Source organism: Chionomys nivalis, chromosome 21 (genome assembly GCF_950005125.1).
Source record: "Chionomys nivalis chromosome 21, mChiNiv1.1, whole genome shotgun sequence".
Classification (NCBI taxonomy): domain Eukaryota; kingdom Metazoa; phylum Chordata; class Mammalia; order Rodentia; family Cricetidae; genus Chionomys; species Chionomys nivalis.
In genome coordinates this window covers 12,273,801-12,403,263 of record NC_080106.1, presented here as the reverse complement: position 1 = coordinate 12,403,263, position 129,463 = coordinate 12,273,801, and the positions used below count along the sequence as shown (strand labels likewise).

Below are 129,463 nucleotides of genomic sequence, written 5' to 3'. Positions count from 1 at the left end.
ATATAAGTGCAGCGAGCTATTGCCTTTAAGTTTCAGTTTTTGTTTCTGTGGCAATGTCTCTTAATAGTTACAGAAAAAAATGGAGCATGTAATTGTCTTTCATGTGCAAGAACTGTCCCGACAAACCCTTCGTCACTTGAATTCTCCCACAGTTGTTTGTGAACACAGATTCGGTGATTAAAGAGAAACTAGAACTCTCCCTTTTGGTGTGAATTTAATACATACTCATGATGTGACTTACCTTCTGAATTTGGAGGACACCCTAACACGTGTACATATACACACTGAGAAATAAAAACAAATGAGGCACACCTTTAATCCCAGTACTCAGGAGGCAGAGGCAGGCAGATCTCTGAGTTCGAGGCCAGCCTAGTCTACATAGCAAGTTCCAGGAGAGCCAGGGCTGCATAGTGAGACCCTGTCTCAAAATATATATGTGTGTGTGTGTGTGTGTGTGTGTGTATGTATGTATTCTTAAAAGATACTTAGTCACTAGTTTGCATTTGGATATGACATAGATTTTAGGAAAACATATTATTGTTAGTAGTTCAGTCCATGCACTCAGCACAGACTCAGGCTTCCTTTTCTTCCTGAACAGCTTAAGAATAAAACGAGAGGCAGCAAGTCAATAGCTCTTTGCTCTGTCACTAATTTACAGGAAAAACAAACCGATGTTTCGACTCCCTTTCAATAAAGGGAAAGTTCAAGTTTTTGTAACTCATTTGAAAGATGCTGAGTCAAGTTCAAAGTTACGGTTTTCATTTGGAGAAAATGACCATTACTGGTCTAACTGCGAAATCCCTCTAGAAACTGATGGGGGTTACATTTTCACTTAGTTTTTTATGAATATATATATATATATATATATATATATATATATATATATATATATACACACACACACACATACATTATACACAAGGACTAAAGAGGGGCTGTCCAGAGCAAGCTGGCTAACTAGACCAGCCTTATCAGCAAGCTCGGAGCTCAACTGAGAGGTCCTGCCTCCATAAATAAGGTGGAGAGAAATCAGGGAGACTCTCAATATCAGCCTCCACCTGAACATGTTTACCCACATACACATGGGTCCGCACATGTGAACATCCATGCAGACCACACAGACACGTGAAAATAAACCTGCTAAGTTCTCCAAATACCAGGTGCTTTTGTTTGGCTCTTGTTTTTTGAACTGGGGTTTTGCCATGTAGCCCTGGCCTGGTACAAAATATCCTAAGCTGGTCTCCAATTTAGGTAATCCTGCTTCATCCTCCTGAGGCCTCATCTATTTATACCAGTGCCTCTCAGGCTTGCTTGCTTAAGACCTTTAAAGAGATGAGGAGGAAGGGATATGTAGCTTTGGGGCCAAGTGCTACAAAGTTGGGTTCACCTCTCGTCTCACAGTGGATCTGTGTTGTCATCTGAAGGGTGTTCGAGTGACATTGATTTGACACTGGGAGAGGACAACACAGACCCCTGCATACTCAATATCCAGATGTGACTCCCATTGTTAAAAGACATGGGTTTTCATCTAGGTTCGTCAGCCAGATGTCACCCAGCACAATGTTCTTAGAACTAGAGAGTGACTCAGAGGTTGTCTGGTGCTCAAGGGTCCTTTCTGTTGCTGGGCTGTATTTATCATAGACACAACACACAGGTGCCTTAGCTCACAAGTCACATGGGCTATGGGACAGGTGGAGAGGGCACTCAGGTGCTTGGTTCTCAAGCAGCTAATACCATGGACTACACTGAAAAGGGAGTTTCCGGAAGGAGCCAGGCCCAAACTGGGTAAACCAACAGCGGACACTGCTTGAACCACATCAGCGAGGCTCTTTGTTCTTTCAAAAGACTTGGGAGAAAAAAAAATACATTTTATATTCTCTTACCAAGTAACAAAATAAAATCAGTTGTAAATTTGTTCAAAATCTCCATATTTCACAGGTTAGCCTGTGAGAAGCATAGCGACTCTAATAGGCCTCTACTAAGCTTCCGTTCTTTGAAACAAGTTAATGCTTCAGGACAGAGGTTTCCAAAGGACAATGGCAACAACAAAAAACAATTTTGATAAAACAATAGTCGTACTTCATAGAGTAAAATAAAAGTGAAGTGGAAAAACTATCTATGGTGACTTGTCTCCCTCAAAGTCCTTCGCTCGACACGGACAAAGACCTGTCGGGTCTACAGTAGTGGGCTTTTAAGCCTAGCATGTGCAAATGAAACCTTGTTCTAAGCCTGGCATCTTCTTGTTGCGGCCCTTATCTGCCCGTGCTCTGCTATCTGGTGGTCTGCTGCTTTCCCACGTCCCGGGTGCCATGTGGAGGTGTGGCTGCATCTCACATATGCTGATTGGAACCAAACTTAAAACCGATTGCTCGCTCTTCTTTCCCGTGCTGAGCAATGTCCAGAAAACGTAGAACCCATGCTTCAAGGAAAACCTGGCAGAAGTCAACGCATCCGAATTGAGCTGCCATGGACAGGTATGTAGGCATTCAAGATTCTCCTCGGTGGGGCTGGAGACATGGCCCGGTGTTTTAGAGCCCTTGCAGAAGACTTGGGTTCAGTTTCAGCACCTATAAGGCAGCTCACAACCATCTATGAATCCAACTCCGGGGGCTCTGGTGACCTCTTCTGTCCTCCATGCATGTGGTAACACATCCATACATGCAGTCAAAACACAAACAAATAAAGAAAATAAAATTTAATTCTCAGTAACTTTTCTCTAACATTGAAATTTCTGTACAGCATGTTCGAGAACTCATGCCAGTCTTGGCAAACTGCCTTAGGAATTGTTTATACTGTTTTATTTCAGTTCGCAGAAATTATTTTTGTCCCACTATATTTGAGAGTCGGTACTGCTAGTAAGTTACACTGTTTCCAATCCCTCTTTTTTCCCCTTTTGCACCTTTTTATAGCACGGTGTATTTTTGTATTTTTGTAGACACCCAGAATCCCATCTCCTGCAGGAAGAAGCTTCTCTGATGATGGCTGAAGAAGCAAGGCCCTCGTCTACAGGGGTGGCAGTGTTCCTAGGCGTCATTTGACTGCTATGTCCCTTCAGCAGAATAGCAGGGTATGTTTTCCCCTAGGCCCATGACCTCACTAGTCTCGGGTTCTCAGCCACTTTAACAGTGTCCTCTCTCTAGACCAGTTTAGCTTGTCTCTCTGTGGATGACGTCACCCCAGACCTTGTCCCAGGTTGTTTTTGAGATTAGCTCCGGTCATCTACAGTCCTGTGTTAAGTAGAGGGAAAAGCAAAAAGTGAACAGGATGCACGTTCCCACTGGATTCCCAGCCACTAACATCAAGGGGAAAACCCATGTGTTACGTGTTGAGCATATGATAGGGCTGGGTTTAAAGGCATGCACCACCTGGTTTCTATGGTAACTAGTGTGGCTACTGGGACTAAAGGTGTGTGTTACCATAGCCTGGTCTGTAAGGCTGACCAATGGGACTGTTTTACTCTCAGATCTTCAGGCAGTCTTTATTAAAATACAATTGAAATGCCACTACATTTCCCCTTTTTGTCTAAAATAAAAAAGAAGGCTATAACTAATATAAGAAAACACAGTAAGTACAATGACTATATACCATATATACAGGTAATAAATATATCAACAATTTGACAAATTCAGAGAAAATACTTCATATCCTATCTTGGTGAGTCCAAAGTTTTATACCTAATTTACTTTCTATCATAACTTGCTTTCTGTGTCTGGTAAACTATAACTATAGATACATAGCTATCAAATCTTCAACTCCCTCAGAGACCCAAGAAGGAAATAATATTAATTGGGTAAGCAGGAAGTGCGAGCAAGAGACTTCCAAAAATTGTAACGGCTGAAGCAGCTGGCTGCCTGGACGGTCACCCCAAGTTCCTCTGCAATGTTGGGGCACCCATCTTCGGCCTACAGGCTTAGCATATTTGTCAGACTTTTCTGTGAAGCAGGATATTGTGTGTCCTGATTGTCTAATTAGGACAGCATACTGTCAGCAGTTGAGGCAGGAGCATTTTCTTGCCCAGTGGCTTACCGTTGCCACAAAGAAAGTAAATTCCAAGTGGAGTTTCTTCAATGCCCATTATCTTCTCTGAAGCAGATTGGTGCTGCCAGGAGCAGACATGAATCATTGTCATAAAAAAGAAGAACCTAGGTTATTAAAACATCTTAAATGCCATATTCTGTAGATCTCTGAAGTGTATGAAGATGACCCATCTATCTAAATTATATCTTTGTTTGACCTTGAAAACACACCAAATGTGACTAACAAGTTCGATTATACTAGGTGATTAACTACTAACTAATGTTTATTATCCTAAGCAGTTGATAATAATTTTCAAGGTCTAGAATTTTGCCTTACATTGTTAAATGCCACTACAGGAAGTAACGGGTGATTCCAAAGAAACAGTGTCTTCTAGACACAATAGGCAGCCATCTGCAATTCCATATATGAAGTATGCTAATGATATAGAAAGGGAAAAATGATCAAAATATATTATATAAAGATAATTTTTTTAAATGATTGTAGGAGACTATATCAGGCATTTGAACAACCACTTGGGCAGGGAAGTGCCTAATGCAAAAAGTTCATGTGTCCATAGTGGTATCTTCTGGATATTTTGTTATAGATTATCTGATCAAAAGAAACCAAGAGCCACACATCAAGGCCAGCCTGGATTATACTGTGAGATCTCACTTCAAAGGAACAAGGGAGGAGGAGCTGGCAAGATGGTTCAGTGGGGAAAGAAGCTTGCTGCCAAATCGGATGACCTGAGTTCAGTTCCCAGGACCCACTAGGTGGAGAGAGAACTGACTCCATTAAGCAGTCCTCTGACCTCTAAATACATGTCAAGGCACAGGCACATGTATGCACACATATGCACACACAAATATAAAAAAGCTGTGCAGGCTACTACAGCTTTCATGGGACTGCAGTGGGGCTCTTGGGTTAAAGTCAGGGCCTTTCACATGCTAACAATGACTACATCTCCTGTGTCCCCCACAAACCTTAGGAAATGTGGACCCTTTATTCAGATTGGCCCTCCTCCTGATTCTAAGTTATTTTAAGGGGCTGGGGGTGTAGCTCAGCGGAAGAGCACTGTCCTGTGTTTCCACCAAGGTTTGTAGAGTGTTCAGATGTTTTTGTGTATGTATGAATGTGGGCCCACATGGGTGAAGGTCAGGGGATTCCTTGGGTGTTGCTCCTCACCTTCTACCATGAGACGGGGTCTGCGTTGCTTTTCCACAGTGTACGACAATCTGGCTGGACCACAGCTTCCAGAGATTTTCCTGTCTCTGCTTCCTTCTCCTTGTGAGGGCACTGGCATCATAGCTACACAGAGTCTGACTTCAGTGTGGGTGCTGGAGATTTGAACTAGGAGCCTCACGCATGCACAGCAAACTCTTCTACCCACTGAGGCATCTCCCCAGTCACTTAAAAAACGTTAACATTAGCATACAAAGTGATCGTGGGGAGCTATGGCCTGCATGTTGAGGCCAGAGGACAACGTTCAGGAGTCTATTCTCTCCTACCATGGAATCCAGATCATCAGGTTTGGACATGCTCCTTACTTACTAAGCCAATTCAAAGGCCCAGTAATGGATTTTACAATGATATTTCATGCATCACATATTCTAATTTGTCCCTCAGCACTTAAGTCTCATCTGAACAAAATACTTTTTTCTATTTTACAAAAACATTTAATTATTGTATATGCATTTGTCTATCATTCATGTGGGGTTAGGGGACTAAACTCAGGTCATCACGCTTGCTGACAAGAGCCTTTCCCTGCTGAGCTCTCTCACCGGCCCCCAAAGACTTTCTTTCAAAAATTACCTCACCGGGCAGTGGTGGTGCACACCTTTAATCCCAGCACTCAGAGAGGCAGAGGCAGGAGGATCTCCGTGAGTTCGAGGGCAGCCTGGTCTACAGAGTGAGCTCCAAGACAGCCAGAGCTACACAGAGAAACCCTGTCTCGAAAAACAAAAACATAAACAAAACAAAAAATATTTACCCCACGCATGAGTGTCATAATGAAACCCATTACTTTGTCTGCTAACTTAAAAATCGATACTGTGCGAGCTGGAGAAATGGCCTAGGAGCAAAGAGCATTGGCTGTTCTTACAGAGAACTCAGGTTTGATTTCCAGCACTCACACAATGGCTCACAAGTATCTGTCACTCGGGTTCCAGGGGATCTGACACTTTTTTCTGACTTGTATGGGCACCAGGCACACACGTAGTATGTAGGAAAAATATTCATATACATAAAATAAATCTTACAAAATTTAAAACTTTTTTTTTTTTTTTTTTTTTTTTTTTTTTTTTTTTGGTTTTTTGAGACAAGGTTTCTCTGTAGCTTTGGAGCCTGTCCTAGAACTCGGTCTGTAGACCAGGCTGGGCTTGAACACACAGAGATCCGCCTGCCTCTGCCTCCCGAGTGCTGGAATTAAAAGCATGAACCACCACTGCCTGGCCCTAAAACATTTTTATATTGTGACAGAGACTAGTCTTTTCAAACTGCTCTGAAACTCCAAAGAAAGGACCCTAGACTAAGCAGGGAAGGCCTGACCACCCATTCCTGGTCGCTGCTTTCCCACTTCATGCTGGGAAACATTAATTAGCCTGTTTTACATTAGAACTTATTCCTGTTTCTCCTGCTTTATCAAGGTGTTGGCAGAGACTGCTCATGTGTTTCCCCGGCTGCCCAGACCGGAAATAGTCACACAGAAACTGTATTAACTAAATCACTGCTTGGCCTACTGGCTTGTGCATAGTTCTAGCTAGCTCTTATATCTTTTTTTTTAATATTTATTTATTTATTATGTATACAATATTCTGTCTGTATGTATGTCTGCAGGCCAGAAGAGGGCACCAGACCTCATTACAGATGGTTGTGAGCCACCATGTGGTGGCCAGGAATTGAACTCAGGACCTTTGGAAGAGCAGGCAATGCTCTTAACCACTGAGTCATCTCTCTGGCCCCTAGCTCTTACATCTTAAATTAAACCATTTCTATTAATCTGTGCATCATCACAAGGTCATGGCCTACCAGCAAGTTTCCAACATCTGTCTCCTCCAGCATCTCCCTGACTCCGCCCACTCTCTTCTCCTCTCTCTGCTTAGAATTCTCACCTTGCTCTACTCTGCACTGCAATAGGCCCAAAGCAGATTCTTTATTAACCAATGGTATACAGAGGGGAATCCCACATCAGAAAGGGGGTGGAGATACCTCTGGTTCAGGTGGGCAGATCCAGGGCCTGGGTCCTATGCCACAATGTCCAGACACTGAGACACCCAATTTCTCTTTGGGACAGGTGAGGTGGCTTCTTGATTTGGAGAAGGGGTAGGGTGGGTGGGAGGAATTTCTAAGCATTCCTTCTAGACTGCCAAGTATCTTTCCGACCCTATGCTGTGGCCTTTCCTTTCCCTCTCAGTTTGTTTGGTTCTGTTTGGCCTTTCTGGGGGTTGGGATTGCAGGCTTTATACTACCATTCCTGGCTAGCGTTTTTGTTTTTGTTTTTAGGCCAGAAGAGGGCACCAGACCTCATTACAGATGGTTGTGAGCCACCATGTGGTTGCCGGGAATTGAACTCAGGACCTTTGGAAGAGCAGGCAATGCTCTTAACCACTGAGCCATCTCTCCAGCCCCTGGTTTTTGTTTTTCAAAAAGGCTAGGCATTGTAGCACGTGCCTATAACCTAAGCTCTTGGGAGGCTAAGGCAGGGGTATTGGTTCAAAACTACCTCAAGGCCAGTGTGAGTTAGATGAAACCAAAATACCACAAACTATGAAAACAAAATAAAACCTAGGCTGACAGACAGGATATTAGAGACCAATTCTGTAAAGCAGATGTCTGTAGTCATATTCTGCCATCATTGAGGAGATGGGAAAGTCTAAGAGTTCAAGTACAGCCTACTCTAAGCAATTCAAAGTGTGATTACAAAGCAGTTTAATGATTACTGATATCACAAAATGGTCAGAGCATCTGTCCACATAGAAGTACCACTTGGCATTAAAATATGCTTCATTTACATATAATATACAATTTAGGGAGCTATGCAAGGGTGAAATTAAGATGAGGGTAGCAGGAAGTCAGAAGGGAAAAAGTAACAGCCTCATTCCCTAACTGTCTAAAGCCTGAGAGTTCCCAAACAGAGGGGCAAGTTAAGATGGTCACAATGGTCAGGAACCTTTTCTCCCCAAACAACCCGTTATTCCTAACCTGCTCCCCACCCAGGCTGGATTTGATTCATCTGTCCCAGGCAGAGATTAGCCTGCAAGCTGCAGTGTGCGGATGTGACCTAGGCAGCTGAGGCACTGGACCATATTCCTGAACGTAATGCGAAGACCCGGCACCTTGGATACTGGGATGCATATCCACTTGGATGTGGTTGGATTTTCCATTCTATCAAGTGTTTTACATCTTTGTTGAAAGAAAGAAGGCGGTGGCAGCTACCTGTCTCAGAAGACAGGACAAGCCAGCACTTACTTCTCTAAGCTCAAGTAAGGCTCTGCTGTAGGCAGAAGCCGCATCAGGTGGCTTCCAGGCTATGAGAGTGGGGGCAGCACAGAGTGCCTTCCCACACTAGGCCTCCCACCAGGGGAGTCACTGAGCAAGGAGAAGGCCAACACAGGCTGGCCTAACTGAGTTTTGTAAATGGCTTAGCAGCAGAAGGTGAAAACTGTGGGTTCTTTTGTTTTTGATTGGTTAAAAATAAAAAAGTGTCTTGTATAGCCCAGGCTGGCCTCTGGACTCTGCCATCCTCCTGCCTCATCTCCCAGATGCTAGGATTATAGGTGTATGTCACCACACCTAGCCCAGTATGGTGTTTTTGAGGCTGAATTCAAACTCATTCAAATCTGCTCAATTTCCTCTGGTTCTGCTATTAAAAAAAGGGGGGGGGTGAGGAGTAGAGAGGATAGAGAAGGGGAGAGGAAGACTGAGGATGGACAGGAAAAGGAGAGGGTGGGAGAGGGGAAAGGGGGAGACAAATGAGCTGCAGGCAGTACTCATTCCCAGGAAACTATATTGTGACCAATCAGAGGACTCTGTGCGTGGAGACGGGGATGACAACCCTGCTCACTGTGAGGGATGGCAAGAGAGGTTTGGGGAACATTTTACTTGCTAGCGCCCGGGACCTGCTTTCCTGCTTAGCCTCCCCAGGGATGTGTCTGGGAGTGTTCTTAGGAGGTTTGGATTCCTTGCCTTTGAGTCTGCTTCTGTAGCTTGGCATTCCCTGTTTTTGCAAAACCTGCAAGGTGGCAAGATAACGGATGTTGTCGGGGTTGGATGGATACGTAGAGCTCTTCTGGGGCAGGAGGGACCAGCGCAAGCAGCACCTCTGGGACTCTGCCGCCAGCAGGTGTGTCCGGACCATAGGTGGCGGGAAAGGCAGTTGCTCGGTGACCTTCAGGTGGCTGGCCAGCTCGAAGTGTCTCTTTTCTCCTTTCCCATCGACTGTTTTCAACCTATCTGGACAAGCCACGCACTCGTCCTTTTCTCCCTTTTGTGCCTTCTCTTCCGGCTGCCAGAAAATATTCCTGTCCTTCTTGCTCAGGACATCCAAGCTGTTGGGGGTACAGCTTTTCAGTGGGGGCAGAACCACGAGGGCCTTGGATGCGAGAGAGTCGGAGGTGGAGAGGCCCCGGTCAGTGCTTCCGCAGGGGTTTCTGCAGGTCTTGCCACTAACGGTCTCGGGAATGGCCCACTCTTCCATGCACCAGATAAATTCCTTGATTTGCAGGCTTTTTTTTTCTCCATGCAAGTATGTGGGAAAGCAGAGTTTCGTGGGCTCTCTGGAATCAGTGCTGGGGTCCTGGGAGGGGCTGCACCAGTTCTTCTCGGGGCTCCAGTTCTTCTCGGGGCTCACCTTAGCCACAGCACCGGCCTCCAGTTTCCCAACCTCTGAGAGGGAAGAAGCCTCCAGACTCCCTTGGGAAAGACTCATACAGAATAAGCAGTCGCTGCCTCCACCAGTGCTTTCTCCTACCCTCCCCTTTTTCACTTTCTTCTTTGACCAGATGCAGGCAGTTGGTGAGGTTCGTCCCCAGCCGCGGACCTGCAAAGAAAGCAGCATGTTACCCCCTTGCCAGCTGTGCCAGGGCCTTGCCTCCTCCATTTGGGCTACACTCCTGTTCTCGCAGTCTTATTTGAGCCACATTTTTTTTCTTAAAACTGATTTATCTTAAATACACATACAGAAGACAGACAGACAGGCATCTTACCATGGAGACTAGCTGGCCATAAACTCACAATACTCCTGCCCTCTGCTTCTGAAAAGCAAACAAAACTCCCAGCCTTTACTATTGCAGCCTCACGAGAGCAGTGCTATTCCAGCCGTGGATGCTAACTTCACTGCTAGCCAGGAGTGGTTGTTTCTGAAGCCTGGGCAGCGGCACCTGTACAAAGCCACGGGACTAGCTACGGATCCCTTCAGACACAGTTCAGCATAGCGCCGTGGACCCAAGCTGCCATTCCCGTCCAAGGATTCCTTGGACTATCAATCAGTTTCCCAAAGGCCAGGAAGATGGCTCAGAAAGGCTGGAGGGCCAACGAGGAACAGATGCAGTCCTGGGAACCCAAGATTCCTGAGCGCCCAAGGTACAGCTATGCCTACCCACCCCTGGAGCCCCTGGCTGCAGCTGCCATCTAAAAACAAAGGACTGTATCTGTGATGAACATCATCCTAAGTAGTTAGGGATCGCTCATCTGAAACTCAAATGGGGCAATCTGTATTGTTGGTTGTATAACCTGGAAACCCTGCATTTAATCTTGGATTTGACCAAGTTTCCCTATTATTTACAATTTTTTATTTGGAGAGAGACAGAGATAGAGAGAATGTGTGTGAGTTCACACAGGCATGTATGATCTATGTGTGAATGAGCATGCCATGGTGTGAGCCTGAAGGTCAAAGGCAATGTGGAGTCGGTTCTCTCCTTCCACCTTACTGTGGATTCCAGGGATCAAACTCAGGTCTCCAGACTTGCACTGCAGCTGCCTCTACCTGCTGAGCCATCTTGTCAACTAAGCTTAGCCAACTAAGTCACAAGGCCCCACATTCTTCATGAACTTGTGCTACCCAGGCACCTGCCTTACAGTTTCAAATGTCGGCTTCCACCGCTCGCTCGCTCGCTCGGAGAAGGCACAGGACTCTAGAGAGCAGAGAGGATACAGCCTACGGGTCTCTCAGGTGCTGAGCACGGGGCTGGAAATATTCCGGCCTTCTTTGTCCAGTTACTGGTCAAGTGATCTCTGTGTACCACATTTTACCTACTGGGTGCTTCGGCACCCTCACTCACAGAGTAAGCCCCAGATGCCTACAGAGGTGTTGAAAGAAGAGTTAAATGCTGACTTGTCCGTGGAGAGCTGTCCCATCTGTGCCTAGGAGTGCACACGGCTGTCACTCTATTTCACTTCTGCCCCAAGGCTCCTATATTCACGCCAACATTTTTGGTAACATAAACTACTTTGGAAAAAGACCCGTAGTAAAGACCCAAGGGAGAAAGACCCAAGAAGACACTTACGGCTTCTTCCCACCCAGTGCCGATGGCAAACTCTTTGACCCGCTCATCCTCTTCCAACGTGAGGTCGCTGACACCGAGAAGACAGCAGACGTGATTCCTTTCGTTTCTCTCATCTGGACAACTTAAAGTCTGCATGGTTTCCTCTGCGCCTTGAATTTTCTCATGTTCGTCATTTTCTGCAACAGTCTCACTTTCCTGACAGAGATCCATTGCTGGGGTGACTGCTTATAGTTTTTAACATGTTCTTCCTGCAACGTCCAATTCAACTTGGTTTTAATATTGATTTTTTTTAAATCAGGTATCTCAAGTGAAATATTTTAATATATTCAGGAAGACTGAGAATAAATCTTTCAAAATGACCCGTTTCCAACTGCTGTCAGAAAAGATAAGGCTAATTTTAATTAAAAACTAATGTCTCTCTTTTTTTTTAAACTTTTGTGTGGGTGAGGTAGGGGTGGTGGGAGGACATGCCACAGCGCTCTAATGGAAGTCAGAGGATAATGGTTCTGTCTTGTCTTGTCTTTCTTTCTTTCTTTCTTTCACACACAGTGGCTTAGAATCATCAGACTTGTGAGGTAAGTGCGCTGACCTGTTGAGTCATCTGTCAACCCACAACTGATGAATTTAATAAAGACCAAAGAAATGAAGACACCTGGAAGACACTAGCATCGGCTCTACCTCTGGTTGCTGTGACAGAGCTCACAAGGGATGCGGTTCTACATATGACATTGTTAATATCAAAAGAATAGTGGGGACTCACAGACTCCCAGGATTCACCTGTTCCCAGAGCCCTCAGAGTTGACTGAGGTCCACAAACTTCTGAGGAGCCCAAGATGCTTTCCCACAGTGGGTAAGCAGACACTTATTTCTCCATGTTTCTGCCAACACTTGCTGCTTTGTTTTGTTTTAAGGAAAGCAGAGTGGGAGGGAGAGTGGAGCATGTGATCAGCCAGTTCCCTAGGCTCCCTCTGCCCAGCCACATCACTTCCCGTCTCCACCTCCCTAGTACTGTGATTGGGTGTGAGCCACCACCTTTTGGCTCTGTTTCTCTTTTTGACTGATTCAATCTCGCGTAGGCCAGGGTGGCTTTGAACCCACAGAGATCCGTCTGTCTCTGTCTCCCGAGTGCTGGGATTAAAGGTATGGGCCACCACTGCCGGGCCTCTATGGCTAACTAGTGTGGCTAGCTCCGCACTATGATCTTCATGCAAGCTTTATTTGTTAAAGTCCAAACAAAATAAAACCGCATATTTAGCACCGTGCCTGCATGTGCTTATGTATTCTTGGTGTGTGCCTAGTGCTGGGGAGGCCAGAAGAGAGCACTGGACTCCCTGGAACTACAGTTCTGGACAACTGAGCCTCCATGTGGGGTTGGGAATCGAACCTGGGCTCTCTGCAAAAAAACAAGTGCTCTTCACCACACTGCCGCCTCTCCAACTCCTCTAATGTGGTTTTGGGACAGAGTTGGCCTTAAACTTGAAGCAAACCTCCTGTTTCTGCTTCTGTGTGGTTTCTCACAAATTATATGCAGCTTTCCTCTAAAATGCAGAACTTTGTATAGCTATATTTTCATTTTTAATTTTTTTAATTTGTATGAGTGTTTTACAAGCATGTATTGTATAGCATGTATGCTTGCCTTGTGTGCTAGGAGACCAGAGGAGAGCACTGGATCCCCTGGGCTGGAATTATAGACAGTTGTTGGCTACCATGGAGGTGTTGGGTATGAAACTCTGGATCCTCTGTAAGAACAGCCAGTGAGTGCTTTTAACCCCCTTAGCCATCTTTCTAGCCCTTATTTTCCATTTCTTAACTTATTTTTTGTTTTGTTTTATTTTTGTTTTCGAGCCAGGGATTCTCTGTATAACAGTCCTAGCTGTCCTTGCTTTGTAGACCAGGCTAGCCTCAAATTCACAGAGATCCGCCTACCTCTGCCTCCTGAGTGCTGAGATTAAAGGCGTGTGCCGCCACCACCCTGCTGCCACCCAACTCTTCACTCACTTTTTTATAGATGGCTTCTTGTACCACAGACTAGCTCATGCAGTAAATTCATGAATCGCTGACCCTTCTGCTTCAACCTCCACATGTGTATATGTCTACTCAGGTGGTCAGTGAATGTGTGCACGGGAGTGTGCACATCAGGTGTCCTGCTCACCTGCCTTGCTCCCCTAAGACAGTCTCTCATTGAACCTGGAGCTTACATTTTCAGGCTAGACTGCCTTGGCTAACAAGCCCGAGTATTTCACCTAGGCTAGGCTTTAAAAGATGGCTCAGGCAGATAACACTTGCCACACAAGTTTAAGGAACAGAGTTCGGATCCCCAGTACCCACCTAAAAAGTCATGAGTTGTGTGATATATGCCTTTAATTCCAGTGCTGGAAAGGCAGAGTCAGGAGTGGTGTAGGAGGTTCTTCTGTTCATGTGTTGCTTTCATTGGTTAATGAATAAGGAAACTGCCTTGACCTAGCTGATAGGGGCAGAACTTAGGTAGGTGGAGAAGACAGAACTGAATTCTGGGAGGAAGAAAGCAGAGAGAGAGAAACCATAGATCCTCCGCCAGAGATGGACGCCAGTTAGAATCTTTGGTAAGCCACTACTATGTGGCAATACACAGATTAATGAAGATGGGTTAAACTAATATGTAAGAATTAGCCAATAAGAGGCTAGAACTAATGGGCCAAGCAGTGATTTAATTAATACAATTTCTGTGTGGTTATTTCGGGTGTAAGCTAGCCAGGCGGCCAGGACAAACAAGGGACCCTCTCCTTGCAAAAAGGAGGATCCTTGAGCCGGGCGGTGGTGGCGCACGCCTTTAATCCCAGCACTTGGGAGGCAGAGGCAGGTGAATCTCTGTGAGTTCGAGACCAGCCTGCTCTACAGAGCTAGTTCCAGGACAGGCTCCAAAGCCACAGAGAAACCCTGTCTCGAAAAACCAAAAAAAAAAAAAAAAAAAAAAAAGGAGGCTCCTTGGGGCTTTCTGGATAATCAGCCTAGCCAAAATCTGAGAACTTTGGGTTCAGCGAGAGAACATGTCTCAATAAAAATAAGGTGGGTGAGGACTAGAGAAATGGCTCAACAATTAAGAGCATTTGATACTCTTGCAAAGGACTCAGGCTTGGTTTCTGGCACTGAACCCACAAGAACTGGCAACTTCACTTCCAGCAGACATGACACCATTTTCTGGATTCCGCGAGCACCTGGCAGGCCCATGGTGCATATACGTTTAACCAAAACACTCGTATACATGAAATTAAAATAAATAAGTCTTCAAATTATATAGATATTTAAAAAAAGGTAGAGATTGAGGAAGACGCCCAAGTCAACCTCTGGCTCTCTGCACACTTGTACACACTCAAGTACATCCGAACACAAACACACACGACACACATGGAGTATGACTGTAGGTCAGGGGTGGAGAGCACTTTATAGACTAGGAGGTGCCTATGACTGCAGAACAGCCTCTCAGAGTTGTGAGGTTAATCCTGGAATCTAAAGCCTCAAACAAGAAGCACGCATATTTATATTGGCCGGGGCCATCTGATGTAAACAGCACAACCTTCACCAGTTTGGGGTTTTGCTTTTATTGTTTTTGTTCTTAAATTTATTTTTATTTTATGGACACTGGTTTCTGACATGGACACTGCATGTCTGTCTGTCTGTCTGAGGGTGTCAGATCCCCTGTGACTGGAGTTTCAGACAGTTGGGAGCTGCCATGTAGGTGCCGGGAATGGAACCTGAGTCATCCGAAAGAGCAGTCAGTGTTCTTAACCACTGAGCCATCTGTTGCTCCAAACCCTCTCGATTGTTTTTTTTTTTTTTTGTTTGCTATAGAGCTCAGGATGTCCTGGAACTTGTTAGCCTCGAATTCATGATCCTCTGGCTTGTGTCTCTGAAGTGCTAGGATTACAGGGGTGCAGGGGTAGGCCAAAACAAATTCAGCTATAGAGTTTTAATAAGTAAATAACCCTAATCAGGGCTAGAAACATAGCTCAAGTCAACAAATGGTTGCCTCATATGCATGAGACCTGGATTTAATCCCCAGCCACCAGACAAAATGCTAGGTATGACGTCATGCATTTGTATTTCTGATACTGGGGGGATAGAGATAGGAGGATTCCTGGGGTTTGCTGATCCAACGGTGAGCCTTGGGACCAGTGAGAAACTCTACGGCAATGAAAATTATTAAAAGTCACTACGTAGCCTGCAGAATCTCCAGAGAAGAAATGGGTTCCAAAGTCAGACTTTGAAACTGTGAACTGGGAACCATGCCTAGCCATGTTACTTAGTATGATGTAATACATGCTCCTACTCTCAGAAGTAAGACAGTCGGGACTGGATGGTAACACTGCCACCCCCAGCTCTTACGGCAGGAAAGAATTTTCTTCCACCTCTCTGCAACAGACTGCTTGTTATTCACTCTCGTTGTGCACAATGCAAAGATATTCAATAACAGAACCTATGTCATATGCCAAAATGCTCATTGTATGGAGGAAGCTGGGGTTTCTGTTCTACCTTGAGGATACATGGGCCTTGAGGATACATGGGCCAAATGTGTTCAGGACACAGAGATGCTACACCCCTACAGCAGACCTCCAAACACAGCAAACTATCAACTGATTGGTTTATGATTCAGAATGTGACTCTGATGTCTTACAGTTTGTCCTTTTGCCTTAAAACACCTTTAATTTGCCAGGGATGGGGGCACACATCTTTAATCCCAGCATAAGGGAGGTGGAGGCAGAGGCAGGCGAATTTCTGTGAATTTGAGGTCAGCCTGGTCTATACAGTGAAGTCCAGGATAGTCAGGGCTACATAGAAAATCAGAAAAAGTGCTCTACCTGGCTTTGAATCCCACCACCCACATGGCAGCTCACATCCATCTTTAACGCCAGTTCTCGCCCGTGAAGGCACACGGGCACAAGGTGTCAACACGGTGTCCAGACATACATGCAACAAAACACCATACACATAAAAAAAAAAATCAAAGAATGAAAAAAAAAGGAGGACATAGATACAGTTTTGTAAGAGGAGCACTTGAACAGCACACACAAAGCACTGGGTTCCACACCCAGCAAACAGGCATGACGAAGATGTGCGCAGGAGGATTAGACGTTTAGGTCATTCTTAACTAAAAATTCAATTAGCCTGAGGTACGTAAGGCCCTATCTTTTAAAAAAAATAATGTTAATTCCTATCCCGATGATCAACTCCATACGAGCAGAGGCTACCTGAATGTGTTGAGGAGTGTGACACCTGCCCACTTGAAGAAAATGTTGGGTGATCAATTATGTCTGCCCCCAAAGTAAAGTGGCAGTGTGCACATTAGCCTTTGTCAGGGCAGCCAGATTAGGACTGACTAGCTGGAGATCCCTACATTTGACTGACACAGCCCTAATCTATCAGCAAGCACGGAAAGCAGGGTGACTGGCAAGAAACAGAGGCCCAGGTTACTGGTGTCAAGGCAGGCTGGTTCCCCAAACCTCCTAAACACCCCACCACAGCTTCTCATGGCTCTACACCTCATCTTACTAAAAGCTACAGCTTTAAGGGAATCGGGTATTGGGTATCAGGATTCAGACAGAGTGGAGGTGTGGTGGGACATGCCTCAACAACTCAGGAGGTTTCCAGCTAGCCTGGGCTACATAGCAAGACTGTCTCAAATAGACAAAACTAAATAAAAAAAATATCTTCCTATGTTAATTAACTGTGACATGTACCCTATGGGGGACAGCTGCCATAATGAAGCAATCCTTGAGTTCTTCCAAATTCAAGTAGGGCAGGTACAACCACCCTTAGAGATCAGGCCACTTCTATTCCAACCACTTACAACTCTCAACTCTCGCCTTTGTTTGTTTGTTTTTGCCCAGGGTCTCGATTTTTGGTTTTGTCAGGGTCTCACTTTGCCCTTTTCCGACTTTCGTTTCTGAATTCACGAGGTGCCTAGTCCTGAGAGGATGGCCTCCCGAAGGCTCCCAAAGCTCAAGGCAGGCAGAAAGTACAAGCCCGATCCTGGCGCCCAGACCGCATCTGGTTCCTTCCTTCTACTAGTGGTCCCATCACATTCCTTCCTTCCATCCGCAGAGCAGCTTCACCTCATCAGGCTCTTCCCCTTCCTCCCAGCGGCTCCTACAGTGCCAAACACGGCTGGTTTGCCCTAACTTCAGGCAGCTCCTGGGGGCTGCACCAAGCTCCTCTATGGAACCCTCGACCACGCCCCAAATGACCACGCCCATCAAACGGCTCCTCCCCCGAGGCGCGCAGCTTCCAGGCCCCGCCCAATGCAGACTCGCCGTCCCTCTTCTTCTAGTTTACCCGCTCGGAGGGTTGCTTCCTTCCTCGGTTCTGCCACCCGCCTGCCAAGTGTCCTGGGAACTCTTCCCCGGGGCGGGGACGTGGCCACGTCCACTCAGACTCTTTAACGGGACCGCGAGGGAAGGAAGGCCCAGAGCCGCTCGTCCCCAGCGTGCAGGCTAGAGCGGGGCTGTTGCCCCAGGTTACGGTCGCGTCGGGGGGCGGGCCGGGAGAGGGGCCGCTTGGCGGAAGTGACGTAGGCCTCAACAAAGCGGCTCCAGGGAGGTGACTCTCTGAGGGCGGGGTTAGGGAGCTTTCCCTCCCTGCTGCGCGCGCGGCCTCCAGCGGCACGTCGGGTAATGTAGGGCGCCTGTGCGTCGTGACATCTCTGCTGGGAAACTGCGGCCCGTGTGCTTCGAGGGTTTCGCACTGTCGACGTTGGGCAGCCCAGTTGCGTCGCCTTCAAGAAGGGACGCGTCAGAGGCCAGGCAAACAGTATCTGCAGATTTGGCCCTTGTCCCTTCGCGCAGAATTGTCCCTTCCTTCTTGAGATCCCGCTAGTGCTAGTGGAACGCATGCCCAGAATTTAATGAAGAAGACTCATTTTCTATTTGTGTGCTGTGTGGCATGGTGCGGCCTCGCAGTCCTGGCGACCCTCCTTCAAAGTCTCCGAAATCAACCAGAAGAGGATTTAGGGGCGTGCCTTCCACGTCGGTTTAGTTCTTTTCGGTCCGCCCACTTTTCTGGGACAGTAGCAGAGAGCACTCGCTGAGCTTTTGGCCACCTCTCAACCACACTGCTCTTGTTGCCTCTGAGCACTGAAAGACAAACCCCAGGCTGGGAACCTATACCTGAAGTGAAGCATTGAGTGGTAAGTCTAGCCCCCCAACTTAGGTCTAGTTCCAGGGCCCCTCTGCTTTCTGGTTTAAAAAGTATTCCTACAGGAGGGAGGACAGGAAAGCACCGTGACTCAAAGACGGTTGGAAAAATAGCTACTAATGACTTTTTTACAGCATTAAAGGTAAAGACGTGATTGATGTATGTGGTACATTATTCAGTGAGGTTGGAGCAGAGTCCTCTTGTAGAATATGACTACTTGTTAAGATATTTCCATATATATATATACATATATACATATGTATGTATATATACACACACACATATTGCTATCCCAATACATTTCATAACATAGAAGTAATGGTATGATGCATTTCTAAAATGTTTATATGTATACTTAGATTTATTGATGAGGATGTTTTTTGCTTGTGGATACGCATGTGCCAGGCAGTAATAAAGGCATGCTAAAAGTTAGCTATTTTATTGTTTCCCAACACTCATGAGCAAACCCAGGGCTTCACTCTATCACCAAGATGTGTCTCCGTTCTATGTTGCCTATTCTGGTCTCCAAGTCCGTATCTTCCCTCTGTCCTTGAGTACTGGAATTACAAGCATGTGCCACCAGACCTTGCCACTCAACCATAATTTTTACACCTGAAGGTGGACGCTTTTAAATATTACAGAAAAGCCCAGAAATTTGGAAAACAAACAACAAAATTTGCAATCTGCTGAGGAACTGTCTAAGGTCTGAAGCACTGGAGCCTGTGCCGAGAGCCCTCTAGTGGTTCCACTAAAAACCAGTATGGCCAACCTTAGAACTACCTTCAAGGTGGTTTTTGTGGGGTTTTGTTGTTACTTTGTTTTTTTTGTTGCTTCTTTTTGTTTTGACTGCACATGTATAGGTGCACCACTTCTATGCCCGGTGCCCATAAAGGCCAGAAGAGGAACTGGATCCTCTGGACCTAGAGTTTCCAGTGTTCGTGACCCTCCATGTAGGTTCTGGAAATTGAACCCAAGTGTTTTGGAAGAGCAGACAGATCTTTTAAGCACTGAACTATCTTTCTAACCCCTATTATATTTCTGAAATTTTAAATCTTTGAAAAAATTCTTCAAAAAATGACAAAGAATAAAAAAAGCAGCCGGGCGGTGGTGGTGCACACCTTTAATCCCAGCACTCGGGAGGCAGAGGCAGGCGGATCTCTGTGAGTTCGAGACCAGCCTGGTCTACAAGAGCTAGTTCCAGGACAGGCTCCAAAACCACAGAGAAACCCTGTCTCGAAAATAAAATAAAATAAAATAAAACCAAAAAAAAAAAAACAACAACAACAAAAAAAAAAACACAAGGCAAAGCATTGTCCGGGGAGACGTAGACTATTTTGGTGGCTGGAATCCCTTGAGGCACAGAAGGGGCCAGGTCCTGCTCCCACCTCCAGGCTTCCATAATTAAGGTTACTAGCCCCTCAGGGTGGGAGAATGGCCAGGCCCTGCTCTACAGGAAAAAATCCCATCCATCCCTGAACCTGCCCCAAGATAAAGGGACATAATCCTTCCAAACCCAGGCCACTCTGGAAAGTGTGTATGTCTGTCCTCAGGCCCCCACCCCCCACCCAGCAAGAAACTATATAAATCTGTTCTGCCCAGTTCTCTGCTGCTTCTTCCCCAGCAGAAAGCAGCCATCTTCCTGGGGCTTTTATTCCCGATAAATCTTGGGTGAGGTTTGTTGTATGGTGTGACTTTGTGGTACCCTTGGCTCCCAACTGCCAGGATACCCTCTCTCAGAGCTATTAACACTTACAAAGGTGGTCTTTAGTTAAATCCTCCATACCAGCCTGGGCTACATGAGAGTCTGTCTCAAAAATACAATACAAATCAGGAGGTGGTGGGCACACACCTTTAATCCCAGCACTGAGGAGGCAGAGGCAGATGGATCTCTGTGAGTTTGAGAACAGCCCAGTCTATGGAGTGAGTTCTGATAGCCAGAACTACACAGAGAAACCCTGTCACAACAAACCAAGGAAAGAAAGAGAGAAAAAAGGGAATGGAGGGAGAGAGAGAGAGAGAACTACTACAACAACAATTTTAAAAAACCAACAAAAACTCACAAGAACAAAACAAAAACCACCACCAAACATCAAGAGGATTGATGTTTTCATCAATCAAGAGGATTGTGATGAATTCAAGACCAGCCTGGGCTATAGGATGAGATCTTGTATCAGACAAAGCATTCAAGAAAAAGAAAATTCCACTGGCAAACTATGTTTAAGAGGGCTGGGGATACGGCTTCGTGGTTAGGGTGCTTGCTTGCTGTGCGTGAGCCAAAAGGAAAACGGAAAAGAAAAGGCAGTATTCTTTTGTATCACCGAAATGGTAGCAGAATTGAGTGTATATTCCAGATAGTTGAAAAAGAAGTTAGCATATGTTCTGCTCACTCTGTGTTTGTATGTGTGTGTATGAGAGGGAGAGAGAGAGCACGCGAGCATGTGCCTGGAAGATAGAGGTGTCTTTTGCCCTATTTTACTGAGATAAGGTTTCTCAGAACCTAGAGCCCCTCCTGTCTCCCTACAGCCATATTTGGCATTTCAGGTGGGTCCCATAATCTGAATCCAGGTCCTCCTGCTCTCACAGCTAGAGCTCTCTCCATCGAGCCATCCCCATCCTGATTTTAGACTCCTTTTTACTACACATGAATTCTGACTCGCACATACATGAGGTCAAGTAAGAATTTTCCACTTATCCTCTTTTCAGGCATAAGATTTCGAAGCTTTTAAAACCTTGTGTGTTCAGATTAGAACAGGAAAGGTAAGAATCCTGCCCGTGACCAGTCTGTGTTCAATGCCTTATCCACATCAGCTTTCTTCTCTGTGAATTGGGGTATAGTAATAGTTGGTTAGAAAGATCAACAAACACGTAATTACCACCTAGTTCCCAAGCAGTAAGGTTAATTAGCCTGACTGTCAAGTACACAACAGTCAGCCATGACACCTCAGTGTTTTTGGCGAGGATGCCAAGATAACCTTGTGGCAGTTGTTTGTCATCAGCAGTGTTTCCCGAGTGCTCTGCTCTCCTGAGGAAACTGCTCCTTTGCTACTCGCTCACCACCAGATGTGTCTGTCTGTCTCTCTGCTGGAGTCCAAGGAATACAAAGGAACAGTTTACCTACTTCTCCTTTGTGTTTGTTGGGTGGTGGTGAAGTTTGTGTATGTCTTTGTGAGCTTGTCTGGGCCCAGGCTGACCAGGGGATCTGTAGCCAAAAGATGACCTTAAACTCCTGATCCTCTTGCCTCCACCTCCTGAATGCTGGGATTATAGGCTTGAGCCCCCAAGTTTAGTTACACACATTTGTGTGCATATAGCCACCCCCAGTGAGTGTTTTTATAATTGACTACGTTAGAGAATATGCCGTATTAGCCGTCTGGAAATACCGTTTGGCAGTAAGTACACTTGGCTGTAAAGGACAGTTATTAAGGCCGTATCAGAAAGTTCCAGTGTCTACTTATCTCTATTGGATGGAAACCTGGGTATGACTTAAACTCACCCTTCCTGGCCAGTCTGCCCTGGCAGGTAAGCACGAGTGAGTTCTTTCCAATCACAGCAGATTGCCAATGCTAAGAGATTCTGGCCAGCACATGGTTCCTCATGCCTTTCATGGTTAAGGTGTATGTTTCTTTTTCATTTTAGATTTGTGTGCTCTCTGCCGGGATGTATGTATGTGCACCTTATGTGTGCCTGCTCAGAAGGCATCAGATCCCCTGGAACTGGAGTTAGGGACAGTTGTGAGCTACCACGTGGGTGCTGGGAACTGAACCCAGGTCCTCTGCAAGAATGGCAACTGCTCTTAACTGGTGAACCCTCTATCCAGGCCCTGGCTGTAGTGTGAATTCTAATTGGTCTTAATAATAAAATCCCAGAGTCAGGTATTAGCATGTGAAAGCTGAAGGATCAGAGAAGCAGAGCAGCAGCCACTAGTTCTTACTTCTACAAAATCCTCAGACCAAAAAGGGCTGATGAGCTTCTGTCTCCTCCCACATTATATTCTTCCCTCTACCCAGCCATATCACTCCTGTCCCCACCTCCCTAGTGCTGGGATTAAAGGTGTGAGATCCCAAGTGCTGGAAACAAAGGTGTGTGGTCTCCATGGTTAAGTTAACTAGTGGCTAGCTGCGCACTCTGATCTCCAGACAAACTTTACTTGTTAGAGCATAAACAAAATATCAGCATACCTGGCTTAATTATTTTTTAAATAATTTCCCATGACTAGGCAGGGTACAGCTATTGATTATAAGACACTACACACACACACAAAATAACTTTATATGAATTAAAATTAGCCCTTCTAAAACTAGCAGTCACTAAATGAAACATTAATATCCAAATAAAAACCAAGACGAACAAAGAGGATGACTGTTTTATTTGTTTCTCACTGCGTTGCAAAGCCAGTACTTCATAGAGGAAAAACATGGCAGCCAACGCAGCACGTGGTAAAATTACGACAGTGCTGTCCTGCACCTGCCACTGTACGATACTTTCCTGTGCTCCCAGGCATTGCCAATGAGAAGACACATGAAGTCTTTTAGCCAAAATCCAGTGGTGGATGTGGGCAAGTTACAATATTATGGGAGATTTATAACACTGTTATCGTGAATTACGGAATTCTCATAATCACTGAGTAGGATCTCACCAAGTAACTCTGGCTGGCCTAGAACTTGTTAGTAGACCAGGCTGACCTCGAACTAACAAGAGATCTGCCTGCTGAGTGCCGGGATTAAAGGATAGGTTCATCACCAAACCCAGCTTCATAACCATAGATGATCAAGAATTCTAAACACCAGAGCTTAACCCCTCGTTTAAATACCTAGCATGAGGATTATTAAACATATGTACATTGTGTTTATCTGCACCCATCAGGAAGTTGGGTTTTTTAAGTAGCACTGTAGAGAATAGTTTCCTTCCATCAGTATTACTAAGTTACTTCAAATCTACTATCCTCCACTAATTTAAGACAAGCATCCTGGAGCAGGTTACCCCACAGTTCTGTTGGGAGTGGGGTACCGTGTTCACTCCTCAATGGATTTCACATACTTTTCATAGGCTTCTTCACTCATTAGATCATCCAGCTCTGAAGGGTCACTCAGTGCCATCTTGATCAGCCAACCTGTAACCAAAACAGAACTTTGTTTCAAATTGCCTTTTTCGAAAGTTAAACTCATTCAAAGCGTAAATTTCCAAGTCCCTCAAAATAAACAGTGCCCTCATTTAATTGATGCTGTTACTCTAATATATATCCATTGTTTGTTCAATAAATTTTAGCCCTAAGGAATTAGTGGGCTGGGATGAGATGGCTCAGTTTTTAAGAGAGCATACTGCTGTAGCAAAGGACCCACATCAGGTGGTTCACAACCATGTATAACTCTAGCTCAGGGAGTCAATGCCCTTCTCTGGCCTCAGGGCACCTGCACTCAAATGTAAATATCCCTATACAGGATACATACATGCATACACACACACACACACACACATTTTAATTAAAATACTTTAAAATAAAACCTTGGGGCTGGGGAAATGATGGCTCAGCAATTATGAGCACCTCCGCATACACATATACAAATCTATATTTTTTAAAAAGGCATACCAAACACTGTAACTATTGGGCTGTAGAAAGACCTAGAGCCAGGCATGGTGGCACACATCTCTAATCCTAGCACTTGGGAGGTAGAAGTAGGAGAATCTCTGTGAACTTGACACCATCAAGGGCTACACAGAGAGACCCTGTTTCAAACCACCCAATCCCCACCCTCATAAAAGAGAAAGCCCTAGAAAGTATGACGGGCAAGGCAGCAGGCCAGAGAGAACCATGACCAAATCCTAATGTTGCCACTTATTGGCTACATGACTCTTTAGTTACACTGTGGAGTCCCCGTTTATCTGCAGAGAAAACCACAGCTGGCATCTTTCAACAGGTTACCATAGGGCAGAAACTGAGCAACAACGTACCATCTTCATAACAGGATTTGTTGACGAGCCCCGGGTTTTCTGCAAGAGCCTCGTTGACTTGGGTCACCTCTCCCGACAGAGGGGAGTAGAGTTCACTGGCGGCCTTCACACTCTCCAAAGCACCGAACTCATCTAAGGGGAAGCAGTGAAAGAAAACAGTTAACACAGGGTGTGGTGATGCCTGCAGTCACAGTACTGGGGACAGAGGCAGGAGAATCAGGAGTTCAAGATCACCCTCAGCTACACAGGAAGCTGGAGGCTAGCCTGAACTACAGAAGATCCTGTCTCAAAAATATAAACCTATCAAACCAAAAAACTCTTTTAAAAAGAGTTCCCTTGAGATGGCTTAGTGGGTCAAAGTGCTTGTTGCTAAGCCTGAAGACCTGAGTTCGATCCTCAGTACCAAGGTACAAGAAGAGAACCCCTGACATCCCCCCAAATAAATAATGTTATAAAACAATTTAAAGACACCTCCCATACAGCCATGACAAAAAAATTCTGAATTTCTTTCCTTTTGATTTTTCGAAACAAGGTTTCTCTATGTAGACCAGGCAGTCCTAGAACTCAGAAATCTGCCTGCCTCTGCCCACTGAGTGCTCGGATGAAAGGTGTGCACCACCATCCAGTTCTGAATTTCTTTATTTAAACCATAGGTTCTGTTGGGGTTGTATGAGAAAGGCATAAATGGCTGCAGCAAAATGAACAGACACGTTCTGCACCCAGTGAGTAGCAGACAACAATGTGTCTGAACACCAGTGTGCTGACGTTCAGTAAACATAATTCTTTCAATTTACCACCAGACATGGCGTCACATAGCCTGGTCTCTGAAGGAGCCTTAAACCTTGTGTACATAGGACATCCCAAGGGACTTGGTAGTGCTGAAAGAACTGTGCCCAGATTGTAACTATAGACCACCCCCAGGGAAACTGTGTTTTAAAGATTACCTAGTAAAATGGAAGCCAAGTGTCTTAGTTACTATTTTCTTCCTGTGAGACACCATGGCCAAGGCAACTTACAAAAGGAAGCATTTAACTGGGGGCTTGCTTGCAGAAGGTTAGTCCATTATAACCATGGCAGGGAGGGTGGTGGCAGGCAGGCTGGCATGGTGCTGGACCAGTAACTGAGAGCTCACATCTGATCCACAAGTACTGGGATTAAAGTCATATGCTACTACACCCAGGTTTCTTTTCTTAAGATTTTTATTTATTTATTATGTATAGTGTTCCGCCTTCATGTATGCCTACAGGTCAGACAAGGTCACCATATCTCATTACGGTGGTTGTGAGCCACCATGTGGTTGCTGGGAATTGAACTCAGGACCTCCGGAAGAGCAGTCAGTTCTCTTAACCTTTAAGCCATCTCTCATGATGGCTTGGTGAGATTTATTCTAGTAAAATAAGGTTGGCTAGACATAAAGAATAAATCTGTGTTTTGGGGTGAAGTTCAAGGGCCCCTGTGGCAGGAGTAACATGTACCTTACTGCTTAAATGGAAGCTCTGGGGTAGACAATTACACAAGACTGTTTGACCCTCATAAAGACTAAAATAAACACCAACAAACAAACAAAATAGGACGCTGGCAAGACAAGTGGGTAGAAGTGCTTGGTGACAACCTTGACAACCTGAGTTTGATCCTCAGGTCCCACGTAATAGAAGCAGAAAACCAACTCCCAGAGTTGTATTCTCTGACTTCCACATACATGTCATGGCATGTACATTTGAACATACCACACAGACACTAAATTTAATTTCTAAGTCTTGTACTAATAAAACATTACTTCAATAAATGAACATCAGTTTGACAAAATTAAACACTCAGTAACAATCAAACTCTTTGCAAACAGAGAGGAACCTCAGCTGATAGTAAGCACCCATGAACTGTCTGTCCCCCAGCCAGCATCACATCTACTGATGAAACAGCAACTGCTTCCCCCTAAGATGAGGGACAAGACAATGACACCCATTCTCACCTCTTCTATTATAACATTTGTACCAGCCAGTGCAATAAGACAAGAAAAGGAAAATCCATAAAGACTAAAGATTGGCCGAGTCAGGTGTAGTGGCAACACCTGTAATCGGCACCTGACCAGAGGTTCAAAGCAAGCCTGAGGCCACCCTGATCTACACAGTGAATTCCAAGCAAGACCTTATCTCAAACAAACAAAATACATCTTTAAGCAAATTATGCTGTGAAACATGAATAAAACACACAAAAGAAGAAAATAAAGTCTCCAAAGCAAACTTAATGGCCTAAACATAGCCAGCTATGGTGACACATGCATATAATCTAACCACGCAGGGAGTTTGAGGCCAGCCTGAATTACAGTGAAACCCTGCCTATTTAAAAAAAAAAAAAAAAAAAAAAAAAAAAAAAAAAAAAGGCCCGAGCTGGGTATGGTGGCTTAGGAGGCAGGCAGGTGGATCTCTGTGAGTTTGAGGCTAGGCTGGTTTGTCACATTCCAAAATGAGAAGTATACTCACCTTGTTTTTTCAATTTTGTCCCAACTTCAGGCAGACTACAGTAAACAACATCTCCCAAAGCTTCCTAAAATACAAAAGCAACATAAAAGTGTCTAAGAAGTTGACCCCACCAGAGAACAGGAAAGAGAAACACCCAAATGCCTATATTTCACACATGAAGGGCTGCATGCTTTGCTTTTCTTTACTACACTGTGAACATGTCAAATGGGCAGGCGTGGTGGCATATACCTAAAATCCAACACTTGGGAGACAAGTGTAGGAGGGCTGTAAGTTCAAAGCCAGCCTCATGTACATAATGAGACTCCACTGCACAAAAAGACTAAAATCAGATGAGAGTCAGTACACCTGTCAGAGTCTAAGGAAGAAAGAACCCAAGTTCAAGACCCACCTTGGCTCTAGAATTGGCTCAAGGCTAGTGATGTAGCTCAGTAGCAGGGAACCTGCCTAGCACGTGTGACCCAGGGTTCAACCCACAGAAGTGCATAAATAGGAGTCGGCTCTTTCCCTACCATGTGTGTCCCAAGGACCAAACTCGGGCAGGCTTGGTGGCAAGCACCTTTACTTGCTGAGTCATCTTAGCAGCCCTGAAAATAATTTTTTAACTCGGGAGCTGCACTACAAGAAACAAGCCCTCTAGGCTGGAGTAACCCCAGGCACAAAGTGCATGCTCCAAACAAGACTCCCAGTTCTGAGCGCCTTGTGCTTTCCACCTCTGCAGTTTTCGGCCGTGTCCCAAATGGCCCTGCGTGAAAACTGGTCCTCACGACCTGCCTCCCATCTGCATCAGTGACTGACCCAGCTTTCCTCACACCACCCGGATGGGCTGGATCACACTCATTTCGTCAGTTGCTGTCGTATAGGTGATTCCCCTCGTAGATGAACAACCTGAAATGGGCCCCCTCCTTAGATGCACAGGGATGCCGGTGAAGGTATCAGAAACCCGGAGATCTTCCCAACAGTTATGGCCTACCTCGCTACACACATGCATCCGGTTGAAACCCCTGGCCATGCTACTGCTTGGCTTCTTTTCCTTTGAAAAGTATCTTAGTATGAGGATGGTGACATAGGATTATTAGTAAAGGCCAGCTGAATAAAAGGACTCTCTTTGTGTCCACACTGTTTATCTGGGTTTCCCGTCTTTGGTCATGTGGGTTTTCATGTATCTACAAGGGCACTCCCCACCTCAGCCCTTGAACTTGCTCTTCTTAACTTTTCGACACGAAACATTTCTTAAGTAATGTTCCCTACTTATAAGTGTTGACCAAGTACTGTTGTTTAGCCCAGGTGATCTCAAACTCACAATCTCCTGCCTTGGCCTGAGGATGAGGTAACAGGTCTCTTTTAACACCTACTTTACTTGTAACTTCCCCCGAAGGGTCTCTAGTAGAGCCCCAAAGCACTGTACCATTTCGTAAGGCAGAGATAATCCAAACGACTTGAGAGCAGACTGTTAGGAACACTTCAAGACAATCCAATACCTGTGCAAAATTGCTGATTCCCACTGTTCCAATACCATTCTCTGTGGTTATCCATTCGTGTTTCTCTGTGAATTTACGCACTAAAACAGAAGACCAGCATTTCAGAAAAGCAGCGGCATCGCTTCTTCAAACCCACTCCCGCCGCAGGGCGAGGCTCTCCCAGGACAGGGACCGACTTTCTGACATCACTCTGCAGTGGTCTAATGCCCAGTAAAGAACAGCAACGGGCCAAGACAGGGCATTCTTAAAACACATTTTCTGTGTAGCCACAAATGCGCTGAGATGAATGTTGTAAAAACTGGCTTTTTAAAAAAAGATTTATTATAGAAACAGTGTTTTGCTGCATGTATGCCTGCAAGCCAGAAGAGGGCACTAGATCTCATTATAGATGGTTGTGAACCACCATGGGGTTACCGGGAATTGAACTCAGGTCTTTTGGAAGAGCAGTCAGTGCTCTTAACCTCTGAGCCATCTCTCCAGCCCATAAAAACTGGCTTTTATGTATGCATGTGCAACTACATGTGTGCAGAGTCCACGGAGGCCAAAAGAGGATGTCAGATCCCCAAAACTGGAGTTAAAGAGGATGGTGCTGGGACCCAAACCCAGGACCTCTAGAACAGCAGCTAGTGCACTTAACCACAGAACCATCTCTCCAGTCCCGAGAGCACATCTTAAACGGAACACCTTGTACATCCCCGGCCTTATCTGTTTGAACATATCAGCCTACATCACTCAAAAGATTTCAGAGCGTACTTCCTGAGTTCATTCTATGACTATAGGTCTGTCTTCAAGAAAGAACTCTATTCTTCTGGATACAGGCTTGGGGTCTGTGGATGTCGGGATGAATACAGCTGACTCACCTGAAATACCTGGGCTGAGGGGGCAAGATTACAAGTTCAAGGGCCATCTACAAAGTTTAGCTGGACATAGCGGCATGCGCCTGTAACCCAGCACTTAGGAGCAAGAGTTCAAGACTATTAAGATGGCTCAGCACTTAAGAGCGCTGGCTACACTTCCCAAGGAACCTGGTTCAACCAGCATCCACAGGGTGGCCCATAACCATCCTTAACTCCAGTCCCAGGGGATCTGACTCCCTCTTGTGGCCTCTACAGGCACTGCATGCACATCGTGCACAGATACAAATGCAGGCAAAATACCCAGAGAAAAGTAAATAATAAAATAACATTAAGATGATATATATATATATTAAAAAAGGAACAATCTTTAAAGGACTGAGAATGTAGCTCAGTAGATCACTTGTCTACCAGGTGGGGCTCTGGTTCATTCCACCAATGGGGGAGGGGGATTGATTTACACAGGGCACAGTGAACTGTAAAACACCTGTAACTGTAATACTGGGAATGCCAAGGCAGGAGATCAGCTGAGTCTGAGAGTTTAAGGGAGCTTGGGCAACACAAGACCCTGTCTCAAAAAGAAAAAAAAAAGATTTGAGGCTAAAGAAATGGCTCTGCAGTTAAGAGCATGTATTTTTTTTAACAATTCATTTTAATTTTATGTGATGTTTTCCTGCATGTATGTCTAGGATGTCAGAATCCCTTGAACTGGATCTACAGACAGTTGTAAGCTGCCATGTAGGTACTGGGAATTGAACCCAGGTCCTCTGGAAGAGCAGCCAGTGCTCTTAACAGCTGGGCCATCTCTCCAGTCCTGTATGTGTTGTTTTTGCAGAGAACCTGGGTTCAGTTTCCAGCTTTCACGTGGTGGCTCGTAACTAGTTTCAGTAAGTCTGATGACTCTCTTCTGACCTCCACGGGCACCAGGCATGCAGGTGGTGCACAGGCGTACATGCAGGTAAAACATCTATAACATAAGTCCTTTAAGATATAAAAGCCAGCTGGACAGTGGCGGCACATGCCATTAATCCTAGCATTTGGGAGGCAGAGGCAGGGGGATCTCTGTGAGTCTGAGGCCAGCCTGGTCTCCAAGGCTACAGAGAAACCCTGTCTCAAAAAAACAAAAACCAAACCAAAAACAAGATATAAAAACCAAGATTTCTTTAATCCCAGCACTTGGGAGGCAGAGGCAGGCGGATCTCTGTGAGTTCGAGACCAGCCTGGTCTACAAGAGCTAGTTCCAGGACAGGCTCCAAAACCACAGAGAAACCCTGTCTCGAAAAACCAAAAAAAAAAAAACAAAAAAAAAACACCAAGATTTAACCTAAAAAAAGGCAATGTGATTCTTAAGGTAGAGTCGGCTAAGGTACTGCACCTTAGTTGTAAAGTTGCAAAGACTGAAACAGACTTTCTGAAACAATTGTAAATTGGCCAAGTTCTTAAAATTCTTCAATTATTTAAGCCTGTCCTAGAAAAGATGATTATTGTTGTTTAAAGAAGAAAATGGGCCTGGAGCTCAGTGGAAGAGTGCTTGTCCAAGCCTTGGCTTCAGTTCCCAACACTACTAAAAAGTGAAGGAAAGGGAATTTGGTCAGAGATGATGTGTAGTTATGTGGCTCAGCTTTCACTCTCTATAGTCTACAGCTCACTGATTACCAATCACGAGAGGCTCAAAACCAACAGTGTCTGACTACAAGGGTCGAACAGTTACACACACGTGTCACCTGCTAACACTGAGCATTTCTACTCTGGCCTCAACTTTGCAGCTGTACGTGGTGCCCACAGCATTCTGAGCTCAGCACAACTAGGCCCACTTGAGTTCAAAGTCCATCCCATCCTTTTAGACCATGCATGCTGCTTAGGCTAACCACAGGATGATTCCAATTCTCCATTAACCCTTGACCCCAAGGTCAAAAAAAAAAGCAGATAAGGTAAATGATTACTTTCTTCCTAAGTCTTGAGAAACAGCGGTTGAGGCCTGGGGGTGTGGCTTAGCTGGCCATGTGCTTGCCTATTTTACTATTGCCTGTATTAATGAGGTACCTCTAGGTTCGGTCCCTGGCGCTGTGTAACTGGGTGTTGTGGTGCTTGCCATCAAGGTCAGGAGAATCTGAAGTTCAAGGTCATCCTCAGCTAAGTGATATCAGGCCTCAGGGAGCAAAAACAAACCCACCGTTTATTAAGGGCCTCAGAAAAACAGCTGTAATTGAAGTCAGCCTTTCATTCCCCCCCTTTCAGTTCTCAAATACACAGCCTATTTTATCTAATACGGCTCACAGTTTGTTATGTGTCCATATTAGTCACGTGATACACACTAATAACATTGCTTGGCGTTTATCTGTCAAGTGGCAGGGCCTTCATTCACTTCTTCCTCCAGGTAACTCTGAGGTTGTTATTGCCTCCACTGTTCTAATGCTGGGCCTTGGGCCCAAGACCACACAGCTGGAAGAGGAAGAACCAGAACTGAGTAATGTCTGTGTAATTTCCCAAGAGCAGCAAAAATAAGTGTGCACAATTCTGCCAGCTAAAAGAGGGTAAAAATAAAAACACAAGTAGTTAAGCAGACCATGGGAATTGATATTTTGGGCAATTTTTAACTAACTACCTGGAACTCCGCGTGTCGCTCAAGCTGGCCTGGGACTCACAGTGATCCTCCCTCTACCTCAGGACATTGTTACAGGTGGGGCCACTCACCAGGCCCAGTTTGAAATGGAGGTCTCATTTGCCCAGTGCGCTACCCCTGTACTCCAGCCAGCAACAGACTGATGTGTCCCAAACAGGAGAGAAATTTTAGCAAAAAAGGAGCAAACTTTGCACTCGACACCGAGGAATAACGTGATCAACATTCTGAGTTCGCCCAGATTTCTGACCCAGGGGACTCGCTGAGAGCAGCCGTTCAGATTTGTGCTGCCTGAATAGGGACGGCACAAAGGGCAGTTAGGGTCTCCGCACAGAAATAAAAAAAAAAAAAAAAAAAAAAAAAACTGTTTCCCAGCTAACTGTGCGAACGCGTCTAATGGGCAGGTCTCCCAGTTATTTCCAGCCCGTCAAATGAGCCTCTTTTCAGCCCCAGTACACATCAATGACTCAATTACAGGCGTCTGCAGAACTACTCTGAAGCCTAGAACACTTGTCCTTGTCTTTCTATAGTTCACGGCTGAATCTTCAACGCCATGCTTGGTTTTGCAGGGGGTGGTAAAATTCATTTCTGCACTTTTTGACTTTTCTTTCATTTATCTGTGCGTGCACTCAGTGCTAAATATTTTAGTAGGTGCTTTTCCTTAGCTTCACTTCGCAGTACCCCGTTGTGGTTCACTTAGCTAAGCACTCCACATTTGGGGTCTCGGTGAACCCAGATTTAAGCCACTCCTGCACCAGTGTGGCTTACCTGCAGGTCCAGCGGGCCTTGCCTCCCAGCGCCACCTTTTAACCGCGGTACAAAGTTTGCTCGAGTCCTCTCCCGCCTACTTTAGGAGGGAGAAGGGCCGCAGAACCAGGATTCCAAGAGCGAGAAGAAGGGCGGACAGGGCTGCAGTCCGCTCGTGCCGGGAGGCTTGGTTGTGGGGTCGCCTGACCGGCCGCTCGACCGCGGGCAGGAGCAGTGACCACGTGCCCCTCACTTACCCGACTGCACAGCGGATCCAGTGCGCAGCGCGCGGACAGCGGCGGCGCTCGGCACCCAGGGCCGCGGCGGGCAGGAGGCCAGGGCGCTGCGCAGGTTGCAGGCCACGACCCGCGCGCTCCTAGCCACTCGCAGCGACATGATCGGGGGTTCCTAGGGTAACCGCACTGCGCCTCCGCCACCGGGCGGGCGGTCACCGGGTGGGCCGGAGTAAGCCGAGCACCAAGAGCGGGGCGGGGCTCGGGAAAGACGCGCTCTAATTGGACAGCTCGAAGGTCCCACTTCGGATAGGACGTCGCGCCCGAGGGGGTGTGTGCCGGTAGAGGAGCAGAAGCCCGGATGGGGCTGTGTGAGAGGCGCGGAATGGCTGGGCGGGGAGGAGGCTGGGCCTCGCCGAAGGGCGGAGCCTCGCACCAAGAATTGGATCTTGCAAATGGAAGCACTAGGTCGGCGATCTGTGCATTCCCCTAAACTGCATCACCTCAGTGGCCAGAAAAGACTCCAGCAAAAATGGCTTTACTGGGCTAACACAGTATCATGCCATTAAGCCAAAAAGGTCCAGAGAAAGCCAAGCACTTTAAAGCACACAGTCACGCCTGTCTGCACAAGGTCATTCTCAAGGGGATTCATTTCATCTGAAGACCAGTGCGAGGCGTAGGTCAAAGTCACTCTGACAAAGATCATATTACTGGTTTTTTATTTGTTTGTTTTTGTTTTTGGAGACAGGGTTTCTCTGGAGCTTTGAAGCCTGTCCCGGAATTCGCACTGTAGACCAGGCTGACCTCGAACTCAGAGATCCAGCCTGCCTCTGCCTTCTGAGTTCTGGGATTAAAGCCGTGCGCCATTACCAGCAGGCATCGTATGCGGGTTTTTAAATGCTGGAAACAACCCAGGAAGCCTTTATTACTTTGCAGATGCCAAGAGGGTCAGAGACTCTTAAAACCAAGGAAAAGAGAGAATGAATATGCACTTTTTTCTTTTTTCTTTCTTTTTTCTTTTTGGTTTTTCAAGACAGGGTTTCTTTATAGTTTTGGATCCTGTCCTGGAACTAGCTCCTGTAGACTGTAGGAGCCAGCCATGATAAGCTAAATAGAAACAGACCACCCAAAGGAAGTTCTTTGCTTCCAACCATTATCACCTGCCACAGTAGGACTCAGCCATCGGTAAGTTTAGTAGAGGCCTGAGTCTCAGTAGTTTACCCTGAAGCAATACCAGGTTGCAGGAAGAACCACAAACTGAGATTACCTGAGCACCACCCAAGAACAGACCATCCAAAGGAAATGCCTAACGTTCCAACCACTGTAGATAGGATCAGCAGCCAGCACACTCACCAGGACACCCCTAGACAAATGTCAGCCAATCAGGGGTCCTGAACCCTCACCCCCACCTTTACTACTATAAAAACCCAACTCTAACTCGGGGCTCTCTGGTTATTCCAGTACGTTGGACATGAGGAAAGACCGAGTTTGCAAACATGCATAAAATAAAGGCTCTTTGCTTTTACATACAGGACTTGGTCTCCTTTTTGGTTTTTGGGTGACTTCGCGGGTCTGGGCATAACATAGTCCAGGCTGAACTCGAACTCGCAGACATCCACCTGCCTGGTGGCGCACACCTTTAATCCCAGCACTCGAGAATAATGAGATTTATGCAGGCCTTGTACTATTTTTGAGGTACTATTCCTGGAGGTGGAGACAGAAGTTCTCAGTCCATTGTCCATAGAGGCCTAGTGTGGAAATGAACCTGGGTCCTCTGCAAGAGCAGCAAGCACTCCTAACCACTGACTGATTTCTCAACCCCTAAGAAGATTTTTAATATCCAGCTAAAGAGTAGAAGTTGTTCATCCTCAGGGATGATTATAAAGTCAGAGACCTCCAATCCTTACTGGCCACAACTTTGTTTCTCTAAAAATCTTCACTATCAAGGGAAATGGGTTGTCATTAGCAAGACAAAAGAGGATTTACAGAAGTCCTACAAGAGAAGGGGGGCTCCCTGAAAAGGGTCAGTTTTCCCTTAGCAAAGAGGGGAGCACAGGATGAGTTTGGGGCAGAGAACCTACAGGGTCTCTACAGTGGATTCAGGAAAGGGAGGGTCAAGGCATGCTTAGAAGGTAGACTAGATAGACGCTCTGTGCGGGCTCCTGGTGGGGAGGAAGGTAGGAGTTAGACAAACGCCCTACCGGCAGACATGGAGGCCGGCCATGACTAGGTAACAAAGGTGGTTAGTTTCCATGATGGCCAGCTTTTTCTTCACCCTCCTGACTTGAGACAAAAACCTCCTAACTTAAAACAAAGGCCTTGTGGGCTTTATTTTCTGCCAGCATGCCCCACCCCTACTCTACCCTACCCTATACCCCACCCCAAATGACCAACCCTAGTGTGAAGACTCTTTTGAGACAAAAACAAAGCAACAAACAGCCCTCAAGAAAAGAGTGGAGCCGGGCGATGGTGGCGCACGCCTTTAATCCCAGCACTCGGGAGGCAGAGGCAGGCGGATCTCTGTGAGTTCGAGACCAGCCTGGTCTACAGAGCTAGTTCCAGGACAGGCTCCAAAGCCACAGAGAAACCCTGCCTCGAAAAACCAAAAAAAAAAAAAAAAGAAAAGAAAAGAGTGGAGTTCTAGGCTTCCCAGGTGCTTTACAGAGGGTCTGTTAGAGCTACTTGCCTGAGTTCTCTGCTCCCCAATAATAAAACAAAACAGAACAAAATAATTCCAACTGCTGATTTCTGTCTGCTCTGTTTACTGTGTTCAAGATTTCTCACACGCTACCTGCACAGATTTTTCTTCCTGCCTTTTAATTGTTTAGCAATGAAAACAAATCCAATCAAGACCCATAGAGGGTGGTGGCACACACCTAGCACAGGAAGCAGAGGCAGGTCAATCCCCGAGTTCAAGGTCAGCCTAAAGTACAAAGAGAGTTCCAGGACAGCCAGGGCTACACAGAGAAACCCTGATTCAAGAAAAACAAAACAAAAATAAACCCTAGACAGCAATAATGTTCTTCCTGTTTGTTTTTGTTTTGGTTTTCTGAGACAAGGTTTGTCTATAGAACAGTCCTGGCTGTCCTGGAACTCACTCTGACAAGATAGGGCACGTTCAGGGTGGTATGCTCGTAGACCTGGAACTCACTCTGTAGACTAGGCTGGCCTCAAACTCACAGAGATCTGCTGCCTCTGCCTTCCGAGTGCTGGGATTAAAGGCATGTGTCACCACCACCACCAGGCACTCTTCCTGTTTTTTTTTTGTTTTTTGTTTTTTTTGTTTGTTTGTTTGTTTGTTTTTTCGAGACAGGGTTTCTCTGTAGCTTTGGAGCCTGTCCTGGAACTAACTCTTGTAGACCAGGCTGGTCTCGACTCTTCCTATTTTTTAAGCCACTCAATATTGCTCTTGGTCCCAGAAAGCTAACAGGATACCTGTTAGCATTTGGAAAAAAATATGAGAATCACTCAAGGCAATTGCCAATAACCAAACTGGTGAATTAATTGTTATGTAGAGAATGTTCTTTTTCACATATGTGTATTTTATTTCTAGGAAGAAATATATTTGAACAAGCAGGCTCTCACACAGTGGCACAATTATATATGTATGTGTTGTGTATTTTGTATGTATGTATGTATGTGTATTTTACTAGCTGGGTTCCAGAACTCCTCTATGGAAGCAAGGCCAGTCCTCCCGTGAGACTCCAGAGTCACTGGCAAGTACAGGCTGGAAGCCCTGGCCTCTGCCACATGTGGAGGAACAGTCTAAATCCGGGGCAAAGTTTGTGCTGGTTGAGGGGACAGAGCCTGGGAGGACGCCTCCGGCTGCTCGTTGCTGCTCTGGCGTTCTTCCCTTTTACACCTGACGCCCAAGAAGCTGAGGATTTTCATCAGGAGCAAGTCTGCAATCTCTCCTTCCTCCGACAGCTGCAAGAAGAGAGGACCAAGGGATGTATCTGGAACCACTCCAAGATGTTACTGTCCTGTTTGGTCCCAGGGTTGAGGCTATGGCTTGGTGGTAAAGCACCAGGCTAAGTAAAGCTCAAGGCTCTGGGTTTTATCTTCAACATGAAAAAAAACAAAAAACAAAAAACAAAACAAAACAAAAAAACAAATGAAACAGCCTGTTTGTTCCAAAACTTAAGTTACTAAGTTGTTCTAGGATTAGGATGACCTACTTCTGGGGCTCCACCTCCACTGGGGCCTGCGGGTCTTCTTCATGTAGTCCCCAGTAGGCCCTCTCCCTCTGGATTGAGCATGTCTGGGTTTTCCTGGCAGGACTTCCCATCCCAAACGGGACAGAGAAAGCCCTGTCTGGTTATTGCACCTGAATTTAAGCACCAGTCACTTCCAGACACCATGACTGTCACCCACCTCGCTCAGCCCTGCAGTGGCGCTTTTCCCTTGTTACAGTTGCCACACCTGCTTCCTCTGCTTCCCTCTCGAGCTAGCCCAGCTTGGGAGGGATTCAGATTTCTGGGGGATGAGAAGCTAAATAGGCATTCTCATTATACATTTCCCATACTTAACCGTAAACAATAGGTAGGTAGGTAGGCAGGTATATAGACAGACAGACAGAGCCTTAAACTAAAGAAGAGGGCATGGTGGCACACACCTGTAATCCCAGCCCTTGGTGGCAAAGACAAGATGGAGCCTGAGCTGACTATCTAGCTCCCGTCTCATTCAGGAACAAATAAAGAAAAGCAAAAACAAATTGGAGGACATAGGAACGGCAGCCCATATTGAAAGGTTGCAGACAGAGCCATTTAGGCATGGTGGAGCATAGACATGATTTTTGAGACAGGGTTTCTCTGTAGCTTGGGAGGAAGCCACAGCACTTGGGAGGCAGAGGCAGGAAGCCAGACTGAGATCCGTGAGATCTTGTCTAAAACAAACAATCAGCAAAGCTATATGTATATCAATGAAGCATTCCTGTTGGATTAGGGAGCCAGAGTCACACCACTTAACCAGTTACACCAACAATGACTCTCCTCTCCAATATGCTCATATATGGAAGTTGTGGGGCTTAGCACTTTGACCTGTTTTTTAGGGGACAAAAATTCAGTCCATAACAGCTGTAATCCCCCCTCCAAAAAGGTTCCAATGAAAACATGGGCAATATTTAGTTGCAAAGAATATTTAGTCTCAAAAAAAAAAAACAAAACAAAACAAAACAAAAAAAAAAAAACACCATTGTCTTCAGGCTGGAGAGATGACTCAGCAGTTAGAAGTGCTTGCTCTTCTTGCTGGAGACCCAGGTTCCATTGCTAGCACCTACAGGGGGCAGCTCATAACCATCTCTAACTCCAGTTCAAGGGAATTCCAGTTCTGGCCTTCACAGGAACTACAAGCAGGTGGTGCACATACAAATGCACAGGCACACATACATACCAGATGCAAAAGCACATACATACATGATCCCAATTATATGACGAATAAGTCAAAAGTATGTGTTTACCTGGTCATATTTCTGCTCCTCACTGAAGGCCACCAGGATGACAGAGATAAACAGATTCAGTACCACAAATGTCATAAAAACTATGCAGGACCCAATGAGGAAGGAACCAAGAACTGGGCTGTAGTCCAGGACCTGCCAGGAAGAAAGCCGGTCATTCATTCCATTTCTTGTAGCCAACCATCCCCCTGAGAAACCCTCAGCAGCAAATCAGGTCCTCTGAGCTGAACAGAATCAGGGAGATGCCCTCTGCCCAGTACTGGGAGTGTGAACTGAGCTCTCTAGAGCTGGCCCAGAAGGGGTGTGGGCTGCACCCCTGCCCATCACTACTTCCTCTAAAAGTAGGCACCATTTCTAGCTAGGGCTAGGTATTTCTGCAGCCCAGCAGGGCCCTCCTGAGGGTCTGGTGTTCTTCTGTATGCAAGAGCCCCCCAGAGTAGGCTGCCTAAAAGTAGGGAAACATTTGGATTGGTCTAGAGAAGCCCGGTGCTTGCCAGGCTCCGCACTGCATTCAAGACGGTGGAGGGGAAGGTAGGCAGAGAGCGCTTTTCTGGAGGATTTGGCCCAGATCGCAGTGGCCACGCCCACCCCCACTCCCATACCTCTTCGTAGTTGAAGATTCCCAGCTGAAGGCTCATCATTGTTTCTGCGGCGTCCAAGAGGGTTTTGTAGGAACGGAGTTTCCAACCAAATATTAAGTTTGACTGTCGTGGAAGGAGGTCTTCATGAACAGAGAAAGAGAGTGCAAAGCCCCTGCCCTAGTCCCTGCTGTCTGAGGCAGTGACAGGGATGTCCGGCGGCGTGAGTGAGGGGTTAGAATGCGCATGTGATCCGTGAGTGACGGGAAGCGTGAGACCGGAAAGCTGGGGCGAGAGATGACCAAGGTAGAGCTAAAGATCCAAGACAAATGGGTACCCGGGACTATGTTGGAAAATGGGTCCATTGTGACTCCGGGTTAGAATGTGTGCTTGCACAGAGAGCAGGAAGAGGTCAGAAGTCTCTCTCTCATTACTTGGTAATAAGAAAGAGTTGAAGGCTCAGTGTTGGTTGTGGTTGTTGGCTTTTTTTTTCCCCCAATGACAAACGGATGTAACTGTCAACATATAGTGTTAAGCAGCTGTGTGAACCAATGTAGGCACTACTGAGTCCAAGTATTTAGGATTGCACCCTTACCACTCTGCCTCTGCCCTAGGTCAAGAAGTGGCCATGGGGCTTCTAAGCATCTGGGGTATCCAAATTGGCAGTCTGAGCCGGGCTAGCCACAGAAAGCAGCCCATACTGAGAAGTCGTGTGTCCTTCTGGTCTTGGACCTCATGGGGCCTCATTCCTGTTCTACTGAGGTCCTGTCTTTGTTTTGAAGGTGGAAGTTTCATAAGGTCCCAGTTAAAAGATCCTGGATTTATGAGCTCTGTCATTTCCTTTGGATTCCCAGTCTCCCCCTAACCCCTTTTGTCCCCTTCACAGTACCAAGTAGGCTTTACCCCCATCAAGAACTGCCCTGAGGTTTTCCCAAAGGAGACACTCACTGCAATGGAATAAGCCAGGAGCATGAGCAGGATGATGGCCATAAAGCTTGAAATGTCACCCCAGGCACGGCGCAGCGCTGATGTGATCATGTTCATTTTGGGATTCAACCGGAGCAGGTGCCAAAGCTTCACTGTAGACAGCAGGACAAGGAAGGCAATGGTGTAACCAAGAGCAGCATCCATTGCCGCTGTCTCACTGAAACTGATGCCCCTGTGGGAACAAAACGGGAAGGCCTGGTCTCAGACACCAGCGTGGCTGGAGCGCCTCCAGGTACAGGGTTATGTTTACTGTGATGTCAGAGGTCAATATGTCCTGAAATGGATCTGGGCGACAACGTAGTTCCGATTCCTCCCAGTCAGGTGATGACCGTTGTTGTGGTGATAATGGTGAGGCTTTGGTTGGTGGTGGTGATGAAGATGATGGTGAGGATGATGATAAGAATGGTAGCAGTAGTAGTTGTACCAATATGATGGCTCAGTGTAAAGGTAATTTCCATGAAAGCCTGGCCACCTGAGTTGATTCCCGGATCCCATGTAAACACGGTAAAGGGAGAAGGAGAGAACCAACTCCTGAAATTTGTCCTGTGGTCTCCACACATTCCGTAGCATGTTTGTGCCTGCGCTCTCTCTCTGTCTCTCTCTCTCTCTCTCTCTCTCTCTCTCTCTTTCTCTCTCCCCTATCCACAATACTCATAAATATGATATGGTGGCAGCACTCAGGCAGATCTCTGTGAGTTCAAACTCACCCTGATCTACAGAGTGAGCTCCAGGATATTCAGGGCTATGTACAGAGATCCTGCCTCAAAAAAAAAAAAAAAACAAACAAAAAAAAACAACCAATCAAACAAAACAAAAAAATCAAAATAAGCTAATAAATCAATTAAAATTAAGGAAAGATTGTGGTGTTGGTAGCAATGATGACATTGGTGATAATGGAGTGATTAGAGATGTAGTAACCGTGACAACAGTGATGATGAGGATGAAGGCAATGCTGTTGGTGATGATGTGATCATATCATGATGAGGGGGTGAGAAGAAAGAGAGTGACAGTGATGATGATAATGGTGATGATGACAATAACAATGCTGATGTTGGTGATGAGGATGATAGGGTGATCTTGAAGATTCAGTGACTTGTTCTTGGGGCCTTTAACCAGCAGTTTTGATTAATGGCTACAGTACTATAAGGATGGCAAAGAGGAATACATTAGGGCAGGGGGTTGGGAGGAAGGAGAGAGTATTTTGTGAGTCTTGACCTCCCTGCTCTGGGGTCACTAAATGCCACTCCCTCCTATATACTTATTTGAGTGTAAATTCCCAACTGCTTGCATATTGAAAGAAGCATAGAGCTGTCGTGTATTTGTTGTGCTAAGTGAGAATCTGATTTGCTTTGTGTCACCGAACTTCAAGATGGAGCAGGTCTTGCTATCTCCTGTTCACAGATAAGGACCGAGAGTTGGCACAGGATCACTCAGCTGGTGGTGTACATAGTGACACAACTTGTGAGGGGAGGGATGAGTTGGAACCCAGGTGTGTCTGACTTCAAAGTCCTTCCTTCTCCTTTTGTGCCAATGTATTCCAAATCCAGTCTAAAGACTAGTGTGGCATTTGATTGCCCTGAAGCAGGTTCTCACGTTGCCCAGGTGGCCTCAGACCCACTATGTGACTGAGGATGATCTTAAGCTGTTTAACCTCCTGCCTCAGCCTCACAGGTGTTAGGATTCCTGGAGTGTACCACTGTGCCCAAGCCAGCTCTGATGTATAGCTTTTTCTATCAGTTTACACTAACTCTACAATAATGGGTTTCGCCAAGATAGTTCCATACATGTATATGATATGTTTTACACACTGTGTTTTGATTTACCCCTATTAACCTCTCTTGTCCCCTCACCCCTGCTCCTCGTGACCCCCTCCTCTTCCTAAGCAGTCCTCCTTTAATGTCCTTCTGGTTTTTGTTTTGGTGAGCCAATAGGATTAATTAGGGTTGCTTACATAAGCACCACAACTAACCACAGTTTATAGTGTTCTTTTAACGATTTATTTATTTTATGTATATGAGTGCTCTATCTGCATGTACAACTTTATGCCAGAAGAGGGCATCAGATCCCACGATGGATCAAATATGGATCTAACCACCATGTGGTTCCTGGGGAATTGAACTCAGGACCTCTGGAAGAGCAGCCAGTGCTCTTAACCTCTAAGCCATCTCTCCAGTCTCCTTTGAGCATTTTTTCTACTCCTGCTCCTGACCTAGCAGATGGTTTAGTGGGTGAAGGCCTTCACTGGCAAGGCTGATGACCTGAGTTTGATCTTGGAGACCTCCAAGATGGAAGGAGAGAGCTGGCTCTCTCAAGCTGTCCTTCAATGTCCACATGCACGTTCTTCCCATACATGAAATAAATAAATAACTATAATTAGCAAAATAAATTACCAAATCCTTTTTCATGTCATTGAATTGCTCAATATGTGGAAACAATAACACATACTAGGCCCTTGTCTGAGAAGGCAATTAGCTGTAATTCCAGCATGTCTCTTGATTTTGGCTACATACTGGAATAAGCCAGAGGGATGATAAGACCCTGGTGCTGGAGTGCCATCTCTGGACATCATGAGCAAGTCTGGGAGGCAGCCTGGACCATAGTGCTGGCTCCCTTCCTTCCAGAATCCTACTGGGGAGCAAGGGCTGAGGACCACTTGGTTGCAGAGACCATGAAGCAAATCACTTGGTCATAAAAGGTGTTTTATTAATGGGTTGGAGAGATAACTCTGAGGTTAAGAGCACTGGATACTCTTCCATGGAACTCAGGTTCAATTCCCAGCACCTACATGGTGGCTCACAACAATATAACTCACGTTCCAGGGAATCCAACACTGTCTTCAGGCTTCCTTTGGACACTGTCAGGCACGCATGTGGTGCATAGACATTTAGGCAAAATAGCCATCTAAATTAAAATATTTTAAAAATAAATAAAAGCATTTTATTAAAATTCAAGACTTGGGCTAGGGGGTTATCTCAGTAGCAGAGTATGTACTTAGCATGCAGCAAGACCCTGGGTTTGAAAGAGAAAGAGGATGAAGGGTAGGAGGGAGAGATGAGAAATAAATTAGGTACTTATAGAAAAAAAGCTTATCTATTTAAAAATCTGTATAGGTTTCTGAGAAAGATTAAAATAAACACAAAATAATCCGGCAACATAGACCTCTAATCCCAGCTATTCCGGGAGCCAAGCAGGAAGGTTGGAAGTTCAAGACCTGCATAGGCTTCTTCAGGGTAAATTCAAAGTCAGCCTGGGTGACTCTGTGGGACCCTGACTCAATTCCCTTTAAGTAAAACTAAGACTGGTTGGGGAGTGTGGTTCACTGGTAAACTGCTTACCTAGCATTTGTGAGGTCCTGGGTTTAAGCTCTAGCTTTGAAAAACAGTGGTTACAAACCTTTGGTTAATAGATTAATAAAATTATCAAATTCAACTAAGGGTTTCAAATTACTCTTTAGACTGAAGCTTAACTGAACTTAGGTCCGCTGGGCTCATAGCTCAGTAGTAGAGCAAGTACCCAGAATGAGTGAAGTCCTGGGTTTAAGAATTTGACTCTCAACACCACACCACAAAAACAATAAAACAAAAAACCAAGAGCGAACTGGGTGTGGTGGCAAACGCCTTTAATACCACCAGAGGTCAGCCCAGCCTACAAAGTGAAAGCTGCTACACAGAGAAACCCTGTCTCGAAAAACAAACTCCCCAGTGGTGGTGGCACACGTGCCTTTAATCCCAGCACTCAGGGAGGCAGAGGCGGGCGGATCTCTGTGAGTTCAAGGCCAGCCTGGTCAACAGAGTGAGTTCCTGGACAGTCAGAGGTACACCGAGAAACCCTGCCTCGAAAAACCAACCAACCAACAAACATACAAACAAAATCCAAGGACTAGAGAGGTGGCAGCTACACTGTTCAGCCCATAACCTCCTGTAATTCTTGCTCTGGGGGATCTAATGCCCTCTTCTGGCTTCTGCAAGCTCTTAAACACATATGGCAGGCACTCATACAGACACACAAATTAAAAAGTCTTTAGAGAATGAATTCAGATTCTACTTCGGTCTCTGAAGACTGGAAAAACTGGAAGATTACTTTTAAAAAAATGTTTTTCTGACATCCACTGTAGGAAGAGATCTGTCTAAAGTTGGTTCCAGACCCAAGGAAGTAATACACTGAGTGGCTGTCAATAATGAAGTCTGAGGCGAAATGAGGAAGGAAGGCGTGTGTTGAAACAATGAGCTCATGTGCACATGAGCTCATGGGTGACCTGCTACAAGCTTTGCATTGTTCCTCTGAGAACCCAGCCTTTGTTCTCCAGGCTCTTTCTGGGAAGGTCAGAGAGTACACACTGGGGGCTACAGCTGGTTTCCCTTTCAGTGACTCAGAATTGCCGGTGTAGCAGAGAAGCAGTCACAGGCGGTATGTGAGCAAAGGGGTGTGCCCACCCATACTGTAATCAGACTTTACTGGGAGCAGGGCATGGTGGCACATGTCTGTAATCCCAGTGCTAGGGGGATGGAAACAGGAGGACCAGAAGTTCACAGCCATCGGCCTGAGCGGCAGATGTTCTTAACCGCTGGATCATCTTCCAGCCTGGTTACTGTGTTTTGTATTAAAGAGTCCTCTCTACCTGGAAGTGGAACAGCAAGAGAGAGAGAGAGTGTGTGTGTGTGTGTGTGAGAGAGAGAGAGAGAGAGAGAGAAAGAGAGAGAGAGAGAGAGAGACTATGATCAAAGTATATTAGATGCATGTATGAAACTGCCGCAATGAAACATTATCTTGTATTTATAACAAATTTATAATTCTAGTAACTAGTGCATGCTTATTTAAAAATAAGAAATGAAAGAATCCTTTCCAATTTCATAAGTTCCAGGCCCCGAGTGTGAATCTCAGAGCAGCTGCATCATATCTGCGAGGACTGCTGTCCATCACTCAGGGCCAGCAGGGTTTCCAAACCCTTCCCCTGAAGGAGCTATAGGAAGAGGAGGAAGGGGAGGACCAAGAGAAGCAGAGAAGTGGCTACATACTCGCCCTTGTGCTTCCGGTAGCGCTGTAGGTCACGATCTGCCAGGATAGCCCTCTTCACAAACACCACCAGGGCGCTCCAGCTGGCTATGATGATGGCCAGTTCGAGAAGATTCCACTTGCTGCAAAAGTAACTCCACTTCTGCTTCCTCATGAGCTTGCCCTGGAAAAGGGGTCCAGAGATTCTGCCTAAGGCTATGGCAGTGTCTACCCCTCCATGCCAAAGACCTCTGGCAGGACAGTTCATCTGGCCCCATATACATAGAGTACCTGGAGATCCTACCAGTTACCAGACTTGTGGCCGTCAATACAATAGCTAAGAATGTGCATGTACATGTGTGTATGTGTTACTGGTGATTGATCCAGGGGCCTTAAGAATTCTAGGCAAGCTGGGCGGTGGTGGCGCATGCCTTTAATCCCAGCACTTGGGAGGCAGAGGCAGGCGGATCTCTGTGAGTTCGAGACCAGCCTGGTCTACAAGAGCTAGTTCCAGGACATGCTCCAAAACCACAGAGAAACCCTGTCTCGAAAAACCAAAAAAAAAAAAAAAAAAAAAAAAAAAAAAAAAGAATTCTAGGCAAGCAGTCTGACACTGAGTTAGCAGGCTTCTTTTGGGTCACCAACCAGCTCCCAAATCATGACACAGAGACTTAATATTAGTTATGAATGCTCGGCTTTAACTTATGGTTGTCCCACTAGCTCTTATAACTTAACCTGTTTCTCATCATCTATATTTGCCTTGGGGCTTTTTACCTTTCTTTCATTCTGTATGTCCTATTCCATGACTGTCTGTCTGGCAGCTGCCTGGCTGACTAGCCCAGGAGTCTCTCTCTTTTTCTCCCTCATTCTCATCTCCCTTCTCTATTTATTCTCTCCCTGCCAGCCCTACCTATCCCTCCTCTGCCTAGCTATTGGCCGTTCAGCTTTTTATTAGACCAGTCAGGTGCCTTAGGCAGGCAAGGTGAAACAGCAGCACATCTTTACATAGTTAAACAAGTGCAGCCAGACAGTGGTGGCGCACGCCTTTAATCCCAGCACTTGGGAGGCAGAGAGAGGCGAATTTCTGTGAGTTCGAGGCCTGGTGTACAAGAGCTAGGACAGCCAGGGCTATTACACAGAGAAACCCTGTTTCAAGAAAAAAAATCAAGCTAACAAGTGCAGCATAAACAAAAGCAACACACCTTTACATAGTTAAATATTCTGCAACATAAACAAATGTAACACATCTGTACACAGTTAAAGTAATAATCCACAACAGCCATGTTTTACTTTTTTCTTAAGACAGGGTCTTTCTAAGTTGCCCAGTCACTCACTGAATTAGCTCTGTAGCCCTGGGTGCCCTGTTCTGATAACCTTCCTGCCTCTGCTTCCCAAATTCTGCTGGATGCCATATGCTGCTGGAAGAAGTTCATGTTGCCTCATGGGAAGTTAGAGCGAAGGTCAGGCAACAGACTCTGGGTTCAAAGTTTAGATTTGGGGGCTGAGAGTGTAGCTCACTGATCAAACACTTGTCTAGCAGTCAGGTGACCTTGAATCTAGTTGACCTTGGTAGATAAGGTCTCTGGGCTTTTGTGTCTTGTCTGAATGCTGGAGCCAAGGGGACCTTTCTCTTGTTAAGAAAGCTCAAAACATCTGTAGTAGTTTGAATGTAATTGGCTGTCAAGAGCTCATAGGCAGTGGCACTGTTAGGAGGTGTGGCTTTGTTGGAATCAGTATAGCCTTGTTGGAGAAAGTGTGTCATTGTGGGGTGGACTTTGAAGTCTCTTACAGGATCAAGGCATGCCCCGTGTCTCAGACCACTTCCTGTTGCCTGCAGATAAAGGTGCATTAACTCTCAGCTCCCTCTCCAGCACCATGTCTACCTGCATGCTGCCGTGTCCTTCCGTGATGACAATGGACTAAACCTCTGAAACTGTAAGCTAGCCCTAACTAAGTGTTTTCCTTTGTAAGAGATACCATGGTCACGGCGTCTCTTCACAACAATAGAAGCCATAACTAAGACATATCCCTTAACCTAAGCCTTTTGGAAGGTTTCAAATGAGAAGGCATTAGACCAATACAGATCACCCCCCCCCCCCCCCCCCGCCCCCAAGGACCAACCCTGATACAGCAGTAGGAACTGACAATACCAGACCTGGTCCTTCCTGCAATAGACTGGGTTGACTCTCAGAACCAACAGAAATCTGCCAGTCAAGCAGCTGGGGCAAAAACAAACAAACAAACAAACCCTTTTCCTCCTGCCTCAGGTCCCACTTTAGGAGGTAGGAAGGCGAAAGGAAGAGTCCGAGAGAGTCCATCTGTCCATCCGTCTCTACCCACTGAGCCCTCTCTCCCCTTACCTGTACCACCATGTAGTAGAGGAGGAAGATGAAGTAAATTATCTCAGCCGCCACCACGAAGGGGTGCCAGCCATCCGTGAAGGGGTACAGACGCAGGCTCTGCAGGGCCGCATGTGAGAAGAAAGTACCTGGGGAGAACAGTGCCTCTGCTCACCTACCTGTCAGAGCCCCAGCTTCTGACTCACATCACGTAGCTCAAGCGCTCTCCCGGCTGGCAAGGAGAAAACTCGTGTCCTTAGGACAAGGAGATACAAGGGATAAAGTGGACACGGGCAGGATGCTAACGACAGTGGACAATCCAGAAGGGACAGAAGGAGCTGCTCCAGAAGGTCCATCTCTGGGGTAGATGTATGTGCACAGCACTTCCACAGAGTCCATCCACCCAGAATCTTCTACCAGCCTCCACATTGCTCATTAATGCCACATCCCCCACAGAGCTTCCCTGAAGATCATCAAACAGTCAGTGTGCCAAGCAAGACAACTTTCCTATGAGTTATCATTCACATAGAAATCTTTCATTTTTTCTTCAAGATATAATCTCACTGTAGCCCTAGCTGACCTGGAACTCCCCGTAGAGACCAGGCTGGCCTTGGACTAGTGCTGGGATCAAAGGTGGGTGCCAACATACCCTACTGTGTCTTTTTCTTACCTTCTTTTTAGTTTTGTTTTTATTACTTTCCATTTAGATGATTTGAGTGAAAAAATTGTTGTTATTTTTGCTTTTTAAGGCAGACTAATGTATCCCAGGCTGTTCTTGAGCTTGCTATGTCTTCAAGGATAACCTTGAGACCCTGATTCTCTATCTCCTACTCCTGAGTACTGGGGTCTTAGGCCTTTCCCTGCCTATGTACCTGGCTTATGAGATAACATTTGAAGCCAGTTTGACAAGTAAAGCTATTTATTACTGCCGGTGAACATAAAGCTAGCCCTCAGGCTGACAGAAAGGCTGAAAATTAAGTTCCAGGCCAACAGGGGGCCTTGTAGCAAGATCCTATATGTATATGTGTATATACATATATACATATATATGTATATATATACATATATATATGTATATATATAAATTTTTAATGGGTGTGGAGTTCATAAAATACACACTGTGTGCATCATACTGCATTCATGTATGAAACTCTAAAAGAATACAATAATAATATGTTTTTAAATTTTAGGCCGAGTGTGCTCACCCCTATAGTCTCAGTAATCAGGATGCAGAGACGGTAGGATCAGCTGAGAGCCCGCCTGGGCTACGCGAGACTCTGTCTCAAAACAAGCAAACAAATAAAATAGCAATGGAAAACTTTTAAATGTTCAGCATGTAACAGAGAGGAAGTTGAATTCTAGGCAAATTGAGTATTAGTTGAGAAGGCTTTAGGTTGATCTTGGTCTTGGTAGCTTGTAACTGACATTTTTAAAAGGTGGTGATGGGGAGAAAGCATGAACAGAAAGTATAAAAGCCCATCACAGAGGTGACGAATATTATGAGTGAATATTATGTGTGAATCTCTGGTCTCAGTTGTGGTCTGCAGTTGGGTGGCAAATGCTCAATGTGCTGCCCACTGTGGGATGAAGAGATGGCCAAACTGTCTCACACTCCGACTAAATTCTCTTAAGATGATGAAAGAGTCCAGGCCAGGGGAAAGATGGAAAGTAGGCTACGGTAGCACCAATTTATGACCCATTGCAGGGTGACTCCGGACCCCCACCCCAACTTCCCTGGACCCCAGTCCCCGAGACAGCGGACACAAGCCAGGGTGAGGATTTCCAGGAGAGATGGCTCACCCAGGGCACTATTCTCCAGGGTGAGCGTGACGATGCAGAACAGGTTGACATTGGCGTTGTAGACGGTGAACTCCACAAACACGGCTCTGGTCAGCGTGTCCAGCCAGCTGTTGTCAAAGAGATAGTGGAGCATCCTGTGGAAGAGGAATGCCTGGGTGTCTTCTTTCTCGGGAGGCTCCCTGCCCGGGAGCCCCTGTACGAGGCTGGGGCTTACTGTCTAAATCTTCTGCTCTGCCTCCAGCCCCCTCCCCCTCCCCAGCTCCTGGGGACATCCACCACTTGCTAGTCACACGGTACTGTTGGTTTATGGTCTCCTGGCCACTAGAACAGAGTTTATCAAAGGGGGTCCCTAGTCAACCTTGTAGCTTATTGTGAATACAGATGGCTAGACTCTGGGCCATTTGCATCAGAAAAGCTCATGAGTGTGAGTGCTTGGACGTGCCCCTTCCAGGGGGGTGCAATGATTTCTCCTTCTTTTTTTTTTAAAGACTTTATTTGTTTATTATATATAGTTTTCTGCCTGCATGTATGCCTACAGGCCATAAGAGGGCACCAGATCTCATTACAGATGGTTGTGAGCCATCATGTGGTTACTGGGAATTGAACTCAGGACCTGTGGAAGAACAGTCAGTGCTCTTAACCTCTGAGCCATCTCTCCATCCCCTGTGATGATTTCTTAAGACAAAGAGCCGGGCTGGAGAGATGGCTCAGTGGTTAAGAGCATTGCCTGCTCTTCTGCCATCTTCCTGGGATGGCAGAAGGAATTGTGTTCAAATCCCAACTGCCTCTTGGGCAAGATAACTTGTTCAGGCCTTGGTCTCCTCATTCACGATGGTGGCAAACATCCATGCCTCCAGCTAAAGATGAAATTTTGTGTGCACACACGCATGTATGCTCAGTAATAATAGCTGCAGATGGCCCAGGGGATGCACAGCTTCTAGGGGCCTGAAAACACTAACTGAATGATTCTTATTTGCCTGTCCCCTCCCACACTGGCATGAATGAGCTCTGCCTCCTCCATCCTACTGTGCCTTCTACCAAACGCCTGCAGAGTTAGAAAAGAATCAAGTCCATCTCACCTTGAGGCATTTTGGCGATCAGTTCCCAAGGAGACCACATAGCCTCCTCCCCCATACACAGTAAGTTTGCCCCATGTGGGATAACCCTGGTGTTGGCTCTGGCTCTGGTATTGCCACACCTGAGGGAAGTCATTGCTGTTATTACGGGCAGAGGCATTCCAGCCTTCTCCATAGTCTGCCAGGTCTTCAACATCCAGGGAGTATGGGGCATGGCATCCATCAAAAGAAGCCTGTAGCTGCTGGGCAACAGGGCAAGAGCCTGCCCGGACCCTCACTTGGCGAATGCGGGCACTGCCAACCAACTTGGAGTTCCCATCGGTGACAAAGCCTAGAGATGAGAACCGGGAGGGCAAGTGTGGCATCGGGAAGCATCCTAGCGCATCCCATGCTCCCCCATGCAGATGTGAATGCGATCACAGGTGGATCCATTAGAGACATAGACAGAAGTCGCTCATGCCCAACCACAGGCTGATTTCTCTTAGCACCTGGGCCTGCCCCTTTAAGACCCTGGTCACTCTAGAGCCTGAAAGGATTAGACCACACCTCCATGCTGCTCTTTCTGGGATAGAATTGAGTTGTTCTGTGCCGTGGCTTATGGTCCTAACTATACTTGGCTCCTCCATGATCTTTGTCCGGCATTCTATTCTGAACGAAATCACCCTACACAAAACGTCCCATCCCCTTAAAGCTTATAAAAGTCCTGTACGCCCTATGTTCTGGGGATTGCCCTGCAGAGTTCTGAGAAGACGCCTCAGGGGCACTGCTCTGGGATTCTCTCTGAAGGCACTTCTCTGGCCTCCTCCTTTACCCCACCATCCTCTCATTGTGCCCCTTCCCCAGCTCTCTTATTCATTCTTTCTCTCTCCATGGTCTTTCTATGCAGCCCAGGCTGTCCTGAACTGAAACTTTGCAGAGCAGGCTGGCCTCGAACTCAGAGATTCACCTGCCTCTGCCCCTCAAGTGCTGGGACTAAAGGTGTGCACCACCATGCCTGGTCTCTCTCTCTCTCTTTTTTTTTTCCTAGACAGGGTTTCTCTATATACCTCCGGCTGTCCTGGAACTCGCTTTATAACCAGGCTGGCCTTGAACTCAGAGATCTGCCTGCCTCTGCCCCCAAGGACAGAAATTAAAGGAGTGTGCCACCACCGCCCAGCTTCATTCTCCTTCTTAATGAAGCTCCTCTCCAGGTTTTAAAAGGAGGTCTTCCTCCCCTTTAAGACGCTCATCATGCTTGGCTCTCCCATATATGGTACCATTTTCTGTCTAATATTCTCCCCCTATCTTGGGGCCAATCATGGTCTTGAGGCCCTTTCTCCTAGTGCATCTCATCGCTGAAGGGTGAATATGTGTCAGCTTCCTTTCCTGGACCAACCACGGCCTCTCTGTCATGAATATATTTAATACATCCATTCTTCCCTCGCCACTTCTCCATCTTAGACAGACCCTATGCACACACAAATCCTCTCTGGGGACTGTGCCCACCACTCGGTCAGCCTGAACACCACCTGCATCCTCTCCAAGCCTCAGCCTCAACAGCCGCTGCATCCGGACGATACTGTGTCTTCCTCCCCCTCCCAGTATCCCTGCATCAGTCCCCATCATATCTGCCTGGTACCCTTCCCTCCAGCCTCCACAGCTTTCCAGAGTGACACTTCCTTGTGTCAACTCCTCCACGGCGCCTCCTCTCCATGAGGATCAATGTGCTCTTTGGAGCTTCGTCATAATCTCGGCTCCCTGTCTCTTTCTTCCACACAGCTTCACGCCAGTCCTTCACTCAGATACCCCCATAGCAGTCACCCTCAAAGTTTTACCATGGTGTGGACTTCGCCATGCCACGGTGTGCTGACTTGGGTAGTTTCGCGTCCTTTCTCCTGCCTGTACACTGTATTTCCTTGGGCAGTTTAGGCTTCCTACCTCTCAAGCCAGATGATTGGCAGTTCACACTGGCCTTCTTTTTGATAGCTTGTCTAAGCTTACGGCCATGCGGCTGTTGTGTTTTCGCACTCTCAGTGACTTACAGCTATTCCCACCCACTTCCATGCCCAAGGGGGCCTGACACACTGCCTCGTGATGTGGGGGCTACCTGGGTGATAACTGTAGAGGTTCTTCACGAGCGTGGTGTTGGCCCATTCGAAGAACTCTCGGAAGCTCAGCACGGCTGAGAAGCCTTGAGTGAAGGTGTGCTCCAGGTGGCTGTTGAAGTGGTAAGCACTGGGGTCCCTTTGCCCATAGGCCACGAGCAGCAGCATCCACAGGAAGCCCAGGTAAGCTGGAAAGAATGCACGATAGCCCGGTCAGGCAGGTCCTTGACCCCCACCAAGTTCAAGGAGGAAAAGGAGCATACACGGCTCAGTATAGTGTGGGGTGGGGGGGAGTCGGGGGGGGTGCGGGAAGGTTTACAGTCCAGCCGCTGCCACTCTGGTAATAGGGACAACAGAGAGGAGGGAGGTCCAGCCACTTCCTCTCCACGTGTCCTTCATGAACGGTTCAACGTCTCTGTGGACAATTCTTCATTGTTCAGATAATGATTTTAAGGCCTGGGAGTGTGGTGGGAGGATCAGCTAATGTTTATAAAGCATTTAGATCAAGACCCAGCCAGAGAGTCACGCTCCATGTTTCTTTGCAATGCCCAGGCTGGCTCTGAACTTGCTACATAGATGAGACTGGATAGGAATTCCTGATCCTCCCCAGTCTTGCGATTATAGGTTTGAGCTGCTCCGCTTGACTTTCTTTTTAAAAAACTTCAGTTTATTATTCTTGTGTGTGGGTGAGTGTGGCCAGGCATGTGCCGCAGCCTGAGTGTAGGTCAGAGAATAGCGTGAGGGAGTTCATTCCCTCCTTCCACCTTGGATTTTAGGGAGTGAACGTGGATAGTCAGGCTTGAGCAGCACATTGCCGGGTCCGCTCTCAGGCCGGGGAGTGTCTGCAAAGCCTGTGCTTGCTAGGCGAGTACTTGCCCCCTGGGCTAAACCCCTGAACTGCTAAGCTTCTTTTTCATTTTCTCTGTGTGTGTACCATGTTTGCACGTATGTATGGGTGCACCGGAGGGTGTTGCTGAGTGTCCTGTTGTATCATACTCTACCTTATTCTCTCGAGACAGAGTCTGGCACTGAACCTAGAGCTAGGGAGGCAGCTAGCAAGCCTTAGTGACCCTCCCATCAAAGCATCCCATAGCACTAGGGTCACGGTACATGCAACCACATGTGAATTTTTTTTAAAGGATTTATTTATTCTGGGCAATGGTGGTGCATTCCTTTAATCCCAGCACTCAGGAGGCAGAGGCAGGAGGATCTCTGTGAGTTCAAGGCCGGCCTGGTCTACAGAGCAAGTTCCAGGACTGGCTCCATAGCTACTGAGAAATCCTGTCTCGAAAAACAAAAAACAAACAAACAAACAAACAAAACCCCTTATTTATTATGTATACAGTATTCTGCCTCCATTTATACCTGCAATACAGGCCAGAAGCGGGCACCAGAATGCATTACAGATAGTTGTGATCCATCATATGGTTGCTGGGAATATGAACTCATGACCTCTGAAAGAGCAGCCAGTGCTTTAACCTCTGAGCCATCTCTCCAGCTCCCCTGCCCCTGACATCTGGATTTTTATGTGGGTGCTGGGAATCCAAATTCAGGGCCTCATGCTAGCAAAGTAGACACTTTCACCTGCTGAGCCCTCGCCAGACCCTCCGAATGTGTTTTTAAGATAGAATTGTCAAAACTGGGCCCCTGTCCTGTCGCATTGCTGACAATACTGTGTTGGCGCAGACAGATATGGTCCCTGTGCTCATGGCATTCCCCTGCTTACTGGAAGGCTGGAAGGGCCCCTTTGTGTAAAGAGATTTGGGTCAGAAAGTCACAGACAACAATCCAACCCGGGTGCAGACTGTTCCTACTGAAGCAGAACCAACAGGCATGGACCTGGCGTCTGCACCCTGAGACACCACCACCCATGTAGGCACAGTCCCGTGGTGGGCCTGGATGAAAACCAATGATGCACAGGATAATTGTGTGTGTGTGGGGGTCCCATTCTCCCCTAGGTTTCGGGCAGAACCAAACTACTGACTCTTGGCTTCTTTCCCTCTCCAGTGCACTTTCCTCCCCACCTGCCTTCCCAGTATCACCTTGCTAGTGAAATATATCCACCCAGATCTGTTGGGAGCTATTGGGAGCTCCTGGACCCTGAGTTCCCTGTGGGCAGCTTGTTTTCCCTATGCTTGCAGCTGCTCTGAGCACAAGACCTTGCCTGCAACTGTTCTGAGCCTGATGAGTCTGCAGCTGAAAAATCCCGAGAGTTGGGCGTGGCTAAACTGGGTGTTCTCGGCATTTTGTATCAAGGATGACCCGTATCCGTGTCTTTGTCTGTCTCTGTCTATGTGTCTTTAAGTCTCCAGCTTAGGTCCTGGCTCACATACCATCTTGTAGTGATAAGGGAGTTGCAGGCGTAGAGGAGGACTGTTCGGGTTTTTACACAGATCTGCTTTGGGGGGAATCAGGCAAACACCAGGGTTTGAAAGTCCCTGACCTGAGCAATGGGGAATGGGGCTCTCTCTAAAGTCACTACTGGATACATGCATCTAATCTCTACGGGAAGTTGAAAAAGACAAGATCTCCAAGCTCTTGGGAGGGAGCTCAGACTTCATCCCAAGAGCTTGAGGGATTTCAGGCAAAAGGGAGAAGAGGAACTGAGGCCTAGGGTCAGCAAGGGGCTCATCAAAGGACACGCGGCGAATCTGCTCCAGGGTGTGCCGAGAACCCAGGTGTGGGAAACTGCCCACCCAGGATTTCTCTGATGAGCGCAAATGCTTTCTGCTCCTTGAGGCGAGTGGCTTTCATCTTCTGGACGGCAGTGGTGCGGGGAGGCTCGTAAGCATCCTCGCTGCTGCGGCGTTGTGTTCGGAACAAGGTAAAGGGGCCTGTGGACACAGGACACAGAAGAGTACCCCATGAGACAGCGAGACCAGGTATTGCCGTTCTGACAGGTGTACTATGACCTGTCTACCTTTTGGGCTCATGTCCTCCTGAATGCCTCCCCCCCAGCTTTTCCCACCCTCCCCACGAGCCATTTCCTTCAGTACAACTCCCTGAGCTCCTGCCATGCCATTAGTGATGGCTGCAGAACGGGCAGTCTGTCCCACCTCAGGGCCTTTGCAAGCCTCTATGGCTCAAGGCTTTCCTTCCTGTACCCTCAGGGGACAGCTAAGGAAGCCTTCAGGGTCTTACTTCTCTCCAGCCCTGGCCTTGTCAGACTTCCTTATCTGGCTGCTTATGCATTCACGTGCTTCCCCATCACCTCCCCACTGGTCTATGCCTGCAGAGGTTGTGACCCATTCCATTCGGCCGGTACCACCTTGCCCAGGGATGTGCTTGGAGTCAGAGACAGACTTAAAATGAACAAAGGGACCCTCCTGGGGGATGAAATAATATTTTAAATCTCAGTTATAGCGATGATGGTTCCATGACCCTCTAAATTTACTAGACTCACTAAATTATTTTATGTCAATTATGTTCTGAAGCCATCGCTGCCTGAAACACAGCCAGCTCTCCTTGAAGAACCACCAGATGAATGATTGTCTATCTGGTGGATCTGGAAACTTCAGAGAGAATTTGCTATTTTGTTGAGAGAGGTGACCTTTTTTGTTGAGAAATGGGCTTTCTGAGGAAGTGCAAAGTCAGATATTCTCCTAGAATGGAAGATTCCAAGCCTGGAATGGGGTGAACCTCTGCACATTGACAAGCACACTGGCTCCTGATTTATCATTCCTGAGGCTGAGGTCAGTTATTGATTCTGTTCTGTTTTGCTCATCTGTCTGAAAAGAGCTCTTCTCAAGGGCCTTTGAGAGCTTCCCTGGGAAGAGGGGAATAACCAAGGGCCTCTTAGACCAGGGTCAGCATAGCTATTTCCATAAATCATTATTTACCAAAAAACCAAAAAAAAAAAAAAAAAAAAACAAAAACCAGGGACAGTCTGGTCCCTTGGTTATAGACTGCAGACTTTTTGTCCCAGAAGTCTAATTGATGGCCACTTTCTGCAGCCTACCCATAAGCAAATTGAATGCTTTATTTTCATTTGAAATCTCAGGAAGCCACATCTCAGTGAAAAATCTGATTTGGAGCCAGGCGGTGGTGACGCACGCCTTTAATCCCAGCACTTGGTAGGCAGAGACAGGGAGTTCTCTGTGAGTTCGAGACCAGCCTGGTCTACAAGAGGTAGTTCCAGGACAGGCACCAAAGCTACAGAGAAACCCTGTCTTGAAAAAAAAAAAGGGGGGGAAAAAAATCTGATTTGGAGCTAAGAAGGTAGCTCCTTTATTAGAGAGCCTAACTTGTGCTCGCTCTGGCTTCTGTCCCAGTACCACATAAACTAGCTTGGTGGCATATGCCTGGAGGTGGCAGTTGGGTAGGGTGATCTGAGGTGCAAAGTCATTCTCAGTAACATATCAAGTTCAAGGTCAGTCAGGCTATGTGAGGTTCTATCTCTAAAAAGAATAATACAGCCTGCCCAATCCCCAGGGGCACACCCCTGGCCAAAGGGTTATGCTGAGTTATCAGTAAGAAAGGATGGAAGGGAAGGAATAAGATTGCTCAGGGGACTGGGAAGGGAGTCTCTTGCCTGGCTAGTTTGGGATGACTGATAAATCCTGCCTGGATGCTGGTGGGGGGAATAAGTTCTGGGGAGAGCCCAAGTCCCAGGACACCCCATAGACATTCTCTGCAGGCCTACTCAGCCTTGTCGGACCAGTGAGTGGGTGGTCATGCCCCTGTCTCCACACATCAGGGACCTATTACCTGGGCCAGATAGATGTCTTGGCAATGAGGGCAAAATTTCTTCATCATCCTCTCTCTTCAAGACCAGTGCAAAGAAAGCAGCAAAACCCAGGACCTGGAAATCACATGCCCCCCCCCCCCCCCCCCCGTGTGAGTCCAAGCCTGCAGGGAGTTCCCAAGGCTTGAGAGATAGGGACTGTGTGATAATATGCAGTCAGGTGGGAACCAGTCATTTCCATAGAGGGAGGTTATTATGAGGAGGGAGGGCTCCTACCCATAGGGAAGGCTAGCCCGTCTCTATACTTACCGGAACTTCCCACTTGCCACCCTGCTACCCAGAGCATCTCTTGCTTCTAACTCTGAAGAATCACTGCCTCCACCTCATCCCATCCCTGTATCCCTGCATCAGCTGAGACAGCCTGCAGCTTCTGTGTTTGCTATGCCCCAGCAAAAGAGATCCTGTGGTTTGGATAGGAACGCCCAGGACACACCCTGTTCTGCGTAGTCTTCTAGGCTTGGCTGGTGGAATTGTCATAGAAGCCTTTGAGCCTTATCTGAAAGACCATTCAGGACTGGGGTATAGCTCAGTTGGCAGAGGGCTTGCCTAGCACACACAGAGCCCTGATATGACCCTCCAGCATCCGACATCAACAGAGCAGGAGGGCACACACTTGGAATCCCAGCATCAGGGAGGTGGAGGATGGGAAATCAGAAGTTCGAGGCCAACCTCAGTTAAACAGTTTGTGACCACCTTGGGCTATGCAAAATAAATTCTCACATATAATTTAGGATAGAATGAGAGGGGGGAGGGATTTGATTCCAGGAGATGATTATGATAGCAGTGCATATCTGTAGTTTCAGCCCTGAATAGTTGAGGCAGGAGGATTGCCATCAAGTCAAAGCGAGTCTGGACTACATACCGAATGGGAGGCTAGCCAGGGCTACATGGGAAGACCCTGTCTCTAAACCAAGTAGCCAAACATTACAGAGTTCCTTAATGGTCACTTTCCTCTTACAGTCCCCTGGTTCCCTGATGACTGCCAACAGCTGGACTCCTTCCAGAGGCAGATATGTCCCTGCTCCCCACTAGTTCCAAGTTCAGCCTTAGTATCTAAGTCGAATATGCTCCCGTATAACTTTGTGTCTCAGGAATAGGAGCAAGTTTCTGAAGGGAGCAGTCCTTTATGCTGCTGTCCTCTCTGGGAATCCGAAGATTCTGAGGATTGAGATGTAGACACACATATGGGCTAGAGATGCTTGTGATCTTTTTGGTGGAAGTACGGGGGTTGGGGGACCCAGGACCTGTGCGCATGCTCAGCAAGCTCTCTACTTCTGAGCTATACCCCAGCTTTATGATTTCTCACCCATAGATTTTCCCACAGTCCTCGGGGTGATGGTGATTAGGAAGTACTTAGCTCCTCAGCACAACTAAGGGACAAGTCCTTTGGGCTATTTGACTACCTCCACTATCCCTGCTCTGGTGCCAGCACAGAGCGTCTCATGTGTTTGTTAAATAAAAGAAATAATAGCTATGCTCGAGAAGGAACCGATCCCAAGACGGTAGAGGTAGGAAGGACATGGGCCGCCACTTTGAAGGGGGGTGCTCTGACCTTCAGGGGCTGGGTGATGAACACACTCTCCACAAAGGACACAGCCGTGGAGATGAGCCACCGGAGGGAGCTGGCCCTTCCATAGTGCAGTCCGTACAGCATAGTGAAGAAGGCCGCCACCCCGCTGGTGGCTGCCACCAGGAGCCAGCCCACTAGGACACACCACCAGGGCAGGCCGCGAGGGGACTTGCTGACCCGAGGAGTGCTGCAAAGAAGGACAGACAGACACAGTCGGGGTGGTACCCAAAGACCCACATTCAAATCCCATTCTGTCCTCATGACCTTGGGCAAGCTGCTTAACCTCTGACCATCTGCTCCTCCCCTGTACTTTGTACCTGCCTGAAAGAGTTGTTCAGTCCTTTGTCCAGTGCTGTCTGGGGACAGTCCCTGAAAGAGCTGTTCTCTAGGCTGTCATTTGTCCAGTACTGGCTAGGGGGCAGTCCCCAACAGCAAGCCAGAAGGCTGGTTCTAAGTCATTGGAAAACCTTTTGTTATGAAAAGAGTTTCATCATACAAAAGTCATCGAGCCAGCAACCCCCAGGCATTCATCAGTTGGTTTCAAAAAGTGTCCCTATCTTGTCTGGTATATTCCATCTGTTCCACACCCTCCTTTTTCCCGTTGGAGGGGGAGGATATTAAAAATACATTTCAAATGTAATCCAAAACCACCATAGATTATCTCAGAATGCATCTCAAGAAGGGTATTTTCCAACTAAATTTTCATACTACTGTTCTACCTCACGAATTTTGTTGTTGACCACCAAAAACTATGTGCTGTGTGAGCTTTGGAAAGAGAGCCCTCGGGCATCCAGTGTCCTAGGTGAGTTTATTACTGCTGAGCTATATTCCAAACACATACACACAACACACACATGTGCGCACATACGCGCACACACACATTAAACTGCCCAGGATCGGGCTGGAGGTATGGCTCAGTGGTTAAAGCACTTCTCCAGCAGCTGACTGGACGTTTCAGATCTCAGCCCCTACACCAGGTGCCTCACAAACACCTGTAACTCCAGATCTACAGGATCCAGCACTCTCCTCTAGCCTCTGGGTCCTCCTAAAAACACAAACACATATATAGCTAAAATAAATAAACCTGAAAGAATATAGAAAAGAATTAAAAAGGAACGCAGAGCCAGGCGTGGGAGACTCAGCACTCTGGAGGCAGAGGTGGGTGGAGCATCTCTGTAAGTTTGAAGTCAGCCTGGTCTTCATAGTGAGTTCTAGAACACCCAGGGCCGGAGAGAGAAAGAGAGACCCTGTCTCAAAATAACAGGAACAACAAGAAAACGGGAATTTGGGTGCTAAAGAGATGGCTCGGTGGTTAAGAACACTGGCTGTTCTTCCAGAGGACCTGGGTTCTATATAAAACCTAAATGATGGCTCTATAACATCCAATATAACTACACTATGTAACAACAATATAGCTGTAGCACCCAATGCCCTCTTCTGGCCTCTGCAGGCACTTAAACTGGGGGCACAGACACTAAGTGCAGGCAAAACAAACACACAACAACAACAAAACAACCCAATGGCTAGTTTTATGTCAGCTTTACACAGGCTAGAGTCATCAGAGGAGGGAGCCTCAGTTGAGAAAATGCCTCCATAAGACTGGATTGTAGTGGCCGGGCAGTGGTGGCGCACACCTTTAATCCCAGCACTCAGGAGGCAGAGGCAGGCAGATCTCAGTAAGTTCAAGGCCAGCCTGGTCTAGCAAGCGAGTTCCAGGACAGCCAGAACTGTTATACAGAGAAACCCTGCCTATAAAAACAATTAAAAAAAGACTAGACTGTAGCAAGCCTGTAGGACATTTTCTTAATTAGTGATTAAAGGGGGCGGGCCCAGCTTTTTGCGGGCAGTGCCATCCCTGGGCTAGTGGTCCTGGGTTCTATTAGAAAGCAGGTTGAGCAAGTCATAGGGATCAAGACAGTAGGCAACACTTCCAAGGTCTCTGTATCAGCACCTGTCTTCAGCTTCCTGCTCTGTTTGAATTCCTGTCCTGACTTTCCCAGTGATGAAGAGAAAAGTGGGAGTGTAAGCAAAATGAACCCTTTCCTCCCCAGCTTGTCTTTGGTCACAGTGTTCATCACAGCAGTAGTGACCTTGACTAAGATACTCAGGTGCTGGCCTTGAACTTACCATGTCCCTCAAGCTGGCTTTGAATCTTCCCGCTTCATCCTCCCTAGTATTTGGAAGTATAGAATTGTTTATCAGGCCTGGCACACTGACTTCGTTAAATAACCTGTCTTCAAGTTGGCTGATTATTGTTGTTTGTTTTCTGAGACCGGGTTTCTTTGGGTAGCCCTGGCTGTCCTGGAACTAGCTCTGTAGACCAGGCTGATCTTAACCTCACAAAGATCTGCTGCCTCTGCTTCCCAAGTGCTGGCATTAAAAGTGTGCACCACTACCACCCAGCTTTACTAATTATTAAAAAAAAATTGCAGAGAGAATTCCTGGTATGCACAAGGATGAGGTTCAACCTCTAGAACTGCAACAAACAAATAAATGAAAAAGAAAATGTCCTTTAAGTTTGAGTTAGGAGCTACATGTTTCAATCCGACCATGAAACAAAGGCTCTCAGAGACAGAGGCATCATTCCAACATGGCAGACTTGGGGACAAGTGTCACGAATATGGTCATGAACTGCAAAGTTCTGTGCAAAGGCTGAGGATCTCTTAGCATAGAGACCCCTGAACCCCTGCTGGCTTTGAGAGCACTCTAGGGAGTCCTGGGTCCATCCCTTCTGCCTGCCTGGCCTTGGTGGATATCTTCCCAAGGCTGGACAAGGTGTCCCAGCCCGTAGTCCCAGACAGGAGAGGGCAGGTGTTCGTTTGGCACCTGGGGAAGTAGATTACCTGGCACATGCTATCACTGGGGTGCCAGGCTGTCCCCAGAGGTGGCCCTTCAGGGCATGCAGCTGCTTGAGGGCCTGGGCATGACTCTGTTGATGCGGGAAGCCTTGGGGCCCCACCAGCCGCAGCTCCCTCTCCACATGCTCCAGTTGAAAGTAGAGACACCGTCTGTAGATGCTGTCCCTCCAAAGCCCACTCACAACCGGCTTGGGGTGCCATGCGTTCTCTGGGAGACAAAGGGGAAAGTGACCAGAGAGTGTTGAGTGACAATGGACCAGCTACAATAAAAACAGTAACAGCAGTTTTGAGCTCACCTGCCGCAAGCCAGGTATAGGATAACGGAAACATAGAGGCTGGGCTCAAACAGCCAGCTAGGGCATTTTAGCTTTTTATGAGGGACAGTTTGAAGGAGTCCTTACTTACAAAGAGAACAGCACGCTTTCCCATGTTCCCTGCTTCAGCAATGACTATAAGTGACTATTAAATTACATTCATTTATCTATTATCTCTCTCTTCTCTCCTCTCTCTGTCTCTGTCTCTCTCTCTCTCTCTGGGCAACTTTCAGGAGTAGGTTCTCCCCTTGTGGTAATCTGAATGTAATTGGCCTCCATAATCTCACAGGGTGTGGCACTGTTAGAGGGTGTGGCTTTGTTGGAGTGAGTATGGTCTTGTTGGGGGTCCCATCCCCTGCCATGATGGACTGAACTGGAACTGTAAGGGAGCCCCCTCAGGGGGCTGAGAGGTGGCTCAGAGGTAAAGAGCATTGCCTGCTCTTCCAAAGGTCCTGAGTTCAATTCCCAGCAACCACATGGTGGCTCACAGCCATCTGTAATGAGTTCTGGTGCCCTCTTCTGGCCAGCAGGCATATACACAGACAGCATATTATATACATAAGAAATAAGTATTAAAAAAAAAAAAAGGGAGTCCCCTCAATTGATTTATAATTTTTTTTCTTTTCCTAGACAGGTCTCACTATGGAGTCCTGGCTGTCCTGAAACTCACTATGTAGACCAGGCTGGCCTCGAACTCAGACATCTTTTTTTTTTTAATTTTTTTTTATGGTTTATTTAACTTTATTTTATGTGCATTGGTGTGAAGGTGTCAGATCCCCTGGAACTGGATCTTCAGACAGTTGTGAGCTGCCATGTGGGTGCTGGGAATTGAACTCGGGTCCTCGGGAAGAACAGTCAGTTCTCTTAACCGCTGAGCCACCTCTCTAGCCCGAGTCCCCTCAATTGAATGTTTTCCTTATAAGCGTTGCCGTGGTCACAGTGTCTCTTCACAGCAATAGAAATCCTAACTAATGAGACACTCCTCCACCATGTGGGTCCTGGGTTTTGAACTCGGGCTGTCAGGCCTGGTAGCAAGTCTCTTTACCCGCTGAGCCACCTTACTCCCCATCTGGAGTCTTTTCCTTCTATGTGTTTAGACTTGAATTAAGTCCAGTTTTGCCCAGTGCCGAAGTTTTCTGTTCTCATGTCTTAAAAAAATTACTTATTCGCTCATTTATTTATTTAGTTTTGATTTTTCAAGACAGGGTTTCTCTGTGTAACAGTCCTGGCTGTCCTGGAACTCACTCCATAGACAGCAATTCTGAGATGTAAGCCAAATGAATCCTTTCCTCCCTAGCTTGCTTTGTGGTCATGGTGTTCCATCACAGCCATAGGAACCCTGACTACGACGCTCTCGATCTACCTGGTGTGTGTGCTCGTGCTTCCACAGGTAGATGTGGAAACCAGAGGACATTTTGTGGGAGCTGATTCTTTCACTGTGTGCATGAGACTGACCTCAGGTCATCAGGAGTGGAGGCAAGCGTCTTTACCCACCAGCTGCGTTACTGTTTTTCTAAAGTTGGTTTGTCGAAATTTCAGATTCTCAGCTATTTCTCTCAGTGCTGGGGACAGAACCCAAAGATCAGTCATGCTCTCCCATCAAGCCCTGCCTCCCATGCCCAGCTCTTCTAAAACTGTTTTTTTTTTTTTTTTTTTTTTGATTTTCTAGACAGGGTTTCTCCGTAGCTTTTGGTTCCTGTCCTGGAACTAGCTCTTGTAGACCAGGCTGGACTCGAACTCCCAGAGATCTGCCTGCCTCTGCCTCCCGAGTGCTGGCATTAAAGGCGTGCGCCACCACCGCCTGGCCTAAAACTGATTTTTATTGCTGTTATTTTGCCTTTGAGATGGTGCTTCATGGATCTTAGGCTGGCCTCAAACCTTGACCTCCTTTCTGATCCTCCTGTCTTCACCCCTGAGAGCCAAATGCTGGGATTTCACGCCACACCAGCCTAAAAGAAAATATTTATCGCTTTTTGTTGTTTGTTTTAAATCGCAGAAGAGACATACTTACAATAAGAAAGCAAACAAGGGCAGGGAGGTGGCTCAGAGGACACAGATGCTTGCTGCCAAGCTTGATGACCCGAGTTTGCTCCCTGTGACCCATATCATAGAGAGAAACCAATCACACAAACTGTCCTCTGATATCAAAACGTGACCTCACACGTATGATAAGAAATGAAATCATTTTCTGAAGGACGTGAAGCTGGGTGTGCTGGCATGCACTGCCCGGTGTTTGGGAGATGGAGGCCAGGCCCCGATTTCCCGCCCAGACCATCTGGTTCCAGAGGACTACTTCCTGGGAAGAACCTACCTTTCAGATGGACAGGCCCATGGGTGGAGGTGCAGGGGTCCTCCCTCTCTAGGGTTTCCTCCCAGAACCCCTGTCCCGTTGTGCCCTCTGGACAGACGAGGTCTTCCAGTAAGGCCAGGAGGTAGTTAATATCCATCAGGTTCTTAGAGTCCCAGTCCGAGGCTGGGGGAAGCACCTTCAGAGCTTTAAACAGTGAGCGGAGGAGAGTCTGTACACCCTGCAAGAAAGGCCAGTGAGGTGAGGGACCAGGGTTTGGGGCAGAGGAGCCTAGGGCGCGTGCACTGAGCTCCGTGACCCATGTTTGATCTATAGCTCTGAGGAAGGATCTGCAACCATGAAAATTTCTCCTCTAGGGCTTGAATGGACCCATTCCAGGCTCTGTTACTCAAATGACTGCACACAGCAAACAGTCTGTAAAAGATCATCAAGTGCACGCGTGTAGGGGAAGTGTGTGTGTGTATGTATGTGTGTGTGTTTGTTTTTTGTTTTTCAAGACAGGGTTTCTCAGTGTAACAGCCTTAGCTGTCCTGGAACTCACTATATAGACCAGGCTGGCCTCAAACTCACTGAGATACACTTATCTCCTCTGCCTCTCATGTGCTTGAATCAAAAGTGTGAGCCACCGCTGCCCGGCTAATGTGTCTCTTTTACGAACTTCTAGCCTTGGGGGGCGGGGGTGTTCTGCAATACAGCGCTATCCTCAGAACTACACTGCCATCTTCAGTTCTTCTGGTCCTGCTCACGAAAGAGCATAGCAGCGGGCCTGGTGACCATTTACCTTCCCTGGTTGAAGGAGGGGCAAGGAGGTCCACGGGGCTCTCCATTCCCAACCAACCTCATGCAATTCTGGCGTAACTGCATATGGTCCTAGGGGGGAGGGGCTAGAAGAGATTGGCAAGGGAGGAGGGGAGGGGGCTCCATCTATACAGCCATGAAGAAGCCATTGTTAACTGCTGTGTGCTGCCCTTCCAAAGCGGCTGCTTTAAGGCCATCCGTGTCCCTGTCTGTCACCCCTCACCATCGATCACACTGTAAGGAAGCTGTAAAGAACTCACTGTAAAGAACTCACTGGCTTCCCCAGGTGAATTTTGCTGGCCTCACACTTTAGTTTGTCCCTGGAGCCAAGGAGGAGGGTGGATATTGCCTATGTCTCCCCCAGGAAAGGAATTTTAACAACAGAGTTTCCACATAACAGATGCTCATAAAGTGTGCATTGCATGAACACATATGTGTTGGGACCATTTGGAGTCCTGGCCTCCAGCTTCTCTTCCCTGCTGTGATGTGTACTTAGCCTTCTGATTTGAGCTACTGAAAGCTGTGTCAAAGTTGTTTACCAGCTCCACTTCACGAGCACGCGTTGCCTTGGCCTTGAGGATCAGGGGATGAGATTTTCACCTGTTGACCCACCTGACTGTGTTGGGTATATAAGCCTCCATGGTGCTATTGAATAGGGGGCTTCTTACCAGTGACTAGAGGTCTGTGTCTCTGTCTCTCTTTGTGTGTTTCAATCTCCAGCACCTTGCCCGAAGCTCACAAACTGTATGGTAGCGCATAGAGCACAGACAGGCGTTGTGTGCTGCACGTATGATGTATGGGATATGCATGACAGCCTGCATGTTCTCAGCTGGTGAATCCTGGCATCTGAGATTGTCAGGCAATCCAGGCTGCCAGGCCCCGTGCACCAGCCTACACTCCTCTACTGCCAGCTTAGAGAGTCCCTCCATTCATAGACAAACCGACGCTGAGGACATGCCTTGGTCACCGTTTCAGGTGTCAGAAGTCCCTCCTCCATGGGCTGCGGTGAAGGAGTCAGGTTGGAGGGTCCCTGCTCCTGCTTCTCATCCTTTTCCAGTGGGAGCCGAGGTCGGGTGTTCCGAAAGATCTGGACGATCAGGAGGTTGATGGGAAACACTAGGATGGAGCTCTCCAGCCCGATCATCACCTCCTGCCAAGTGAACTCAATTTTGCCTGGGGAAAAAGGAGGGGAGAGGCCAAATGGAGGCAAGATGCCCAAAGTCCAGTCCCCTCCTCCCCCTCAGCAGAAGGGAGCTACACAGTGAAGGACCAACCAAGCACAACTTGTAGGAGGTCACCTGTAAGCCTTTAGATGCTTACCCAGCTCCTAAGAGGCCCTCAGCTTACCAGGGTTGTGAGCCAAGCCAGACAGTCCACACTTACAATGCAGTTTACCAAGAGCCTGGGCCACGTGACTCAGCTTACTCTGCAGGGGCCAGAGGCTAAGGGCAGCTGTACCATGGCCAACCACATCTATTTGGTCCTGGTGAAGACTAAATCAAGGGGGCTGAGGAGACAGCTCAGTCTGTAAAGTGCTTAGCATGCCAGCCTGGGGACCAGAAAGCCACGATTCCAAGCACCACTGCAAAAAGTCAGGTGTGGTAGCACCTGCTTGTAACCCCAGTGCTGAGAGGTGGGACAAGCAGATCCCGGAGACATTGTAGCCAGTTAATGGAGCCCAACTGGCAAGCTTAAGGCCCCTGTCTGCAAAATTTGAGGTGACTGACTCCTGAGGAGCAACACCTAGAGCTAAACTCCACCTGCATGTGCACATATGCACACAAGACACAAAGACAAGGCAGGCATGGTGGTGCACACCGGTAACAGTAGTGAGTTTGAGGCCAGTTTGGTCCACAGTGTAAGTAAGACCTTGTCTCAGAATATCGAACCGATCAAACAAAAACTGAAAATCTCCTCTAGATTCCAGTGGTCTTGCTGGGGCAGTGAGACTGGTACCCACCAGCCCCAGCCATCAGAAGGAAGACCGAGATTTACCCAAGTCCATCTTCTGCTCAGCGGGGTCCTTCGGGACACCCCAGAACATGATGCTGGTCAGCATGGTGCAGAGGAGCAGCGAGAAGCAGCAGGACACCCTCTGCACGCGTGTGAAGCTGCTCCGAGGAGAGTTACAAAAGACCGAGTACCAGATGTGTCCGTCCTGGAAGCCCGTGGAGGTTTTTGTGAAAAACAGGTGGCTGTGGGCAGGCAGAAGAGAGAGAGATGGGCACTTGGGGAGACAGGTAGGCAGAGGGACTGGTCTCTTAAGAGCAACCTGTGGTTCGCCTGGGAGATTTAGCACGTTTGGGGGCCAGCAAGTTGGTTCAGTGGGCAAAACCCCTTACGGCAACACAACTACCAATTACATTCTTTAAAAAGCTGGATTAGATGGCTTGTTGCTGATGAGGGGCTCAGCCCCTAGCAGGTCAGAGAAACTGGAGAGGAGATGTAGAGTAGGTGGACTACTGGACAGACGGACAGATGCACAGACACACATGGGAACTTTATCTGAGGGCCAAAGTTTCTTCATTTTAGTTTTCTCTCTGCGACTTCTTACTCTGTTCTTTTTCTGTTCTGTTCATCTAGCCTGATGTTTTCTTCTCTCTCTCTCTCTCTCTCTCTCTCTCTCTCTCTCTCTCTCTCTCTCTCTCTCTCTTCTCCTTCTCCCTAGGTGTTCACCTTCCATATCTTTCCAGGTGTTATCCTTTTTATTTCTTCCCTGGTGTTCTATTTTCTGATGTTTTTCCTTCTCCATCTCCTCCCTCTTACTGTTTTTCTTATCCCTTTTGTACTTCCTGATACAAAGATTTCTACACAAGAAAAGATTACCTCACAACCACAAGTTACATATTTTCCAAAGAGACAAAGTAAAATCTTTACATAAGAAGAAATCACAGATCACAAGTTACATGTTTTCCTTAGAGCCCACAAGTAGTTAAACATTTTTTCTCTGTATTCTCTCATCATATATCATCTTCACCCCAAAGCAATGATTCTTTTATAATCGATAAGCAAAGTTTTAAACAAGCTAAGTATATTTTAGCCAGTTCCTTTTGTACTGGCAGGCAGCTGTTTGCAATTTTTTGATTTCTACTCTAGAGAAACATTCAACAGTGGTCAATCCGCCATCTATTTCATTAGCACGCTTGGACTGTGAGGCCATTTTCCTACGATAAAAAAAGACAGAAGGGAAGCACCTAAACTGCTTCCTGTCCTGCTCTGTGGCTACAGGAAACACCTTGTCGAGGGCACAGTCACCAACATCGATGGACAGCCACGAGTTGCAAAGGAAATGCCATTTGCGGTCCGCCGCAGGGTCATAGACCAGCACCCGGCTCACATACCTGGAGGAAGGAGAGGCAGCTCTGAGGACCAGGCGTGGGGGTGGGGCTCCCTGGGACACCACAGGGATAAGGCCTTCAGAAAATGAGCCCCAATAATAGGGGTACCTGGAAAAGGTACACGCATGCTCTTCCCTTGGTGTCTGAGTGACATCTGGCCTCCTGCGGGGGAGGTCAGCCGGGAGAGAGCCACCTCAGCTTTGAAGGCAACTGCTTGTTTTCAGAGAAGGGGCAGGGTGGGGGGAAACACATTTGAAACCTCTGAACCCCTTACTCAGGACACCCAGCCATCACCAAGAGAAGCCAGGTGGGAGGGTGTCCTCTAGCAAGCTGCTTCGAAGCCTCAGAGGAGGAGATGTCCTGGACACGAGGACTGGACCTCACCCTCCTCTCTTCTGGTCTGGTTTATATGGACTACGAGCCTCTCTGAGCCTGGTTGCCCCACTTGTGCCATGGAGAGCCATTCTGTGTATTCGCAGCAGCTCACGAAAGCCAAGAAATGGGTACCTCGCCCCAGCCTGGTCATTTGCCCTCTCCCGACTCACCATGATGGCTGGTCCCCAGAGTTATCATGCCACAGCCGGAGGCTCTGCAGTTCTCCCAGGGGGAACAGAGTGGAAAGCAGGAAGACATCCACCCCTCCTCGCTCAAATACTGCAGCATCAGGGTTTGACAGGTGGTGGGGCTCACTCTCTCTATCTGAGCCATACAGCGTGAGAGTCACCTAGAACCCAGAGACCAGAAGCTGGGACTGTAGCTCAGTCAGTGCAGTGTCTGCTCAGGATTCGGCAGTTCTGTGCTTGAGCCCAGCACTGCACAAATCTAGGCATGAGATGCACTCACGCACTCTCACACTCATGCACACACACACAATGCACAATGTGATATTTTTAAACTAAAGGATATTCTCTCCTCTGATATATAAGTGAAACAAGTAGAGTACACAGTAATTCAAATCTCTGGAGCCAGACACTGCACAGGACAGTTAGCACTGCCCCGGGAGAGACACACCCACCAACCAACCTTTGAAGATGTGGCTGCTCCTCGTCGGTGTCCCGTGTAGACCGTCACCAGGTAGTGATACTGGGCAAAGGGCTCATTGTCCTCCAGCACTATGACTTTTACCTAGACAGAAGGACAGTGTTAGGGGAACCCTACTCAGTGGCCTCACCCACCACCCAGCAGCTAAGAATGAGGTGGGCAACCATGCCAATTACCATGCAAACCCAAACTGGCATTCTTATCTGACCCAGTGAGAACTGTCCTTTGTGGGAAGAAGGGCTTCAAGAAAAATAGTAGCAAAATCCAGGAAGGACAGAGTACTTTCATTATTAAGTGCGACCCTATGGAGTTAAGTTGGAAATGAGCTTGGCATTAAAGAGAATGTTCAGTGTTCGGTGTGGTGAGCCCACTGTTTATACAATTGTTTCCCAGGGGACTCAGAAGGAATGAAATGTTGAGATGTTTTAGCAAAAGCATCAAGTGGCTGGAGCTAGGGGTGTCCAGGGTGACCTCTGGGATGTGCTGCTCAGCTCTCTTTCCTGTGAAAGGCTCACACTGGCCGCTGAGGCTCTGCTGCCGAGGATGCGGTCCTCTTTGTCCATGGCACACTGTTGTGTGTGGACCCATCTGTGAGGTCTGGATGTGTGTAAGACCTGAGCAGCCCAGCCCAGCTCCGTGCAGATCTTCAAGGCCTGGCAGGGCTCTCACTGCTGCGTAACCATCCTGCCAGCTCCTCCGGCTCACACTGAAGGTTCCTCTTAGAAAACACCCCCTACCCCGGCCTAAACTCCATTTTATAGCATGCTTACTGGGAGCCAATCTGAGGCATTTAAGATATATATATATATATATATATATATATATATATATATATATATATATGATTTATATTATATATTATGTATATATTTATATTATATACATAATTTTTTTTCTTGATACAGGGTCTCACTAGGTAACCTTGGCTGACTTGGAGTTCTCTATGTAGACCAGGCTGGCCTTGAATTCATAGAGAGCCATATGCCTCAGCCTCCTGAGTGCTGAAATTATATGTGTGTGTCCTTAAATCCAGCTTTTGTATTTTAAAATTAATTATGAATCTATGTTGGTGGTGGTGGGGTTGTGCATATGGCCACTGTGTCCAAGGAAGCCAGAATAATGCATCAGATCCTCTGGAATTGGGGTTATAAGTGGTTGTGAGCTGCTTGATGTGGGTTTGGGGAATGGATCTTGAGCTGGTTCCTCTACAAAAGCAGTATGTGCTTTTTTTTAGTTGTTTTATGTATATGTGTGGTTTGCTTGCATGTTTATATGTGCATGCATGTGTGCCTGGTGCCCTCCAAGTCATTGAATTTCTTGGAACAGGAGTTATATGAGTTAGAGACAGCTGCCAATCACCATGTGGGTACTCGGAATTGAACTCATGCCCTCCAGAATAGCCACAAGCGCTCTTAACCACTGAGCCATCACTCAAAGCCCCATTTTTGTGCTTTTGTTTTTGTTGCTATTTTCATGACAGGGTCTCATTATGTATCCCTGGCTGGCCTAAACTTACTGTATAGACCAGACAGGCCTTGAACTCAGAGATTCTCCTGCCTCTGCCTCCAAGTGCTGAGAGTAAAGTCTGGCTCCACTATACTAGGCCCAGCAGTGTGTGCTCTTAACTACTGAGCTATCTCGTCAGCCCCAACCCTATATTTAGGTATCCATGTTCGGTCTCATGGAGGAATCAAAGACAGCAGTATGAACGCTGAGTGTCATTTTGTAACATTCCATTCTGTATTCGCATCCCTAGTGGTGGTGCCAGGGAGGAGAGAGCAAGAGATGGACAGCTCCAGACTCTGCCACACTACACCCTTGCACTCCCTCAGACGCCCATGAACACGTCCTGAAGGCCAGCCCCGTATTCCATACAACTTTATTAATTATCGTTGCAAACGATTCCTTGTATAGTTTTTTGCTTGGTGCAGGTATAAGCCATGAGCCCTGTCTAGGATGAAATCTAGTTCCTCTCTAACAGCTTCGGGCCAACTAACTGACCTCTTGATCCCTGGTCACCTTCTCTTTGAGATGGTGGGTGGAATGAAATCCAGCGTGTGCTCAGTGAACTCGAGGTGTCCAAACCAAAGAAAAGACCGGGACCGAGCGAGAAGATTCATCCTGCAATCCCAGCACCCAGAAGGCTAAGGCAGGGGATTGTCATGAGTTTGAGGATACCCTCAGACACATAGCGAGTTTGAGGCTAGCCTGGGCTACATGAGACACAGTTTAAAAAGTAAACATACACACCCCACAAACAAACAAATGGGAGGTTGTCCTCATGGTCTGTGCCCATCGTCCATATTCTTAGAGGTGACTCCTGTGTTTTTGGATACCGGAAGCCCTGGCCAAGCCACGCAGTCTATGAGGACAATGCAATTTATGGTGGGACTTCAGGACACACTGTGTATTTGAGGCTGGAGACTGCAGAACCAGGATTGGTCAAGTGGGCTGGCTACTCCTACCTTCGCGCCCAACTCCCAATCAAACCCATGACACCAAAGCTCGGTGAGCTTCTGGTTGGCAGTGTTTGCTAGGTGTCATCTCAAGGACAATCAAGCACCATCTGCAGATATCAGCAGAGCAGATCAAGTCAGCTCTCTCTGCCCTCTGTTTCTTTCAACTGAGTCCTCTTGGTGTAGCGCCATGGGGAGGTGGGCCAGGTTAGAAAGTGCCACACAAACATGAGGACCTGAGTTTGATTGACATGAAAAGGCAGGCATGGTGATACACAGATCTAAACCCAGCACCAGAGAGGGGGTCCACAGGGCTCACTCTGGCCTGCTTGGTGAACCCCAGGTCCTTGTGAGAGACCCTGTCTCAAAAACTAAGGAGGACAGTTTCTGATAAATAACACATGATGTCATCTCTGGCCTTCAGATACACATACACACATATGCATGTACATCACACAGACACCTACACACAGGCTCACACATACATACACCTACAAACCAAGATAATAAACCATCAGTATTACTTCAACTGCTGTTCTGAGTTCTGAGTCTTTTTGACAAACTACGGACACAAGGGTAGCCTTGAGACCTCCCATCTCAATGAGAGGTACCTTCCTCTGTGGGCTGCTGTGAACATAAATAGGGTTGTCTCTGGCATTTAGTGAGTACTCAGCTGATGATCAATAGCACAGTCTTCCTGATAATTTGATGAAAAGGGATGTTTTGTAAGTGCTAGGCAAAGGGGCCAGCATGCCTGAGATGACCCCAGGGGTTAAGGGCTGCGGTAACCCCTGGGCTCTGTCCTCTACAGTCCCGGTTACTCCCATTCCCAGGAACCCAGCACCTCACCTTGCTCTGATCCTGTATGTCCTTTCTCCTGGCCCAGATCACCACCAGCACATAGACCATGCAGAGGCAGGCCACTGTGCTAACCACCACTGGGTCGTCCTCGAAAGTGGCAAAGAGCTCCGCAGTCTGGTGGACATCAACGGCATTGGGCATCACCAGGAACGTGCTTCCAAAGAAGGTGAGGTGGTTGCAAAGGCAGTGTGTCTGGGAGGTGGTGGTTTGTGGCCCTACCTGTAAACCCCAAAGAGACCATGTTTGGAAATGGAGAGAAATGATGAACACCTCAGTGTGGACACCACTCAGCCGGGCTTTCGGATCCACAGATTCAGCCATCCTCTGGCTGACATTACATGTCTTTAGAACTGGGAAGTATCTCAGTTGGCAGAGAGCTTGCCTAGCATGCATGAAGTTCTGGGTTTAATCAGCATCACATAAACTGGATATTACAGGTACCACACACCTGTAATCCCATAATCAGAAGGTGCACATAGGAGGATCAGAAGTTCAAGGTCATCCCCTGCTACATATTCAAGGCTAGCCTGGGCTACATGAGACATACACGCAAATGAAAGCAAAAATTTATTTTAAAATTCAGAGAAGATTATTTACCGTTCCTTGTGTTGGGGATTGGTTTTTGTTTGTTTTTCGCTGTATATTCTGCTTTGGTTTTTTGAGACAGGGTGTCACTGCATAGCCTTGGCTGTCCTGGAACTAGCTATGTAGGACAGTGATGATGTGCTCTGAGGCACAGGCCCTCCACATAATGTGTGTGAGGTTTGGGGGCCGTCCATCAAGTTTCCTGACCCGCTGTCTCATTGCCTGTGAAATGGGAACATTGCAGCTCTCCTGGGGTATCTGAGACACTGATGAGATAATGCAGGGAAAGGTGAACACGGGACACAGCTGAGGTCATTTTCTGGGAAATGACACCCCGGCCTGCCGTGCCCCATGCCCAGGGGGCAGCCATCCGAATCAGTCCTATACTTAGTCCGTGATCAGTTGTTCCAGCACTCCTGACTCCTGGGGAGAGGTTGGGGGACCACACTGCCAAGCAGGGTGACATGGGAGAGTGCATTGGAGTTCACAGCAGGAAATCTGACCTAGTCAGGGCCATGAAGTTTCCTCAAGACAATGGGCTTAGTTGAAGGCAGGAAGGACATTCTGAGCACAGGAACGACATACACAGATCACCATGGAGAAGCATGAGATATTGTACCAGAGGCTCTAAAGGGGTCCCTACAAGAGTAGATACAACCTACCAAACCTCCCCAGCTTACTTGTCTTCCTTACCTGGCACCCAGAGGTGTCCCAAGTCTCCTGGCTTTCATCCCAGAACACACAATGTGACAGGAAGGTGGTAATGCCAACTGTGAGGTTCCTGCCAGAGGTAGACTCCAGGTCATCCTTGGGGACCACTCTCAAATAGTAGATGCCTGCCCCAGAGGGCAGGTCCTCTGGGCCCAGGATCCATGTGGGTAGCTCACCTGCAAGAAACAAGGCTCTGGTCTCCTTAAAAGGAGAGGATACCAAGGTGACGGGGCAGGGACTTAGACCTCAAGATCTCTCCATTATCCCAGGAGTACCCTTGCTCAGCGTGCGGGGGCACGGCAGGACATGAAGGGATCGTAACTGTTTCTTATTGGCTGCGTGATATCAGACTGGTTATTGAATTTCTATGTTCTTTTTTATTTGTTTTGTAGTTTTGAGGCAGGGTCTTTTGTAGCCCAGGCTAGCCTCAACTTTGCTATGTAGCAAAGCCTGGCCCTACTGGTCCTACTGGTCCTGTTGCCTCAGTTTCCCAAGTGCTGGGATTGCTCTGCACCTGGCTTGGCCCTCTCTGCTCATATCTGGAATGTGGAGATTTCTACAGCTGACTCCAGAAAGCTCTTTGTGGGCTCACCTGCATCTCCGTGTCATGTACTAGATGTTTACCTAAAGGGTTAAATAACCAATAACTTCAGCCCATGAGAGCCACTGAAGAAGGCAGGCAATTTGTTCTTTCCTTTTAATTAAATAATTGTGTTTGTGTGTTTGTGTGTGTGTATGTATACATGTGTGCATGTGTGAGACCAGGGGCTGACACTGTATGTCTTCCTCAAAGCTTCTATCCTATTTCATTTTTAAAAAAAGATTTTTATTATTTTCAGTTATATGCACTGGGGGGCAGGGTATGTGTATGTGAGTGTGGATGCCCACAGAAGCCAAAGGCATGGATTCTCCTGGAGCTGGAATTACAGGGGGATTGTGAGCCACTCAGCATGCAGGATGAGGACCTGTGCAAGCACAATGTGCGCTCTTCACTGCTTAGCAATCTCTCCACACTTCAGATCCAGATTCAGGGAGGCTGGCAGCCAGTGAACCCCAGGGGCCCTCTGGTCTCTGATCCTTCCCCTCCCAGGACTGGGATCACAGGCATAGATTACCACATCAAGCTTTTTAATTTTTTAGTATGGTGTGGTTTATCAGGATTGAACTCTGATCCTTTTTTTTTTTTTTTTTTTTTTTTGGTTTTTCGAGACAGGGTTTCTCTGTGGCTTTGGAGCCTGTCCTGGAACTAGGTCTGTAGACCAGGCTGGTCTCGAACTCACAGAGATCTGCCTGCCTCTGCCTCCCGAGTGCTGGGATTAAAGGCGTGCGCCACCATCGCCCGGCAACTCTGATCCTTATATTTTAATGACTGAGTCATCTTCCTGGCCTTGCTCTTTGATTTTTTTCTATGAGACCTTAGTTTGAAACTGGCCCCACACGGGAAGCCCCTCAAGAAACAGCCAAGGAAGCTGACTACCTGTGGCAGCCACAGGAGGCAGGTGTGTTTGGGCATCGTAGCTGGTCTCATTGGGGTGGTAGCCATAGCCCAGACTGAGTGTGAGTGGGACGTCGGGTCCCCAGTGCAGCTGGATCCCCAGAGCTGCCTCCCTAGCAGTCACATTCACCCACAGAGTTTCTGGGGTGGCCAGGCTCAGCATTGTTGGCTCGCTGTATTCTGAAGTCCGCGGCAACAGGATCTGTTTTCAGAAACAAAGAATTACAGCCAGACAGAGGGGCAGGGCAAGCAATGAGCATCTAAAGCCCTGTGGTGTCATAGGGCTGATGTAGACAGGAAGATCTCTGCCACAGGTTCGATGAGGGTGGGGTTGTCTTCCCACTCTTCCCAGTTCTATAGGTCACCTGCGGCCCTATGTTTCCGGTCTGTTCCTCCCATCACTCCAACCTCTCTGTGTGTCATCAACAGCAGTCACTGCCCCCTTCTGCTTCCCTCTTCTGAGGCCCCTTTGTGGCTTCACTTGGTCCTTGAGCAATCCAGACTCAAATGCCCATTTTCAGGTCCTTAACTGCATCTTATCTGCCTGATAGCACATTCGCAGCAACCACGAATGAGGATGGAGGCTTCCTTGTATGACTTTTGATCAGTCATTGAGAGAAAACAGTAGATAACTAGGAATGTCCGTAAACTCTTCAAGGAATATAAGTGTCCATTGCAGCCTGGGATGCTAGCGTTCTTGCTTAAGTTCAAAGAAAACCTAACGGCATTTTGAAGGCTGCATTGTGTGCCTTTAAAATGAACATTTCATTTGTGCAATGACTAGAATTCCACCTAACAGATTTAGATTCCCAGGAAAAGCTGTCATACACCGAAGATGTGTGAATGGCCACAAATGCATGGTCTTAAGTAGAATGTGATGTTTAATTGGGTAAGGGGTACTTTGGGTAATTTCTCTAGCCATTGTTTTCACAGCTGGTCCCTTTGGTCCCAAACCAAGCTGAAGAGGGGGCCAAGTGCCACCCGACTTCTGGCAACACCTTAGAGCCTACCTCGATACTCTGCGTCACATTCTTCACTGAAATGGGGTGGCCACTGGAGCTAGTCAGACGGAGTCCGCCAACAGTTCCGCTGACATCAAATCGGCTTCGGGAAGGGAAGGGGTTCCGTGAGAAACTCATCATCTGAAAGCCAAGAGCAAGAAGCACTGATGAGGGGTGATCCTGGGAGTGGGTGAATAGCCCTTGCTCTAGGGGGTGGATACAGAAGCCTCCCTGTGCTTTCCAGAGATGTGGTCTCAGAGGGCTGGCCCCGGGGAATCAGCAAATCTTTCTTCCCCCAAATTCAATATAGTCAGATCTTCATTTCTTTAGTTTTATGTCTGTGGATTCAGCTAAATGTGAACTGAAAATATTTGAAGAAATTGCGTCTGTGTGGCTACCGATTCTCTAAAGTAACAAGTTTTCATTAACTGTTTGCATAGCGTTTACATTGTTTCAACTGTCACAAGCAATCTTGACTTTATTCAAAGTATATGCAAAGGTCTAGGTAGAGCATGGTAGCAGTGTTTTTAATCCCAGCACTCAGGAGGCAGAAGTAGGCAGATCTCTGTGAGTTCATGATGAGGGAGAGTCTTCTGTTTTGTGTTAATTTTATTGGTTAAATAAAGAGACTGCCTTGGCCCTTTAATAAGACAGAAAATTAGGTAGGCGGAGTAAACAGAACAGAATGCTGGGAGAAAGAAGCCGAGTCAGTCAGTCGCCATGATTCTCCTCTCCAAGACAGACACAGGTTAAGCTCTTTCCTGGTAAGCCACCTTGTGGTGCTACACAGATTATTACAAATGGGTTAATTGAGATGAGAGAATTAGCCTATAAGAGGCTACAGATAACGGGCCAAGCAGTGTTTAAAAGAATATAGTTTGTGTGTAATTATTTCAGGTGTAAAGTTAGCAGGGTGGCGGAAAGCAGCCCACCACTCTATACTACAAGTTCAAGGCCAGCTTGGTCTACAAAGCAAATTCCAGGTCAGTCAAGACTATATAGTGAGTCTCTCCTCCCTCTCTTCCTCCCTCCCCCTCTATGTGTAGTGTGTATGTATAATATATATATAATATATTGCATATGTTATGTATATGTGAAGCTGTGAATAGGTTTTGTATAACTACCACACCACTTTGTATAAAGGACTGAGCGGCTACAGATTAGAAACTCATGCTCACAGGTATCCTAAAAACAGCCCCATGACTACCAGGGGTGGCAAGAAGTATCTAAGAGAGAGATGTTGGTCTATTTTCACTAGTATTCAGGGGGATCAGATGTGCCTTAATCTGAAATGAAAGGGACCCTGGTCTTTGTCTGAGTTACAGATGGGAGCCTGGAGAGCCTGTTCTACAACAACTCATGAAGCCATGCAACCCACTGGAATAAATGGATCTGGGTGTCCAGAGCTATGGGGTCTGAGTTCATTTGTGCTCCTGGCTATGGCTTAGACGAGATACTGAACCTCCTCTCTAATGGATGGGGCTGCTAGCATCATCAGTGAGCAAGCAGAAGGGCCGGCACTTTGCACACTATGAAGGTTGTCTCGGAGGAGGCATTGCTGGGTTACCCTTATGTCCACAGGCTCCTGGCTGTCCTCCATGGGGTAGAGGGAGGTGGCGGCCGGCAGGGTGAAGGTCACAGAGTCAGCGGTGGTAGTGTGCACTGAAGAGCCTTGCCAACTCCGTGGCTGTATTCTGACCATAGGGTGAGAATCGGAAGAAAAGAAAGATGGTGTTGAAGGAAGAACCCGATTGTGCACTGGGAGGAGGGGGTGGGGCTCCACTTTACTGTCGGAGATGGCTGTGTTTCAAACAGAAGCCTCATCAAACGCTGTTGGTACCCCATGTGGGCTGGAGGTCCATGTACAAGCAGAATTGCTTAGAACTGCATCCCTAGAATAGCATCAGTACTCGAGATGGCTGGTGAATCGTTTCTCCAAGTTTCTCCCCACTACCTACCTTGACCTTTGAAGCTATGAGCTCCCGGCCCCATCTTTTCTGACCATTGATAAGACCCGCAACCTGTTTTCGGAGCTTGATACTGCTAATGTAATCTGTCACTGGGACCCAAGAGAGCAACTCTGGTCTGAGGAGCTGAGGGCTGAAGTGTAGTGAGGGAACCCCCCTCCTCCTCTGTGTGTGTGTGTGTGTGTGTGTGCGTGCGTGTGTGTGTCTGTTTCCTCTGGGTTGGACATAATCTTCATTATCTTGTGTCAGAATAGTTGTGATCAGTTAACGGCTTCAAGACTGGGCCCATTAGCATTCCGCTGTGGAAGGACAAAAAGGGTCACAAGGCTTGTGAGGCTCAGGGGACACATAAGGTCCTTTCCTTTCTTAAGAATATATAAGCAAGTAATAATTGCTGGGACACAGTGAGGATGACATGTGTGGTCCCACTCATTTGCCCCCTTACCTGCTCAGTTCTCCTGGGACTTTCTCAAGATTCACTCAGGTGACTAACACTGGGCTTAGCTCTCCACAGCTCCTATTCTGCCCCAAACAAGCATCTCCATGGTGGAAAGACTCCATGACACCCACACACCAAGCCTGGTCCCAGTACTTTTCGAGCCCTAAGATTGGCCTCTGGGTCCTGCCTCATGTAGTTCAGTATGAGGGTTAGGGCATCAACTTTCTTGGGCATGCGCAGCGCAGCTCAGTACCTGTCTGTGTACACAGAGATGGAGGGGGTTTCTAGGATGGCTGGAGGACCCCCTGGCAATGTCCCCAGCAGGAGGGCAGTCTGCAAATGATCTACAACCTGAAGTAGCTGGGCCACGATGTGAGCCTGGAAAGGAAGCAGAATATTGCTGTGGACGTCACCACAGGCCCCTTTGACTGCTGTCGCCGGGTTGCTGTGGGACTCTTAGCAGGGACTGGGAAAAGACAGGGAAATAGTAGATAAAAAAGCCCTGCCAGTCATGGACAAAGCAGGCACCCACAAGAAGTCCAAAGCATTTGTCTGACTCCCAAGGGCTCCTCTGCCCTCACAGCAGCCCCGTGAGGCAGGGGCTTCCCTTCCCCTGGGCAGAAGGGCAGAGGAGAGAACACAGAGAAGAGGTGATGTGGGAAGTCAAATACTGGTGAGGTGAAAGAAGGCTCTCGGGAAATTTGGCTCCAGGGTCCATATGAAGAGTCACTGTGCTGTGTGGCCTTGTCCTGCAGGTGTGTACACATGGCCCACATATAGCTCCAGGAGAGGTAAGAGCCACAGGCAAGCTCAGCTCCCTGCCCCTTCCAAACCCCTAGAGAAGACACATTCGGTACCAGTTAGTTGGTTCAATGGGTAAGGTTCTCGCAAACTAAACCCGATGGCCTGAGTTCCATCCCAGGGCCCCACGTGGTAGACGGAGAGACTCTGTTCTCATGGGTTGTCCCCTGACCTCCACATGCATGCTGCGGCATGTGTGCCCCTCAAATAAACAGATGTTTAAAAAATTTTAGACACATTCTTGTGATGACAAACAAAGCTAGGGCAAGGACCTAGCAGAGGACCTAATAGTGTGTGTGTGTCTGTGTGTGTGTCTGTCTGTCTGCCTGCCTGTGTATTTGTGTTTGTGTGTATCCATGGTATCCATGACTGTATTTGAGATGTGACTACATGTATGTATGTGTTTGAGTGTGTACTTGTAAGTCGGTGTGAGCACTAGTGTGTGAAAACGAGAGTGTATATGACTGAATTTGGGAGTTGATCTGAGGGCGTGTGTATAAGTATGTAGGAGTGTGCATGGACAAGTTACTGTCTGGTTGACACTGCCCATAAGAGTCTATGTGCCGCTGCATTGCCATATGAGAATGTACATCCATGCCTGTATGTATGTGCTTGATGGGACGAAGTATGTTCGGGGGCTTCCAGGTATGTGCACGAGTGTATGGCCATGTGCCTGTATGGCTGTGCATATGTGATTGTGAAGGGTGTGGATGTATGAGTGTGTAAGGATGAGCACGGGAGTGTGTTTAGTATCTAAACACATGGCCACATGTGAGAGGATGACCTTGCGTCTTTGCATGTGGCTGTCCTTAGGTTCTTTATGAATAGAGAAGGTGGCCCATGGGATGAAGGGCTGTGGAGCAGCTGTTATCAAATTAGGCTTTGTGGCTCCACCATGATGCATTCCCGAGAGCCAGTACTCCCAAGGCCCACCAGTGACTATGGAAGCCACTCCTATCCCCCTTTCTTGCCCTAGGAGGCTGACTCCCAAAGACATTCTGTCTGCTTGGATGCAAGAGCCAGAACACTGCCCAAACTTGCAAAAAATGGTTCAGATAAGCCGCGCAATGGACAGCGGATGGGGGCGAGACAGAGAGTGGCTCCAGCTACAGACGAGGGAAGCAGGTTTAGGGGACTTGGATGACTTGGCTCCCAAGTGACAGGCGGGGTTCACTGAGTGCAGTAGCCCTGTTCTGTGTGCTTGCCCACACTCTGCGTTCCAGAACCTTCATCCCAGCTCCCAGGAAGCACTGTAACCTACGCACCCATCCAGCATCTGTCGACTGTCGAGAAAGATCCACTCGCAACCCAAGCACAAGCTAGGCACGCAGTGTGGGTGAGGGCTGCCTCTGGTCCAGGGCACCTACCTGGCTGCTGTTGGCCTCCGTAGGCTCTTCAGATCCCTGGCTGAGGGAAGCTTCCAGTACGGTCCCCACAGCTTGAAACATGGCCCTGATGGCTTCTTGGCGTCTCTGATCCTCAGGATGAACCTTGGCACTGGCTGTCAACAGAGCTTCAGCTGCTTGCTGCAGGACCTGACTGGCCTCCCGCTGGCCTCACCCAAAGAAGGAAAAACAGTGTGAGCCCCTGCCTGGGACGGGCCATCAGAGAGTACGGAGTGTACTGGGGGGGCCCAGAGCATGGAGGAACGTGTGCCTTGGCCTAGCCCGGCCACTGGAAATTCTCACCTGAGCCACCAGGGTGAGCTCCTCGCTACGGCGGGTCACCTCTCTCAGCACCTCAGCCAAACCCTGCACCCTCTGCATGTTCTCCGGGTCAGTGGCAAGCCCGGACAGCGATCTCAGCACAAGCTCTCTGACCTTGGCACAGAGGGAGAAAGGCCAGGAAGGGAATGATAATTTCAAAGGCTCCATGAAGGCCTTGCAGAATTTGGGGTCCCAGAAATGACTGAGCTCATCTGGGCTCTGTAGACTTGGAGGTAGGGCAGACAGGATAATGGCCAAAAGATACCCACATCCAGATGTTTGAAACCTGTGACCATGTTGCCTCTCAGAAAAAAAAAAAAAGAAAAGAAAAGGTGCTTTGACAAAATCATTCTGAAGATTTGGTTCAGCTCAGCACCTACACGTGGGGAGATCCTTTGGCAGTTAGAGGTGGGACTGGTATAATTGCAAGGGTCTCCATAAGACAGAGGGGGGAACACCGAGGAAGACCGGTGATGTGTGCCTAGGTGGGGAGAGGATGTGTGGAGAGGGGAGGGTTTCAAAAAGGTAGTAAGGGGATGTTGGTAGCTTGACGACTTACATATTTAGTATGCAAGAATGAAGACCTAGCTGGGTGGTGGCAGCGCATGCCTTTAATCCCAGCACTTGGGAGGCAGAGGCAGGTGGATCTTTATGAGTTTGAGGTCAGCCTGGTCTACAGAGCAAGTTCCAGGACAAGTTCCAAAGCTACAGAGAAACCCTGTCTCAAAAACAAACAAACAAACAAACAAAAGAATGAAGACTAAGCTCCATTGCCTAGAGCCTATGTAAACACACACACACACACACACACACGCATGAAAAAGGGGGTTAGGTTAGGAGCCTAGGACTGACGATGATCTCTAGAAGCTGGAAACACTAAGGAGCAGATTCTCCCCTACAGCCTCCAGAAAGTTCTCAGCCTTCCCAAGGCATGCCCAACACTTTTCTCCAGTCATCTTTAGTATGAGGGAGCTGGAGTGAGGCTCTCAAATCCCCTTCAGCTTCCAGAAGGCTGTGACTCCACGGTGTTGGGCAGAGAAAGTGGGTGGACCAATAAAGAAGATACTTTCTTCACTTTATGCCACTCGTTGGAAGAATTAAAGCAGGAAGTGACAGTGACCACTGGGAGACACTCAAGGCTTCTCTGATTCATGAGCCCCACCCCCACCCCAAGAAGTCACGTGTAGATTTAGGACCTGTTTCACGCACCTTCCGTTTGGTATCCGTTCTAAGTTGCCCAGAGCCTGGGCTCTGGTCCTCCTGGTTAAGTTCAGAAGACACAGCCTTGACAAAGTGTAGAAACTGGTCACCGCCGTGCTCATCTTGCAGAACTGAGGAGATTCTCTCTGCCACAGTAGCCTGGAATGTCACACAGTCACTACCTGTGTCCCCATGGCCCACCTGACAAGGAAACCAGAAGCAGACTCACTGGTCTTTGTTCAAGAAACTGGATCCTAAAGTCATGGGTCTGGGAGCAGAGGAGGCCTAGGTAAAGGCTCTCGAGCACTTCCTGAGACTGGAGGGCACCTCGACCTGACCTGTTTGTACCAGGCAGCTGATGGTTTCCAACACCACATCTTTGGGGCAAACCCACACTCCAGCTCCAGCTGCCCTCTTCATCCTACCCATTCCCCACCTGCATCCCCCACCTGCATCCCCCACCTGCACCTGCCTCCCAGCCATGAACTTCTCTTGAGACGTCTCCAGGCTCGGCCCAGAGTTCAGTCCTGTGATCTCCGCCCTTCTGCTTCAACTCGCCCCTGCTCCCAGGACTTTCCCATACTCTGGCTACTAAGTCACAAGATATACAAAGGCATGTGTCCGTGGCTGTATCCTCAGGACTTGGCGCACGACAGATGGGTACTCTGTAAATATTTGCGGAAGGAATGAGTGTATAGGCGATTCTTGCGGAAGGAATGAGTGTATAGGCGATTCATCACCCGTGCCCTCGGCCGCCTCCACATGCCTCGTAGTTCCTGAGGTTCAGCTGGGTGGAGGCATTTCCCAGGAAAGAAACACCAGGCATCACTACCACCCACCTTAGCTGCCACTTGGGTCTGCTGTCTGTCCCCTGCCTGATTGGTGACAGAGATGACCACTGTCAGGACAAAGCCATCCTTTTCTTTCCCAAGTGGTAGGAACACATCATGGAGTGCTGGTTCAGGGCCACAGTGGAGGCAGGAACCTGGCAGAGTGGAAGTGAAGCAATTAGGAGGGCAGAGCCCGCTCCTGGTCACAGGGCCAGAGAAGCCTCAGTTTATTGGCAGCATGGCAGCCATTCTGGGGATCCACTGGTTTCTGTACCTGTAGAATCATTTCCCTAAAGTGTATGAAAAATGGAAGGACCTTCTCCATTTACAAGTGGGTGTTTTTTTTTGTGGTGGTTAAAACATTTTTTAAGATTATTTTTAAAGATTTATTTATTTAAATGAGTGTTCTGTCTGCATGTTCCTCTGCTCGCCAGAGGCAGGCGTTGACTCCCACTATAGATGGTTGTTAGCAACCATGTGGTTTCTGGGAATTGAACTCAGGGCCTCTGGAAGAGCAGCCAGTTCTCTTAACCCTGAGTCATCTCTCCAGCCCAAAATGTGTTTTTATTTTATATGTATAGTTGTTCTGCTCACGTGCATATCGGTGTACTACACGCCTGCCTGATCCCTAAAGGGGCCAGTGGAGGGTGATGAATCCTTTCGAATTGGAGCTATAGATGGTCGTGAGCCACCATGTAGGTGCTGGGAATAGAACCTGGGTCTTCTGGAAGAGTTCTCTTAACAACTGAGCCAACACTCCAGTCCCAGGCGGGTTTGTTTTGGTTTTGGTGTTTTTGTTTTTACAATATGGTAAAACCATATTACAACACGAACAAAAAGAAGGTGGGGAATAGGGGGAGAGAAAGGAAGAGCAGCAGGGGAGAAGAGAAACTCAGCCCCTAAAACTCCACACCCTTTGGAATCAGCCACGTGAGTTAGGTGGGTGTGTTCTGCTTGCTTTAATCTTCATAAGTGTGTATGTGATGTGTGTGATATGCCCGTATGTGAGTGATGTGAGAGAGATGTGTGTGTTTATACCCACATGCCACAGCACACATGGGGGCAGAGAATAACTTCATGGCATTGGTCCTCTCTTACCACCTTTATGTGAGTGTGAAGATTAAACTCAAGTCCCAGTCCAGAGCAGCAAGCACCTGTACCCAATGAGCCGTCAAGCCAGCCCCTTGCTTGTTTATTGTTATTTGCCTGGAGGGTTTTGTTGTTCTTTGCTTTTCTGAGACACTGTCTCACTCTGCAGTCCAGGCTGGCCTAGAACTCACCATGGAGCCCAGGCCGGTCTTGAACTCACAGCAATCCTTCTGCACCAGCCTCTGAAGTGCTGGGTGGGATTGTAGACGCGAGTCACCTCCCTTGATGTCAGTGTTGGTTCAGGGTTTGGTTTTACAGTGTGGGGGTGGATTCTGGCGCTTCCCACGTGTAAGCCCCCCAGACCAATCACTCTGCCGCCGACCTGCCCCATGGCACCTACAGAGAGCTTCCCAGTTGCTGTGTCTCAAACCACACCCCCTTGGTACACGGCATGGTTTGCCAGCTGTCTCTGCCACTAGATGTTAATGATCATGAAGTTAAGGATTTTCTCTGTTGTGTCCAATGCTACAAGCCTAGCAGCCAGAACAACGTGGCATTTGGCGTCCGTATGCTGTAAACCTAAGTGAATGGATGACTATCTTTTGTTTCTTAAAGGAGACCCGCACATCACGGAAGTCTCCAGTCATTGTGCATGCGGTGTGCAGACAATCGTGAAGCTATTGACTTGCAAGTAAACAGTCAGCGCTGTCCAATCACATTTCCTTGCCTTCTTGCTCTCCTGTATGAGATGGGGGGGATGAGATAAAAGGGGAGATCTGGCCTCTCCCTTTGGGTACAAAGGGGACTACTTGCCTTGCTTGGGTTTCCTTTTTCTTTCCACGCTCAGACCCAGTCATTACCTTCTTAACAGCTCAGTGTTTGCGCATTCTTTGACGGGGCATCCAATGAAGACGATGCTCCCTAGAAGGGCTTCCACCCACCTCTCCCTAGTTAAGGTACACTGTTTATGTCATATGGTGTCTGGGGCAGGATATTGTGGAGTGTGCCAGCACCACTCCTGATGCCTCAGTTTGGAAGAAAGTTTCTCTTGGACGAAGGCCCACACCGAGCTCCTGTGATGATCCCCAGATACCCAGGGCCACAGGGAGAACCAGCAGCCACCAAAATGGAACAGTAAAGGAGGGAGCTGCCCCGAGCCACCCTTCTCTTCGTGTTCACTGCTCGTCTGGGTGTGGTTGCCGCGACTGACATGGCTGACTGTGTGGGGTGTCATGCAGTGTACGTAGGGTCTTTGATGGTCACCCTCTGAGAACCTACGTTAAAAAAAAGTGCTTTGAGATTTGCTTGTCCTGGGACACCGTCATTCTCTCCTACCACTTACAAATTGGGGTCAATGAAAGTGTTGAAGGTTCTATGAACCAGATCGTTTTCTGTCTTTCCAGCTAGCTCTAGCTCCTGACTTTTAAAGGGGTGCAGTGCCCCCCTCTGCGGTGCCTCCCTCTCTTGCTCACTCATTCGTTCTCATGTGTGTGTGTAAGACTATGACCAGGTGTGTCCATACCTGTTGGGTCTCTTCATTCATCTAACCCTCTCTTCTACCTTATACTGGGACAAAGTCAGTGTGTCCTCTGGGCTTGTTGGATGCTGTCCTTCTGGTGTGATGACTGGGCCATGGCTTTGGGGATGACCAAGGCTTCGGAATCCCTCATCCTGCCAGTCTCCCTCCATTCTAGAATAGATTCTATTGCAGCTCCCAGACGGGGATAGTCCCCTCTCTTGAAGAAGATGATCCTGGGGGCTGATGGAGAGCAGCACCTCTGGCTGTTACCTGACTGCAGACAGAAGCAGTACTCCAGGGGCCCCGGGGCTGTGGCGGCAGTGCAGAAGACAGCAAAGCTCGTCAGGACAGTACCCTCCTCTGGGACGATGGCACAGGCGGGCACCTCCGGTATAGGTAGCATGCTAATCACGTAGGAATCCTCCCCATAGGCATGGCTGGTCAGTGCTGGGAAGGGAAGATTCATGTGCTTAGGGGACTATGTGTCCAGAAACTTAGCCCCTCTTCAGGATGATCTGGGGAGCTTGTTAAGCAAAGATTGTTGGACCTCTGCAGCCCTGAACCCTCTTGAGATTCTGGGGTAGGCCCCAAAATACCCCTATTTAACAATTGTCCCCAGTGCAAGTCTTTGAGGCTCACTTTGAGAAAATGGACAGAGAGAGAGAGAGAGAGAGAGAGAGAGAGAGAGAGAGAGAGAGAGAGACTCAGGCAGATATGGAGCTGGAATTCTGGTTCTGTTATTTACTGTCCAAGTGGCCTTGGACTTGACCTCTGTCATCTGTAAGGTGAAACCAATAATGACTTCCTCATAGTGACTTTGTGAGCAGCTTACCCTGAAGCCGTCTCTTTCTATTCCCACACCCTCAACTATGAGCCCCCATCTGTCCTGCAGCAATGTGCCATTTTACTTGGTTCAAGAAGAACACAAGGCCGATAGAGCCGAGGAAAGGGGAATCTTTTTTTGTTTTGTTTTTTGAGACAGGGTTTCTCTGAAGCTTTGGAGCCTGTCCTGGAACTAGCTCTTGTAGATCAGGGTGGCCTCAAACTCACAAAGATCCACCTGCCTCTGCCTCTCGAGTGCTGGGATTAAAGGCGTGCGCCACCAATGCCAGCTGCAAAGGAGAATCTTTATTGGTTACCACTAACACCCTGGCCTAATTCCGTTGAGATGGCCTGAGGTCGAGCCTCGGTTTGTCTGGCTGTGGGTGCTCTGTGGGCTATGTTAGAAAACACAGAATCCACAGGCAGCACAGGTGGTACTTGCCTGCAGTCCTAGCAGGAAACTGAGGGAAAAGACGTCTTCTTAGAAAGCATAACCGTAGCCATCAAAAGAATTTTAAAAAGAAAAGGTGTAGCCATCTTTGTTTTGTGACTCTCTATTGGAGCACTGGGCTCATTGTCATTGCGTAACTCTGGCTTCTTCTGGTAGGAAACACAGGTTGACATAGGCTGGCCAGCTTGCCTCACTGGTATTCCGTCAGCCATCTTGTGTACTAACAATCCCAGGGCAAGTATTTCTATCATCACCCCAGCTTTACATGTGAGGAAACCGAGGCAATAAGAAGTCTCCTAAGTAGAAAGCCCACACCCTCGTCCATGCTAGCCTGAAGCTCCTTATTTTAGCCTTTTCAAGTCCATCTTGCTTCTGGGACAAGAGGTAGGGTGGCCACTTCTCACCTGTGACCCGGATCCGAACAACAGGTCCCCAGGTCTGTAGGAGGCTGCTGTTCAGTAGCAGTGTGGAGGAGTTACCGAGAAGGAGGGTCAGTGAGCGCGGCCAAAATCCTCTGAGTCTGCAGGCATCAGGGAGAGGCTCAGCCTGCAAGAGAACAGCACTGAGGGCCTTAGAGTCTGTGGGGTAGGAACCTGGACATCCTCAGTCCCATGGCTTCCATCCCCAGGCCTGACAGACTTCTCTCTGAGGAATGAATGACAGGCCCGGCGGATACTCTGGGGGTCAGAAAATAGTCAGTCTCCAGCTTTGTCTCTTGTCTGAGGTCAGATTCCCAGAAAAGGAGCCTTAGGAGGAGTGTGTACAGGTCACTAGTGGAGGGAGGAGCCTGAGGAGGGATGTAAGGGCAAGTCACATATGGAGGGTGAATTCCCCAGGGCATCGACAAGTAAACAGAGCAGAGAAGGGAGTGAGAGCAAGCAGTTTTAAGAAGCATCCTTCCCAGTGTGGCCCTGAGGGACCTCAGCCATGTGAGGTGTGCTGCAGGTCTTTGGGGCGTGGGTGCCACGTTGTTTGGCTTTCCTGTTCATCAGCTGTAGGCCATCAGGGTCCTGCGTAGCAGCTGGGGGATGCATGCATCCTGGCAGGTGGCTTTGGCTGAGGGCAACACTGTCTGCCTCCCCACAGACTTGGCTCCTTTGGATCCATTCACCTGTTAGAATCCCTCAGGTCCCTCGGAAGCATGTCCCCTAATCGTCCTGACCTCCCTGCACTGGTTCCAAGTGGGGTTGGTGCACCCTGGCTCAGGACCTGACATGCAATGTTAAGTCTGGTCCTCGTGGAGGACTCAGTTTCTACTGAGTGGTTGTGACAGCTCACCGTCTCTGATGAGGTGTCATCTAAGTACCAGCTGAACGTGGCCGCTGGGCTTTCATGGCCCACAGTGACCGTGAGCAGAACGTCTTGGTCGGCTTTCACTGGCCGGCAGTTCTTTTCACAGCTGGAAGGGACAGAGAATAAAGAAAGAAAGCTCCCGTTCATGACCATTTGCTTAGTCTTGGCCCAGTTCTCGGGTCTGTGGAGAGCTTGGGACATGAAAGATGAAGTAAGAGCTGCCAATGTCCTAACCTAACCAGGACAAAGCATTGGTCAGCGGGCAGGTGAAGAGAGTCAGGGCACGGCCAGGTTCCCAGGCTGCTCCACTTGCAGCGATGTGGAGGGGAGGCAGGGACAGAACTCTGGCTTCCAGTCCCGACCCTGTCACTTAGGAAGGCTCGCCTTGTGTGAGTCACTGGACCTATAAGTCTTGGTTTCCTCAGCTGCAAAGGAAGTGAATGAAGGCAGATAACTTCTGAGATTCTCTTTAGTGTTGATAAAAGTGGCAGGTGGCACACGTATGGTGAATAATGAGAGCCGCCCTGAAAGCGACATGTCGGAATCCCTAGAGCACTGTGAGCATGCCAGGCTCGGAGGACATGCATGATTGGTCCCAACTGACGTCACTGCGTGTGTCTGGGTCCAAATCCTGGGGCCTTCTGCTGTGTTTCTCTTTCTCCCTTTCCCTCTCCCTCCCTCCCTTCCTCCCTCTCTCTCTGTGTATATGTGTTATGTATGTGTATATGTATGTGTGTGTGTATATGTGTGTATGTATGTATGTGTATATGTATGTGTATATATATGTGTGTGTGTACTTCTATGCACGTGCACATGGAGGTCAGAGATTGATATTGCTCTCTTCTCTCTTCACCTTATTGTTTGAGACAAGGTCACTTACTGGACCTAAGGGTCACTTATTTGGCTGGACCTGCTGGCCAACAAGCCTAGGGACCCCCCTGTCTCTGCTTACCCTGTCCTGGATTTAACAGAGCCATGGTGCTATGGCCTGGCTTTTCACTTGAGTGCTAGGGATGTGAACTTGGGTCCTCACGCCTGTGCAACCCTTTATCAAATAAGCTGTCGTCTCTACAGCTCCCTGAGCCTTCCAGATGGTGTCCTGCCCCTCTCTGGAGCTCGAGAGGTCACTTTGACATCCGCTGCCTGTCTAATGCATCTCCAGGTCCTCCTCCAAACCTCCTCCTTCTCTTGTCAATGTCTGTCAAGTACAAGCATGCAGGTGGGCTACAGCCCCTTCCAGACCGTTCTCCAGATCTCTCTGCAGAGCCAATACCTCAGCTTCCACCCTCAGGCTTCTGCTTGGGTCCTGCCAGTGGGAAGCTTTGGTGTGGTCCCAGAAGGTCTGAGGAGAGCAGGAGGCTGTTTTTCACTGCTTACCAAAGGGCTAAAGCGGTAGAACTGGTGTCCTGTCTGACCAAGGTCATAGCTTCTGTCCCTCTCCACCTGCTGTCATCCAGAGGGGTTTCTAGTCACTGCCCCCCTGACCTCTGCAGTCCCGGGAGTGAAGGCTTGCCCCACCCTATTACAGTCTCGCATGGTCACCTGGGCCATTCCTTCAGTGCTGTTCATTCACACCTGAAGGAGGATGCTTATCCTTCTGTAATCATTCTCTGACTACAGTGAGCCACCTGCTTCCGGCAGGGACCTGGCAAACAGCTCCAGCTGCCTCAAGCTCCTGCCTTGACTCCTATAAAACGCTAAACCATCTCTCTGAGGTCCCTCCTATCCTGATGGCAGAATGTTTTGCTTATTTATTTATTGGTTTTTCAAGACAGGGTTTCTCTGTAGTTTTGGATCCTGTCCAGGAACTAGCTCTTGTAGCAATCCACCTGCCTCTGTCTCCCGAGTGCTAGGATTAAAGGCGTGTGCCACCACCACCCGGCCTAGAAGAATGTTTTAAAGCAAGTTATAGCCATGTCCCTGCTTCTCGGAGAGATGTTGGGCAGTGTGCTGTCTGGTCTTATGTCAACCTGACACACAAACCAGAGTTCTCTGAGTGGAAGGGACACTATTTGAGAAACTGTCTCCATCAGATCTGGGGTTGCAGGGCATTTTCTTAATTAGGGATCCACGAGGGAGAGGCCAGCCCACTATGGGTGGGGCCATCTTTGGGCCAGTGCTCCTAGATTCTATAAGAAAGCAGGTTGAGCAAGTCACGGGAAGCAAGCCAGTAAGCAGGATTCCTCCATGATCTCCTGCGTCCGAGATCCTGTCCTGCTTGAGTTCCTGTCTTGACTTCTTTAAGTGATGAGCAGGGCTGTGGAAGTATAAGCCAAGGAAACCCTTTTCCTCCTCTACTTGTTCTTTGGTCATGGTGTTTCGTCACAGCAATAGAAACCCTAGAGATTCCCTGGTCAAAGACCTAAATCTGGCATGACCTGCCAGACCCTGCCTCTCTCTTTCTCCCCCTGCCCACACTCCTCCCTCAAGTCTCTGTGGAGCTCCACCTCCTAGGAGGCCCTCTCTGTCCCCTGGATGAGGACATTGTCATCAACCTCTGCTATCCCTTCATGCTATTTATTGCTGACCCCCAGGTTGCCGTCCCTATGGGAGCCCAGATGAGACCCGCCCTGCAAGCCCCATCCCCGATGAAGAACATGCCCACATGCCTCACCTGATTTGAGGCCGGAGGTCCAGGGAAGAAAATACATAGAGACACTGTTCTGTCTCTCTCTCTAGTTCCTGGCCCCTTAGGATAGCCAAGTGCAGGGTGACAGCAGAGTTGAGCGGAGGCAGACAGGAGGTAGGGAGCACCAGCCGCCTTTGGTCTGTGTGGAACAGTTGCCTCTCCACACAGTCATTCCACTGAGCCCAGCAATGTCCTGAGAGAGACAGCAGACACTTAGGCACAGCACCCCCGAGCCTGACACAGCATGGACTTTGTGGTTTAGTTAGGCTTTGGGGGTGGTGGTTCGGTTTTGCTGAGACCCCGTCTGACTGCACAGCCTGATCTAGCCTCAAACAGATGATCTTCCTGCCTCTGCCTCCTGAGTGCTAGGGTTGCAGGGCTGAGCCACTGTGCCCAACTGCCAGCTATCCCATTTTATTTTGGTTTTGGGGGCATGTGCATGCGTGTGCATGCATACATGTGTGTATACATACATGCGCGTGTTGTGTGTGTTTGTGTGCATGCCCACACATGTTCATGAGCACACATGTCATGGATGCATGTGGAGGACAACAACCACTTGAAGGAGTCCATTTTTCCTTTCCACGGTGTGGGTTCCAGGGACTGAACTCGGGTTGTCAGACTCGGCAGCAAGCACTTTTACCTGCTGAGCCATCTCATAAGCCTCAGCTACTCCATTTTTAGAAATCTAAGTTATAAAAGTAGCCACGAAAGATAAAGATTGTGTGTAGAATGTTTGTGTGTCTGTGTCTCTGTGTGTGTGTGTTTATGGTGTTGTGTGTTAGGAGAGAATGACTCTCTTAAGCAGGACTTTCTGTTCACGGGATTTATCAGGATTTGCCAGTGCATGCTGTCAATTAACAAACAGGCTGGCTTTTACATTGTGTTGCTGTTTTTAAATCTCCTCATGGCCCTGTCACCTGTTTTTGGTGCCACCAACCCTCCTTGGCTTGCTGTTACTCCTCCACACCCATTTCTGTGGTTCACACTCTGGCATGCACAGGTTGACAGTGTCAGGCATGGGTCGTGTCTGATGAAGACATGATTGACAGATGAAGATGAGCATTGGCGAGCCTGGTGATGCTTTCACATCAGTGATGGGGTGGGGAGGGGACTGGCTGGAGAGTGTACACCACCTACCACAGGACCAGCGGAAGCCCAAGTCTGGGTCGTCATCTGGCCAGCTCAGCGTGGCTTCCGTGAAATGATCCACATACAGTTCAGGCTCGGTGAACACCTTCATGTCCCCTTTGTCTCCCTGGAGAGGAAGCAACCAACCCCCGGTGAGACAACACTCTATAGATCAGTTTCACTGAACACACAGAGCAGTGTGTGTTGACAGAAGCCACAGGGTGAGGCTCAGAGCAGAGAAAGTTCTGGATGGCCTTCTGTCCCGGGGTTTTCCTCAGGAGGCCTGGAGTGTCTTCCTAAGATTAACTGGGTACACAGCTTTGTCTCCAGTGTAGGCTTGGACAGAGGTCATTCTGAGCCAGGTCCTGTGGTAATGACCAGAGACGCGGTAACAGAGACCCATCTGTTGCCCTTAAGGTGGACAGGAAAGACAGGGACATGAAAGGACACTTGGAACTCAGAGCACTGCCTGTGCTTGGTTAGAGGAAGCGGGAAACTGGAAGATGGGGGCAATAGGTTAAGAATTCCTTGAGGGATCTGGAAGAGGTGACCCAGTTTGTAAGGTCTTTGTGAGGGTGGTGACCTGAATTCGGCCCCCAAGCCCACTGAGGGCAGTGGCATGTGCTCGTAGTGCCAACCTCGGGGAAATGAGGCTAACTGGCAAGCCAGACTAGACTACGTGATGAGCTGCAGGATAACGAGGACCCTGCCTCAAAAACCAAACCAAGCCCAAAGGGGACGGCTCCCGAGGTCACTGCATGCTCACACACGTGTACGCACAAAGAAAGGAGAAACTACAAAGAATACAGGTCTTAGGGCCAGCTGAGTCTCAGAGGAAGTCACGAGCCTGTGTCCTTCAGCCATGGTCTTAGTCTCCGTCCCTCTGAGGACTTGCTAGCATCTGACTTCCAGGGTTGCCGCATTTTCCCTGTACAGAGTCAGGCAAGCTTCCTTCGGGATGGTCTCCCAGAAGCATCCAAAGGAAGAGGAGAGAGTGCTGGCTGGGCCACAGTGGAGACTCTATCAATTCCAAGAGAGGAATCAATGGGTCCGCAGTGAACTCTGTAATTGCTGCTGGGCCCTGTTGAACAACTCAGCTGTGGGTCCTCCTGTTCACACCTTGATCCGGAATAACACAAGGAACGTGCCTTCTGATGGACTGTGCACGCCATGAGCGTGTGGAGGTCAGGGGACACCTCAGGGGTCAGTCCGACCTTTCACTTTGAGAGCCAGGCTCTTCATCTCCAATGCACAGGCCTGGCTAACTGGCCTTTGTCAAGCTCCCGTGAGTTCCCAGGCCTCCACTTTCCATCTTGTAAGTGGATGTTCCGCTTACACCTTGTAGCAAGAGCTTTACCCACTGATCCATCCTCTCCGTCCTCAAGTCACCTCTGGGCACATCCGGGAGACCACACTCTGGCCATCGCCATCAGCACACCTGATGGGCTCTGGGTAGCCACTTAAAATTCTCAGCCCCTTCCTTCTTCTCCTGGGTCCGCCTCTGAGCATCCTGAAGACAGAAAGCGCACCTGCCTTTCCCACACCACGCCCTTAGCCCCAAGGTCAATTCGTGAACCCTGCAGCTGCACGGCAGGTCTTTCTTACTCAGTAAATACGTGCACAGTGTCAAGGGGAAGAAGCTGAAGACTCTGGCGTAAGCACGAAAGAACGCGAGCCTGTTTCCCAAAATAAGTGCTAATGGCTAAGAATTTCCCTCTGAATGCCACCTGGGCTGCAGCCACAAATGTGGATCAACTGTATTGCCATTAGGATTTTAGTTAGAAATACTTTCTAATTTCCCCCATGATTTCCCATTTCACCTCTTTTTTTTTTTTCTTTTCAGAAATGTGCTACTTTTTTCCTAAGGTCTACCTACATGACCCATGTCTTATTTTTTATAGCCTAACCTTGTTATAGTTAGAGAACCTGTTTCTAGGCCTTTTTCCAACTTCAGGAAAGCTTGGAGAATCCTGGGGGTCCTGTTAGTATCTTTGCTGTGGGATGATGCTTTGGTATACTACAAAGATTTGTCGCTAATATTAGTTTAATAAAAAATGCTGATTGGCCAGTAGCCAGGCAGGAAGTATAGGCAGGGCAAACTAGAATTCTAGGATGCAGAAAGGCAGAGATGCAATCACTAGCCAGACACAGGGGAAGCAAGATGAGGATGCCTCACGGAGAAAAGATACCAAGCCATGTGGCTAAACACAGACAAGAATTATAGGCTAATTTAAGATGTGAGAGCTAGTTAATAATAAGCTTGAGCTAATTGGCCATACAGTTTATAATTACTATAAGCCTCTGTGTATTTCTTTGGAACTGAATGGTTGTGGGACCAGGTAGAAGAGAAAATTTCCAAACCCCAAACTTAAAGCAAAGTGCTTGGATGTCTTTCCTTGTGAACTTAAATGTTTTAAAGATACTCACATTCTTTGCTTCAGCATTCATTCCAGATGGTTCTTGGAGATTGGAAGGGGCTGTGAACATAATGAGAACAAGCATTAAGCTTTAGTAGAAAATATTGTTAGAAGGTCCCAGCTTGGCGTCGTGGGGGATGCAAGTCTAGACAACACAGTAAGACTCCTCTCAAAAACAGAACAAAACAAAACAAAACTCTGAAAAAACAAAGGAAGACCATGCTGAATGTGCCCTAAGATGTCTTTGTAAATGGTTCTAGGAACATGGAGACCCCCATGCAGGTGATAGACCACAGGTGACAAGGCTCAGTCAGTGGGTGGTGGCAGGTTTGCAGCTGCCTCACCCGACTTTGGCCTGAGTGCTGGGGTTCTGGCCTTAGGTGCTCACACCTGCACATCCAGCTTGCCCACTGAGCCCCTCCGCAGCCCTCATCTTGTATGTTTTTGTTATTGTTTTGCAGCACTGGGGGAGGCATTCAGGGCTTCTGTGTGCGAGAACTCTACTACCGAGCCACGCCCTCAGGCTATCACAGGAGAAGTGACAAAGGCTTCAGCCTGCCTCATGTTCTTCGGATGTCTCTCTGTTAGAATGCCTGGATCATGTGAACGTTATGTCTGAGCACTGCACCGTGCCGTCCGAGGAGTCCCGTTCAGCACAGAGCTTTTCTGGTACTTTCTGTGACTGTGTCTCTAGAGCACCCGGTGGGTTCTGAGACTGTGGAATGGACGCTGCGTTCAGAACCCTGTCTAGCTCTGGTAGGTTCAGTGCCCTGGACCCCTGAGAGTTCAAACGCCTTACCTGTGACGGTGACGTTCCCCATGTCCGTGCTCAAGTCTGAGACAGCGTTCCGCACACGCACGGTGACCAGAAATGTGCCTGCAATACAAAGTCACTGACATTGTCACATTCTGTGACACAAGTGGAGACAGCTCTCTCTCGGTGTTCCTGTATGGTTGACCGAGGGAAACCCTGGAATCCCTCAGCCTCTTACACACTGAAGAATCCTACAATACATAAGGCCTGGGCCAAGGCTCTGGGGACACACAGGAGAAGGAGCATGACACTTAATATACACAAAGGTAGAGAATGTCACCCTGTGACAAGGACTGGCACTGGGCGGGGACTAAAAGGGAAATGATGGACGAGTATGATAAAAATATATCCATATATGAAATTTTCCAAGAATTAAAAAAAAAAATATGAGAAGTGTCCAGGCTGAGCATTCCTGCAGACAGCTAGGAACTCAAAGGGTGGCAGACAGTATGTATTCCCTTACTGAGGAGGGTCTCAGGTAGGGTCACCAAGTAAGCCGTCATTGTACCCAGGACTAAAAAATTGATGGAACCGAATCAGATATATTTATGTATATATATATATATATATGGGCCTGGAAGGGGAGCTACCAACCCCAGTACCTTCAACAGGAATCGCCACGTGGTAGGTCCCGGATGACTGCCCACCACTCTCTTCCTTCTGCGAGAACTTTGCGTTGAGTCCTGCCACCTCAATGGTCACCTCCTCCAGGGTACCACGAGCCATTGAGACATTGACCACCAGGTCGCACCCAAGCTCCACGTGGTCGGAAGCCCAGGAGGCCTGCAGCCCCGACAGGAGCTCCACCAAGTGAACAGTGATGCTTCCAGAAGGGGCGGAGGCGGTGCTGTTGGTCACAGCTTGGATGTTCAGATGGTGCCTCCCAGGGCCCAGCAGCTCTTGGGTGTCTCTGTCCAGAGTCAGATTGTAAGGTCTCAAGCCCCTCTGGGTGGTGAACTCAGCCAGAGTTATATTACCCGAAAGCACAGCATAAGTCACCCCGGCTCCTAGGCGGGGTAAGGGAAATTCAGGAAGCCTGTTACCAACTATGCAGCTAGCATTCTAAGAGAGTTCAGACTGATCTCTGATGTCAGATTCTGGGGTAGACATAAAGATATGAGTCCAAAGAAATATCTAAGGATGGACCACACTCCCTAAATGCTGACTGTAACTGTTTCTCAATACTGACTTAATAAGTGATTTTTAATATTTTTTTAAACTCTCTGGGTCTTCCCTATTTTTGATTGTTTTCTTTTCTTTTTGTTTTTTCAAGACAGGGTTTCTCTGACTAGCCCTGGCTGTCCTGGAACTCCCTCTGTAGACTAGCCTGGCCTGAACTCAGAGTTCTACTGGCCTTAGCCTCCCAAATGCAGGGTTTCAAGGTGTGCACCACCATCACCCAGCTCTGTTCATTTTTACTTTGTTTGTTTGATTTTGAGACAGGTTCTAATTTAGTCCAGGCTGGCCTTGACCTCACCGTGTAGCAGAGGCTGGCCTTGAACTCTTAACTTTCCTGTCTGAACCTCTCAGATGTTAGGATCACAGGCAAGCACCACCATGCCCAGTTTATATGGTGCTGGGCATCAAACCCAGGGTTTCTTGAATGGCAAGTACTCTACCAACTGAGTGGCAGCCCCAGACCCATTGTTATTTATTTATTTATTTATTTATTTATTTATTTATACCCTTGAACATAGAAGTTAGATGATAGGAACACTCTTGGGGTGGGAAGCTGACAAAGAGACATCTCTGGGCAGACATGGGGATTTTGTTCATAAGAATGAACCTCAAGTCTCATTGTCAGCCAAAGCAGGTGGACGCATTTCCTTCAACATCTACCGATGACCTCCTGGGACCGGTCACTATGCAACTCAACCTGTTCTCCACCAAGTGGGTCCTCCCCGGCAGTCTGCAGATGACTGTCCTAGATAGATGCCAATCGCTGCAGTTGGCTGAAATTGTGATGATGCATGCAACCACATGGTATCCTTTTCAGCAGAAGTCAAGCCAAACGCCTTCCTTATTTGAATAAGGATAAAAAACAGTGGGGAAGTAAGAGGAGGAGGAGAAGGAAGAGGAGGTATTGGTGGTGGTAATGGTGGTGGTGATCATTTGATGACAGTGGTTGTGGTGGTTTGAATGTAATTGGCCCCCATAAGTTCATAGGGAATGGCACTATTAGGAAGTGTGGCTTTGCTGGAGTGAGTATGGCCTTGTTGGAGGAAGTATATCCATACAGGGGTGGGCTTTGGAGTTTCCTATGTTCAGGATAACGCCCAGTGTCTCAGTCAGTTTTCTGTTGCCTGCAAGATATAGGACTCTCAGATACTACTCCAGTACTGCATCTGCCTGCATGCTGTCATGCTCCCTGCCATGATGACAATGGACTGAACCTCTAAAACTGTAAGTCAGCCCCCAGCTAAATGCCATAGAAACCCTAAATAAAGCAGTGGTGATGATAATGGTGATGGTAGTGGTGGTGATGATCATTTGGTGATGGTGGTGATAATATAAAGCTCTGTGTGATCAGGCTCTTTAACTTTCATTTGTATTCCTTCTTCCCTCGCACCAGGCAAAGAGCTGACACAATTATATTTGTAGGATGACTAAATAAATCAATGAAAGACTATTTTAATTTACCCCAGATGCACATAGCAGCCTTCATAAGGCAATAGGCACACAAGGGCAGAAATGAATCTTGTGAGTGCTGTGTCAGAACTTGTCATAATCCCATTACGTCTCTGTCCAAGTGAAGGAGGTCATACTGAGTCAGATCCTTCCTCATTTGATGGTCATCACCATCACCATCATCACCATCATCACCATCATCACCATCATCATCATCATTATCACCATCATCATCATCATAATCACCATCACCATCATCACCATCATCACTATCATCACCATCATTACTACCATCATCATCACCATCACTATCATCACTACCATCATCATCACTATCACCACCATCATCATCATTGCCATCATCACCATCGTCATCATCACCATCGTCATCATCACCATCATCATCATCACCATCATCATCACCACCGTCATCACCATCATCATCATCACCATCATCATCATCACCACCGTCATCACCATCATCACTACCATCATCACCATCACCACCATCATCATCATTGCCATCACCACCATCATCATCATCACTATCATCACCATCATCACTACCATCATCATCACCATCACCACCATCATCATCATTGCCATCACCACCATCATCACCATCATCATCATTGCCATCACCACCATCATCATCATCACTATCATCACCATCATCACTACCATCATCATCACCATCACCACCATCATCATCATTGCCATCACCACCATCATCACCATCACCACCATCATCACTACCATCACCACCATCATCATCATCACCATAATCATCATCATCATCATCACCATCATCATCACTACCATCATCACCATCATCACCATCACCACCATCATCCTAGATCATTGTTGCATAATTTATGTCAACAGGGCTGAATTCAGATCTCTAACTGGACTGTGCTTGTGGGGAAATGCTGTTGTGAATAAGACAGAAGAGATGGCTACTTAAAATAGCAATGGAAACCCTCCAGGAACCAACCAGCAAGGACGGATGTGCTGAGAAACAGTGGGAACTGTGGCAAACGAGAGTGATTTCTGTAATAATTAGAATGGATGCTGTGCCCAATCAGGGTGGAAACCTCAACTGATCAAAGTAGATGTTGTAACCAATCAAAACGGCGTCTGAAGTAATTAGAAGACACTTTGTCCCATCTGAGTAGACCCTAGCCAGAGCTGTCGACCGGCTTCTATCAATGTGTAGAGCTGACTAATGTCAGGCTCACGACCACAGGATGGCGCCACACTCATTGCTGCCATTGGCTGTGTGAGATGGGCTTGGGCCCCAGCTGGCAGCCCTCCCAATCTCATTTCTTCCTATTGAAACTCCCCCAGTGAGAAGTGGTACGGAGGTCCTGTTTCTCAGATGGGATTGTGGGCATGCAGAAAGAGCCTTGAGAAGGTTGGGGTTCTCAATGTCTCACTAACCTTCTGACTTACGGCAAATTAACATGGAGTCTATTATAGGTCAATAGCGTGGGACATTATAGATCAAGCACTTAGAGCAATGAAGACATCATGGGCATTAAATAAATGAACAGATGGTAGCTAAGACACTGAAGCCTCAAGTTTGCTAGATAGATTCGAAGGAGACTGATCCTCCCATTTGCCTCAACCTGTTCCATCCTACAGACTCACCTCCATCCAGATCCACCTGAATCCACAGAGGGTCTCCGAAGACAGCCTGACAGAGAAGGCTGGCTCCAGATTCGGAGAGGCCCGTGCACCCGGTGATGTGAGATATCTCCATCCTGTCTCGCAGCACCACTTGTTTCTGAGCAGTCACATGCCAATCACTGGTAGTACATTCAGCGAACACAATGAACTCCCCAGGGGCAGTGAACTGGTGAGTCACATGACTGACCACACTGTGAGGGGCAAGGAGAGCACAAGCTTCAGCAGTCATGCATGAATTCACAACTCCCATCCTTTGCAAAAACAAGTTGGGGGAGCCGGGAGTGTCGCTCGGTGGGGAGAGAGCTCGTCTAGTGTGTGTGAAACTCTGGGTTTGATCTCCAGAACTCCATTATCAGTGGGGTGTGATAATGCACATTTGTGGTCCAGCACTCAGCATGGGGAGGCAGAAGGTTAGAAGTTCAAGACCATTCTCTGATACATAGTGATTTTGAGGCCAGTCTCAGTTGAAAGAAAAAGATGTCACATACCACATCCTGCTCTGTGGTCACACTGTGACACCTCAGCAGCACCTCAGAAATAGAAACAGCATTGGTAAGTCTTGGAAAATGTCAGCTGCCAGTCCTTTGAAAACAATTACTTTTTTATTGTTTATTTCTCTGTGTGTGTGTGTGTGTATGTGTATGTGTATGTGTACGCACATGTGTGTCATGTGAACAAGTATGTGTGGAGATCAGAGGTCAACCTTGGGTGGTGTTCTTCATGAGTCCAGTGAGCTTCAGGGATCCTCTTGTCTCGGCCTCCCAGTCCTGGGTTTAAAGAGCATGCATCATGCTTGGCATTTTATGTGTGTGTTAGGGATCGAACTCAGGTCTTCATGCTTGCATTGCAAGATCTTTACTGGCTGAGCTGTCTCTCCAGTCCCTACAAGTCCTTTTAACCCACCATCTCCTAGGAACAGTCTCCTGGATGGGAAAGTTTTGCCAGCTGTTCCTGACCAGCACATTGTGGGGCTTTCCAGGATCTCTCATCTTCCCTCATACCCCTGACCACCAGGGAGAACGAGCGCTTTGCAGGGTATGATCTGCTCCCTCAGGCCCAGCCCAGTCCTTTTCACCTAGAGCAGAGTTTCTCACACTGTGGATCGAGACCCCTTTGAGGTCAAACAAACCTGTCATGGGGGTCTCCTAAGACCATTGGAAAACACAGATACTTACACTACAATTCCCAACAGTAGCAAAATTATAGTTGTGAAGTAACAATGAAAATAATTGTATGGTTGGGGTCAGCACAGCATGAGGAGCTGTATTAAAGGGTCACAGTACTAGGGAGGTTGGGGAACATTGCTTTAGGTCCTCTGCTTCTGCATTTGAACCCAAAAGACTGCAGCTTTACAGCACGCCCCAGAATCACCTTCCCCAATGTCTCACAGTGCTCTGTGTGCATCTACTCCTCCCCAAGTCTCTTGATACCTTGTGTATTAGCACTTTCTCAGCACAATTGTTACCCCAAGACACCCCAGACATAGAGGCAACTCCCAGTGGGGAATAGAAAAACAGCCAATGCCCAGTTGCACCAGTAGGGGGCACACGGTTACCCAATTCCGGGCTTGGACAAAGTTGACCTTATATAAACTGTCCCATAAGATTCATAACCCAGTCTCAGATATGAGGAGTTTTTCCAGGACAGAGAAAGAAAACAGCCTGCCGTGCGTATGAACGAGCACGTCAAATGGGTGCTTCCACAGGTGGAGCCTCTGGTTTATTAGGCTGCCTCTCCACGTGACAGGATTCTATCCTCAGCCCACGGTAGGAATGGGATTCAGTTTTAAAGTTTCTACCTCTTAGACAAATAGGCAGCTAAGCTCATTTAGGAGGCTTCAATTCAGTGGTATAGAATAACTTAGCATATATGAGACCCTGGGTTCACGACCCAGCATTGCAAAAAATAAATGAATGGGAACGCTTATAGTGGCTCATACCTATAATTCAAGCCCTTGGTATGAGCAAGAGGATCAGAAGTTCAAGGGACAGCCTGGGGTGCACACACACACGCGCACACACGCACACATGTACGTGTGTATGTGGGTGCATGTAGAGGTAAGAGGAAAGCCTCAGATGTCATTTTTCAGGTCTTGTTCACCTATTTTTTTTTTTTAAAGACAGGCGTCTCTCATTAACGTAGAACTCATCAAGTAGGGTAGTCTGATCTTCCTGTATCTGCTTCCATGACCCTGGAATGACAGGGTAGACCACTGGGTTCTGGAGAACCAAACTCAGGTTCTTTACCCCTGAGCTATCACCAGCCCTGTTGGCTTGTGTTCAGGGACAAAGCAACTCAGGATTGGAGAGAAACGACATAGCCCAAGGCACACAGACTGGGGACGGGGGGGGGGGGGGTACGGGGGGGAACCAGAGGGGGACGGGGGGGCGTGTGATGGTGGCTGAACTATGATGCAAACCAGGACCGTGTGACAAAGCTCAGGTGGTCAGAGGCAGGTGGAGACGGCTCCCAATGTGGTGATGAAGTCTGAACACACTGTGCCCCGCAGCATCCTACTGCTGAGCTATCTTTCACTCTGCTCTGACAGAAAAAAAGCTTGACACCACTCACAACACTCAATTCTCAGTTCTGGAAAGCCCCTGAAGCACTGGGATCAAGCCCAGGCCAGCTTTGTGATGATGAACAGCACAGGCCCTTGGCTGACATCCAGTTGACCCTGGGACAGGTGAGTGAGTGAGGCTTTTCTTGGTTAGTGGCCACCCGCAGGGTCAGCCCAGCAGGGAAGTCTCCTCCGCCCTTCCCAGAAGCACGAGAAGTGAAAAGAATGGATCCAGTCACTAGGTTTGGAGGCGGCTGGTCACGCAGCCAAAGCTGATCAATACAACCTTCACTAAGGATCAGAGGTCACTCTTACCTGGGAGGGTAGTAGGGGTCAAACATGTGGCCATCTCCCGTGCTGAGTACACAGGACAGGTTTCCAGTGTAGGGAGAAAGGAGCCACATCAGGGAGATGGTGACATTGTCGAAGATGAAGCTCTCACTGGGTGCCACCAGCCGCAGGCCTGCAGATCCAAGCAAGATGCTTTGTGAATCTGTGACTCACAGACGTGGGTTTCTGTTCAAGACTCACTTCCTCTACCCGTGTGACCTTTATTTTTATATAAGGCCTTTAATTTAGTTTAATTTTGAGATAGGGTCTCTTCACATAACACTGGCTGACCTGGAACTCACTATGTAGACCAGGCTAGCCTCAAACTCACAGAGATCCACTTGCTTCTGCCTTCTGATTATTTTTCACTTTTGAAAGATTTATTTATCGGTTTGTTTAGTGTGTGTGTATGTGCATGTGCGTGTGTCATGTTCAAACATGTCATGAACAAACATGCATGTTCATGTATGTACAGCTTGCAACAGTCAGATCTCTCTCTTCACCATGTGGCCTTCAGGGATCAATCTCAGGTCATCAGGCTGCAAGAGCCTCTACAGTTTGCATCTCTCGGACTTTTTACATTTATTTATTTATTTATTTATTTTTCAAATATTTATTTATTTATTATGTGTACAATATTCTATATACATGTATGCCAGAAGAGGGCAACAGACCTCATTACAGATGGCTGTGAGTCACCATGTGGTTGCTGGGAATTGAACTCAGGACCTTTGGAAGAGCAGGCAATGCTCTTAACCGCTGAGCCATCTCTCCAGCCCGACTTTTTACATTTAATTTTTTTAAATTTTATTTTTGAGACAGGGTCTACATATTCAAGGCCTCAAACGCAATATGTAATTGTGGATGACCTTGAACTTTGGATCCTCCTGGATGCCGAGGTTACAAGCATGCACCACTACGCCTTGGTTTATATCTGTGGTGTCGGGGATCAAACGCGGGGCCTCTCACATAAGAAGCAAGCACTCCACCCGCAGGGTGACAGGTCCTTGGAAGCGCACACAGCCCTCAAGACCTGTATTCTGCTGCCTAGTGACAGCCGTTGCCACCACCTGGGCCGCGTCAGGCACACACACACACACACACACACACACACACGCGCGCTCCTTTATTTGCACAGATGGCACAAGCTGTTTCCTCTCCAGCACGGGGCACTTTTTAGCCTAATGTGTCAGAGCCGCGTCCTAGAGCTGTGCTTCCCTTTCCGACAGCTGCACAATGCGCCCTGATTTATTTAACCAGGACACCCGGGATCCAGATCTACTTTACGATGCCTAAAGCTCCTAAAGCAAATGCTCCTGCAAGAAAATCCACTTGGTTAAGGCAGCCTTCATATTCAACTTTACAAGACTTGAACTTCAAAAGCTGGGGTGGGGTGGGGTGGGTGTGGTGAGAGAAGCAGAAGTAGCTGGGGCTCCACACAGCCCTCTGCTAACCTGTGCACTGCCACCTTACCGTGCCTGGGCACTACACTGTGAGTGCGAAGACTAGGGAGGAGGGTGGAAGCCATCAGGCTCTCATTCCCAGCTGGGAGGGGTGCTCGGGGTGCAGTGGGGCCTGTAAAGGGGTGCAGTGGGGCCTGTGGGAGGTACAGTGGGTCCCGTGAGGGAGTGCTCAGGGTGCTGTGGGGCCTGTGAGGGGGTGCAGTGGGGCCTATGAGGAGGTACAGTGGGACTCTGTGAAGGGGTGCAGTGGGCCTGTGAGGGGGTGCATTGGGGCCTGTGAGGGGGTGCTCGGGGTATAATGGGACCCGTGAGGGGGTGCTCAGGGTGCAGTGAAACCCGTGAGGGGCTGTTCGGGGTGCAGGGGAACCCGTGAGGGGGTTCTCAGGGTGCAGTGGGACCTGTGAGGGGTGCTCAGTATAAAGCTGGAATCCCTGTGTACGGGAGCGGGACACTGACTCTGTCTTCATGAATCAGGAAAGTTCTGGACAGCACATACTGGTTCACAGGGACAGGCTAAAACGCCACACCCTACACATCTGCCCTAAGCCACACACTTCAATGACACTCTGTGACTGACAAAAGACACTCTTTGTCCACTAGCAAAGCCACCAAACAGAAGGAGATGCCATAGTATTTGCTCTCTCTTCTCTACCACTGAGAGGGGGAAACTCGCCTCCTTGTTTCATCCAGACCAGCCAACAGAAGCCATGGGTAAAGCCTGCCTGTTGGCTGCCTCCCTTTCCTCCTGTACCTGTCTTCCTCCAGCCTCAACTCTGCTGTGCTGGATGCCGCTGGAACCCTGCCAACTCTGACTCATCTTTTCCCCCGCAGGTCCCTGTGGCTCACGCACTGGGCAGAAGTTGCTTTTCTGAGTCATTTGTCACAGGATGGCACAATGCAGTGTCTCACCCTTAAGGGAAACTGGTGTACTCATCCTTCTGTGTAGGAAAGTGAATTAAGGCAGCTCTTCAGGAGGGTGATTTAATGCTGTCTACCAGCCCTTTTAAAATGCACTTAGCGTTCCAATTACTAGCAAGATTATTTTCTTTTCTGAAGATAATCTTAAATTCATGTCAAGATAGACAAGCACAGCAGCAGTGGCCCGCACGACACTGGGTGTGAGCAGCATCCAATCATGGGGGGGGGCTCAAGGGGCCCCAACCTTTACTAGGGAGCCACGGACAGGGGAAGGCGGCTGGGGGAGGGGAAACACTGTCGCCCAGGTGGTATAGCCACTGTTGAGTTGCCCGTGCTTCAGTGGACAGCCCCTCTCACACCGAAGGCCCTGGTTAAACTCAGTGAGTCACAAAACCAAGCTGCTCCTTCCCCCAAAATGTAAAGACATGAACATGGAGGGGGATTATTTGGGATGCAAAAGAGGGTGGGGAAAAGGGGGGAAGAGAATGGGGGTGAGTGTGGTCAGAAGGAAGCTAACAAAGTTGGGGGGTTGTTCTTTGTTTGTTTTGATTTTTCAAGACAGGGTTTTGCTATAGCTATTGAGCCTGTCCTATCCTGTAGATCAGGCTGGCCTCGAACTTACAGGGATCCACCTGCCTCTGCCTTCCAAGTACTGGGATTAAAAGTGTTTCTTAAAAGAGGCATGCACAAGGGTAGACTTTACAGTATGAAAAGAAACCGAGAAAAACTGGGAGAAGGCTACATGTCCACACATAAGGGAACTCCAACACAGGCCAATGCTGGAATCCAACGCAGCCATTCAAAGCATAAGGAAGTGACTTAGAAACAAGTCTGGGACATATTATAAGATGAAAACAAAGCCAGGCAGTGGTAGCACACACCTTTGATCCCAGCACTGGGAAGGCAGAAGCAGGCCAATCTCTGTGAGTTTGAGGTCAGCCTGGTCTACAGCGTGAGTTCCAGGAAATAAAATAAAATGAAAAAAGTAAAGTTGTAAATTAATGTCTTATATGATTACATTTTACTATAATCACTCATAGTCATGTCTACAAGCATTTTTAAAAAGTAGAGAAAAAGATTCTCACAATAATTAATTGTGTTTCCTTAGGAGAAATAGGGCTTTCAAGTAGAAGGGTAGGATGTTTCCCTTCTTTATTGTAATTTTTTTTGCAAATTATGATAATGTGGGTTATTTCATTACTTTTAATATTTTAATTTTAAGGCTGGAGATATGGCTCCGTGGATAGGAGTGCTTGTTGCTCTTGCAGAGGATCTGGGTTCATTTCCCAGCACCTACATGGTGGCTAGCAGCATCTGTAACTGCAATTCGAGGTGATCCATCACCCTCTTCTGACCTGTGCAGGCATTACATGCATGTGGCACACATACATACATGCAGGTAAAGCATTCATACACACACAAATCATGCTTCAAGAAATGGTTTTAAAAGGAAGTGTAAGTGTGTGTGTGTGTGTGTGTTGTATATGCGTGCGTGCAAATGACCCCAGGGGAGCAGGCCAGGAGGCAGGAACGTCAGGTCACGGGGAAGCTGTTGTGGGGGGAAGTTGTCTGCGCACAGCAGATCTGACCCATGGGGAGGGGAGTTCCAGACTGGCATACAGCAGACATAAGAAGAAAATTCCCATGCCCCACCCAGTTGGAGACTCACCTTCCAGACACTGGTACTGCACCCACAGGTAGCTGCCCTGGGTGGGGCACACATCTCCAAAGTAGGTCCCATCTGCTGCTACCTGGCATGCCTGCAGCCCCTGACACTGGCCTAGGAGGCGTCCACAGTGCACGGAGATAGGAATGGTGTAGGAGACAAGAGGACATAAACTCAGCAGAGCATCACAGATGAGTTACTTCACCCGCTCAGTTACTCACCACATGGCCACTACATGGCCGTTGCAAGCCCTGGGCTAAGAACTAAGAGGACCGGAAAGTCACCTGTGTTTTCTCTAAGGTGTGACGTATTTAAATGTGTGTGCGGTTGTTTAGCCAGCAAGACACATTACCCGCCCTCAGACTCCAGACACCATGCTGGGTGGGGATTCCTCCTGTCTTCACTATTTGAATCATCGGGTTCCAAATAACCTAGGGGCCATGATTCTCTGTTCTACAGCTTTTAGAGACAGAGAATGATGCTCCCGTAAGCCAAGACACCAAGGAACACCAGAATACAGCTAGAGGATGCTGGGAAGGCTTCTCTCACAGCTTTCAGGGGCCCTGCTGATACCTTGATCTTGGGTTCTGACCTACATAGTTGTTAGAGAATAAATGTCAGTTATTTGATCCCCAAGTCTGAGGGCTCAGTGTTGACATGCCCACGACACTGCTCGCCCTCTTTCCCCACGTGGGGCCCTTCCTTATGTACCTCGGGGCCCAGAGTGGTCCAAGGCAGCAGCATCACAGCATCCTGAACCAGTGAGCAACGCCACCAGGCTGCTTCTGTGTCTAGCATCTCTCTAGTTCTCAAACCTCCCACTGTGCTGCCTACATGCCCCTCCAAGGTCTCAGACAGCAGCCTCCCTGTTTGTCTTCTAGCACACAAGCCCTCACAGCAGCTTGGGATGGCTTTACAACCAAGTTCCAGGTCCCCCCTGCAGTCCAATAGCCTCCATACATTTCTGGGGGTGGGATTCTGAACTCCTTGGCTGGATCTCCTGCCTCCCTGTGTGCCAGAAACACACCCAGCATTCTGGATTTCCTTGTACCACTGAATTCTTTCTTCCTGTAGTTTTGCACACTCCCTTTCCACGTCCCCAGGCGCGCGCCTGTGCTTTTCCTGGTAGCCTCTCACCCCTCAGCTCCCCTGGGGAGTCAATGGGCCCTTGTCCTTGCCCACACGCCTCCTCACCTGACTCTGTCACGCATTACAGCAATCTCGTTTCCCAGACTCCCTAGTCCAAGCACATGTGGAGGACACATGTTCATCTCCAGCTGCTCAAACAGTGGCTCAGAACAACACAGGCTCTTGTCTCTCGGTTCTAAAGGTCAGAAATCTGGGTGGGCTGGGCTGGGCTGGGCTGCTTGCCCTTTTGGGGGAACTGGGAAACACTGTAGCCAATACCATTTCGGAGGCAGAATCCAGTCCTCAGATGTTGGCAGTGTCTCTTTCATCCCTGAGTGAGGCCTCTTCAAGCTGTGTCTCAGCTGCCCTGCTCACATCTGGAACCTCGCTGGCTTCTCCTTCCCAGCTCTCTTCTGTTTCCGTCCAGAGATAGAGGGGCTCGTGTGTGTGACCTTAAGCACATCTGCAGAGTCCCTGTGTCTCGTGTGTCACTTTCTGAGCCCCAGCATGTCACACCCACAGTTCTGGGGATTAGGGACATGCAAGAAGCAGTCTGGTTTCTCAGAACTTCCAGACTTTGGAAAACTGGATTAAAACCCACTTATTGAATGACCTCACATAGTTGATCGATTGATTGATTGATTTCCTCCCCTCCCTTTTCTTCCTCTCCGCTCCTTTCCCCTCCACTCCCTCTCTTCCTTCCTCTCTATGCTTTTCTGTTTTTAAGACAGGGTCTGACCAGGTAGCCCTCGCTGGGCCAGAATTCTCTGTGTAGATCAGGCTGACCTTGAACTCAGAGACCCGCCTTCCTCTACTCTCTAAGTGCTGAGGTTAACGGAGTGCACCACCACATCTGACTGGGATTTTTGAAGAGGGTGTGGGTGGAGTTTCACTTTGCCGTTTAGACTGACCTTAATCTTTGACCTCAAACAATCCTCTTAGCACCACTTCCTGAGTTGCTGGGACTGTCGGCGTAGGCCATTGCACCCAACTCAAAACGTAAGTATTGCTTCTTTGAATTGCGACTTGCCGGGGTGGGGGAGCTGTGGCGGCTCTTTCTGATCACTAAATCTAAGGTCTGCCACATGCTAGGCAGAGTCTGCACTGAGCATGCCCCCAGCTCTCAGCATAACTCCCAGGGATGCCTAGTTGGTGATGTCCCTCTATCTGGTCACATATTCCTGTGTGCACCCATAACCCTAGATGCTAGTCTCCAAAGGCCTAGGGAGTATTTTAAATGTTCCGCGCATTCTTGGGTCTTCCACACACAGCTGGAATGTGGCAGATATCAAACATGTTTTACATGCGTCAATGCACAGTGCATTTCGCTCCCCTCCATGGCGGCATTTATCTATCTCCCCGCTGGACTCTGAGCTCTTTGATCCATCCTAATCTCTACAGAGCCCAGGGTAGTGCATGGCACTATGGGTCCTCAATAAATGTTTATTGGCCACTGGATGATTGAGTGATCGGGCACTCAAATGCAATCAGATATTGGGGCCCTGCCAGGTTCTTTCACACTTTCCTGTGGGGTCCGTGTCTCCATCCAGATGCCCTCTCTGGGGTGTGGGGACCATGTTTTCAAAACTTACAGTTGAACCTTTGGGGAAGCAGCCTGCCCAGCTGTAGCATGCTGTCGGGACGAAGCCTCCTTCAGCCTGTCCAGCTGAGGTCCTTCCATTTTGGAGGCATTGCTCAGGAGTGCCAGAACTCAGAAGACAGGGGTTGAGAGCTACAAGCTGATTCGGTATTTTCTACCGTGTGACAGCTCTGGGGGTGGGGCAAGGACAATAAGGTGGACATGTTGGGAGAAAGAGGAGTGGAACAGGGGAAATTCCAAGAGAGAAGAGACTTGATCTCCCTAGAGGGAGGAGGCCCAGAGAGTACTCTGCACCCCTCAATCATCACAGGTCTTTGGTTAGAGACAGCACCTCAGAGGAGACATGCTAACATGGTTCCCAGGCTGGGCAATGCACTGCTGTGTCCTCATTAGCCGAGGAGGTAAGGCCACCTGCCTTCCCATTCCCTGGTGTCTGGACAGTGGTCACCTCAGCAGATTTCCCGATGTCCTGGGAGGATCTGGAGACCTCACAAGGAAACCTAAGGAAGCTCCAGGAAGCCCTGCAACTGAATCCTTTGATGGAGCAAGTAGGGATCTGAGGAGATTTATCTGATTTAGGGAGGGAGCTCTAGAGACACTGCCACATATGCAGGAGACGGCATCAGAAATGTCTGCTCTACGGACTGGGGAGATGGCCCAGTCAGTAAAGTGCCCACTGTACCAACACAAGAACCCTAGTTCAACTCCCAGAAGTCACATAAAAAAGCAGGGTATAGTGATACAAATTTATAATCCTACCACTGGGAGGTGGAGACAGGCAGGTTCCTGGGACTCACTGGCTAGTCTCATGTAGTGTCAATGAGTTCCAGACCAGTGAGATACTGTGTCTCAAGAGACACAAGGTAGATGAACCCAGAGAAACGACACCTAAGGTCATCTGCTGACCTTTACACTAGGGGCGAGGGTGGGGATTGCGCCAGGAGGAGGAGCGTTATCTAAGAAACATACTAAATAAACTAGAACAAGAACAGAGGGGGCCACACATCTCAAAAACAAAACAATGTTAAGCCCAACACTGCAAAAAACTAACAGTTAAAAAAATGTGCTGTGGAATGACATAGAAGAGAGCGCCATTTCCACACAGGCTTAGGGATGCTCAGAAGGAAGGCAAGACTGAGGACCAGGTGTATGATTGGTAAACACCAAAAATCCAGCAGGAGTTGGCCCGGGAGGCCATGCAGGAGCCCTATGATGCTATGCTGAATTCTTCATGAGTAAACCTTAAGCTAATGCTACAATGTTACATGGTCTTAAGATCTGACAAAGGTGGGAAGTGGCTCCCTTGGAGCTTATCCCAATAGTCTTTATTCTTTGCTGATTTGCTTGCTTGAGACAGGGTCTCATGTAGCCCAGGTTGGCCCCAATCTTGCTAGGTAGCTGAAGGATTCCCAATCCTCCTGTCACCATATCCCAGCTACAAGGTTTACAGACATAAGCCTCACAATTCAGTTCTCGTTGCTCTTGTCCGTAGGGTTGAAAGGTTTTGTAACTTTAAAAATTGGGTTAACCAGGTTGATGTTCTCTGCACCCAGGAGGGTAAGGGACCAGAAGCCTTCCTGCTCCAGGAGCTGGTTTGATGACCATGCTGGACCTGCCTCAATGTCCTATTCAAGAACTTGGTGTCATGGGCAGAGACTAACTGGCTTCCCCACGTGAAGGAGGCCCATGCCATATCTGAAGAACATCAGACTCTTCCAGGACCGTTTGACGTATGTAGAAGACCAGCAACTGTTCTCTGCTTCAAGCAGAGCTGTGGGGAACTGGGATCCTACCTGCCACCTCATCCTTGACGCTGACCCAGCCACATTCCCCCTCCAGGTCTGATGGAGGCCATATGCCCTGGGTGCAGAAATAGGGGGTCTGGCGCCCGTAGAAAGCATCCTGGACCTGGATGACCTCGCCCGAGCCACAGTGCATGGTAGCGTTGTGGCCCTCACAAGCCAGGCTGCGGCCGACCCCTGCAACAAAGGGACGGTGACAAGTTCAAAGCACACAATGAGCTGGGCACGTGCTGGACTGGGCTGGTGAGATGCAAAGATGCAGTGGTAGTGGGGCCAGCTGGAGAGGAGAGACCTGAGGAGATACGGAGAGTGGTACAGGCAGAGATGGGGGTGGGGGAGTCCCAGAGGTGGAAAGGGAGAAAGTCCCAAACAGACAGGTGGTGACAGAGGAAACCTAGCCAGCAAGTTGTCTGAACAGGGAGAGGAGAGACCCAGAGAGGCAGACAGTGAAGAGAGAGGAAAGAAAAGAGAGCCAAGGGAGAGGATGCATTAGGAGAATGAAAGACCGTATGAAACTAGAGAGATGGAGGGTCAATAAAGAGAGAAGGTTAGAGCAGCAGGGACCAAAGGCAGAAGAAGGCAGTCAGGCAGGAAGCGGGGAGAGGGAGACAGGAAGGGGACCCCCACAGGACCAGCTCACCAAACTCGCAGATGAAGGCAAAGGCCTGAGTGCAGTCCTTCAAGGCAGCCCACTGAGACGAAGGGCCACTCCTGATGTAGCCGCAGGTCCCTGGGGTGGGTGTGGCCTGTCCTCCCTGCCAGTTGCTGTAGTTCACATTAGTAGAGTCCAGCCAGGTACCAGGGCCTGCATTGGGAACAAATGCAGGAGGGCTTGCCCCGCAGGAGTCCCTGCTTAGCCTCCCTTCTGAGGAGGGCTTGCCCTCACTCAACCCCTAGTATGCCATAGGTGCTCAGTCTCTGTGGAGGGCTTTCCCTAACTTGGCTCCTAGTATACCATGGGTGCCTCTCTTTCACACACCAGAGAATGGGTGTGTTCTCTTCATCAGTTTTGAACACTCAGACATAGACACCCATCACAAAAAAACCGTAAAAGGTGATGCTACCTAGGTGCGGCAAAATGCATAGCCCAGCGTGTGCCGTGATGTTCACGGGTAGATGACTCCTGGGCAGGGTGTCTGCAGATGTGTCTGGGCATGGGTTGAGTTCATGCAGAAGTTTCTAGAGCCTTGAGAAGATGACTGGAACTGTTTAGGTGTAAGACTCACAACCTTCCAGGGAAGGTTTCCCCTCAGAGAAACACATCTGTATCTGCCTTAGGTTGCCCGGGCTTCTGTCATGCCCTAAAGAGCCTAGAGCCCAGAATGAGAGGAGCACAAGCACGTTTTCAGCCCATCTCTGTGCTAGTTACTGTCCCTGAATTATTTTACCTGATCCACCAAACAGCTAAAGAGGAGGGTCTCCTAAGCACGAAAATTCAGACGTGTTCCTTTGCCCTCTGGGGTTCTGGGTGAGAAGCAGCGGTAAGAGTTATTGGCACAAGCTTCCCATCAGACACCGCTACACAGCACCTACCAGCCACGGTCTCACTGGGTGCCGAAGTTCCCGTGAGTCCAATCCACCAGTTCCTATCCTGAGCGATGTGTCTCTGCAGGAACTGCTGGGTGTCTTCATCGTGAACGAAGACCAGATGGCCTCCATGCCCTTCACACCAGCCCTGGGCCCCATGGAAGGTGTGCCCCAGAGGCACGAACTCATAGCAAGCATCTCTGAAGAACACCTGGCTCTTTAAGCAGAGATGGCTTCCTTCTAACTTGGCCCCAGCAGCCCCAGCGCTCAGTACGAGCCCCAGAAGCAGCACACCGGCCGTGCTCATCCTGGGACCACGGCAGGAGTTGCAGGACGGAGCTCGTTCCTCGAGGCTTCATATTCTGCCATCCTCACAAGCACCCACCATCCATCTTCTGGTCTTTCTCTGCACCAAAAAATAACTCTTTTGTTTATGAGACAAACGACTCGGGATGAATGTGTCTGTGTTTTGACTTCACACGACTCTGTTCAATGCCTGTTTGAAAACCTATTCATATTCCAGTTGCTTCCAGAGAAAGACAAAGTTGCTATGATACCTGCTTGACAGATTCTTTACTGTTCATTTGTTTTTGTCATTACCTGAGTACCCAGTGTTTCCAGAAAAGCCATCAGCATGTGGGAGGTTTGTGATAAGACTGGCATAAAGTTAGTAATGGATGGCACCCATACAGAGTGGTACCCATATATAATCCCATTGTGTGGAACAGCATCTGTGACCGGATGATAACTTCCTCTGGTGTGGCCAGAATCTGATGCACATACAGGTCCCCTTCTGACTCATCATGCTATCACTTATACCTCCTTGAGGATAAAGCATCCCTGCAGAATTTATTTCACGTCATCCTATAATCTTTTATTCATCCTCACCCATCGTCTGAGCCATCTGGTAAGTGTCCAGGGTCCGAGGCCAAAATTTAAATATCTTATCTTTGTGCACAAGGCTCTGCTTAGTCTGGCCTCTGACAGTGTTTCAGTCCCTTCCTGCCCACCCTCTTACCCTTTAAGGCTTAACTGGAAACGACATTCCCGAGGCTGGGGAGCTGCCTCGGTGGGTAAGAGCAGAAGCGCACAAGCCTGGGTTTGATCCCCAGAACTCCTGTAAATAATCCAGGTGTGGGAGTGTGCAGATTTTAATCCAGCACTCCTGCAGCAAGATGGGAGGTATGGACGGGTCTTCTGTAAGAGCGGTACGTGTTCCTGACTGCCAAGCTCTCTGCCGCCCCATCTTTCTTTAAAACAGGAATTTGTTATGCCCCTCCATCTCTATCTCTCTCTCTCTATCTCTCTCTCTCTCTCTCTCTCTCTGTGTGTGTGTGTGTGTGTGTGTGTGCTTTCACCTTTACATGGGTTTCAGGGATCAAACTCAGGTCATCTCCCTGGCCCCAAAGCTTATGGTCTGTGCTGGGCTACATTCATAATTATCCTTGGACACTCACAGTCCAGGCCACTGTTGATACACCTCATACTGCTCTCCTTAAGTCTCTGCAACCCTTACAGGGAGGGACAGTGGCTCTTCACTTCATCTATCCTGTGACTGGCTCACTGGAGGATTGAGCAGATATCCACTTGACCCCATCTGTCAGTTTCTGGGGCAGACCCTTGCCTCCCACCCCCATTTCTTCAAACCTCACAGAATCCTAGGAGTGGTGCTGCCAGACACGGGAGGAGGGGCAGAGACGGGAGCAGGGCAGGATGTGGTGTCACTGGGTGACTCAGAAGCTGGAATTCAGACTGGGCAGAACTGGGCTGTTATCTGCAGAGGCCAAACTTCTGGTGACTTCCATCAGTAAACTATGTGAAAGGCTGCATGCAATGATAGCGTATCTCCTGGGTAAAGGCTTAGTTTATACTTCTAATGAGATGAGCTTGGGGACGTCAGACAGCACATGAAAATCTGCAGGCTAAATTCCATTTTCAAATTCTTAGAATTCTGATAAAGTGTAGGCTACCAGCCTTGGGATTCATCTTGGTGCATTTATCAGCTTTCAGTGTCCGTGGCCTCTGTGTCCTTGGGGCCCACATTTCTAGTAAACCAGGACACAACTGGCCTCGTGTGAGCTTATTTCTAGGGACCCGGTCAGCCATCTGAGCCTGTCGGTGGACTCAGTAACATGAAAGAAGAAAGATAGCATGTTTGCTTTAAATGGAACAATGTGTCCCCAAAGAGGACTCCAACGAGGCATTGGGGAGATGGCTTAATTGATGAAATGCTTTGCCAACAAACATGAGGACTGAGCTTGGTCCCTGGCATCTACGTAAAAAAGGCACACCTGTGCTACATCATCATAGTCCCAACCCTGGAGAGGTAGAAGCAGAGAGACACCTGGGGCTCATCGGCCAGTCAGACTAGACTATTTTCGTGAGCTCCAGGTCAGTGGGAGAACTCCAACCTGGTCTAAAAAGGAAAAAAATAAGAGATGGGCAACACCCAAAGTTGTCCCTGGCCTCCACATACATGTGCATGAGCATACACAAACACACAAAGAACCATTACAATATGTGTGCTCCATGGCCCCAGGGTTTCATTCCCCTAAAGGCAACACAAGTAAGGATTTATTGCAAGCAATCTATGTGGGAGGAGACCCAGAAACCACTGGCAGATCTTCCTCAGAAACCTGTTTATGGATCATAGAATCTTTGGGAGTCTCCCATCCCCCTTAGATGTTTGCCTCCCAGGGAGGGGGATCCGTGTACATGTGCTCTTGATGACAGGTGCTACATGGACACGAGTGTGTGTGTCCCACACTGTGTTCTGCATTTCCATCCAGCACAGTCTGCAAGGCTTCTCTGTGCTGTTAAAGATCAAGGTCATGGTTGTTGCCATGGTGATGCCCAAGCCTCTCTTCTCTCGTTTGTATGTATGGGTTTCTTGTTTACCTGCTCCTTGTTTGACTTTGCTGTCTAGGAAACACTGCCACGGATATCTTTAACAAACCCTTTCCCCTGGGAAGATCCATCTCTCGGGCACTGTACAGGGCTCTGTCAGGCCCCACCCTAACTTCATCCTTATGGAGGGCTTCTGCAGACAAGCACTGGCGTTCGTGGCCTCGCTCCTCATGTATGACAGAATGGAAGGGCCAGAAGTCAGCATCTCCCAGGAGAATGCAACACGACCAGCCAGTTAGCAGACAGTTACTTTGTGTGCCCGTTAATAGTGTCAGTTTGACTGGTCTAGAATCTCCCAGGAGACAACCCTCTGGCTGTATCTGGGAGGGATTATCTAGATTAGGTTGATTGACAGGGGGAAAGACCCAATTGTAATTCAAGTGCCAGAGAGGCAGATCTCTGGCTTTCCCTGGCCAGCAAGCCTAGCAAAATTGGCAAGTTTCTGGCCAGACAAAAACCATGTTTCAAAAATAAAGGTGGTGAACACCTGAAGAATGACATCCAAGGTTGTCTTCTGGTCTTTACCTGTACACACATGTGTACAACGCACACACACACACACACACACACTCAGGGATAGGGAATGTGACAAAGGTGGAGGTTGGCAACAGGGGATCTTACAGTGCCAAAGCCTTGCTTCTCATTGGTAGCCCAGCACCCACGTAAACTACAGGCACCCTAGTCACTCTACAGAGTGGTCTGTCACGCACAGCCTCACCCCAGCTTTTGGATATGCTGTTTCCTTGACCAAGGTTGTCTCTTCAATGCTTGTGTACCCATGCTCTTTCTCCAGAACAGCTCCAAAACTGACCCCTTCCCCCCAGGCCTACTAAGGTCTCACGAGAGCTAACTGACTCTCCTTTCCCGTCCTCCGAGCAGACTGATCTTCTTCCATCTTGGCATGACTCGAAGGTATCAGCAAGCTCTCAAAGAGGACAGGAGAGAGCTATGGTAAAACATCTGGCTGTGAAGATGAATCTAGAATTGCCTTCACCCATTTTTACCCTGTCTTTGCTTCCTCACTGTCTTGAGCTGAGTTGCATCCCTCGAAAAGATCCACTGTATGGTCGCCCAATTGAGTGTAGCGTCATTTGGAGCCAGCTTTGCCACGGTATCAGGCTGAGATGCGGCTCCATGGGGGGTAGAATGGGCCCTAGCACAGTGACCAGAGCCCTGACAGTGAAACTTGGTCATAAAGACACGGAGGAAAGAATGCCACAGGGACATGGAGGCACACAGTTCAGCGCTGCATTTGTACACCAAGGACCACCAAGATCGCATACACATGGCAGAACCTGGGGGACACAAAAAGGCCGACCCTCAGAGCCCTCCGAAAGGTCATGGCCCTTTTGACACCTTCATGTCCAGCGTGTGGCCTCCAGAACAGGTGGTCAGTTCCTGGTTTTAAGCTGACCAGTTTGTGATGCTCTCTCTGTACGGGACACCCAAGGACCCAAGTGCAGTGGCCACAGCAAGTGTCTGTTCACCGCGTAGCTACAGAATACTTACAGTGTGCCACACACAGTGTTCTCTTCCGTAAGGGCAACTGCTGCCTCTGCGGGGACTTTGCCTTTCACCTTTAAACCTGAAAACCAAGATGTGGCCCTTATCTCCCCAGCTTACCACCCCGGCTAATTAGCAGCACCATCTAGAACTTAACTTAATTGGAAAACTGCAAAATAATTTAGATATGATAGCACTATCTCCTACCGGGAAACAGTCACTCGCGATGGGCCAGGACTTCTGGCAAGAGATAAAGAGTTGCAAAATAAGACTGTTGAGATTTTTATAACACAATTTGTATTTTTTGTTGATTTCAACTTTTGCTTTGTGTATGTGTGTGTCTGTGTGTGTGTGTCTGTGTGTGTGTGTCTGTGTGTGTGTTTGTTGTTATTATTGTTTTACAGGATTACTCTCTGAGTTCAACTGCCACCATCTTCAGGATGGGCCTGCTCCCAAAAAGATTATCACAGCTGGGCTTGTTGACCGTCAATGTCCCTTTTTGGAAGCAGAGGACAGGGAGGGTTGGGACACCCTCAGTGCAGTATCCAGTCACCCCTCCCAACCAGTTGGGTGCAATTATGCCCTAACTGAACACGGCCTCAAGGCCTCCGAGAAGGACAGAGGGATGTAGGTGGGGATTAGACGAGACAGCTCCATCATCCTGGGGACAGACCTTCTAGAGTGGCCACTTTAAGGCCACCCACCCCCTGCCTGTGACTGTAATCCCTTACCCAATGCTCTGAAAGTCAGTCTGATATACTCATTGGTTCCCCAGAGTGAACGAGGGTGAAACAGTCCCTGGGTTTGCCGTTGTGGGCCTCTCCCTCATGGAAGGAATTTTAGCAACATGTATGTGTTTATGTATGAGTGAGTACATGGATGTGCAGGCCAGAAGTCAATCTTGGGTGAGATTCCATTCAATTTTTGAGACAGGGTCTCTTTGGCCTGGCGTTCACCAAGTAGACTAGTCTGGCTTGCCAGGGAGCCTCAGGAATCCCCCTGTCTCTGCCCCTCCTGCTGTCCTGCGAATCACTCTGTAGACCAGGCTGACCTTGAACTCACACAGATCTGCCTGCTTCTGCCTCCCTGGTGCTGAGATTAAAGGCGTGTGCCACCACCACTGCCTGGTTTCACACGAGTTCTGGACATTGAATTAGGTTCTCAGGCTTACGTTACCAGTACTTTGTTGTGAGCCATCTCCCCAGCCCACCATGTCTACATGTTAGCCTCATGAAACCATCCTGTGGGATAGGTTGATCCATAAAATGGGACACACACACGCACATACACACACACACATGCATGCACACACACGCACACATACAAATTGGCGGTGGCTGCTGGTGACTCAGTTTGGAATCCCCATTTTGTCTTGTGATGTTTGTGCATGGATTTTGTTTGATAATAAGTAGTCAATTCAGCTTTTAGCCTCCTTTCCCAGGTGTACATGGATAGGACACATACAGAGGCAGGGGGACAGCTTATAGGAGCCAGTTCTCTCTTTCCACCACGGGGGTCCTGGAGATTGAACCCAGGTCATCAAACTTGGAGGAAAGAGCATTTACTGACTGAGTCATCTTGCTCTCCCAGGTGTAGCACAATTAATAAAAAACCCAGAGATAGATATTAGGGTTCAACCTAAAAATCAGAGAAGTAAAGCAGCCAGTCACTGGCTCTTACCTTGACCGCAGTCTGAAATGGCGATCCTGCCTTCAGGAATCTCAGAATGAGACTGACTGAGAGCTGTCTTCTCCCGTTTTATATTCCTCTCTAGTGCTGGGATTAAAGGTGTGCACCACTCCACCTGGCTTCTATGGTAAACTAGTGTGGCTAGTGGGATTAAAGGTGTGTGTCACCACTGTCTGGTCTGTAAGGCTGGCCAGTGTGGCTGTTTTACTCTCTGATCTTCAGGCAAGCTTTATTTATTAAAATACAATTTATTTATTAAAATACAAATGAAATATCACTACACCCAGGGCCACAATTACTAAAGCTCAGGCTGAGTTTCAAACCCAAGTCCTCTATCTTTTAACTGGAAGCTCCTTCTCCTCCAGTAGTGTAATTTCTCCCCTGATCTGTTGATGCATCCCAGACACCTGTCCAAGGAAGGATACAGCTTTCACAGCCTGGAATAAATAATTCTGGCATGGACACATGTGTTTGGACATGATAGCAGCATAAAGAGATAGGTTATCAAGGGACTTCCTGGAAATGTGGGGCAGAGGGAAATGCTTTCTAAGAGAAGACAGAAAAGATAATGGGCTTTGGGATTCCCATGTCATTGCACCCTACTGCATAGTGAGGGGAAAGGAGGCTCAGAGAGTGTGGCATGACCAGGCCCTCAGACACTCCAGCCTGGTGCCAGTCAAGCTCTCCACTCTTCCTGCCAATGGGCTCCTCAGCTCCAGCTGTGCCCAGTAGAGTCATCTGGAGACAGAAAACACCACTCACCGGCTCTGCTGAGATTCTGAGTCAGAGGGTCTGGAGCCCAGCCCGGCACCGGCATTTTGCGAGCTCTCACTAGGCGCCGGCAGAACGCAGACAGCGTAGGAAGCACAGGCTGTTCTAGAACTCTCTGACACCCTGAAGACACTCTCAGCTCAGCCCCCACCCTCCTCCGCAGCTGGGTATGTGAAGGCAGACACTATGGCCTCCTCTCTTCCTCTCTTCCCAAACCGTGTGTGTGTGTGTGTGTGTGTGTTGGCAGGTGAGCAGGTGTGCATTACATGATAGGGTGTGCATTCACATGTAATGTAATCATGTGTGTAGGCCAGAGGACAGTTTTGACAGTTGCCTTCTCCGGTACCATCTGCCTTATTTATTTTTGATGCATGATCCCTTCTTGGCCTGGAATTTACTGAGAAGGCTAAAGCAGTTGGCCAGCAGCGAGAGAGTCACCTGCCTCTGCCTCTGCCTCTGCCTCTGTAGCACTGAGAGTATACACAAGTAGAACCAGGCTTGGCTCTTTTCTTTCTTTCTTTCTTTCTTTCTTTCTTTCTTTCTTTCTTCTTTTTCTTTTTTTTTTTTTTTTTGTAAAATGAGTTCTGGGGATTGAACTCAGGTCTGCCTCATGTTTGCAAATTAAATACTTTTCTGACCAAGCCATCTCGCCCACCCCAAGTCATCTTTATTTTAAAAATGTATTTACTTACATAAAGCAGAGAAATTGTACACATGTGTGATGCCCCATGATGCTTTGACCCCTGTACGTGCTGTGTAGTGTGGAACCCAGGTCCATCCCAGCCTTCTGTTGCTCTCCCCACTCAGGCATCACTCTGAGCAGCGGGCATTGTGAGTTCACCAACTCCCACCCAGTGCCCTGGAAAAGTCAACGTAGATTTCAGGCAATGGCATCGTATCAATGGCTCATAGATGTGAACATCGGGGACACCCTAGAGCCAAAGATGGCCATGGTTTCTCCCTCCTGACAGCCCAGGTTTAATCAAAGGGTTTCAGCTGGACTGGCCTTCGCCCCAAGGATCCTCCTGTCTCTCTCTCAGTGCTGGATTTATATAGAGGCTTCGGGTGGAACGCAGGTCCTCACGCTTGCACATCAAGCCTTGTCCCCAGCCCCTGAAGCTGTTTGGTGTTTTAATTACTCTTTGGTTCCTGATGGCAGCCTTTTCTTCCCTGTCTTTGTTTTTTAAATAGGTACGTGACACATTTTTGTTCCCTTTTTCCAAAAGAAAGCCAATCAACTGTCCAGTCATATGATTTATAAGAGTGGGAAGGAACTAGGTCCTTGGTCAAACACACGCCCACATGTGCGTATGAACACACACACACACACACACTCATTGCCAGAAGGTGAAGTTGTCACCAACCCACACCATGCAATAATGTGATCGATGCATTTGATGGTTCCCCAGCTTGAAGAACCTTTGCTGGTCCTGAATATCTCCCCGTCCAACCATAAACACATCCAATTCTCAGGATGGGCTAGCTCAGGCATCCTAACTCAGCGGAATGCACTGCATCCTCTCTGCCCACTTAAATCAGAGCCTTCCTTGGTTAAGCCAAAAGTGAAAGCAGAGAGGAAGAGTTGGAAAAACACTAACAGGATTAAAGATTATCTGTAACACATGACTTGGGAACTGACCTTTGACAAAACATCATATAAATTACCCAGTAGCTTCCGGCAGCAGGCAGAAACACAGACCTGCAGAGAGGAAGGAAGGAGAGGGAGAGAAGGAGAGAGGGAGTGCGGAGGGACAGATGAAGTCGTAAAGGAACAGAGGGCAGGAAGACAGGAGCACACACGGCAGGGTGTCAGGTCTGCTCCAGTAACGTCCTCCTCACTGCCATCCGCCAGTCCCATGGAGATAATATTTGGCAGGAATAAGAAAGAGCAGCTGGAACCAGTTTCGGCCAGAGTGACAGGTGAGACGTCTATGCTTAGGTGGGCATCTCTCTTTCTGTATTACAAGTTGCTGTTGGAAGCCTGAAAACCCATGCATGAGAACAAGATAAGGCAAGATCCCCAAACCGTTTCTGTGGGAACCTGGGTGTGTTTGCAGATGCTAACTTAGTCTCCAGGGAGAGAGCTGTCCCTTTCCGCTGTCCCCTGAAGATTGCCTGGAGAGATAGCCACAGTGTAAACAAGGAGACTGCTGACAGCTCACACGAGTGGGGTCTTTCCACCATGTGGGTCCCAGAAATCGAACCCAGGTGTCAGGCTTGGATGCCAGTGACTTCACCTGCTGTGCCATTTTGTTGGCCCTCCGGTGGAGTTTTCCAACTGCGGGGTCGCCTTAGAAGTTGATCGGAGCCTTCCCAGCTTTCTTATATATTTTCCATGATTATCAAGGTAATATTCAATGGATATATGTTCAATTATATGTAACAGGTGAATATTAAGATATAAAAGACAACTTTAAAGCATCATTATTCGAGTATATTTCCTTCAAGTGTTTTTTAAGCTTTTAATTATCTTTAATCGTGCGTATGTGTCTATACCTGTGTTTGGGTGTGTAAATATGAGTGCGGGTATCTGGGAAGACCAGATGTGTTAGACTCCCCTAGAGCTGGAGTTACAGTTGGTTATGAGCTACAGTGGGTCCTCTGGAACTGGAAGAGCAGTGAGTGCTCTCAACCACTGCGCCATCTTCCCAGATTCTCTCAAGTTTTCATAAGACAGATGTCTTCATTCGGCTTACTACAGTTGTGGTGAAACTTCAGGACCAATGCAAGTTGGATAAGAAAGGGCTCATTTGGCTTACATTTCCATGTTACTGTTCACCATCAAAGGAAGCAGACAGAGCAGAAACTCAGACGGGGCAGGGACCTGGAGGCAGGAGCTGATGCAGAAGGGATAACGCCTTAAAGGGATGCTGCTTTCTGGCTTGCTCCCCATGCCTTGCTCTTCATAGGAAGGAGAGAGCTGACCCCTGAAAGTTGTCCTCTGAACGCCATACACACTTGAGGGCAAAAGTCATACTTGGGTGTCATTCCTCAAGATGCCATTCAGTTTGTTATTTGAGACAAGATCCCTGGCCTGGAGCTTGTCATTCACTTTGTCTTCACCCTGGTCCAGAGCTTGCCCGTTTGGTTGCCAAGTCTCAGGGATCTGCCTGTCCCCACCTCCCCAGCACTGGAATCACAAGCACGTGCCATCATGCCTGAGTTTTTATGTTGATCTGGGAGCCACGCTTAGATCCTCATGCTCGTGCAGGAAGGACTTTACCAAGGGAGCCATCCCTAGCTTCTAGAGTGTTCTTCCGTGCCTTAGTGAGGCAAATGTTCTCCCTCTCAAAGCTATCAGTGTAGCCCTGGGCTGCAGTGCTGCCTCCAGAGAATTGTGTTTGGAGTATCTATTCTTCTATCTCTTTCATGGACAGAGAGCAACCTCAGGCTAGAGATGGTGTCTATTCTCCTTGGTCATCCTCAGCGCTAGCAAACTTCCAGTCCCGTTGCACCATTTTGAGAAAGGACCGTGGGGCAAACAGACAAACAATGAGAAGCTGTACCCACCCTGTGTGCTCAGTTCCTTTTCAACGCCTCCCCCTCACTTTTTGAGATTTTTTTTTTTTCACTTTGATCATGGAATCTGGCAACTAAACAATTTATCTTTTAACAGGCACTATTCCAGCATGGCTGCAGGGGACCCTGCTTCGAAATGGGCCTGGGATGCACACGGTGGGAGAGAGCAAGTACAACCATTGGTTTGATGGCCTGGCCCTTCTCCACAGTTTCTCCATCAGAGATGGTGAGAACCCAGCGTGAGTTTTCTGTTGCCATGGTAACAACAGAAGTTTGTTCTCTTTCTGTCTTGTGGGGTCAGAAGTCTGAAACTGATCACGCTGGGAGTAGTGCCAAAGTATTGGCAGGGCTGCTTTCCTTCTGGAAGTTCTGGGGAGAATCCATTGCCTTGCTACGCAAGATTTCAGAAGCTGCCTGTACCCTTGGCTTGTGGCCCCATCCCTGTCTCAAACCAGTGGCATAGCATCTTGATGCTTTCAATCTCTTTGTCTCTTCTCCTCTTCTTTCTTCTCCACTCATGTTCCTTCCCTTCTCCTTCCCTCCCCTCTCCTCTTCCACCTTCTCTCCCCTTCCTCTTCCTTCTCTCCCTTCCCTCCTCCTATCTTCCTCCTCCTTTTCGATATTCTCCATCCTACCCCATCCTCCTCTTTTCTCCCCAACTTCTTGCTCTCTCTCACTCTCTCCACTCATCAGTACAACCTCGCTGACCATCCCCCATCACATCTCCCCCTTAGAAGGACCATCAGATCATCACCAGTCTGATAACCCCAATGCTTTAACTGAGTAAGACCCACAAAGTGACTTCCATCACACTGGTACCACAAGGGTTCGGATGCAGGCTGATCTTGGGGAGGGCATTACCCAGTCTACTGCAAGCAACCTGGAAAGACGCCCAAGGTTCTTTGTCATTTCATCTTGTGATAGAATGTGCCACGGGATGAGCAGTGATAGAGAAGGTGACAGGCTAGGAATTCAGACATGCCTCTGATGAAAACAGGAGGCCAGGCTGAAAATAAGCCAGCTGAGCACACTGCTTGCCATAACCATCGTGGCAATGTGTCCTGGGCCCTCTCCTATCAGAGTCTCCCACATTTTCCACACAACCCTCTAAGTGTGGTCAGATTGCCAACTGGACCTCCAGTGGTCCCTCAATGTGTAACAGTGGAGGCAGAAACACAGAATATCAGGTCCCCCACCTTCCTAGTTCAGAAGAGAGCATGTGCAGAGAAATTGGGTTCCGGGCAGGTAAAGAAGAAAATGGGAGTTGTTGTTCATTTTGTTTTGGACATTTTTCTTGTATTTATTTTAGTTCTCATAAACTAAAGGTATGTATCAGATGTTGAACCTGCCCCCAGATTGTATGGAAGTTTATATGACTATATAAGACCTAGGGACCACAAATGAGAAAAAGCCTCCAATATTTATCTTCCTGAGACTGGCTTAATTTGCTTAATATAATAATCCCACGTCCATCCATCTTCCTGCAAATGTCACAACTTCATTCTTTTCAGCTTAGAGAAAATGGAATTGTATACACTAACCATACTTTCTTTACCCACTCTTCTGTTGTCAGACACCTAGGTGGGTTCTGCACAGCTATTGCCAATGGAGGTGCAGTAAATGTGGGTGTGCAGGTGACCCCAGAATGTGTTGCCTTAGAGCAACACCCAGGAGTGGTAAAGCTGAGTCATGTGGTAGATCTAGTTTTAGTTTAGTTTTGTGGGTTTTTTTTTTTTAAGATTTAATTCAACTATGTATATGTTATTGCGTCTGTGTATGGGTATGTGCATGTGAGTGCAGTATGCTAGGAGTCCAGAAGAGGGCACTGGATCACCTAAAGCTGGAGTTGCAGGAGGTTGGGAGCCATCCATGTGGGTGCTGGGAACTGAACTCCAGGTCCCCTGTAAGAACAGCAAGAGCTCTTAACTGTGGATCCATTTCTGCAGCCCTTATTTTTAGTTTTTGAGAAACTTCCAGCTGACTTCTAAAGTGGTTGGAGTAGTTTTCATTTCCATAGGAGTGGATCATGGCCGTGCTCACTGGGGTGAGATAGTGTCTCAGTGTAGCTTTGAATTTTATTCCTCTGATGGTTAGTGAGGTTGGACATCTTTTCATATGCTCACTGGCATTTCGTGTTGGTATTTCGTTCTTTGCAAACCTTCTGATCATTTAGTAGCCCACTTGTTTCTCTAAGAAAGTGAGGGACAGGATGGGCATGGTGGTGCACACCTTTTATCTTGGCACTTGGGAGACAGAAGCAGGAGAATCTCTGTGAATTCCAGGTCATCCTGGTCTTCTGGAGCAAATTCCAGGACAGTCAGAGCTGGATAGTAAGACCCTGTCTCAAAACAAAAACAAAAATAAACAAAAAAAAGAAAGTGGGCTGGAGAGATGGCTAGTGGTTAAGAGCACAGGTTGCTCTTGCAGAGAACGTGGATTTAGTTCCCAGCACCCACGTGATGGTTCCCAGCCATCCACAATGCCTGTTCCAAAGGACCTCCTTATCTCCATGGAAACTGCATGCGAACGGGACACATTCATACATGCAGGCAAACACTCACACACATAAAATAAATAAATATTTTTAAAAGTGAAAAGGCAGAAAAATAGTCTGTGGTCTTCACAGTAGACCACTAGAAGTTAATGCTTTAAAAACAGTGAGGACTAAGCATGATGGTCTCCGTGAGTTCAAGGCCAGCCTGGTCTACAAAATGAGTTTCTGGACAGTTGGAGCTACATAGTGAGACCCTGTCTCAAAAAAAAAATAAAATCAATTGAAGACTGGGTAAAAGAGAAGGAGCAGAGAAGAAGGAAGCTGGAAAGGGTAGAGAATAGGTTCCTTCATCAAAATGTAAAGGACTTCAAAATAGAACTGTTTGTTTAAAGTACTGACAGAGAATGATATCCGTCTCCATCAACAAAGAGACTGTTTCTAGGAGATAAAGTCATCCCACTGGGATCTGAGCATTGGTGTGCAAGTTCATGTATATGTGTGAGAGTATATGCAGCATGTGCATGGGGGGTTGTGGTGTGCACGTGTGTGTGGTGTGTGTTAGAGTGTGTGGGTGGACACACGTGTGTATAGTGTGTGTGCGCATACATGTTGTGCATGTTGGGGGTGTTGGAGTGTACACGTCTGTGCGATGTGTGTTGGGGTGGGTGTAGATGCACAGTACTGTGATACGTGTCAGGGTGTAGGTATGGTGGATGTATGTGTAGTGTGTATTGAGTGTGGGTGCACACAACTGTGTGTGGTTTGTACACATGTGTGTGAGCACATGTTGGGTAATGTGGATATACGTGTGTATGTGGGAATAGGCGGTCACAAGTGTGTGTGGTGTGTGTCAGAGTGGGTGGGTGGACATGCCACCGATATGAAATATTTCTCCAAGAGGCTGAAATCGCTGACCCAGGCTTCCGAAAGTGGTTCCCCCCTGTGAAAGAGGCTTCAGGGGTCAGGACAACCTTCCCAGTCAGTGTTCTAAACCTGTGTCTTCCCTGGACAAACACCAGCATGGTGGAAGGCATTGCCAGTGACTAGGCCATACTGGGCAAGGTGAGTCTCAACTCCTGGATGGAAATGGGGAGTAGAGGGACACACTTAACATCTCGTTATGAGTCTCCAGTGAGGCTCTATGTAGTGTAAGCTGGAGATACAGCTATTAGTAGAATATTCAACTAGCATATACAGAGTCCTGGGTTTCATTCCCAGCACCGCATAAACTAGGCGTGGCAGCATATGCTTGTCATCCTAGCAATTGGGAGACAGAGACAGGAAGATCAGGAGTTCAAGCTCAACCTTGGCTAGAGCAAGTTCAAGGTCTGCCTGGGCTACACGAGACACCCACACCCATACCCACACCCACACACGAAACATCCACATTTTTTAATGTGTGTAAATGAACTTACGCTCCAAATTCTCTTCTTATTGTAGTATGCACCGGCATGAAAGAGGCTTGTCTGGGTGGCACACCTCCCCCTGGCCCCCAGGAAAGCCCCTGGAATGGCTGACATCAATTTCAAAGCCCCAGAAAATGCCAGGCTGACAAGTGTCTGTTTCTTCTATTTCAGGGGAGGTCTTCTACAGAAGCAAATACTTGCAGAGTGATACCTACAGCACCAACCTCGAGGCCAACAAAATCGTGGTGTCTGAGTTTGGAACAATGGCCTACCCAGACCCCTGCAAAAACATCTTTTCCAAGTAACATTCCCTTCTGAATCTTAACCAATTTCATGCTCTTCTGATATCTTTGATGGTCAAAGCAGACCATATTTTCTCCCTTAGTAGTTTTCTTCAGGGTAGATAAAACGCCGCGTGACTGGTCTGTCACCATGGATGCTGTGTGATTCTTGATCACTGACGGCAAGAGAGACAGAGAGCAGTTGACAAATTGTCAGATGTTCTCCTGCCTGACTGGTGGGAGAGTGTTTGGACCTTGTCAGTCAAAATTACAAATGTGTGTTTCCCTTTGGTCTACAGATACACTTGCTCGTGTCTGAAATGACAGACAGACAAAGTTATTCCTGGCTATATCATTTGTTATGGTAAAAGCCGCACACAGCCCTGATGTCACTGCCAGAAATCTGGCTGAATACCTGACCGCAAAACTGTATAAGAGAATGCCTCAGTGGGGCAAAAAAGAAATGAGACCACTAGCTATGCTGTACAAAAAAAATTCTAAGATGCATTAAGTTAAGAAGGTGTTTGTTTGTTTGTTTAGATCCAGGTAGGCTGAGAAGGTGGCTAGTGGGTAAGAGCACTTGATGAAGGGAAGCGTGAAGTCCTGACTTCAAATCCCCAGAACTCTTGTAAAAGCTAAGCATTTTCACAAACACGCATGTAACGCAGCACCGTGTGAGAAGGAGACAGGCGGGTTGCAGGGGTTTACAGACTGCCAGCCTAGCTCCAGGTCTAATGGGAGGGAGATCTGCTCAAGAGAGTATGGTAAAGAGTGAGAGGCAGGACACCTGACATCTTCCCCTGGCCCTGTGCACACATATGGCTACGTGTACCCGCACACACATACAAATGTGCATGAACTACACACATACCACACACACACCTTAAAAAAAAGGTTCATAAATGTGTTCTCTGTTCAGGGAGAAAAAAAAACAGAAATTAAGACTAGGTTTGTTTTTGCACACACAGAGCATAGAGAGATCAGTTTTCAGAAGCTGACGAATGAGGGGGAGGGGAGATTTTTCTGGGACACATCTGAAGCCATCTGGGTTATGAAATAGATGTGTATGTTACACCTTCGACAATTAAATTCTTGGCTAGAGTCAGGCCTGCTGCCACTATCTCCCTTCCGATACACTTCAGACAGGAGAGAACTATGGAAAGATTCGAGGTGGATTGGCCAAAGATCGAAGGCTGCTTCCGCTTTTTCAGGGTGACATCATCCATCCCCGGAACAGGGTGACTCGCCCTAGCAGGTGGACTGAACTGGGGAGGCGTCAACAAAGAAAAGGGAGTGGGCTGGAAGGACTTCAGAACCACACCTGGAGGAGAGTCCCTGCAGTTACATCCTCTGCCAGTAGGCGGAGCACCACTCAACACTTGCATCTGATGTTTGCAGTTTGCCATTTGGCAAAATGAACCATGAGTCTTGGCTAACATGAATTTGTTTTCCTTTTTGCCAAAACTAATTCCAGAGCTGAGGATGTAGCTTAGTAGAGTGTTTACACAAAGTCCTGGGTTCGATCCCAGCACAAGCTTAGACTAGATGTGATGGACCAATGCCCCATGCCTGGGCAGTCTCTCACTGAACTCGGAGCTAAACAAAGGCAGCAAGTCTCCAGCAATCTGATTGTTTCCACTTGGGTTACAGTGTGTGTGACCATGCCTAGCCAAGCACTCAGGAGGTGGCATCAGGATGATCAGAAATTCAAGGACATCCTTGTGCACATATCAGGTTTGAGGCTAGCCTGGGACAAATGAAATCTTGTTTTGAAAGAAAAACAAAATAACCCCAAATCATTTCTTGAGAAATTGATGTTCAATGAGGACTCAGATTCTGCCAAAGCAGAGATGATCTGTTTTGCTAGGTTTTGGCAGGGGTCGGGGCGTGGGGGGGGGAGTGGGGGGTGAGAAGGTGGGGATGGTATTATGGGTACATGTCTGATATCTGCATGGCAACTTACCATAGTTGAAAGCATATCAGCTCCTGCTGGCTCCAGTTGAAGAGCCCCTCCTGTACTTTTGACACGCAGGAGG

General features: G+C 48.0%; 4 protein-coding genes and 1 long non-coding RNA gene across 6 annotated transcripts in view; 2 read left to right on the top strand and 3 right to left on the bottom strand.

Moving 5' to 3' along the window:
* Nucleotides 1-9,005: 9,005 nt before the first annotated feature.
* Nucleotides 9,006-18,031, bottom strand: C21H16orf46 (chromosome 21 C16orf46 homolog). Its single transcript, XM_057753856.1, has 3 exons — nucleotides 17,829-18,031; nucleotides 11,520-11,767; nucleotides 9,006-10,054 (listed from the first exon to the last, which is right to left on the bottom strand). Exons 2-3 carry the CDS (start codon nucleotides 11,727-11,729, stop codon nucleotides 9,035-9,037), a joined length of 1,230 nt encoding a protein of 409 aa, XP_057609839.1. The 5' UTR covers nucleotides 11,730-11,767; nucleotides 17,829-18,031; the 3' UTR covers nucleotides 9,006-9,034.
* A 137-nt stretch (nucleotides 18,032-18,168) lies between these two features.
* Nucleotides 18,169-96,278, top strand: LOC130863781 (uncharacterized). The gene is made up of 3 exons (XR_009055751.1): nucleotides 18,169-18,678; nucleotides 72,672-72,812; nucleotides 95,194-96,278. It is a non-coding gene; the product is annotated as an uncharacterized LOC130863781 (long non-coding RNA).
* Nucleotides 23,043-33,295, bottom strand: Gcsh (glycine cleavage system protein H). Its single transcript, XM_057754063.1, has 5 exons — nucleotides 33,072-33,295; nucleotides 28,594-28,673; nucleotides 27,116-27,179; nucleotides 24,636-24,767; nucleotides 23,043-23,796 (listed from the first exon to the last, which is right to left on the bottom strand). Exons 1-5 carry the CDS (start codon nucleotides 33,208-33,210, stop codon nucleotides 23,699-23,701), a joined length of 513 nt encoding a protein of 170 aa, XP_057610046.1. The 5' UTR covers nucleotides 33,211-33,295; the 3' UTR covers nucleotides 23,043-23,698.
* On the bottom strand, nucleotides 36,813-113,257 carry LOC130863779 (polycystic kidney disease protein 1-like 2). The gene is made up of 43 exons (XM_057754062.1): nucleotides 112,864-113,257; nucleotides 111,971-112,135; nucleotides 111,322-111,507; nucleotides 106,804-106,914; nucleotides 102,739-102,886; nucleotides 99,825-100,054; nucleotides 96,149-96,553; nucleotides 95,532-95,609; nucleotides 94,743-94,792; nucleotides 92,325-92,442; nucleotides 91,170-91,377; nucleotides 88,541-88,661; nucleotides 87,667-87,808; nucleotides 86,260-86,436; nucleotides 83,391-83,536; nucleotides 82,561-82,752; nucleotides 81,334-81,465; nucleotides 81,013-81,195; nucleotides 79,098-79,222; nucleotides 78,006-78,132; nucleotides 76,448-76,579; nucleotides 75,420-75,639; nucleotides 73,925-74,118; nucleotides 72,635-72,865; nucleotides 69,312-69,413; nucleotides 68,834-69,012; nucleotides 68,145-68,291; nucleotides 66,946-67,145; nucleotides 65,918-66,123; nucleotides 64,156-64,372; nucleotides 61,516-61,738; nucleotides 58,655-58,859; nucleotides 57,066-57,159; nucleotides 55,055-55,192; nucleotides 52,361-52,546; nucleotides 50,278-50,605; nucleotides 49,199-49,332; nucleotides 47,420-47,547; nucleotides 45,083-45,243; nucleotides 40,029-40,239; nucleotides 39,105-39,206; nucleotides 38,506-38,637; nucleotides 36,813-36,974 (listed from the first exon to the last, which is right to left on the bottom strand). Exons 1-43 carry the CDS (start codon nucleotides 113,162-113,164, stop codon nucleotides 36,813-36,815), a joined length of 7,377 nt encoding a protein of 2,458 aa, XP_057610045.1. The 5' UTR covers nucleotides 113,165-113,257.
* Nucleotides 113,258-123,386: 10,129 nt separating this feature from the next.
* Bco1 (beta-carotene oxygenase 1) overlaps nucleotides 123,387-129,463 on the top strand; it is a 39,812-nt gene continuing 33,735 nt past the window's right edge. For both annotated transcript variants that reach the window (XM_057753986.1, XM_057753985.1), the window contains exons 1-2: nucleotides 123,387-123,472; nucleotides 127,318-127,447. In XM_057753986.1, coding sequence (XP_057609969.1) covers nucleotides 123,394-123,472; nucleotides 127,318-127,447 — 209 coding nt within the window. In that variant the 5' untranslated portion in view covers nucleotides 123,387-123,393. The remainder of the gene's footprint in view (nucleotides 123,473-127,317; nucleotides 127,448-129,463) is intronic.

Bases quoted from the DNA above. Each gene is read 5' to 3' on its own strand.
- C21H16orf46 (XM_057753856.1), bottom strand. From the start codon at position 11,729: ATGGATCTCTGTCAGGAAAGTGAGACTGTTGCAGAAAATGACGAACAT. The intron at 10,055-11,519 runs GTAAGTGTCTTC...CTTTCTTTGCAG, and splicing joins GCACTGGGTGGGAAGAAGCC to GTCCGCGGCTGGGGACGAAC.
- Gcsh (XM_057754063.1), bottom strand. From the start codon at position 33,210: ATGTCGCTGCGAGTGGCTAGGAGCGCGCGGGTCGTGGCCTGCAACCTG. The intron at 27,180-28,593 runs GTATTGGATTGT...TTTGTATTTTAG, and splicing joins GAATCAGCAATTTTGCACAG to GAAGCTTTGGGAGATGTTGT. The intron at 24,768-27,115 runs GTGAGTATACTT...GCTTCCCCTTAG, and splicing joins GACAAAATTGAAAAAACAAG to ATGAGTTCGGTGCTTTGGAG.
- LOC130863779 (XM_057754062.1), bottom strand. From the start codon at position 113,164: ATGAGCACGGCCGGTGTGCTGCTTCTGGGGCTCGTACTGAGCGCTGGG. The intron at 82,753-83,390 runs GTGGGTGGTAGT...TTTCCTTGTCAG, and splicing joins AGACCCAAGTGGCAGCTAAG to GTGGGCCATGGGGACACAGG. The intron at 64,373-65,917 runs GTGACCAAGGCA...CCTTTCTTGCAG, and splicing joins GACTTCTGACACCTGAAACG to GGTGTACAGACTCTCCTCCG.